Raw genomic sequence first — 144,179 nt, 5'->3', positions numbered from 1 at the left:
CAAAGATATTGCTCCGAGAGGATGAGGAGAGATTGTTTCACTCACAGATGTGGGTCAGAGGAAAAGCCCTGCACTTTATTGTTGATAGTGGAAGTCAAAAGAGCTTAATATCAGCAGAGACCGTGAAAGGATTGAATCTGAAAACAACAGCATGTCCACAACCCTATTCTATGGGATGGGTAAGTCAAGGGAGAGATATCCAAGTGCACCAGCAGTGTCGCATTTCCTACTCTATAAAGCCTTTCAAAGATAAAGTAATCTATGATGTGGCTCCTTTAGATGTTTGTGATGTTTTGTTGAGACAACCATATATGTACCAACGCCATGGTGTCTATGAATCCAGACCTCGCTGCGTGACAATCAGATTAGGTGAGCAGAAATACCGAATACTAGAGGTAATCCCTACATACACTACCTCTTTGATTAGTGCTAAGCAAGGTAGGAGGTTGGTTGTCAAAACAGGAACATTCATATTATTAATGATTCATTCTGAAGAAGAAAGGAAGTCTGTATATAATTCCAATGACATCACAAACACCACAATACAGCAAAAAAGATCAATGGACCAAATTTTGATAAAATATGAGAATTTGTTTAAGTTGCCAACTGGGGTACCTACACACTGCCAAGTAAGACACACTATTGGTTTGATACCAGGAACTCCATTGCCTAATGAACCAGTCTATCGTAGATCAGTATTAGGAAATGATGAAACTAAGAGGCAAATACAAGAATTGATTGAGAAAGGACATATTCGTCCAAGTGCATCACCCTGTGGCAGTCCCATGGTTCTGGCAAAGAAAAATGATGAAATCTTGGAGCATACCAATAAGAAATATAAGGAGAGACATGATGAGTATCGCACTCCTCATAATTTTCAAGTCGGGGACAAGGTGTGGCTGCATATTCAGAAGGAACTCTTGAAGCCATATTTTCCTCCACTATTAGCTGTTGCAGAAACAATTTCCACTACAGAATTGAATCCAGGTGCAGCTTCTCCATTTCAATGTGATCAGATTGTGGACACCATGGTGAAAACACTCAAACAACAACAGATTTATCTATACAAAGTGGTTCGAGCAGGGCAGATCACTCAAGAAGGAAAGTGGTTTACCAAGGAGCAGCTTCAGCTCCGTTTCCCTCATTTCATTCAGAGTATTGATGCAATGGAGCCCATTGCTCTTCAAGGGGGGAGTAATGATCAGAAGAAAATTTGAAAAAAATATTATTATATCTTTTCTTAGTTTTTCTATATGTTAGTAAATGGCATTTTTGAAGGCCTTCGGGGCATTTTTAGCCAATTTCGCATACAATTCTTGGAGACCTTTCCAACGAGTTAAACGGCTCGTAATTTCGAGTCCTGTGCAAAAAGTTATGCCTAGTTAAAGTTAGGACAAATTTTATATAGTATTTTGAAAAATTACATAGTTTTAGATTTATTATGTAAATAAACCTGATATGACTGTTGGTTTTTCGATTCTCAAGGAGTTGTTGGTGAGCCTTGGAATCCCTTGTACTACTATATGTTGGATTTTTTAATTGAATACAATACTTTTTGGCTTGCTTCAATTTTGTATTATCTTGTTCATACACAACACCGCAGGTTCTCACTTAGGTGTTGTCGTCCGAATCCATAATTCGGATCAGTTGATCAAAATGTTTTTTTGCCGTTGCTGCCCTGATATCAATTTGTTGTGACTTGATGCAAATCGGCTAATTGAGTATTCCCTTCAATTCACCTCATTGAAATCTCCATGCATGATGATCGTTATGTTCTCTAAGAGTATTAAATCAGAAAGAGATTGTAATTGTTGATCAAAGACGTTATCACCCTTGGAGGACAAATTCGTTGTGCATTGTCTTATTCACTGCAACAATCATCAAAGTCACTTTCAAATGATGAGTCGTTGATGATCAAAAGTTTGAAATCGTCATCTTTAGATGCAATCGTTGTTCCTTATGAACATTCATTGTGACTTTTTATGACAGAAGTTAGACCTTCGCACAAATCGTGGGTCTTAAGATCAACATCTTTCTTTATAGACTCATCGCAGCCCACATCAAAATCGCATTGCTCCCTACGTTGCATGAGTAGTCACTGCTGGTGATCGAATGTAGAGGTGAAGTTAAGTCCCCGATTCACAAAATCACTTCCAAAATAATAATTGCCCAAGCTTAGTAATCAAAACCGCTGAGTATCACCTCACCCTGATGGTGTAATGGATCGGCTTGGATGATTCACCTGTATGCAAGCAACATCGGTTTGAATTCGATCAATGATATGACTGAGTTCAAAATTATAACAATTCCTATCACAATACACCGATGGCTTACATTGAATAGTTTGCATTTGAAAAATCCTGACCCTTGCTATTTATTCGACGGTCTCATTCAGATTGGTAAATGTGACTGGTTGAATTGCTTCGTTGGGAGGATAATGTGATATAATCGCCACCCTCATTAATGGTATTTGGTTGCCTTAGATGAATGCTTTGCATCGTTCATTAAATGAACACTTCGATTTGCCTTTTACTGTACCATATGAAATGTGATATCTCTATAAATGTCCACAACATATATTAAATGGTCGCTTCCTTGGTACAAATTGGAATCGCTTCGATCTTTGCACCCTTTAAATCCAATCGATGAGTGGCTGCCATCAAATGTGATCAATAATGCCTTTGTATGAGGCTGCGAACTTTGTGAGCTTGAATTGAACAGTGCATATTGATCCAACCAATAGCACAAGGCATCGATTAGTGGTTTGCATCGTGTATGGTTCAAATGTGGGAATAGCATCATTGAACGCCCTCTTTCATATGCTTCGGACTGCCAAATGTACAGTTAACCGATCTCACCACCTTCATTAAATATCTTTGAATCGATCCCCACGGGGTGTGTTGAGTCTTGCTTTCAAAGTCATGAGTTAGTCGTCATGGGTCTTGTGAGCTCCATCCAAATGTGTTTCGCTAAATGTCTCTTCATCGACTCGTTGAGTCATCATGTTGAACGCGACGTGAAGATATGTCATGCAATGCAAGTGTGGCGGATAGCGCTCCCAAGGTATAATCGTTTTTCTCCATTAAATTGATTTCGCGACATCATCACATGACGCTTCTTGTTCATTTCTTCATTCTTCGTTCGATGTGCAACCTCTTCGATGTGCAACATCTTCTTTCTTAATTAATTAAAGTCTTCAATACGTAACAAGATGCATGCAAGAAACATGTGAAGCGATGCATGATGCCAACGTGAAGGCGATGCGCAACAACGACATGACATCGATGCGGGACAACAATGTGACACCATTGCGCAATGTATGTAAAAATCAATGATAAGCGCAAGAGCAACGTGTGACAAGCGCATGACAACAATGCGCAAAGTCAATGTGCGACGACTAGGCATGGTGAGTGCAGTTCGACGATGATGTGTGGCGTGAACGCAACATCGTTGTGCAACGGGAACACGAAATCGTTGCGTGGCCACAACGCAACATCTTTGCGCGGCCACAACGCGACATGAACGCACAATAGTGAGAGTAATGCATGCAGGTAGCGCGCGATGACAACGTGCAACATATTTGAAAGCAAGGCGCAAAGGCGGCATGAGAAGGTGTCATGTGATGACAATGCACGACGACTGTGAAAGAAAAGCGCAACGTATGACCATGCCTTAGTCAAAATTTTCAATTTAAAAAAAATAAATAAATTTTTAATTTTTTAATTTTTTTTGGATTTTTGAAATTTTTAATTTTTTTGGATTTTTTATTTTATGACTCTAACTCTTAACCATGCTAAACTAAGACACTTTATTTACAACTATGCTTAAAAAGTGGGGGTCCCCATTTGCAATGGGGCGATGTGTGAAAACGTCACAACACAACCTAAACTTCTCTATCTAGACAAATTCCCTAATTATCTAACTCTGCAACAACATCAACCCAAACTTCTTTGTTTAGGCAAATGTCTTGATTATCCAACTCTACATCAACATCAACCCAAACCCCTCATTTATAGGCAAATATTTTGATTGTCCAATGTTTTCCTATGAATTGAGACACACTTTATTATTCGCGAGAAAATCACCAACCAACAATATCTATAACTAGTTTGTGGATTCAACTATCCACAAACCAACAAATCATTGCATGCCTCCTCTTGCTCTTGAAGGGACTTGAAACAAAAAGATGCTTCTCATGCAATCAATCGCCCCTAAGTGAGAAGATAGCTCGAGATGATAAAAGTTCTCGTACCTCCAATTCCTCCAACCTCTAATTACATTGTTACTCTTTAAATTCCAAAAGTAGCATTTAAACCTTCAAAAGCTTTGTCAAATGTATCATGAATGACCTTGAGAACAAAAGTAATGTGCGATCATGATTAAAAAAATAAAATAAAAAAATTGTCAAAGTGATTGGATTCTACCAAAAATACACCTTTTTACAAAATAAATCCTTGTGACTCCAAAATCAAAGCACATTAAACTTATCACTCATGTACATATACAATTTTAAATTTTCCTTTCAGATTTTATAAATTGTGATGCATAAAATAATAAAGAATAAAAAAGCCTTAACAAATAGTGTACACCACAATCAAAACCATTTGGATGCATTCAAAACCATATACTATACCCCATCAAGATCGCAGATCATAGCTTCGCTTACAAGAACCCCTTCAATCTCCTAGTTTTACAAGTTTCGAAATGGTAGTATGACAACAAAACCTGCATTTGCTTAAAATCTTAACAAACAATTTTGTGCATGCCTTGCATTCATTAAATCTGATTGAAGCATTTCAGGAAATAATTCAAATGCCTTCAGACCACACCTATATCTTTTGACATTATGTCAAAAAACTCGCAGCTTGCTTACTTCCCTATTGAGCATAACCTTTATTTCTTCCTCCAACATTTTCTTCTTCTGGTTCAATGAATAGAGTGACACATTTTGTATCCTCCAAGCTACTTGTTCCAATATACTTAATTTCACCATCTTTCACACTTCATAAACACCGAATTCCTTTATCCATCCTACAATATTCAAGCTTGGCATTGTGTAGTTACTTTAACACAACACATACAGGTAGCGACTGTAGGATATATTACTTATATCATGCCACATGAACAATGTAATCCTCTTAAAAAATATTTTCCCTTTCCACTTTTTAATTCATTGGTTCCTTGCTACTATGCAGGAAAATAATACAATAGTCATCTACATACCTAGCAAATTCCACGGTAAGCATCATTGATGCGCGGCAACTGTATTTTGATGCCTTCTCATACTTGGGAACTAATAATGCTCTGATACCATGTTAAAAATCTCAAAGTAGAAAAATATGGGAAATTCTAAATCATTTGTACAAAAAATCTAAAATGATATAGTGATATCCGGATAGATTGATTTTACATTGCTTTTCAAATGGCTTCATAAAGCATTATTTTTCCCATACAATTGTAACTTACGAGAATGAACTCCCCCACTAACTAACTGACCTAATAAATATTTTATTAAATGTAAACCTTAATTTCCTAACAGTATCTAGACTCCACACTTATTTTATTTGGGATAATAAGATAGAATTTGTTGTTACAAACGGATTTCTGCATGTTGTGACATTTTCACACATCACCCCATTGTAAATGGGGACCCCCACTTTTTTTCTGTTTTCTAGGATAGTTGTCAAGTCTTTTGCTTTTAGCATTTGCTTTGAAGAAGTGTAGTTTGTCAAGAATTGATCAAGTCTACACTCTCTCAATAGAATGATATGAGGTACGACACCTCCTTTTCCCAACCAAGCTGCTGACTTGCCTCTCGCAACATTGTCGATGGGTGCCCAAGCCTAATCGCTTCCCATTGTCATCTTACACCCTCCACTCTCACCTTCCATTTCCATTCCCTTCCATCTCCCCCTCATTTCCATTTTCTTCCCTTCATTCATTCCCTTCCCTTCATTCATTCCCTTTCCTAAACCTCTTCATCCCTTAACCTATCTTTACTACCTTCCATTGCCCCCACTTCATATTTATCTCCTATCTTATATCTCCCACCTACCATTTCTTACATCTTCGAACCTACATTCTGTGTGTGTGAAAAGTGGACCTGTATCTATATCTGGAATACACAACACTTCAATTAAGTTATTACATGCATGGTTAGTCAGATATAAACATGAAGATGAAAACCATAACAAATCGACCCATTGCCTTCTAAAAGATGCGAGTATAAGATTGCTCTCATATTTGTATAAGCAATACCAGTGACTAGACTACACCAAGACGAAGGATTTAATCTACATGAACATGATATTAATGCTAGATGGATGCAAGATTAATCTAACAAGATTTAAGCAATAAATGAGATAAATGATCCAAATATATATGCAATATTCTCAATGAACCTAGAACAAAAACAGTATAATAAAAATATATTCTCCAGGATTTTTTGAATGAGAGATGAGAGCCTGAATTTATAGAAAATTCAGAAAGAAACCAATGGCTGAGATCAAATGATGATGAGCGGTCAAGATTTTCCAAGAGGAAGCACAATCCAGGTGAATTGATGTTATTGGATGTTTTTCTCAGTTTTAAAGGAAATTGAACTAAAATTAAGATAAAATCAAGAAAAAACTGATTTATTCTCTATTTCATTCAATTTTAAGATTTAATTGTTTTAATTGCTTTCTTTGAGATTATTCATCAATTTTTAATTTGTTTTTCAAGATTATCTCCAATTGATTTCTTTTCTCAATTTTTAATTCTTTTTTGTCAATTAATTCCTTTTTTGAAGATTTGTGCTCATAATTTCCACTTCCTCTTTATTGATTTGTTTCCTTTTTTGAAGATTTGTGGCAAATTGATTTATTTTCAAATTAATTCATCTTTTTGATGATTTAATGGCAAATTAATTTATTTAATTAAATATGCAAAAGATATTTAATTAAAATAAATAAGATAATTGTTTAAAATGATTTATTTGGAATGATTTAATTTAATTAAATAAATATTTAATTAATATTGATTGATTAATTTTGCCATGTGACATTTGATGATTAAAGAATTAATTATGTGCTCAAGATTTATTTAATTACCTTTGGTTAGGACCTTGGTGATGTTGTCGAGATTAGGAGCTTCATGGTTTAGATGACCATTTTTAGGGTATTACATTTGCCCCTCTTTGAATTAATGTGTGAGCAGCACGTTGGTTCAAAGAATAGTTGATGTCTAGGAGATGCCAGTTCTCAACTTGATTGATCACGAACTAGATGAAAAAGCGAAGTGTTTAGCTTGATTCAAAGCAACGAAGCTGAATGAAGTCTAATTAAAGCGATACCGATCCCAAACTTGATTGAACTAGGAATGATAAAAAACAAAGATACCGAACTTGAACTTGATTGATTAAAAAGCGGATCTTACTGATCTAGAACTTGATTGAACTAGACAAAGTGAGTGATGATAAAAAATGATCTTGAACTTGATTGATCAAGATACAATGAAGATAAATTGTTCAGCTTGATCCAAAGCAACGAATACTGAACACCTGCTTAGATTGAGTGTGATCAAAGAAACTCTTTAAACCCTTGATTGAGTTTAAACAAATAATCAGCTTGATGAAAAGCGATGAAACTGATTAACATTAAGAGATTGATTCAGATAAAAGACAAATATCAGCTTGATATGAAGCGATGAAACTGATATGCCCCTAGCGATTGATTCGATTCCGATGATTGAAAAATCTCAACTTGATATAAAGCGATGAAGTTGAGATGCCCCTAGCGATGAGGTCTTATTTGATTTATTTTCTTTAGTTGAAAAAGATTTTATTTTTTGCTCGACTTTCGATGAAGATTTGAAAATTTTCTCGACATTTGAAGATGTGAGGTCATTAGGTCACAAGTATGCCCCCTCGAGAGAGAAATCGAAAGATAGCAAGGGTACATGATGATAGGCAATTTCTTTAGTGATGATAAGTCGTTTGAGCATAAATTGATTCAGAGGAATTTTTGAAATTTTTGCGTTGATTGATAAGAAATTGAGCGCAAAGTTGATTTGTAGAAATTAGATTAAGATTCAGCGTTGATTCACGAGAAATTGAGCGCAATTAGAAGAAAGAATAAGCTTTGATGAAAAGAGCGCTAAGTGGTCCAAATTCTGAAATTGACTAGCAAAATGATCTCGAATTTCGATTTGGGTCCCGAAAATGGACTAAGAATGACTGAATTAGCTAAGGCTACAATTTTCATGTCCATCGGAGCAAGTTGAAAAATTAGGTTTTTGGCTATATATGGGACAAAAGTGTCATTTTCAATTCATTTTAACCCTCCAAGTTTGAAAATTCAAAAAGCCTTCTGCAAAAAAAAATGGTGGTCCCTACTCGTCAGTATCGATTCGAGCGTCAGAGAAGACATAATCGACCCCGAAACTATGAGCCAGTGGTAAGTGATCAATCTTAAGCCTGTTTATGTTTTCAATTTTGAATTTTTTTGTTCATTTTTCAATTTTTTCGTATGTGTGGGGTCGAGTTTCACATTTTATCATGCGAGACAGGATCTGGTCTCGTACGCATAACTAGTAAAATTTCTTTTGTCGTTTAGGGTCATTAGAATTGTCGTTCGGGATGCACCCTCGTATCGTACAATAGGTCTGTTAAAAGACCATTTTGTCATGCGAAAGCCAATAGTTTGTCATTTGAGCTTGTTTTGTCGTGCTAGAGCTATTCCTGGCTCGTACGAGATTATGCTTTTCTGTGTTTTGTCATTCGAGAGACAATGAGCATTTTTTAAGGTCTAAACGTGAAATTTTGATTTTCCATTTGACTTAGTTGGATTTGCGTGATGTTTTACTTCTCTTGTAGGCTCATGTGGAATGTTTTTTGATGCTTCGTTGTTGGGTTTTTGCAGGTTTGATTACCTCCTGTGCTGTTTAGATGTGTTTATCCTCCTACTACGGCATTAGTTCGACATTTATCTGAGGTTGAGCAGGCTCATATTGACTTGTGCGGCTTGACTCATCTATTGAGATTACCTGATATCCGTGTGAATCACAGAATGCTCACGGCATTGGTTGAACGTTTTCATTCAGAGCAGAACACGTTTCATCTACCGATGGGGGAGTTGACTATCACTCTTGAGGATGTATATAGGATCCTCTGTAGCGTCCTAAAATTGCGACACTTGCAATTTCGACTGCATTTCGGTCTTCACGATGGCGACGAAACACGCAACCTGAATGGAGACCCTGAAACTTGCTCACGACACTGAAAACTGCATTTTTCAAGTACCCTGGCCTGAACCTCCTTGCACCCTGCTGTCCCGGGAGGTGGGACCAGAGCGCCCAGCGCCCTGGTCCCTGGGTCCTATTTTGGGCCCGGTTTCCTAAGGGGCTCAGGTCTTTTTGTTTGCAATTTGGAAATTAACTTTCCCTGGTCGGCCTAAGGTCGGGAAAATCAGTCTATCAGCCCTAAATGACAAGTATATAAACTACATTTTTCTCTCTCATTTGGCATGAAGAGGATATGTGTACAAAGCGTGGAAATTATACTCAAGCATTCAAGCATTCAAACATTCTTTCAAGCAATTGATCATTTCAAGTCTCCATTCAAGGCTAAGTGTTGCATTCAAGACAAGGATTCAACCATTGAAGAGGAGATCACATACAACATATTACTACAACATACAACATACAACATCTAAACCTTCGCACATAAGGATACCAACATCCTTAGAACAAGGTATTAGTACTTGTTTTACAGTCATTTACATTTACAGCTCTTGCTCATTTCTTGGTTAATTCCAAAACCGGGGTTTGACCTAAAGGCAAACCCCCAATCCCTAACCCCCCAATCGTCTTCGCTTTTCTATGTGTAGGTTGCAGGTACGCAGCTGAAATTGGAGATCTGGAATCTTTGTGTAGAGACGAACAGATCCCCCTTCGTTTCGCGGATTTTTCGGAGGACCGTGGCGCCGGGCGCCATCGTCCCGACAACTTTTGCTCAAATTTGCAGGATAGCGCCGTATCGACATTTTACTGCTAATTCCAGGTCCGCAGCTTCATCCTATAACCCGAACTCAGTTTATAAGCGAATCTTTATGACTTTCTATGCATGCTTAGCTTAATTTCCTTAACAACATTCTTTACAAAAGAGGGTAGCCTTGCTTTCCTAACCCTTGAAATTCATTTAGCATCCAATCTTGCATTGCGTGGGATTGGATCTTATGAGTTTCAACCCCTCTTTTGAATGTAAAGTCTCTCCCCTAAGTGAAAAACCATCGAATCCTAGCGAACCTCCCTTCTCTCTCCTCGGAGTCGGAAGAGGGGAGAACAACTAGGGTTCGACCACGATTTTTCCGCTTTACATTTTGGTGAACCCGACGTGAACATCCTTTCTGATTTTTCATGCTTAGATCTGAAAAAATTGATTACATTTCCATGTTTGATCTTTTGCAAAATTTTAGAGGTGATTGCATAAAAACCCTAAATTTTCTTTTTAGTAATTGAACTTGCGAAATGTCTAAATGTTAATGCCTGTTTCAGATCTGCCCTTCTATTACAAATTTTCAATTCATATTTGTGCTTTAATTCTAAAAATTAAGTGGTTAAATGTCAAAACCCTAATTTTTGAAACCCTTTTAATTCAACCTTTGTCCGACAATTTGACCAATCAAAACATCTCCAAATCAGCTGTAACTTTGGATTCTGCAATAAAATCACAATATCTTTCATCCCTGAAAATTTGGAAAAAAGTTGCGAGGACCGTGTTGCACTCCGAGCGCCATCGTCCCCGACATTTTTTTCAAAATTTCAGGAGCGAGATCTTGTTGTATTTTCCTGCTAAAATCCAGAATTTTGGCTGATTTTGTCAATTTTAACACCTTCAAAATAACAGTCAAAGTTGGTCTTGCGATTGCTTGGTCTAAGGCTTCTAATCATTCAAAAATCATTGAAATTAAAATTTTGTGTCAAAATTGTGTTCTTACTGTCCTAAATCTGAAAAGTGTGTTATCATTCATTAAAAATTTCAGTGCTTTATTCAAATTCTTGCATTTTGTGACTTTTGAAATTAAGTGCTTAATTACAACAACTTTGATTTCCGCTTTCAAAATTGAATTTTGCGTGAAATTGAGTCAATTTTCAAATTTCAAAATTTGCATTGCTCTTGACATTCCCTCTAAAATCACAAAATTCAAAATTTCAGTTTCCCTCTCTTTTTCAAAAATTCAAATTTTGCATTTTTCGACAATCTTGATAGGGTTCAATTTTGAGATTACAACTTTAATTTGGCCTATCTACAGATCGTAAAATCACTCAATTTTTTCAGATTAGCTCTAAAATCATCATACCTTTCATCCCTGCAAATTTCGAAAAAAGTTGCAGGGACCGTGTTGCACTCCGGGCGCCACGGTCCCGGACATTTTTTCCGAAATTTCAGGAGACTGTTGTGATTGCATTTAACAGCTTAAATCCAGAAAATTGGCTGATTTTACTGAAAATTGCTACCTCTAAAATCAAAATTTTCTCTCCTTCTCTAGTGCATGAGTTTTACAACAATAAGCCCTACTTACACTATTCCCGTTAGACGAAACCTTAGAATTAAGTCCTTCCAAGGTTTAATTACTGAGGAGATGGAACCTAATTTGAATGGTCTTTTTAACGAGGACATGGGTAATTCCTCTAATCCTCCTAATGATGAAGAAGCTCTCCATGAGGTTTCTGAAGAACAAATTTCGAAATTGGATAACCAATTTGACGATTTTCGACACTGGATGTCTTAAGAATACCCCGATAGTCAAGCTCTTCCTTTAATTGAGGGTCTAAAATGTATGCTTCAAAGTGATAAGAATGGAATTGATATTTTGCGTGGTATTGCACACATTGTGGATTCGAATGTGATGCCTATGAAGAGTTGTGCTGAAAATTTAGGTTATACACAACCTCCTACACAAGACAATCATTCTATTCCTTTGACAACTCCTATTGCTAGTATACCTACCTTTACATCAAACATCATGGCTACCTCTATACAAGACATTCCTCCTGTGATCACCAGTCATGGAGGCAACCCTTCTTCTTCAATTAACCCTCTTCCTTCATTCAATCCGACTTCTTCATTCATTCCTTCAATGAGTGTCCCTATTATATCTCCACAAATGAACATGACGCAAGGGGGCAATTCATTTAACCATTCCATCCCTCCTTGTAGTGTTCCTCTTGTCCAATCATCTCCTATGACTAATTATCATAGGGTCCCACCACCTTACTCTCTACCTTCTTTCAATAACATAACACCTCCATCTCAATCTAACACATCCAATATGAATTCTTCGACTGAAGCGACCATTAACAATCTTGCACAAACTGTCTCTTCTTTACAGCAACAAATTGCCTCTATGAATCAATCTAAGTTTAGTGTGCCCACATTTGACGTTGCGAGCCCACTTTCTCTTGACATTGTTCGAGCTATCCCTCCTAAACATGTTGAAATCCCGCATTTGGAGCTTTATAATGGTAAAGGAGATCCTCTAACACATGTTAAGACTTTTCAAACAATATGTACCGATTTTGCTTATGACCAAAGGTTGCTTGCAAAACTGTTTACTAGAACATTAAGAGACAAAGCCCTACAATGGTATTGCTCGTTGCCTTCTTATTCTATTACTTCTTTCGAACAACTTGCAAATGCTTTCATTCAACAATTTCAAAACAATATAAGTCCTAAAGTTACTTTGATTGATTTAATGCATTGTAAACAAGGTGTTAAAGAAAAAGTGACTGATTTCATTGGTAGATATAAGCATTTGTATGCTCAAATTTCTTTTCCAGTGCCTGACAATGATATTCAAAGAATCTTTATTTCTAATTTACAAAAAGATATTCGAGACAAACTTCTGTTTTCTGAGTTTACTTCTTTCCAACAGTTGTGTGCCACTCTTCACAATTATCAACTGACTGTGAGTCAAATGGAACAATCACATCCTATGGCTCCGAGTGATAAGGGTGATAGCAGTCAACAACCATTTGGGAAGTTTAAACTGAACAGAGATTCCATCAAATTCAATGAAAACATCATCAACAACAATGTGAATGCAGCATCAGGTGTGCCTCCTATTTCTAAATTTTTCAAGAAAGAAAGAAAGTATACTCCTTTGAATGAATCATTGCATAGTATTATGAATAAGTTATTGGAACAAAATGTGCTTACTCTTCCTCCTATAAGACAAATTGATCCTGCAAAGATTACTTCACCTTATTTTGATAACAAAGCTTTTTGTCAATTTCATCGTCAGCCTGGGCATGATACTGAAAAATGTTTTTCTTTAAAGGGTAAAATTCAAGATTTGATTAATAATAATACTATCTCTGTTTCTGGAGTGAATGATAAAGGCAACACATCTGTAGCTCCTCCTAATCAAAATCTTCAGATTTTCACTAATCCATTGCCTTCTCATACCTCTAATGCAATTGAGACTAATGATTCCTCTCTCTCATCTGATGGTCTTGTGTCTATGACTCCGAATGTGATTAACTTTGTAGAGCAGCAAGAAATCCCTGAAGAACCTTCCATCACATTTGATTCTAGCGAAACCATTAGGGCACCTGATGGTCCTTTATACATAGTTGCAAAAGTTAAGAATACACCTTGCCGTGGAGTGCTTATTGATCCTTCGTGCATGATTAATGTTATTACTGAAGAATTTCTTTTTACTTTGCAATTGAATCAAGTGATCTATGACAAAACAGATGTGATTGTGAAATTATTTGATGTGTTTTCTTCTCCTGCAATTGGTTCTATTACATTGCCTATTGAGGTCCATAACAAATCCCTTGATGTGAACTTTGCTATTATTCCATCTTCCAAACAATTTCGTGTGAAGCTTGGCTATCCTTGGCTATCTTCCATGAAAGCTATTGCTTCTCCTATTCACAAGTGTTTGAAATTTCCCCATAATGGTGAAGTTGTTACTGTCAATCATAGTCTCTTTAAACCAGCTGAAAGAACCTCTAGTGTTCCTCTTGATTACTTTTGGCCTAAACAATTCCAATCTCTTCCTCCGCGAAGTGATCATCTTTTCAAATCTTATCAAAAGTGGAAAACAGATATGATCCTATCTCTAAGTGAACCTAGAGCACCTAAACTTGATATTCCTATCATTCTTGAGAAGGAAGTTCTTCCTTTGAAAGATAAAACTAATGTCTTTCCTCAAGAAGAATCTCAACCCATCCCTATGGATGTGACTATGTCTATACCTAATAAACTTCCTAAGAGTAGACCTATACCTCATCGTCATGATGGACTTGGTCTTCTCCCTAAACCAAAAATTCCTCCTTTATATGGAGCAGTTCCTCCTCCTTCTTTTTATAGAGAGAAGAGACCTTCTTCTCCTCCTATTATCCAGCCTAAGAGACCACAACCTAAACACCCAAGTGCTAAGGATGAGAACATTCCTCCTCCTCAATCTTCTCCACTTCCTACTAAGACTAGACGAAATCGTTCTACACGTGAACGCCAACGAAAGCGTCGTCTTAGAGCTCAGGCAGCTGCTTCTCAAACTTTACAATCTCCAAAAACATCTTCAACAAGCATTATTCCATTTTCTCCTCAGCCGGACATTGAGCCTAAATCTCCTAAACATAAGATGCATGATGGTCTTGATCCTGTGCGAGTTAAAGATCCTATTTTTATAAATCTTGATGATGATATGGATGAAAATGTTATTCATGATGAAAATGTTACTCCTCTTGCTTCTGATAGTGAATATGAACTTGTTGATGTTGATAACCATTTATCTAATGAATTTTCTAAAGCACTTATCCTAGCTCCTCGACAAGAACAATGTGGCTCGGAACATGAACATAGCCCTTGTTTGGATCTTGTGATAGCTCCATCTGCTGTGTTGGATGTTCCTCCTCTAGCGTGTTCCCTGCCTTCCCGAAACATTGATCAGCAAGATCGGGGGGTAGATGACATGCTAGATTAGTTACATTAGCATAGCAGATTCTCTCCTCCTCTCTTGTGTTACTTCTTCTATATGTTATTCTCATTCTTCTATTTGTTGTCCTTGGAGTTGTCTACTTGAGGACAATGCAAAGCATTGAGATCTCTCGATCTCTCTCATGTTGACTCAAAAGAAACATGTGTTCCCTTCTTCTAGGTGACCTTCCTTGATTGGGGAATGAAGAACAATTATGCATACATACATATGATATATATACGTGACTTATCATACAGCATACTGACCCCGAGGAAAGCGAAGTCACCTTGTGCTTTGTGTTTTGTGTCTATTATCCTTGGGTTTATCTCACACTTGGGGGCTAAATCCTTGCGATAACGTGCTCCTTTCCTTTCTCATTTCTTATGTGTATCACTACGTTAAAACAATCACCCCCGGTGAGGCGTGTGCGATCGCTTTAACGTAGGGGGCATACATCCCGTTCATATCTTTTCAAGATACTTGAAAATTTCTTGGCAAATTTAGCCTTGCCTTGAAAATTTTTGATATCTTTCTTGCATGACTCATAGTGAGGGAGCCTTACTACTGACAGTCATGGTTCTTCCTCGCGATCTTCCCTTTTACTTTGTCAATCGAAGTTGTAAGATCCTTAGTCCACTGGGGGCTTGGTGTATCTTGCCTCCTTGACGTGGTGAAAGTCTTTCAATGTTGTTTCCTTGTACTTTACCGGAAGTATGAGCATACATACTCCCGCTAAAGTGGGGGCTAAATGTAGCGTCCTAAAATTGCGACACTTGCAATTTCGACTGCATTTCGGTCTTCACGATGGCGACGCAACACACAACCTGAATGGAGACCCTGAAACTTGCTCACGACACTGAAAACTGCATTTTTCAAGTACCCTGGCCTGAACCTCCTTGCACCCTGCTGTCCCGGGAGGTGGGACCAGAGCGCCCAGCGCCCTGGTCCCTCAAGACCAGGGCGCCTAGCGCCCTGGTCCCCAGGACCATGGTGCCCAGCGCCCTGGTCCTTGGGTCCTATTTTGGGCCTGGTTTCCTAAGGGGCTCGGGTCTTTTTGTTTGCAATTTGGAAATTAACTTTCCCTGGTCGGCCTAAGGTCGGGAAAATCAGTCTATCAGCCCTAAATGACAAGTATATAAACTACATTTTTCTCTCTCATTTGGCATGAAGAGGATATGTGTACAAAGCGTGGAAATTATACTCAAGCATTCAAGCATTCAAACATTCTTTCAAGCAATTGATCATTTCAAGTCTCCATTCAAGGCTAAGTGTTGCATTCAAGACAAGGATTCAACCATTGAAGAGGAGATCACATACAACATATTACTACAACATTCAACATACAACATCTAAACCTTCGCACATAAGGATACCAACATCCTTAGAACAAGGTATTAGTACTTGTTTTACAGTCATTTACATTTACAGCTCTTGCTCATTTCTTGGTTAATTCCAAAACCGGGGTTTGACCTAAAGGCAAACCCCCAATCCCTAACCCCCCAATCGTCTTCGCTTTTTTGTGTGTAGGTTGCAGGTACGCGGCTGAAATTGGAGATCTGGAATCCTTGTGTAGAGACGAACAGATCCCCCTTCGTTTCACGGATTTTTCGGAGGACCGTGGCGCCGGGCGCCATCGTCCTGACAACTTTTGCTCAAATTTGCAGGACAGCGCCGTATCGACATTTTACTGCTAATTCCAGGTCCGCAGCTTCATCCTATAACCCGAACTCAGTTTATAAGCGAATCTTTATGACTTTCTATGCATGCTTAGCTTAATTTCCTTAACAACATTCTTTACAAAAGAGGGTAGCCTTGCTTTCCTAACCCTTGAAATTCATTTAGCATCCAATCTTGCATTGCGTGGGATTGGATCTTATGAGTTTCAACCCCTCTTTTGAATGTAAAGTCTCTCCCCTAAGTGAAAAACCATCGAATCCTAGCGAACCTCCCTTCTCTCTCCTCGGAGTCGGAAGAGGGGAGAACAACTAGGGTTCGACCGCGATTTTTCCGCTTTACATTTTGGTGAACCCAACGTGAACATCCTTTCTGATTTTTCATGCTTAGATCTGAAAAAATTGATTACATTTCCATGTTTGATCTTTTGCAAAATTTTAGAGGTGATTGCATAAAAACCCTAAATTTTCTTTTTAGTAATTGAACTTGCGAAATGTCTAAATGTTAATGCCTGTTTCAGATCTGCCCTTCTATTACAAATTTTCAATTCATATTTGTGTTTTAATTCTGAAAATTAAGTGGTTAAATGTCAAAACCCTAATTTTTGAAACCCTCTTAATTCAACCTTTGTCCGACAATTTGACCAATCAAAACATCTCCAAATCAGCTGTAACTTTGGATTCTGCAATAAAATCACAATATCTTTCATCCCTGAAAATTTGGAAAAAAGTTGCGAGGACCGTGTTGCACTCCGAGCGCCATCGTCCCCGACATTTTTTTCAAAATTTCGGGAGCGAGATCTTGTTGTATTTTCCTGCTAAAATCCAGAATTTTGGCTGATTTTGTCAATTTTAACACCTTCAAAATAACAGTCAAAGTTGGTCTTGCGATTGCTTGGTCTAAGGCTTCTAATCATTCAAAAATCATTGAAATTAAAATTTTGTGTCAAAATTGTGTTCTTACTGTCCTAAATCTAAAAAGTGTGTTATCATTCATTAAAAATTTCAGTGCTTTATTCAAATTCTTGCATTTTGTGACTTTTGAAATTAAGTGCTTAATTACAACAACTTTGATTTCCGCTTTCAAAATTGAATTTTGCGTGAAATTGAGTCAATTTTCAAATTTCAAAATTTGCATTGCTCTTGACATTCCCTCTAAAATCACAAAATTCAAAATTTCAGTTTCCCTCTCTTTTTCAAAAATTCAAATTTTGCATTTTTCGACAATCTTGATAGGGTTCAATTTTGAGATTACAACTTTAATTTGGCCTATCTACAGATCGTAAAATCACTCAATTTTTTCAGATTAGCTCTAAAATCATCATACCTTTCATCCCTGCAAATTTCGAAAAAAGTTGCAGGGACCGTGTTGCACTCTGGGCGCCACGGTCCCGGACATTTTTTCCGAAATTTCAGGAGACTGTTGTGATTGCATTTAACAGCTTAAATCCAGAAAATTGGCTGATTTTACTGAAAATTGCTACCTCTAAAATCAAAATTTTCTCTCCTTCTCTAGTGCATGAGTTTTACAACAATAAGCCCTACTTACACTATTCCCGTTAGACGAAGCCTTAGAATTAAGTCCTTCCAAGGTTTAATTACTGAGGAGATGGAAGCATTATTTATTTTTGTAGCTTGGATATTTTTTGTAGACACACCCATTTTTTGTAGCCTATACGATTCTTGCTCCGATGGGAGTTTGTATATGTCATTCGACATAATTTTGTACCTTTAGATGTGACATGATATATATATATATATATATATATATATATATATATATATATATATATATATATATATATATACGAGATCCAATTTGACTTCATCGTACTTGTGTTGATTTGCTTATGAGATGTCTTTTATATGCTTTATTCTATATGTATGCATTCATTTTCAGCATGAATGTATGAATGCAAATGGAATATGAATGTCTATTTTTCTTTGTTTTCATATGCAAATAAATGAATGAGAATGAGTAACTAGAATGAGTAATGCAATTTTTATTTTCTTTTTTCTATGCAATAAGATGAATGCAAATGAGTAATAATGAAATGTATGAATCTATATAAGATGCTTATGTATGCAGCTAATATCTCAAAAACACAAGTATTCGATCAAAGAAATGATGAAAAGAGACCACTTAGTGAAGAAATGATGATGCTTCCAACTCTCATTCAGAAGATACAGAGATTAGTGTTACCATACTGAAATCACGCTAAATTCATGAGATGCAAAATGAAATGCCAGATGAGATGCAAAACTCGATGGAACCTAAACCTAGTCACTGGATTTTGAAAAGCTTAATTGTCATCATTGAGCGTTTTACAAATATAGCAGGCAGATTAGAGTTCCTTTCTTTTCATGTGCAATATTAATTATCTTGTCCGCAATGACCTTTTTTTTCATTCATATCCTTGGACAGATTACGCATGGACCCGGACTGCACAATAAAGAAATTCCCTCAAACCAGACAAAGAAATGATATGGAACCTCCTTGTAGCATTCAAATAAGCGGAGTCGAGGTATGTGGGGCGATTTCACCTTGATGTCAAGGCTCTTATCGCAGACACCCAGCTAATTTAGATGTTTCCAGATCATTGGGATCATTCCTACAAGCAGAAAACAAGAAAATATTATGCCTCCAATCCTTGCTCCTCTTTGTCAAGATAGACTTCCTTGAGTTACTCAAAGGGATAATAATCGAAAACCAATAAAAGACAACACAAAGAAAATTTTCCTACATAGCTCAAATTGTTTAGTGATTGTTTTCCAATATGTTGTTTTGTTTGTTAACTCAGTGATAAAACTCTTCAGTAGTCAGGAGACAGGTGACTGACTCGGAGTGGATGACCATGTTTCACTAACGTAAGGTTGATTTGGTTGACACTGCTTAGGACATGTAATGTGCTCTTGTCGATTAACCTAAGACTCTGACAATGATCAGTTTCAAGCCATGAGGGTTCCAACGAAATAGGATGTCATAAAAGTGACTGAAATATGTACAAGTGAAAGCAAAGATGCATGAAAGTGGGAATGCCAATGTTGGGTTGATAGATGGAGTGCTTGAGTACAAGAGGCGCATGTTTACCAGGTTTTCACCTGCTTGGCAGAGATTCCCTCTTCTTCTTCTTTTTTACCGAGGTGCCTATTTACCAGGTTTTCACCAAGGCATTTTCTCTCTTTTTCCCTTTTTTTTTCTTTTTTTTCTTTTTTTTTAAGGACGTTTTTTGATTTTCAAGATTTCTTCAGGACTTTTTCTGATTTTTAGGATTTTTTTAGGACTTATTTTATTTTTAAGATTTTTTTCAAGACTTTTTCTGATTTTTAGGATTTTTTTCAGGACATTTTATGATTTTTTAGGAGTTTGTTCAAAACATTTTATGATTTTTTTAGGATTTTGAATGTTTGCCCCTAGTGTCTAGCAAGGCAAAAAGGATTTTGAGTACATGAATGGATAATCGAATGATGGTGGATGCTTTAAAGGACTATCTCACAATGTTAATCCAAGCACAGGGTCAAGATATAGCAATGTAAACCAAAGATTTTAGCGATGTAAATCAAGGATTTTAGTGATGTAAAGCAAGAATATAACATAACGAAGCCATATGGTCCAAATAAGTGGCCATGTCAAGAGGTTTGTGAAAAGCATGTTTTTGCATTTTGTCCATAGTGTTGATCAAGATCTGGATAGGGGACAAATAGGATAATCAAGATAAAAGGTGGTAATGAAGGATGTAAGCGAGCAATGGATAGGAGCTCAAGGGTGTGGATCAAGTGCAATATATAGGACATACAAAACCTATAAAGATCCTTAACCTTGTCAAGATCAAAGGTGAAAAAGGGATATGAATGTAGATAGAGCGAATGACGGATAATGGAGGATGAAGGATAATGGAGGAAGAAAGATAATGGATGGATGTACATGGATGGAACTTGCCCCCAGTGTAAAGTGCAAAAGGATAATGGATTACGCATGACATCTGTTTGCCAGGTTTTCATCATGGTACTTGCCCAAGGCGCCACAAGAAGTGGTTTTCACACAAGGACGAATTTATTTCTCTTTATTTTTTTTTCACTTTTTCATTATTTTTTTATTTATTTTTGAAGATAATAGAGGCATGATATGGGATGGAAGAAGGACCCCATCGTCTCACTGTTTTGGATGGTACCCTTAGAATATGAGTTGGAATAGGCCATGGCTATGAAGGTATGCTCAAATATGTTGGCAAGATAATGAAATAAAACTAGGGCGAGGATTTATGCAAAGGATTGGATAAGAGGGATGGAAGGGTGAAAAAGAGGTGTTGGATAATGGATGGGATGTTGGAAGAATTGTGTATGGCTAGATTGAAATGTTGGAAAGATCAACATTGGCACACACCTTGAGGGATGGTGGAATATGGAGGAGAAGTGAATCTCAGATTTTGAGATTTGGATGGAAGAAAGGTTACAGATTTTGGGGCATAAGAACCCAAAATGGATGAAGGAGGTGATGGAGGAATAGACTCGGAAGGTTTGGATGGAGGAACAACAATTTTGGATGCCAATTTTGATTTTTCTTTAGACTTTTGTGCTTCAAGAAGTTGCTTAGGGATCCACATGGTTTTTAATTTCGAATGATTTTGTAGTTCCTTAGAGTGCATTGCTTGTACAAGTGCCTTAGGAACCCATATAAATTTTGACTTTTCTTCTTTCTTTGTGGGCCTTTGTGGCATTTTGTATTTTTCTTTTTCTTTTTGGATCATATTTTTCTTTGTTTTGACATGTCGATTAGATGGGACATGTTGATCCTTGAATACACATGGATTGCTTGATTTATGACTTTTATGCTTGGCATCCAAATTGCTTGGAGAAGGAAAAGAATGTATGAATGGATAGGAATGATATGGAGGTATTTTAGATGGATGGAAGGTACTCGAAGATGTGTGCCTTTGTTGATCCCGCATAAGGGATGGAGGGATATAGGGACCTAGAATGGATGGAATGAGTGATGGGGAAAGCGTATATTTGGATTTAACTGGAGAAATGTAGGATTTATGAGAGATACCAACATCTTGAGAGATGTCCCTGAGGCCATGACCTTTAACATTTTCTTTAATATGGAAGGGTTCTTGCTTGTGGAGATCTACCCCTTTGCCTTTATAGATATTTTGACTTGTAGGATACACTGTGCTTTGGAAAGAAGGTGCGGGTCCATTATGAGATGAAGGTGGAATGTAAGGAATGATAGGATCACGAGAGGGGTTTGTGAGCATGATGGATCCTTGAGGTGAATATGGAGGATTATGAAAAGGAGATGAAGGGATACTTTGATCTTGACATGGAAGAGGACCATTGGATAGAGTAGGAAGGGTGTTTGACTCTTCATTTTGAATAGGACCATTTGAAAAGATGGAAGAGGCATCATGATCTTGCTTAGGAAGTGGATTAGGAATGGGATTTGGAAGGATGCTTTGATCTTGAGATGGAAGGGGGTCATCTTGGAATAAATGGAAAGGTATAATGGGATCATAATGGGATTCTATTGAAATAGGATCTTTTTTATTCATTAGATGGAATTGAGGAGTTTTGGTGCCTTGATCTTGATTTATGATAGGACTTGTTTCTTCATTTTTCAGATTATCCTCTTGACATGGAGTCACTTCTAAGGAAGGGATAGGATTTTTCATAGGCGTAGGGGATTCTTAGAAGGTCTCCATATTTTGACATGATGGGGAAGCATTTTGGAAAGGGCCTTCTGGAGTGGGTATGATTGGAATTGGAGTGCATGATGGCATAGGATCTGGGATTTTTAAATCATGTGAGAAACTTGTATCAATATTGGCATTAACTTGGATTTCCATAGGAGATAGCCCTTGAAGGTCAACATGAGAAGTTTCATTGTTTGAAGGAGATGGTATGGATTGTTGTTGAGAAGTCTTAGGAGATGAAGGCATCATGGAAGGGATGGAGGCTACATATGGAGCCTTGCTAAACATTGGTTCACGATTTTGATCATGCTTAGAAATAGTTCCTTCTTTTTCTTTAGGTGAGTCATTAGGATCTTCAATTTCAATGACACCATTATCAATGAGATCTTGAATCTTATCTTTTAATTATATGCAATGCGAAGTCTTATGTTCATTTTGTCTATGATATGCACAATACTTACTCAAAAATTCCCATCCCCATGTGGTCTTTTTAGGTAATATGATAAGATTGTTCTTAAAAAGCTCTTCCAAAGCTGACTCAATAGATTGCCCCAAAGGTGTAAATTGTCTATCTAGGGAATATTTGGAGGAAATGTCTTTATGTCTTGGTGAAGGTGTTGTGTGATCTTGTTTGAGATTTGGCTTTTGATCGTCAATTATTTGTTGGTATTTGATTGTCAAATCATATAATTATTTTAGCATTCCTTGAAGTTTCTCACTCTTGATATCATGCATTTGTTTTTCAAATGGAGTCATCGATTTATTTTGTTGGATTTCCATGTCATATATTTCTTTCTTGATATCTTGAAATATTTGAGCAAGGTAGCCATGGGAATTGGAGCTAAGGTATCCATGAGATTCTTACTTTTGTCAAAAAAAAATTTAGAAGAGCTTCTAGTTTGAACAGGCATTTACAACCGACAGGACCGAGAGCTAAATGTGTTGCAGAATTCAAGATCAAATTGTAGCTAGTAGTTCATTTAATGTAGTGATTGAGAGAAGTAACTAAGATCTGGTCTGGTTTCAGGAATGATCTATCTTGTGTAAGACGTTATCTAAGTTAACTTAGGTTTGATAAGATATTTTTTGAACTACCTTAAAGATGATCGACAAAATCGTACAACACAACGACGGAGGTACACTATCACGGTTGTTTATGCTCAGGAGGATGATAACCAGTTTTAGGCTCGTTGTAGACTATTTTGGACAGGTTTGACTATTCTGGACTGGCAAAATTAGAGACCTGTACGACAAAATTTCTGAAACCGTACGACAGTATAAAAAGTTCAGGATGACGACAATTCTATTTCGTATGAGTTGCTGCCTAGTATCGTACGACAAATGGGTAGGTCCCGAATGACAAATAATTCTGAGCAATTATGTTTCGTACGACACAGGATTTAGCTTGAAATGACAAACTGCTGGGTTTCGTACGATAGAGAATTGAGCTTCGTGTGACAAATTAGCAGACTTGTACAACACAGAATATGGTGCAAGATGACAAATGAACAGGCTCATACGACTGTTAAAAGGACAGAGACAAAAATTCTGAGTTTTTCAATGGCTGGGTATGACAACTGAGTATGACCAGTTCTGAAATGGACTAATTTTTTACCAGAATAGACAAGTTGGTGACATGGACAGAGTTTTGATCACTAAGTTTGTTGATTCCTTTTCTCTAGTTTTAGTATTCCAGTTTTAGTTTGAGGGATGAAAACAAAGAAAACACGCAGTATTAATAGTAACTTCAATCACAACATGCAAACCCTATGGAAGTTGGCTTAGAGAAGAAAACATTTGCTTGCTGACTTAGGTACACACCCAATAGCTAATCAGAATATGGCCATTGAGTCTCACGCAATGGATTCTCAATGTCGTATTAGCCGACTCCAAACGCTAATGGGGGCACAATATGGCAAGTGTCTTGGGAGAGTTACTATCTCTCTTGCACAAAGATTATCAACCTTTCAGAGGTGAATCGGGTAGCTTCTAATTTTAATTAGATCTAGTAAATGTTCCGTTCAGCGCGTCGAGGTATAAACTCAATTAAGAGGTCTCCCAGCCTTGAAAACCAAGGTTCAATATACCCAAAGGTACTGAGGAGAGCTATTCCCGAGCACCATCGTTGACTTGATTTTCATCAAATCACGTTTATTTTATAGTGGGTTGGAGCACTTGGCGTTTAGCCATTCCCACTTAGGTCGTTCCCCTCACACCAGTCGTAACGGCTTTAAGAGTTTTTCAACCCCTCGGAAGGGCAGGCCTGCTAAAGATGTACAAATCTCAAACAAAGAAAAAGCTTTAAGGGTCTAGATTTCTGATTGTCTTAGAAAGACAAGAGCATACTCTCCTACCTCTCAGAATTTTTCAAAAAAAATACAAAAGACAGATTTGTTCACTACCCAGATAGCAAGCTAGGTGCCTAAAAAATTAAAGAATACACGATGTTTGATTGGTTTCTCTTTAGGCAACCTGCAAAAACAATGCATCAGTAGTCATGTTGTTTTTATTCTTTGACAGACGTATGTTTGATTGATAAATTCTTTGACAAGCGTCCTGCAAGAAACTGGTCAGGCTGTGAAAATACCAGGCAGACAAAAGACAATTCAGGGTTTAGCGTCAGCATAATCAAAATTTAATTCAAGAAAAAAAACCCAAAAAGTGAAACTTGCTTTTAATCTAACAGAGAACAAAATCGTACGACAATTCTCATAAAATGGAATGATAGAAAACTTTTTATCGTACGAGTCATAAATAAATAAAGAACGACAGAAGATAACAGAAGCAGTATGTTGTACGAGTCCATATTATGATTCGTACGACAATTTATAGGATATAATATTGTGTCGTACGATAAACTGAAGGCTTCAATAAAATACCGTACGATGCAGTGAAACTGCTCGTACGATATTTCACGGAGACCGTATGGACGAAACCTGCAGGATAAAAAGAATGATTCTGAGGCCGAAAAAGTAGCTTTATGCCCCACGGTGGGTGCCAAAGATGTGTGTGTGAAAAGTGGACCTGTATCTGTATCTGGAATACACAACACTTCAATTAAGTCATTACATGCATGGTTAGTTAGATATAAACATGAATATGAAAACCATAACAAATCGACCCATTGCCTTCTAAAAGATGCGAGTATAAGATTGCTCTCAGATTTGTATAAGCAATACCAGTGACTAGACTGCACCAAGATGAAGGATTTAATCTACATGAACATGATATTAATGCTAGATTGATGCAAGATTAATCTAACAAGATTTAAGCAATAAATGAGATAAATGATCTAAATGATCTAAATATGTATGCAATATTCTCAATGAACCTAGAGCAAAAATAGTATAATAACAATATATTCTCCAGGATTTTTTGAATGAGAGATGAGAGCCTGAATTTATAGTAAATTCAGAAAGAAACCAATGGCTGAGATCAAATGATGATGAGCAGTCAAGATTTTCCAAGAGGAAGCACAATCCAGGTGAATTGATGTGATTGGATGTTTTTCTCAGTTTTAAAGGAAATTGAACTAAAATTAAGATAAAATCAAGAAAAAACTGATTTATTTTCTATTTCATTCAATTTTAAGATTTAATTGTTTTAATTGCTTTCTCAGAGATTATTCATCAATTTTTAATTTGTTTTTCAAGATTATCTCCAATTGATTTATTTTCTCAATTTTTTAATTTTTTTTGTCAATTAATTCATTTTTTGAAGATTTATGCTCATAATTTCCACTTCCTCTTTCTTGATTTGTTTCCTTTTTTGAAGATTTGTGGCAAATTGATTTATTTTCAAATTAATTCCTCGTTTTGATGATTTAATGGCAAATTGATTTATTTAGTTAAATATGCAAAAGATATTTAATTAAAATAAATAAGATAATTGTTTAAAATGATTTATTTGGAATGATTTAATTAATTAAATAAATATTTAATTAATATTGATTGATTAATTTTGTAATCTGACATTTGATGATTAAAAGATTAATTGTATGCTCAAGATTTATTTAATTGTCTTTGGTTAGGACCTTGGTGACGTTGTCAATATTAAAGACTTCATGATTTAGATGACCATTTTTAGAGTATTACACATTCCATATCTCACACACTCATCCCATTTTCCTTACCCCTTACTCCCTTAACCTACCTATCCACTACCCCCTCACTATCTACACTCCCTTATCCTAACCCTCACTTCCTACCCCTATCCTACCCCCTTCATACCCATTAACACCCTACACCCAACCCCATGCTACTCCTTATAACTCCCCGGAGCTCCTAACCTACCTCTCTTACCATCTACCCTACCCCCCATGACTTCTCCTTATATCCCCGTGGCTTTCCTTTTACTTCCTTACCCCTCTTTATTCCATTTCCTAACCCCTTATGACTCCCACCGTAGCACTTATCCTACCCATTTCACCTCATAAACTTTGGTTCCTCCATGCCACACATGCTTGGGCCCACCACAAACTTTAAACATGGAGATTTTAAAAGTTTTTTAAAAGCATTGTCATTTCCTTTGACTTCCCTTAAGCCACCGCTGTAAAGCAAAATTCAAAATCAGATCATAAAAGGGCAGAAGTAAATTACAAAGGTGCAAAATTCACAAGCAAACAAAGAGCATAACCTGAAATACAAATTTCAGGTAGATAAGTCTGACTTTTCTAAATCGGGTTGTGCCAGAATTCTGATTTCTTGATACATTACCAGAATGTTGTAGATTAAATCAGAAGTTATCCATGTTCATGTTTTCTGTGTGAAAGGTAAAACAAAAGTTTTGACTCAGCATATGAACATAAGATATAAACATCCAAAACTACCATGTGCCCTCCAATCCGAACAAGAAGGAGGGTGCAGAAATGAATTGCAAACCTAAAGATAGAAATGTATTATAGGCCTGAAGATATTGACAGTTTGATATAGAAAAGAAGGTGAATCAAATCTGATTGAGGGATTCAATACCTAAGGCAGAATGGAAGTTGGATGACAGGGAGCAATTATAGGATGGTTGAAAGCAAGCAAGAGAGGCTTAAAAGGAGACAAGATTCACATATGCAGAAATATGACATGAAGCTAAGAACTATGCCAAAGAAAATTAAAAGGTTTACAAGCTCCAAGTCATGCAAAGATGGGCTTCACATTGCAAATAAAGGTCTAAAATCTGCCTAGCTTGATCAACTTGTGCAAATGAAAAAGAAATCACTGCTCAGCCTTGATGTAATAGAATGATCAGCAATTGATCAAACAAATCATGATTATGCAAATGAGGCCCTAATCACCGATCAGATTGTGCAATGAGGAGGAGAAGGCCGATCTGGTTGTGCATCAAGCCAGCTAAAAGGTAATCAAAAGTTGACCAAGCCAGAGCAATTTTATACAAATGAAGATCAAAATGCCGATTTTGCAAAACAAGGGTAAGAGACCGCCAAAGTTTGATTGTGAAAATGACTAAGTAAAGCATACCCAAGTTGCGCAATTAAATGATATAAATCCGCCCAAGCAAAATTTGCAATGAACGAATGAAAGCCTAAATACCAACATCCTAGTGCCAAGTCGGCTATCAATTTGAATGATGTAAAGCGCCAAGCAAGGATAAGAAAGGCTGACTCATTTAAAATGATCGATTGGAGTATGACCGATGAATAGAATAAGGCATTCTAATACCAAGTCAGCCTTTAAGTCTCATTGCAAAACATTTAATATAGATGGGCAGGATTTGATCAAAATGAATAACACGTTTCCGACGCCATTTGTTTGGATCCTTCCATGATGCAAATTGAATACGTTTTGATCAATGCAAGAGATATTTGTGAGGTGTGTATCCTTGATTGAACTCTTTTTACGATGCAGGCTAGGTGTCAGCAATTAGCTGCAAGACATTCAAAATGTGTTGCCCCCTCTCATGAAGTAATTGTAAAACATTTAATGATGGTAACAAGGCACTTTTGAGAGGATGCGGTACTCTTTTGGAGCATTTACCATTGTTTGAAGGCAGTGTTACTAGGAAACGCGTTTTTGGTCTAACGGCACACATTTCAGAAACAGAAACGGTTTCGGGCGTCATCTTCAATCCACGAAAATTTCTTGGAAATTCGGAAACGGTCAACTTTTTTTAGGGACCATTGGCCATTCCCGGGACGGTTAGCAATTTTTTTTATAAAAATTAATAAAAAAAATTCATTCCCCTCACTGCAATTAAAAATTAAGGAAAGCAATTAAATTTTTTTAATGATTTTTATTTTTAATAATTATTAAATAATATCGAAAGAAATTGAAACTATGAAAGTGATTAATTTTTATTTATTTACTTTGGTTTATTACCTGTGAAATCCCCTAGCAGAGGTCTTTTGAATTAATTAAAATTATTACATATGAAATTCTTGAGAAAAAAATACGAACTGCAACGTTTGTTCATGGTTTTATAGTAAAGCGGATGACTAAGATAAAAATTAATAACTCGAGTTTCAAGTGTTGCCTGTTGAAATTTCCAAGAAAAACTCTTTAAAAGATTAAGATCAATTGCAGCTTTTGTTCATGACTTTATGGTAATGCGAATAACTGGGATAAAAATTTATTATAGTTTGAAGTAGAGCTTGCCCTTTATAGTTTATCTAGTTTATCTAGTTTATGTGGTTATATATATATATATATAGTAGTCTCCTGCCATCCTCTATTCTGAGGGAAAAAAACGTCTCGGAAAACCGTTTCCCCGTTACGCCATCCCGGAAACTCGGCGGAAACTCGGGGTAACATAGTTTGATGGCAAAATATCATAGGCAGTGATCTCCATCAAAGCAAGGGCGAATTCAATTAGAGAGATTCACCTTCAAAATTGAAAAAATTGAAAAATTGATTAAGGCATGACAATGAGTTTGTCGTTCTAGGCTAGAACACTACCCATCCTAGGCTAGAACATCCCATCCTAGACTCGATCATTGCTCGTTCTAGACAAGAACGTCAATTGTTCCAAGCTAGATCACTACTTGTCCAAGGTTAGAACCGCCCTATCTTTTGACTTAGAACATTTACACAATTGCTTTATCAAGTCATTATAGGCAAGAATAGCACTCGTTCCATACCAGAACACCAAACATTCTAAAGCTAAGAAGCTACTCGTTCTATGATAGAATACCATACATTCTAAGCTAGGAAGCTACTCGTTCTAGACTAGAACACCTTGTCTTTGACCAAAATGCCTCGTCCTTTGACCAAAGCTATCTGTCCAAGACAAGAATAAGGTTTGTCCAAGGCAATGACACAATCCGTGCAAGACAAGAACAGGGTTCGTTCTGAGCAATGACCATCAACGATCTACGGACTAGCACCTCCTTTGCTACATGAAATCAATGCAAATCAAACCTATGCCAAACCTAAAATTTATCAAATCGGGCATAAAAGTGAGAAATTAGACATAAATCAAGTCTGAAATGAGCTCATTTCACAATCTTTACACAAAATCAAACCCAAGTTGGAAAAGAATCGGCCCTGGAGACACAAAATCAGACTTAAAATTAGATGTTTTCATGATCAGAAAATTCATTTTCAGACTTAAAGAAGGTAGTAGAAAGAATGATTAAGTACATTTTACAATGTTTTGATTCAAGTTTTATTGTTTCCTGGTTTGATGCAAGTGAAATGAGCATGCAAAGGAATGTGACGAAGGTCAAGGATTCAAGGCGTGGAAGATTTCATCATAACTTCAACGGTGGCAGCGGATACAAAGAACATGATCAACATGATGATACATTAGCACACTTCAATTGCAACATGTGATAAGGATCAGCTCCAAGATGAAGGTTTATCAACTCATATATAACAAGAAGATCATCACCTAAGCAAAGACAAGGACCAAGGAAGACATTGCATCATGTCAAGTCTCAAGCTCACACAAGGCAGTTGATAGGATCATCATCAAAGCATTATAAGGCATGAATAGAAGTCATACACATCAAGGGGAATACAAGAAGACTCCAAGCACAATGAAGATTAATGCAACATCAAGGCAGTTGATAGCAATCATCATCAAGCATTCAAGGATAGAAATTTTCACGATCTTGAATTTCCTTTGAAAATCCAAGAATAATTGTTAGTATAGCCAGATGAAAGCTTAAGAATGCAAGCGATCAAGACAAGAGATGGTTTCAGAAGAGTTAATCAAAGTTAGAGGTTCAACTTGAGAAAAGTCATCATCACATCAAGCGCTTGGAAATGTTGAGTATCAAGAGATATGCTTCATTCATTTACAATTACAACTTGTGATGAGTTACAAAGATCAAGCAAGTTGGGGTGGCGCCTAGTCATCACTTATCCAATCATATCATTTCAAGATAAAGTGTCCAAATTCAATATATCTAGCTCATCCAACAAAGATATAACTACCATATGTGGGCACAAAGTTCGATATGCCTATCGTCATCATCTATTGGTCAACTTTTCAAAGAACATGTGTCCCATCAATTGTAAATTTATCACTGGTCAAGCATTAAATGCTTTGCAATAGGGTTTCTATCTTTCGATCTTGGCCATTGATTGTGAATCAATCTCAACCATTGAATTGTAATGAGAGCACTATATAAGGCTCCACTTCTTCATTTGTAAAAAAAGATAGCAAATAGTTAGAGTAGGAAGAGAAGGCAAAGATTGTTGCCAAGACATTGTTGCAAGAAGAATGTAAACTTTATTGAAGATATGGTGAAATTGATATGTTGATTCAACAATTTGCATAGTCTCTACTTCTCATTTGATTTTCATATCATTTAGATGAATGGAAGAAGTTTGTGTATGATCAACGGTGAAATTTGTACATCCATATTACAAACACCTTGCTGATGGTAAAGTGCCATGTGTAGTCAACTGGATCCATCTTAGCCAAGCTTAACTTCAATTATAGCTTCTTCATTGATATGCATCAACTTGATGGTGTCTATGCTTGTGGTGGTGATTTGAAAATCATAAGCTATCCTTAGAAGATCATACTAGCCTTGTGGAGATGTTCATTGCATGTCGAAGCAAGACTTCATTGAATTTCATCGAAGATGTCCATTGCTCTTACATTCCTAGAGTTAGACTAGCCTTCCTTAACCCTTGTCCTTTTTCCTTTTTTTTCAATCATAAATCCTACATTACAACGACATTCAAATCATTCAAGCAGTTCAAGCATATTCAAGCATTCAACATAAGTCCACCTTGTGATCCCAACAATATCACATCATATACAACTGAGTCTATCCAAGAGTGAGTCAATACCTGACATTCGAGAACCTTGGAATCGTCCCACTTGATCACATAGCTTAGCATTTGAGTCTTTGTTCAAGAGAAGATAGAATACTTAGTATTTTATTCTGTGTTGCATAGTGCATAAAAACACCATCAATACTGCCTTGGAGATTTTTGTGCTAAAAACCTGGTGTTTAGTGTTTAATCTCTTTTGATTTCTATATGTTAACCTCAATCTGCAGAACATTCCATCCTCTCTACAACATTCCATGCCCAATAACCGCATATCTTACTGTGTCATTATTTCTATACCCCAAATGGATGTGTCAAACATGAGCATGGTCATTAGTAGATTGAACATTTACTCACAAGATTATAAAATCTCTCTTTCAAAATCATGCCACATAAATAATCAATGTTTCCAAAAATCTTAGACAAGATATTATTTAAGTTCTTGAAGAAAAGTAAATGCTTCAAAATTGAAGTTAAACAAAACTTCAATATGGAATAAAAAAATAGATAGTTCGCAAAAAACAAACCACTTGGAAGGGATTCAAACAATTGTTGCAATATGGAATATTTCATTCCAAGGTAACAACTTACAAACAGAGATGATACACCTATAACCCACAATAGTGCATGTTTGGTAGCTGATTGGAACACAAAGAATATCCATGCAGCCCACCTTTTGGAACTCCAGCAAAGGAGTTAGATAAGCATTATTTCTTTTAAAAAGTTCACTCAACTCGTCTAAGCTCTTCCTTTGATTTGCAATTTTTATAGAAGAATTTATAATCTAACCATCATTGGAATCTACATCTTTGAACACTAAAATTAAAGACAACACGTTGTATTTTTGTATTACTAGTAATTGGTCAAGAGCATTTTGTTAGCATGAGCTAAAGGAGCGTGGACAACTTTTTTATATGGGCATAAGCAAGAAAGAAATCCAACATGCAACCAAATTAAATGTGATGAACCCTTGCTGGTTCAATTCCTCAATCTGGTGTAATTTAATATTTTTTTTTGTGTTTTTTTATTATTAGAGATGGTCTTTCAGAAATAGATTGAAGTTGCAGAAGGGGTTTCTTTAATTTTCAATACATATTGAAAGAATTCATGAAATTAATCAGCTGAAACAATAAATTGGAGAATTTAGAAGCATACTCGTAGGTCCTTAGCCAATTTATTGAAATTAAAAGATTCAAACCAGCAACTTACAAAGTTCTTATTTTTATTCTAAAAACAATTCAGATTTTCTCTTATTTAATAATAAGACACCCAAACAGTAAGGAGATGGCGTCAATAAATGAGCAAGCTGTGTGTTTGGGAAAAGAGACTTCAAACCACAAAAAATTACCAACAATAACAACAAATAGAAAACCTACAACAAATCTATCTTGTAAGAAGCCAAATCTGCCCCCAATTTGATTCAATTTGACTTCTGGATGAAGCCAACCAAGCTGCAACAATTCAATTGATCTTTCACAATCTCAAAGCTACTGAATTCCGAAGAATGCACGCTCTCCAAAATAGGTCCAAACCCTAGCTGTCATAGCCAAGTGCTCAGAAGAAATGTCAAATGCTCAATATCAATTAATGAGGTATAATTTCATCTTGCCCACCTAAATACCCAAAAGGCGCGATTTTCAACAATTAGGGTTTTAAAAATAATAACTTTCTTTTAGGGTTCCCAACTGAACCCTAAAAGGGATGCCCAACTTAGGAGATATAGAATTTTCACTTAAATAAATTTAAGTGATGCACTTTATGATTTCATTTTAATATTTTATTAAAACATTAATTGCCTACGAGAACCACTTAAAAATTCATATCTCCCTCATTATCGCTCAGAATGAATCCGTCAGAAGTTGGGGCCACAGTTCTCCATGCTAGTGAAAATAGGACCATGTCTATTTTTAGCATTTTTTCCCTAAAAAATAGGAAATCCTCATGTGATGTTAGAAACTTAAGACACGAAGACTAGAACTGAACTCAACACTGAACCAGAAAAAATAGACTGACCACTCCTCAAGATACTGCATTAGTGACCCCCTTATCAATACCCTATTAGCCTACAAGGGTCCAAAAATAGGCTAACTCCTCAAACCATTGTCTGTGACTAGGATAGGGACATTATAGTCTGCCCTCCCCGAATTTGTTTGTCCTCAAGCAAACTCAAAGTTGGATGTTGTAAAATAGTATCACTCTCCCATGTAGCATCCTTTGCCTGCAAATCTTTCCACTTAACCAAATATTCCCTGATAACATGCCTCTGTAGATGACGCTCTCTGAAATCTACAATGGCCTCAGGTACTAACACTAACTTTCCCTCATCATCCAAGGGTGATAAATCTGCAAGAGGAAATATGTGTTGTCCCAAAGCCTTCTTGAGGCGCGATACATGAAACACATTATGTACCCTACTCTCTGCTGGTAACTCCAACTCATAAGCCACCTCACCAACACACCTGGCAATCATGAATGATCCATAGTAGTGTGGCTTGAGTTTCTTTGCACCCTTCTTCCTTAGGGTGGACTGCCTGTCAGACTGAAGCATCAGATATACCATATCTCCAATCTCAAATGCTCGCTCAACCCTCTTCTGATCAGCATACTACTTTTGCTAATTCTGACCCTTCTGGATGTTCTCACAAAGAGATCTCATAATGTCATGGTTCTCCTGTAACAGATCCCCAGCACTAGGCACTCTGCAATCGCTCAACAATAAATCAAGAAAATCTGTGCATCATAACCATACAAGGCTTTGAAAGGTGTCATTTGAATAGTCATGTGGTGAGTGGAATTATAACAATACTCGCACAAGTGTAACCACTTCACCCAAGCCTTTTGTTGCCCTGAAATGTAATTCCGCAGGTATCCTTCCACCCATTTGTTAACAATCTTTGTCAAACCATCAGTCTAGGGGTGGTAACTGGTACTCAGAGTGAGCTATGTCCCACAAAGTCTTAATAACTCCTGCCAGAAGTGACCCATGAACCTGTTATCCCTATCACTGACAATACTCCGAGATAAACCATGGAATCTGAATACCTCACGAAAGAAAAGATCAGCCACTTGTGCAGTTGAATAAGTAGTCGTGATCGGGAAGAAATATGCATACTTAGTCAACTAATCAACTACCACATAAATGTTGTCTCTCCCTTGAGCTTTCGGCAAGCCCATAATAAAGTCCATAGACATGCATTCCCACTTCCTGTTAGGAATAGGAAGTGGCTGAAGTAACCCTGCAGGAAAGCTATGCTCCTACTTGTTCTGTTGGCAAACAGAACACTCTCTGACGTACTGAAGAACATCAAACTTGAGACCCTTCCAAGAGAATCTCTCTTGTACTTACCTATAGGTCTTAAAGTAATCGGGATGTCCAGCCATAGGTGAATCATGGAAAGTCCTCAATACAACGTGCTTCACCTCAGAACCTGGGACTAGAAATATCCTCTTTTTGTAAATGATGATGTCATTCACAAGAGAGTAACTGTTTTCAAGTACTATCCCATCAATAATACTAGAGGCCCATGGATTCTTGGCATACTCTGCTATAATCAAGTGTTTCCAATCCTCGGAAACAACTTGTGTGGGGGAAAAAAAGTGACACTAAGCAAACATGCCCTAATTTCACTTTCAATCACACACTTGTGGAATACGAAAGAGCCTAGAGGTATCACACAATTGGCTACTTCTTTTTGTGGAAGAGAGAGCCACGGGCTACCTATTAGGATTTCTATTCCTTTGTTGTAAATGATAGATAAAATGATGCAAGTTCAATCCCTAACCCCAAAGTGCAAGTATGAACTAATAACAAGATTGCAGAATTGAACTTAAACAATGGAAAGCTGTAAACACAAGGACAAGACAAGAATGCAAATGCGTACCTGGTGTTAAAATCTGAGTGAAAATGTTCGGGACGGGGGCGTGGGCGCCACTGTCCTGATTCTGCCCCTGAAACTGCTGTTTTGCAACCTGAAAAGCTGTCAAAAATGTTGAAACTTGCTGTCTGACAGAAGGACCAGGGCGCCCAGCGCCCCTGTCCCAGGGACCAGGGTGCCCAGCGCCCCTGTCCTGGCAGGACCAGGGCGCCCCACGCCCCTGTCCTAGCTTTCTGGGCTGGAATTTGGTGTGAAGTTCAGTCTCCGTCTGCTTCCGTCGAATCTGCAACCTGCGGCGTCGTTCGAATCCCGAAACCTGCACTTATATCTGAAAAGGTATGGTGGGCGACTATATAGGGTTTTGCCTTAGTCAAACCCCCGCTTTGGTGATTTCCACCTCCACGAATAGCCAAGTTGTATTGTAAAAGTAGTGTGTGTGCAGACCTTGTGTGTGTGCAAAATCCTAAAATGCAAGTAAGCAAACTAGAGCAACCTAGAAAGTAAAACCTAATTGCTTGCAAATGATAATGTAAATGCTCCAAATCAAGATGCAAAGTGATCTAAAGCATGAATACAAATGATATGATGAAGTTTATGCAAAGACATGAAAACAACATGAAATCATACCCAACCCCAAGGGAGGGGTACAAGCCAATCTTCAGTCGGTGATCCCCTATTGCTCTTCAATGTCTTCAAAAGCCCTAAATGGATGAATGAAATTGATGAATGCTTGATGGATGGATGTTGAATGTTGTTGAAGTCTTCAAAGATCTGCTCTTTCGCTGCATAGAAGGCCCTTGAAACTAAAATTTTGGGTCCTTTCAAATGAAGAAAGAGAGCTCTTATATATGAAACCCTAGGTCTTAATTTCAACTTTTGGCCGACCTAGAGATTGAATCTCCCGCCAATATCTTGGGGTTAATCTTTATTTTATGATTGGATCGCGCTCCCAACATTTCGAGAAAAATGTCCAGGACCATGTGCACTCCGGGCACCATGGTCCCGACAACTTTTCACCAAATTTTCAGGGCCATCGGATATGATGATTTTAGAGAGAATCCCGAAGTTACAGCTGATTTCGAGATGTTTTGACCCCCGAAATCAAGCCCCCAAGTTCAAAATAGGACCTAATTAGGGTTTTTGATTAAGTGATGTATTAGAGGAATAAAATGAAAGGGGCACACTTTAATGAAAAGGGCCCAACTTTATGATATGGGAGATGATAAAATAGAACCTTAGACCTAATTAATTTAATTAATTAAGTGCTAAAGGGGAAATGCAATGCAAAATGCAAAATGTGCCAAGGCAGGTGCTAAACTAGGTGTGAAATTGTACCACCCTAGCAAGTGCGTACAATTTACGACGCTACACAACTGCTATGGAGCTCAAATGGGGACAGCGAGATAAGGCATCAACAACAACGTTTTGAGTCCCTTTGACATAGGAGATGTCAAAATCATAAGACTGTAACTTGCTGACCCACTTTTGTTGACGCTCATTTAGATCTCGTTGTTCAAGGAAATCCTTCAAGCTATTATGATCAGTTTTCACACAAAAATTGTTGCCAATTAAGTACTGCCTGAACTTAGCCATTGCATGCATGATGGCCAACATTTCCATATCATAAATACTATAGCTCCTCTCAGGGCCCCTAAGCTTTCTGCTCTTGAAATCTATAGGATGATGATCTTGCATAATCACTGGACCAATACCCTCTCCACATGCATCACAATGAAGCTCAAAAGGTTTGGTGAAATCTGGTAAAGCTAAAACCGAACATGTAGACATCAATTGCTTGAACTTCTTAAAACACTCATGTGCTAGAGGTGTCCAAACAAATGCACCCTTCTTTGTCAAATCAGTAAGTGGTGCGGCATGTCATGAGAAACCACTAACAAATCGACGATAGAAGGCACATAAACCAACAAATCCCCTGAGATGAGTCAAGGTCTCGGGCGTAGGCCAATCAACAATGGCACGAACCTTATCAAGATCCATGTGAAATCCCTCTCTGTTGATTATGTGACCCAAATACAAAAGTTTTGTCATTCCCAATGCACACTTGGACTCCTTGGCATAAAAGGACTCCCTGTCAAGTATGCCTAAAACAGTATCCAAGTGAACCAGGTGCTCCTCCCAAGTTCTACTCTAAACCAAAATGTCATCAAAGAAAACCAGAACAAATCTCCTCAATTGAGACTAGAAGACCATGTTTAGAGTGGACTGAAAGGTGGTTGATGTGTTGGTTAACCCAAAAGGCATAACCAAAAACTCATAGTGTCCACAATGACATCTGAATGCAGTCTTCTCAATATCCTACTCTTTGACACTGATCTGATGATAACCTACCCTCGAGTCAATTTTAGAGAAATAACAAGCTTCGTGAAGCTCATCTAACAACTCATTGATGTGAGGAATGGGATACCTGTTCTTTATAGTCCTTCTATTCAGCATACGGTACTCAATGCACATTCTAAGTGTGCCATCTTTCTTCTTCACCAAAATAACTAATGAAGCAAAAGGAGACTTACTCAACCTTATGCATCCCATTGCTAGAAGTTTTTTGATGGTTTTCTCAATTTCATCTTTCAACCGCTTGGGGTGCCGGTAAGATGTAATCATGATGGGCTTGGTACCCTCCTCAAGCTCAATAATGTGCTCTATGCCTCTATTAGGAGGCCTACCAGGAGGTATGTCACTAAACACCTTTGTATGTTTGACTCTAAGCTCTTGAATATCTGAATGGTAAGGTGTTTTATGTTGCCCCTCATACGTAGGCATTAGTTTACACTCTATTGCCCAATCCACCATGTCATGTCTAATAAATCTCTCCATTCTTTTAAGAGTGATTAATTATAAGTTGTTGGCCTTGATAGCTTTAAGAACATGATTAGTCCCATCAACCTTGAATTTCATCTTCATATCTCTAAGGTTGAGTGTAAATTCACCTATTGCATGAAGCCATGTCATGCCAAAGACCACATCCATGTTTCCCATGTTAACCACATAAAAATCAGCTTTGAATTCATAATTATTGAGTTTCGTGGGTAAGTCTAAAATCATTCTATCACAAGTTAGCACATTATCATTAGCAACTTTCACCCTTATACCTTGAAACTCTTGAGTTTGAATCCTACGTTTCTCCACCAACCCTGCATCTATGAAATTATGAGTTGCACCTGTATCAAGTAGAAAAATGACTCTTTGACCAGCCAAGAGTCCACGCAACCTAAAAGAACTTTCTCCCTGCATGCGAGACATATGAGCTTCCCATAGATCAAAGTATACTTCATTTTCAACTCCCTTCTCTGAATTTTCAGTCTCTGAATCATCTTGATCAGCTTGCTGGTCTGTGTTATCAGTCATGTTTTCTCCCTCATAAAACCACTCCATATGCCTATTTTGACCCTTAGGCTTGAGGGGACAATCACGGTTTTGATCATAAGGGACCTTACAATGAAAACACAACTTCCTTCTACGTAAGTCATTAAGTGTTTCCCTATCCAAAGGTGCTGCAAACTTCTTCCCTTGATCCACATTTTCTGATTTCTTTGGATCAGACTTGTTGTCATTACATGATGAGGACAGTTTTGAGTTGTTTGGAGTGAACTTACTACGAGGAGCGGTAAGTTCCATGCTACGTGCCTTCCCCATGACTTCTTGCAAGGTAGGGGGATCAAAAGCCTTAATCCAACCTTTCATAGGCTCATAAAGACCTTCAACAAATATAATAACCAGCCTTCTCTCTGAGATGTTAGTTATCATAACTGAAAGCTTCTGAAATTCACTAATGTAAGATTTCAAGCTGCCCATTTGTTTCAGTTGAGCTAAATCCCTGAAATACAACTCTGGATCTCTTTTATCAAAACGCTCAACCAATCTGACAGTGAATTATTGGTATGTAGTAATAAGGTCATGATGCAAAGTCACCATCCCATGGTGCCACCAATCATGGGCTACCCCGTCCAAATGCAAAGCTGCAAACTTAATAGCATCTTCTTCTAACATAGGACGTAGGGTCAAGAAGGTATCCAACTTGCTTGTTGATACATGATAGCCTCGGTAAGATAAATGATTGAATGAGAGATAAAATGAAGTCTCTCATTCAATCATCTATTTTATCGATAGACTATGATAAGACTTCAGTTATCATTCCTTCATTTGATGATTATTATTCGATTTGTATATATATAACCTTGCTTGCAAATTTCGATCAACATCGGAATCTTAACCAATGTCTAACTACCGATTAATATCGGTTGCAAATCATAAAGCATAGAATATCGATTGGTATTGGTTGTTAATCATATGCACACTGATTAGTATCGGTCAAACATGTTAACTATATACACACTGATTAGTATCGGTCAAACGTGTTAATTATATGCACATCGATCAGTATTATTTAAACACAATTATGGTTGAAGAGGTGTGATCAAGTAATATCATGATCGGTCATGTCTAATAGACATGACCGGTCAAGGTATTGCTTGATCCTCCTTATTGGCATATATATATATATATATATACACACTGATTAGTATCGGTCAAACATGCTAACTATATACACACTGATTAGTATCGATCAAACGTGTTAATTATATGCACATCGATCAGTATTATTTAAACGCAATTATGGTTGAAGAGGTGTGATCAAGTAATATCATGATCGGTCATGTCTAATAGACATGACCGGTCAAGGTATTGCTTGATCCTCCTTATTGGCATATATATATATATATATATATATATATATATATATATATATATATATATATATCGGTGATTGTGAGAAGAACATCGAAATTTATAAATGCTCTTTCTCCATCTGCAACATTCCAGATAAAATCAGATTTATTATATTAAGAAATAACATATACTTGAATGAAAAATAGCCTTGAATATAACTTGCATCTTGAATTGGAAATTGAATAACATTTACATGGTATCAGAGCTATAGTTAAATCGAACCTGAGGCTATTCAATTTTGTGGAAAATTCAAGACAAGCATATATTCAACATCACATTTCTCCTAATGGCTAGCACTGTCAGATTCGAAGATAGACTCGGAGGAGGTGATGACTTCTCCGCATGGAAGTTCAGATTTCAGATGATTCTAAGAGAAAATAAAGTTGAATCATTTGTAAAAACTGAAACTACAGAACCTGAGACTGAACCTGACAAAGCAACTCGGATAGAGGGAAATGAAAAGGCCATCAAAATCATAGTTGATGGGGTGAGAAATAATATTATGCCCATCATAAGGAAACATGAAACGACCTACAACATGTTCAAAGCACTTAAAGATGCATTTGAGATATCCAATGCTAGTAGACACTTAGCTTTAAAGAGAGAAATAAATCATATAGCTATGATCAAAGGGGACTCAATCAATGCCTACTTCATGCGGATATCGGCCCTAAGGGATGAGCTAGCAACCCTTGGATATGAGATCCAAAGCAAAAAAATTAACACCCATTGCTCTAGATGGGTTGCCTAGTATATGGGAAACATTTGTCCAAGGCATCAGTGCAAGGGATAAATTTCCAATGTTTGAAAGGCTAAAGGCAGATTGTCTTCGAGAAGAATTAAGGTTAAATAAGAAAGGGATCAAACAAAAGAATAGAGATGAAGATCTTCAAGTCCTAAATACAAACTCCAACAAGAAAAGCAAGCAGAAACAATTTAGGAAGAGGAAAGGTCGTCATGGCAAGAACACCTTCAAGAAGGATCTTTCACAGATTCAATGTTACAGATGTGACAAATTCAGACACTATGTTGCCAAATGTCCGGAAAGAGCTAAACAACAAGCCACATTTGCCAAAGTAGGAAATCTAGAGGGGAAGATGACTCCGAGAAGTATGTACTCTACTCAGCACTTACAAACCAAGCATCAAACAAAGTTAACTCATGGGTGATCGACAGTGGCTCATCCAGACACATTACAAGGTTTAGAGAAGTGCTAGACTCCATTATAGATGAGAATGATGAGGAAGTGATTATCAGAGATGACTCCACACATCCAGTCAGAGGAATTAGAACCTGCACCATCAAACTAAAGTCAGACGTATCATTGCAACTTAAAGGAGTACTATATGTCTCAGGCATCAAGAGAAACCTAGTCTCCATATCAACAGTAGAGGATAATGGGTACAGAGTGACCTTCATGGACAACAGAGTGTTAGCTTGGCCAAAGATTTCATCTATCAAGAAAGCTAAAACCATTGGTCAAAGACAACGCTACTTGTATGAGTTGTGCACAGACCCCAACCTAGCCCTAATCCATGAAACTACAAATGCTAATGAAGTTTGGCATAGAAGACTAGGTCACCTGAATTTTAGAGTTTTATCATCAATGGGAAACCTTGTCATAGGCCTACCTAAGTTAAAGCAATATCATTCAGGGGCATGCAAGGGATGTGCCCTAGGTAAAAATGCTAAGGGTGTTTTTCAAAATAGTACTAGGAAAACAAGCAAAGTTCTAGAGTTAGTTCATTCTGATGTATGTGGACCTATGTCCATACCTTCTTTAGGGAGATTTTTGTATTATGTAATATTTGTTGATGACTGCTCTAGGAAAACTTGGATCTACTTTTTGAAATGTAAAGAATAAGAAGAGATCCTTAATAGGTTTAAAGAATTTAAATCACTAACAGAAAACTACTCAGGAAATAAAATCAAAACTTTAAGAACTGACAATGGGGGGGAATACACCTCAGATTTGTTTAAAGATTTTAGTAAAAATGTTGGGATTAAGAGGGAGCTTATTATACCTTATGATCCTCAACAAAATGGGTTAGCTGAGAGGAAAAATAAGACAATTGTAGAAGTTGCCAAAGCCATGATTCTTGATCAGAATCTACATACCAATCTTTGGGCAGAAGCAACCAGCATTGTTGTATATATACAAAATAGATGTCCTCACTCCCATCTTGAAGATAAAACCCCTGAAGAAGTCTTTACTAAAACAAAGCCAGTTATTAGCCACCTTAGAATATTTGGGTGTCCTGTCTATATTCATGCACCTAAGGAGAAAAGATTAAAATTAGAACCTTTTCGAAAAAGGGGAATACGTGTAGGATATAGTGAAACCTCCAAGGCCTACAGAATCTATATACCTGGTCAAAGGAATATTGAACTAAGTAGGGATGTAATCTTTGAAGAAGACTTAGCCTTCAAAAGGGCCCAAAGCTCAATAGAACCTAAAGTCTATGTCCCTACCCCTAGCATAGATGAAGACCCTTCTCCTAAGCTTCAGAGGGAGAGTCTTGAGGAAAATGAAATTGAAACTCAAAACCCACCTAGAGAAAATTTCAAGAAAAGACCACTATGGGCCACCAAAACTTTAGAAGAAGCTCAGAAGTATGTTGCCCCTTCAGGAACCTTCAGAGAAAGCAAAAGGCCTAGCAAACTTACCAACTATGTTGCTCTCATGAATGATCTTTCAAAATCTTAACCTACTAATGTATCAAATGCACTTAAACATCAAGTATGGAAGAATGCCATGTTTGAGGAATACTAGACCATTATGAAAAATGATGTTTGGGAGATTGTTCCTAGGCCAGCTAGAAAATCTGTTGTCACCTCAAAATGGCTCTTCAAAATCAAACATGTTGCAGATGACAGCATTGACAAACACAAGGCTAGATTCGTAGCCAAAGGGTTCTCACAAAAGGAAGGAATTGACTATGAAGAAACCTTTGCACCTGTAGCCAGATATACTTCAGTAAGAACAGTCTTAGCCATTGCAGCAGCAAAAGGATGGAAAGTACATCAGATGGATGTAAAGACAACATTTCTTAATGGAGAGATTGCACAAGAAGTATACCTAGAGCAACCTAAAGGGTTTGAGATTCATGATGTAGAATCTCATGTATGTAAACTCAAGAAAGCTCTTTATGGGCTCAAACAGGCTCCCAAGGCCTGGTATGAAATAATTGACACTTATCTCTCAAGGCTAGGCTTCTCAAAGAATGATGCAGATCCAAATCTCTACTATAAACAAGACAAAGGTGATATGTTGATATTGATTTCATATGTTGATGACTTGTTAATTACAGAGAAAAATCAACTCATAGATCAGTGTAAGAACGACCTTACTAAAGAATTTGACATGAAGGACTTGGGACTCCTTCATTACTTCCTAGGTCTAAAAGTATGGCAGAATTCTGATGGCATTATACTAAACCAAGGTAAATATACCTTGGACATTTTGAACAGATTTGGAATGCTAAATTGTAGACCCATGACCTCTCCAATGGAAACAAACCTTCATAAACTTAAGGAAGCACAACCCTCGGATCCTACTCTATACAGGCAAATGATGTGGTCCCTGATGTATCTGGTATATACGAGACCAAATATCTGTTATGTTGTTAATGCCTTGAGTCAGTTTATGTGTGAACCAAAGGAGATACACCTGGTAGCAGTAAAACATATCATGAGATACCTACAAGGTACCCTAAAACTTGGTCTCAAATATGAGAGAGTTGAACTAGATTTACACGGATTCACAGATTTAGATTGGGCTGGAAGTGTAACTGACAGAAAAAGCACCTCAAAATGTTGTTTCAGTTTAGGTTCAACCATGATATCCTGGATCAGCAGAAAACAGTCATCAGTAGCACAGAGTTCCACTGAGGCCGAATACATTGCAACCTCCATGGTTGCTCAAGAGGCAGTATGGCTTAGGAAGCTACTTGTGGGGTTATTTGGTGAACCAATGAAGCCTACAGTTATTCATTACGACAACCAAAGTTGTATAAAAATTTTAGTGAATCTGGTGTTTCATGACAGATCCAAACATATTGAGATTCCATATCATTATGTACGAGACATGGTAGATAGGAATGTGATCCAGTTGAAATACATTTGTACAGGAGATCAGACAGCAGATATTCTTACCAAACCACTTTCAAGGGTGACAGTTGATCACTTCTGAAAAGGTCTTAGTATGATTGAAATTTAACTTGCTTTGTACTCTTATACTTATTAAGATGTTTTATGTGTAAACTTCTTTGTCATGTTAGGACTTTTATGGGTTTAACCCCCTGTGTTCATGTCTAAGAGGTGAGGATCTCGTAGATAACGAACACTTGTATGTAGACATTATAAGGTGACGATCTTATGATGTTCAAACCAGTTATCATGTTGGATCTCTAGTATGCCATGGATGTGCCATGATTGTGTTGTGGTAAAACATTTAGATAAAATGTTAGTACACATACCACAACTTGGATAAGTTGAGAAGTTAACTATTCTCCTGTGCTTATTCTTAAAGTATTGTGTGTTTAGGCAATACTCATATCACGTGTTTAGGTGATATCTTGTCATCACAAGTTGATGTGATGAACGTTTGTATCACGCATTTAGGTGATACTTCATGTCATGTGCTTAGGTGATGTGATTTCCTGTATCAAATGATTGAAGATACTTCATGTCACATGTTTAGGTGATATGATCCCCTAGAGAGTCAGATTACGTAAGGAATACTGACCATCATTAGAAATGTGATGCTAGATATGTTGTCTTTTATTTATCTTACCTAGCTAAGAGGGAGTGTTGATACATGATAGCCTCCGTAAGATAAATGATTGAATGAGAGATAAATGAAGTCTCTCATTCAATCATTTATCTTATCGATAGACTATGATAAGTCTTCAGTTATCATTCCTTCATTTGATTATTATTCTTTGATATATATATATAATCTTGCTTGCAAATTCCGATCAACATCGAGTTCTTAACCATATGCATGTCGATCGGTATTAGTTAAACGTGATTATGGTTGAAGAGGTGCGATCAAGTAATATCTTGATCGGTCATGTCTAATAGACATGACCGGTCAAGGTATTGCTTGATCCTCCTTATTGGCATATATATATATATATATATATATATATATATATATATATATATATATATATATATATATATATATATATATATATATATATATATATATATCGGTAATTGTGAGAAGAACATCGAATTTTATAAATGCTCTTCCTCCATCTGCAAAATTCCAGATAAAATCATATTTATTATATTAAGAAATAACATATACTTGAATGAAAAATAACCTTGAATATAACTTGCATCTTGAATTGGAAATTGAATAACATTTACATTGCTAATCCAAGCTCTGGTTGTAACTCTACCGCTGCCATCAAAAGTAGAAAGTGTGAGCTTGTTGATTGCATATTTGAGATCATTAGTTTTGTTCCAAAGTTTATGATTATTCCAATTCTTATTATGATCTCTCTTCTGACTAATAAACCTGTCAAAGTTAAAGTGATCCTTAACTCTTTGTGGTAACCTATCCCACTCATCATGCATTGCCATGATATTGTCACCAAAAACCACGTCATCTCCAGCTTTGAAATCAACCTCATCTTCAGGTTCAGCTCTCACAAAAGTGGGGCGTGTGGGTCTATCGTATGTGCGCGTTAGTCACATGAGCTCCGGAGCGACCAACAATACTGCCATTCTCTTCTTGATTCTGATCATTACCTTTAGCTATGGAAAGTTGTTGTATGGCGGTAGTCAGCCGTCTACATGTTGTCCAGTTGCTATACCTCTCATGACCTCCCTTGCCTCGTTGTCATCATTATGTGTAGTGTTTCTGGTGGCTTCTTCATTCATGTCACCCATATTAATTCGGTTCTGGCCAATTTGATATTGTTTTCCTTGTAAACTGAATCTCCTGCGGGTATAAAACCTGTGATGCCCAAACTGTTGGTGATGCATATGAAATCCCCTAACCCTCCACGATGGCAGGATCAGAGCTCTGATACCACTGTGATGAACCCTTACTGGTTCAATTCTTCAATCTGTTGTAATTTAACATTTTTTTTGTTTTTTATTATTAGAGATGGTCTTTCAGAAATACATGAAATTAATCAACTAAAACAATAAACTGGAGAATTTAGAAGCATACCTGTAGGTCCTTAGCCAATTTATTGAAATTAAAAGATTCAAACCAACAATTTACAAAGTTCTGCTTTTTATTATGAAAACAATTCAGAACTACTCTTATTTAACAATAAGATGCCCAAACAGTAAGGAGATGGCACCAATAAATGAGCAAGTTGTGTATTTGGTAAAAGAGACTTCCAAACCACAAAAAATTACCAACAATAACAACTAGATATCCTACAACAAATATGCCTTGCAAGAAGCCAAATCTGCCTTCAATTTGATTCAATTTGACTTCTGCATGAAGCCAACCAAGCTGCAACAATTTGATTGATCTTTTACAATCTCAAAGCTACTGAATTTTGAAGAATGCACGCTCTCCAAAATAGGTCCAAACCCTAACCGCCATAGCCAAGTGCTCAAAGGAAATGTCAAATACTCAATATAAATTAATGAAGTCTAATTTCATCTTGGCCACCTAAATACCCAAAAGGTGCGATTTTCAGCAATTAGGGTTTTAAAAATAATAACTTGCTTTTAGGGTTCCCAACTTAACCCTAAAAGGGATGCCCAACTTAGGAGATATAGTATTTTCACTTAAATAAATTTAAATGATGCACTTTATGATTTTATTTTAATATTTCATTAAAACATTAATTGCTTGCGAGAACCACTTAAAAATTTATATCTCCTTCATTATCACTCAGAAACTGAATCCGTCAAAAGTTGGGGCCATGTCTATTTTTAGCAATTTTTCCCTAAAAAATAGGAAATCCTCATATGATGTCAAAAACTGAAGAAACGAAGACTGGAATTGAACTCAACACTGAACTAGAACAAATAGATTGACCACTCCTTAAGATACTGCATCACTGACCCCCTTATCCATACCTTGTTAGCCTACAAGGATCCAAAAATAGGCTAACTCCTCAAACCACTCCCTGTGACTAGGATGGGGACATTACATTATAGATAAAAAGTTGTTCCACATTTGTCATAAAACGAGCATACAAAGGGAAGATACCTAAAGAATGTAATATTTTATGTTGAGAGACACCTTCAAAGAAAAGGAAGTCATTCAAGGAAAATCACTTGTCGTACAAGAGCAAAGTCATCCATGGAGAAACTCTCCTAAAAAGAGTAATTTGTCTAAGACAACATAAAGCTACCAATAGATGGAAAGTTACCCAAAAGAGATACCCACTAACAAGAAGGAAGTTATCGTCTAACTTGCAACTACTTCCCAGTGGTAGTTGGTCAGGAAACATAGGCATACTCTAGTTTTAACGGTTCATAGAATTTTGAAAGCTTCCTGATGCATTTTTTTAGCAGAAAATGAAAGTCACCAAGATTGTTAGATTAAGCAAAAGTGAGCCAGTCAGCTATAGGACTCCAAACAAACAGTATAAATTAAATTTAGTTAAAATCTGTAATCATTTTGGATATACCTTCATAAATTAAACCTATTAACATTCTTGTATCACTATATAGCAAATAGTACATTATATTCAGATAAAAATGGTTGATCCACCGGTGCTGATTTTTACACAAAAATAAAACAGTGAGTATTTAGTAGAGAAGATTAGTCTTGATTTAAAATGACATGAAGCCAATTATATGCTATTTATAAAACATTGCAAACAAAATTAAACCTCCTGCTTCAAGTATGATAGTTGCACATAAAACATTGCAAATGAATTAAAATATTGGAATAAACGAATAACCATAATAGTTATACATCAGGACTCTAGATGTAAGAAAAATAAAGAACACACTAATCTAGATGTTTACAGCTGTATTCTCATACATTTTTTGCAACTAAACGACCTCAGAAATTGTATTCCTCTGAAAGTTTCAAGCGCTGCTTAATTTTAGGTAACAATGTACAGACTTATTCTAAAGGCACTAGAAATATAGTTGTACAGCTTCTGCTCTGCTAATTTAACAGAAAATAGCAGGTAGAGAATTATTCACATGATTGAACTGTTGACAGTTCAATGTTCTAGAATCCATAATTGGTTAGGATTTCTTGGAATATTTGGCCTTCTGGAAATTATAATCAGTTAAAGACTTGCACTTGAAACAAAACCAATCTTGTTCAGGTACTTCCTCTAAAGGAGGCTGGCAGCAGTCAATATGCATTGCAATACCACAGCCCCTCCCTTGTTCGTCCCCACAGAGAAGCATTACATCATCTCTGTCTACAGATCCACAGGCAGCACAGGTAATTTCTGAAACATGTTCATCCTTAACTTCTTCCCTCACTTTCATCTGTGCCCCACTATCTCCTTGGGGAGTCAACTGATGTATACTGTTAGACAATGCAGACTGAATATTCATTTCCATACTTTTCAATAACTTTTCAACTGCCCCGTGAGTGTTGAACAGGACATGCTTATCAAGAGGATAGGATGGCTTGCACACGTATTCAACTAAATAGTCAACCAAAACACAAGCAATATTGTGGCCCAGAAATTCTTGAATCCATATATCATCTCGAGAAATACCTGGGCTGATAACAGCAAAATGTACACCAGCGGCAAGGGATCGGGTGTATGGAGGACTAGTTGCTAAAATTAATCCACCACCTGCCTTCACCACACGTTTCAAAGTATCCTGCATATTATAGAATAATATGTTCATATCATTCAGGTCAATTATTCAAATTACTAATTGAATAAGTATTAAGAAATTATCTTTGTGAAAACTCCAAAAAAGCTTACCAAAGATGGAGCAATGCATTCTCCATAGACTATGATCCGAAAACCATGAAATGCACCATGACCAGTTTTTTCACGCAATAAACGCCATTTTCTAGGAGCTTCAAAACTGATTGTACCATCTTCATTCAAGCCGCTCTTGTGCCATTCATATTCTTGCTCATTAAGAAACCTTCCTGCTTGTTTGCTTGCAGTCAGATAGTCTGTTGTAAGTACCCACCTGCATAGCTTGCACCAATGATCACCAAAATATTAAACTTGAAAAACTTCCAAGAATAAAAGATATTGCTATTTTTATTTCTCTCCGATGATTCACAATATCTGAAATTCACAGTAGAATAATATTTCTAGAGTTTAAAATCAAATGGAGAAAAGAATACCTTCCAGCTGCAACAGCTGCAAAAAACTTTTCTGTTCTGCGAAGTGGCTCTGGAACCACTAAATGTGTAGCTTGATAAGACCAATTATGAGAATCTTTCAAAAGCTTCCCTCCTAAATTCTTTACTAACTGTTGAAATTCTTTTCTTTGTAGACGATGCCCACTCAATAAAAAGCATTTTGGCTCTGAACGAGAAACCATCACAGAGTTTTCCTGCTTGGCCACCTGATTAACATCTTTATCTTCCTTTACTGCACCATTTTCATAAGCCTGACGTGATCTTTTAGCAGCTTTAGTGGGTATCTCCCTCTTTGCAAGTTTTCCCCGTTTAACCTTGGGAGTTCTTTTCACAATAGATGCTTTTTGTTTTTTATCCTGCATGGAATCCGGAGGTTCTTCATCCATGCCCGATAAGTTTGTCTCATTTGTGTCTGTAATATTTGCAATGCTTTTGGAATTCTTTTTTTTAGAAGCTCCACTCTTTCCATTGGCAACAATTTTCCTTTTATTTTTAATCTGATTACTCTGGAGAGCCTTACCTACATTATTTTGTGGAGTTTCTAACTCAAAGTGCTTTACATCCTTTGTTTCAAGTACTGGCTTTTGTTCAAAATTGCCAGAGACTTGCCTATCATGATCGACGTCAAAGGTTCTACTGCTGTCCGGATATAAGTTTCTTGAATGTTGAGGCAAAGTTTTATTATCATTGCTCTGTTGAACATTTGATGCATATGATAACTTTCCCAGCCTAGTTTTTAAACTAAGCTGGTTAGTTGAATCAGGAGTTCCACGATTTGCAGTCCTAGGTGTTGACAAGATATCATTTTTCAGCAGTTCATTAGGACTTTCAACTTGAGAAACAGCTGCTCCAGACACTGAATCCATGCAATTATTAACTCTAACCTGAATCAAGGCAGCTTTATCCTTTTCTTCATCTTCAGCATCCTTTGGCATTGAATTAAACTTATCCACAATTTCAGAGAACTTTCCCTTTTTGGAAGAAGACCTTCCCCTTTTCTGAGGTATTTCACTTGTTGCTATAGCTTGAGGTTTTTCAGCCAAAATATTTGAGGAAATAATTTTTTGGTCAGAAATTGCTGTGGCACTGCTCCCTTCATTTAAGTGCTGTTGATGGTCATTTAAAGCATCGGACTTTAATTGAGCGGCATCAAAAATTAAGTCCGGAGAAACTTCATTATCTTCATCAGCAACAAGCTTTTCTTGAAGATTACAAGAAGTTCCAGTTCCATTTGGCATATTCAGATCAGTATGTTCTGCTCCCTCTTTCTTAGCATGAATATCAACATCCAATATAAGAGTTTTATCAACCACTGCTTTCTTGTTAGTTCCCTGGTTTCTACCTCTTTTTTTAGGCAAAACTGAGATGTCGTTTGTTGGTATAGACAGCAAAGTAGTACCATTGGGAGCTTTGGAAGGCAGGCTCCTAGAAGCATGTGATTGGGAGCACATCTTGAACCCTTTGTCTCCTTTATTGTTCATTTGACTCATCCCATCATCTAAGTTTTCTTTTTCCGCACTTAATTCCAATTTGTGCATTTCTTCATCACGACTTATTTCTGATCCCAAGGGCATTGTTTTGCCTATTGACATGACCATTCCACCTGACATTGTCTTCTTCTTCTTATTTGAAGCAAAACCTTTAGATTTATATTGCCTCTTCTCACCAACTGACGACTCATGTCGAGAATCAGCATTTGGTGTCACAAAGCCAGATGAAAGACCATTTGCACTTACAACATCACAAGATTTCTGTTCATTTCTATCTACACTGTCTGCTGGATTCCCAATTCCAAAATTGGAAACCCCATCATTTCCCAAGAGGATATTATTCTTAGAGACAAGAGATTGCTTTGAGATTTCTTCAGGAGGCCTCACAGTTTTCCCAGTGCCAAAAACATCATCAATGTTGCTTGAAATGTTAAACAAATTTGACCCAACATCAGTCATCATCACCTACACGATTTTTAATATTCAGACAAGGCTTAGCAACCAAAGTAATTAAAAAAGAAAAAAAAGTTTTAGATCACACAGACCTACCTTATTGAGCACTGAATCAGACCCAAGTGATAGGCCATCTTTACATGTCTGCATTTTGGTTTTTTCTGAAGTCTTTAATTGGCCATCTGCATTTATACTTCCACCCAGGTCAGTTTCAAAGTGCTGCTTCACTAAAGTAGCATTGGCAAGAACTTTCTTATCAACATTTGTTTCATTACCTTCTCTATCTCTTAGTTGGACATTGTCATCAGTATACCCACTACTAGATGGTACCAGCCTAGGGGATGCTTTATTTTCTACTGCCAGTAAACTTTTGACATCATCCTTGCTCGTTTCACCTAGAATATTTCTTACCTGTGCAGAGCCTACAGATCTTTCAATCCTGCCTGTTCTGGTCACATCAAAGGCCCTAACTGCTGATGCTGGAGAATTCTCCTGTGTCAAAACAACTCCTCCATTGTAATCTCTTTCCTTCTGCGCAACCAGTAACTTGATTCCTGTTCCTTCTTCCTGATATGGCACATATAAATCTATAGAAGGAGCTTCATTAAGATTCACCTCATTCGCTTTTCCATTCAAATCTCCATTCATTAAATCTTTCTTTTGAAACAAAGAGCCCAAGTCACACTTCGTTGAACCAGGCGTCACTTTACTCTGCACACCTATGATTTCCTTGTTTATATTTTGCTCCCCAACGCTATTTGCTTCAGCAAAAACTTTAGGCAGAGATTTTGGCATACTTAGCTTCTTTTTGTTTACCTGCAATGGCGTTGAGTTCAACGTTCCAAGTGACTTACGGGGGCTCCTAAAAAGGCTTCCAGGCTTAATGGTTTGCCTAGATGGAGTGGGGCTGCCAATTTTACCTACCCCATCATCTTCAGAATCCCCAGCCTCTGCCTCCAAAAGCTCAAGCTCCCATCCACTGTTGTGCAATACAAACAATAAAAAAGTAGAACAAAAACTAGATAGTGAATTGATGCGAAGAAAAACAAAAGCTTGATCTATAATTATCTCCAACATTTGATTTGGAATTGTTTGGCATGAGATAGACTGTAAATAAGCTTAAAGCTCTGAGATAGATTGTTAAGCATAACAAAAACGAACAGGAAACTTTAGTGTACCTGTAAGCTGCCCAAAGGCAGAAGAAGAAACACAAGATAGAAATATTCAAAAAGGATAATGCCATGTTATTTTTACATGTATTCCACATACTTTAATTTTAATGACTAGCATTTATCTGAAAGGAATGTACAACCTAGCAATCATATGATAAATTAATAAACTAGGATGAGCTCAAGTGGTAACAAGTATCGGACTTTCCATAATGAAGCCCCAAATCCAAATTCCAAGAGACATGTTATGGTGTCGAAATTGGATAAAATACCATATCCAACTTCCCCACTGTGTAATCCCAGCAAACGAAGCCAAGTGCAGGTCCCAGGGAAATTTAATCAAAAAAGATATCCTTCAGTCAGGGCAACCAACCATAGCTTATCCCAAAATACATGAGAAATATTTCTAAATAAAAATAAGATAAATAATATGATAAACATGTGGAAATGTGAATGAGAAAATTCACATACAAATTTTATAAGTACTCTATGTAATAAAACATTTGCATACTCACAAGCACTTCTTCTCTAATGGAATGGTACTGTCAAACTCTAGTTAAAAAGACTTCACCTAAAACATTTTCCACTCAAGCTATCAGTGATGTCTAAGTGACAAATTACTAATTGCATAGCAGGAGCTATGTAAACCCTAAGTTGCTGGTACAGGTACCGGTACAAGAACCCAGTATGTGGGTACAGAAAAAATAAATTGCCCTCGAGTATGTCCGTATATATGTATATGTATATACATAAATACATACACACACACACCTTTATATATATATATACACACTTCATCATTGATCAAATGCCAAATGCCAATTGTTAGTTCAGAATTCCAATATTATGTCATATGCCATATAATATATATCATATATGTCTAGGATACATAGTATAGGTATTCATAGTGCACAGTTAATTGATAAATAGTAAATATATTCAATCGAGTATATTAATAATTCATTATTTAAATTAAATATTTTAAAATAATAAATAATTAACAAAATAATCCAAATTTAGTAAAGACTATTATTAATTTTAAGCTAAGTTGCCGGTACGGGTACGGGCACTGGCACGGGTACGTGGGTACGGTACGCTGGCACAGCAATTGGGGGGGGGAGGGGGAGGGGGGCTGGGTACGTCCGTACAAAAAAAAGGTAAAAATCATAAATATATACATATATGCAGTCTAACAAGTAGAAACAAAGATTAAATTTAGAATCCCACATATCATCCATATGCTAAACAAAACTTGGAACTATCATATATGATTCATATGACTATAACAAAATTACAAATTTACTATAAGTCTAATCTACTATGAAATATCCATTTGTCAAACTTTGAATGTTATGATAGATATCAAATTCATTGTTCATTGGTTCAACAATAAAATAACACAACGAATAATCAGCAATACCATCATATGGGTCACTAGGAAGATCAAGATCAACATCATCATTGACATTAGATGATGTAGGTAGAGTACTGGAACCACATGCAGCCTCACTGCCACTTGCACTAGCAGCAAATTGGTTATCAGACTCCCTAGAAAGTAAAGATTGTGTGGCAGCTGAAAAATCCAAATCAGTTCGCTCTGGATCTACATCCCAAAATTTTGTGCTCCCATCCTTGTACTCATTTTGTTTATGAGTAAGAAAGCGCAAGTTTGAATGTACATAAACGAGCTCTTCCGCCTTACTTGCTGCCAATCAGTTGCGTTTCACTGAGTGGATAAAGGAGTATGTGCTCCAATTTCGCTCAGATGAAGAGGAACTAGCAACCTATTGAATAATTGACACAAAGTGAGAGGGAGACAATTATAAAATAGTTAAAAATATAAATTTAGAGAGCAATAAAAAATTAAGAAACTTACTTGCGATAAAACTTTGATTGCAAGAATTTGAAGGTTTGGTGATGTATGGCCATTGAGGTACCACCAAGCATGAGAATCCTTTTTATACTTGTCACGGAGAGCGGAAACACTTTGACCATTGGAGGCTACAAAATCAGCAAACTCACTTGTCATTAAATCCTCCATTTCAGAATCGGGGAAGAGTTTAGTAAGTGTTGTCCTACACACTTCACTGACTTCTGAATCTCTATATGGTGGTACCCTTGATGGCTTAGCAAGCATTTCATCACTATAAAATTTGGGAGTCAATGCAAATGCAAGAAGATGTAGTGGGGTGGTCATTTTGTTCCACCACTAAACACAAATTGACTGAACCTCTTTGAAGAAAGTTTCTTTGGGATCTTGCTCTTTTGCATTGATGATGGCTTTCATTTTCTCAATCATTGAGTCAATGCCATCATATACCTCTCCCAAACACGGGTGATCCATGTCAGTATAACGGATCATACTCATGATGGGCTCAGTGAAACTCAAAAGATATTCCACTCGATTCCACTCGATCCCACCAAGTGTCATCTTCTAATGTTGCCCTTTCAGTATTGGATTGCCTCCATAGGGACCAACTTTGACTAATTACCATGCTAGCAAGTGGTTGTCGCACCTTCACAAGTCGCCTCAAGACGATTGTGTTGGATGCAAATCGAGTCTCAGAAACCTATTCAAAAATTAAAATTAAAATTAGAATACAAAGAAGACATGATAAAAATAAATAAAAATTAATGATTACCAAAGTGAAATGTAGATTTTAAAAATTGAAATGTTTCAATTACCTTTAGCAACTCCAACTGTGAAAATGATCTGAAAATGATCTGTGACATGTTATGGTTTGTGATGAACATTTGGATATCTTTAGCCTCAACATAAATTTGTTTGATCCAATGTATTTTCTTGCCTATCTTTTGTAGCATGAGGTTGAGAGAGTGGACAACACAAGGTGTCCAAAATATGTGTTCAAACCGTGTCTCAATCAACATACCTGCAGCTCTACAATTCTTTGCATTGACCGTTATTACTTGGACAACATTTTGAGGTCCTCTTGGTGTACGTTTTATCATATACCCAACATTAGAATAAAATACCCAAGGATACTCTATCCTCTCTTGAAAAACCACCACTTATGCTAAAAGGTTGCAAGAAGACTATATGGTGATTCCAAGGTTTCTTTGGTCAAGTCTTGACGTGTGGATAAGCTCAATGGGCATTGTGATATGCTGGTAATACACAAAGGGACTTAAGCTTGGCTCGTTCAATTCACAATGGACGTTTATCATTTGTGGGTTTTGGATTGTGGACTTCAAGAAAACTGAAAAGGAGACATGGTTTAGAAATTCTAATCTATTCCTAAGAATTCAAGAGACGGTAAAGATTGGGTGAAACTAATAACAACACTTTGTTTCGCCACACTTAGGACAACTACGCAAAGCATATGCAATCTTCTAATGTTGTGCTCAAGATTTTTACACTTACGAATAACACCAACAATTGAACAATATTACTCAAAGTAGAAGTTAAGCATCCACATCAAAAGCTCAGGCTAACTTTACATATCGAATGAAAATCATCCATCCAACAAAAGTATGAGCAAAAAGTTTCACCAATCTAAACTATCAAATCCTTCATTCTTCTAACATACATGAAATAAAATCTAAACTATGATGAGGGATAAGAACCATGCCAACTCCAAAATAAAAGAGGTAATCACCATCAATTCGAACAATGCATTACTTATTACTTTGGCAATTGTATGCAACAATTGTTTATCTCAACATGTTTTGCAACATGCTCCCATGATTTACAAATGAAGAGTGAGTTCAATTTATAGGCTCCCCAATTACAATTAAATGGCCAAGATTGATTTCTAATCAACGGCCGAGATTAAAACAACCTAACTCTAATTAGAGTTTCCTAAAATAGATCAAATATCCGTCGGATGAGAGACAAGTGGCAAAAGATGTTATTTTTAGGATTGCACCCCCTTCTGCTGTTGAGAAGTAGTGTGTTCAATGAACCTTGACATGTTGACTTGAATTCCCCAATCTGTGTTGAAAAATTTGCCTAAGTATGGAAATTTGTCTGGAATACTCTTCTTGCCGCCAATTTATGTTACACGTGGGAGCTTGTCTTTGACTCTTCAGAAATGAAATCCTTCAAGAAATCTGGAATTTTTTTCCATACTTTCGCCGAGTCTGAAGACTTTTCTTTCTTGATGCTCGGAAACTCTTTCAGGTGCCTTGAATTTGGAGAAGAATTTGATTCATCTCCTCTTTATTTTCTTCTTTCTTCATGTTTCCTATCCAACATTCAGTCAAAATTTGATTCTTTTGGTTGTGGAAAATTCCACACTTAGCCATTTTACATGTATCAAACCTTTATCCACCCGTTCGTTTGATTGACCCTTGATTTCATGTGCTTGTCAAATTTATTTTCCTACTCGATTGTTGGTCTGATTTCATGTGAATTTGTTAAAATTAGTCTTTCCTCATAGCGTGTCGGCTTGATGGTCTTCTTGTCTAATGGATCAAATTTGAGGTCCCTTATCCGACATCTTCACATATTTCATTTATGCCTTGGACAAATTCATGTCTAAGTTTGATCAGCTTGCTTGGACAATTTTCAGTCTTGTCTTATGTCTTGACTGTGAATGTGCCAATTTATGTTTTCTCCCTCTTGGGCTGTCTTAAACCAGGAACTTGAATGTGTCTGACATATTAAGGTTTGTGTCTTGGAACAAATTTGTGTCAGTCTTTATGTCTTGGCATGCTTCATGTCAATTGGCTTGTCCTTGGACTTGGAATATTCTTGGACAATCATCCTTCATTTTTGATGGATCGGAAAAGTTCGAATAGTCATATGTCCTCTTGTCTTTGGCACATTTCGGAAATATAATCAGACAATTTGTCTTGCTCTTTGTCATGTCATCTTGGCAAGCTTCGGAAGTATGATCGAGCAAATTGTCTTCCAATTTGTCAGGCCATCTTGTTCTTGGGAAGAAAAATTTCATGCTTTGGATTGTTTGGCAGCTTGAAGGCTTTCCTCTTGGCAGGGCGAAGTTCACATATCCTTGGACAATTTTTTATTTGCTCAAATTTTGTGCTTAGTTTCTTTGGACAAAATCTTTGGACATGTCTTATTCCTCAGCAAATTTTGGATGACTTTCTTCCTTGGATATAAAAGGGCAGACTTTCCACATCTTTGGACAGATTTTGGTTGATGCTTCACTTCAAACTTGGAAGGTTATCACATGTATATCAGATATAAACAATCTTCCTCTTCCAAGGAGGGTTTGGAAATGATTAAAACTTCCTTGTTGACCATGATAGCAGCAGTTTGACAATGTGAATTTAGATTACTATTTTTTTGACAGGGCAGAATTTATTCTTCCTCGGGCAAGTCCACTTTCAATTTGCTGTCTTGGACAATCTTGGATGAATTTTATTTTTTGGCAGATTTGAAAGATTTCTGAGAAATCTATGTGCAGATTTGAATTCTTTTCCCAAGGTAAATTCAAGGATGATCAATGGTGAACTCAGAATTTTATCAGCAAACCTTGGTGATGGCGAACTTGAACCTTTTGAATGTCCCTTTCAAACCCTTGGACCTGCTTTATTCTTCCTTTTGGAGATGTTCAAGGTAGAATTTTCTCCTTCAAACTGTTATCAATGGCGAATTTAAGGAGAATATCGAACTTATTTTATCCAAACCCTTGATTTGGCTTTATTTCTCGTCCAAATTCTTCTGAAAATTTGATAATCTAGTTGGATTTTGGAGCTGCTTCCTCTGAAGAATTTGAATTTTTTTTTTCTTCAAACCCTTGAATTTATTTTACTTCTGCAAAGGTAATCTGATAATATGATCAAAGTTTGGCATGAATCTAATAATCTTTATGCCTGAGAGCTGTTCACTTTGATTTCCAAACCTGTAGACATGGCAGATTTTGAAGTTGGATAATCTGATCATGCATTGAAGCAACTAGCTTCTTTCAACTTTGGCGAATTTTGACAAAGTTTTGATGCTTCCTTCTTTGCTATACAAACTTCTTCTTGGCAAACAAAGTATTAATGAATGGGCAGCATGTGTTTATAGCTTCTTAGCAATTTCTAGAAGCTTTGTGTTTTATTCTATCTTTAGAAAATTGAAACCCTTTGCCTTCTTCTAGTAGGAAGCTTGGAAGATTCTCAAAAATTAGAAAATTTATTGTTTTATCCTCCCTCTAAGAAGTTGGAATTTATCCTTAGAAGCTTCCATCATGTTTTAGAAAGTTTTATTTGTTTTAAATCTCCTTCTAGAAATTCAAATTTGAGGAAGGCATGCCACAATTTTTTATTTTTTATTTTTATTTTTAAATTTTAAATCACTTTAATTGCCAAGTCATCTTACTTGCCATTTTTAATTCTCTTGGAATGCCATATCATCTTTTATTGCCAACTAGGAAATTTATATATATATTTTTTTTAATCTATGCCATCTTCAAGTGGGCCCTGCATTCTTTCTCAAGCTTTGGTGAATTTTGCACATCTTCCTTATGCCATGTTTTTAAAGTGGACTTGGAAAGAATTTCTAGCTTGGACATGAGGTGCACTTTAAAAATTGTCAAACATTTTTGGTGCATGAATAAGCTTAACCTTAGGCAGGAATTAAGTAACCCTTGCCACGAGTTAGTTAACCCTCGGTAGGAGTTTAATATTTGTCGGACAATTTTTCTTGGACAATTTTTAAATTGATCCCGCTCAAATTTCTTCCACATTTTAACTGATCGTCTACCATTCTACCCTTGAACCTTGTTGAACTTGTCTGCCATTTTTATTTCTTCAACCTGGACGAAATTTTCGATGTGCCATTCCACTTGCCTTCTTTTGACTTGGTCAACAGTGCTCATGCCATGTTCATACCTTGCTGGTTCATTTGGACAAAAACCCTAATCTGGATTTCCATTTTGCTTTTTGCACTTGGAGACCTCATTTTTGAAATCTGAGAACATGGGTAGGAATAATTCGGCATGGAAATCAAAACCCTAATCTCATAAAAAAGCAAAATTTTCAAACCCTTGCTTTTTACACTTAGAAGCAAAAAATTTCGAATCTGAAGACATGGGTAGGATTAGAATGACCTAAAGAACAAAACACTAATCCCGAGGTAAGATTTTCAAATTCCGACAAAATGGGTAGTAATAAAATAGCTCAAAGAACAAAACCCAGATGCCAGTTTTTAAAAAGCAGAAAAAAAGCAAAAATTTCTAAAAATAGCAGGTTGTCAGAAATGACTCAAAGCAATTGCGATTTTTGTCCTTCAAACCTTCTGAACACTTCGGCAGCATTCAAATTCACTTCTAAGCATAAATTCTCAATCTGGCTTGGGATGAATTCTCAAAAACTCTAACTCATTGTAAAAAGACTGGTGATTAGCAGATGCAACGCCAAAACAGAACCCTAAAACCAAAAAAATAGGGGGTCCCCATTTGCAATGGGGCGATGTGTGAAATAGGTCACAACAGGTCCCACATCCTGAATGCATTGTATAAGGATGTTAGCAATAAATTGTGCATCCTTCACCTGTCCCTCACAATCCACAGCTTTCAGAAACGTTGCCCCTTTAGGGCACACTGCAATTACATTAATTAATGGCCGATTTTTGGTATCCTTCCATCCATCTGAAATGATGGACACCCCTGTTTGTTTCCACGAATTTCTAATGGGAGCCAATACATTGTCTATGTTTTTTATCTCCTTTGCTAGTAAGGTGCTACGCACCTTCTCATAACCTGGCCCTGTGTACCCTTGTGGAGCCTCATTTACCTTTCTCAACATATCCTGCCAATATGGTGATCGTACCACATTAAATGACAAACTGTTTGCATATAGACATCTTCCAACCAATTGATCTGCAATCTCTCTAGCATCATTCTTAAATGCTCTCTCTAATGGTCCCCTGCTTCTCTTCACAATAACAGGTTCTTCACTAATTGGGTCCAAGAATGGGTGGCTCTCTACCATGATATCAGGAAAAACGCTATAAGATGGAGAAGTAGGGGGCCTCTTTGATCTATTTCCTCTTCCTGTCAACAAAGGATGGTTTGAGGCACGACCAACTCTTGCATCTGCTTCCTCTTGCTCTCTAATATATCCTGCTATTTCTTGAGGTGACATCCCATTTCCATCCTTTCCTAGACATGGTTTGATTCCTTGTTGGGGAATGGCACAAAAATGGGCTTTGACACGACTGTAGGAGCTAGTTTTTTTCACACTACAGAAGTTGCATATCCAATTAAATGTTCCACCACCTTTTACTTGGTTTATTATTTTGACATATTTCCATAAAGGTGAATTTGGGTCAGTTTTGAAAGTCCGTTGAGGAGTAGAGCTTTGAGGAGTAGAGCTAGTAGTCATTGCCATTATGATTTCTACAACAAATTAAAAAATAATTATTAATATTTAATATTAAACAATAGATTATAAATGTTAAATATATAAAATTAAATTTAATAATTTATTTAAAATGAAAGTGAAATTATTATAATTATGAAAGTAATAACAACATTTAATTTTTTACAAACTTCTAAATTACACAATAAGTAATTAAAATATACCTATTCAAAATTTTAAAATAAATTAAATAATAAAACTATTTTGCGAGTTAATAATTTATTAATTATTATTATTTTAAATATGAATATTTTAAAAAATAGTTTTATTATTTAAAATTAAAAATAGAAAATTATATTTTTTAATTTTTATTAGTTTGTTTGTTTTAACTTTTCATTTAACAAACTATTAACATAAACAAACTATAATAAAAATTTAAAATTTAACAAACTTTTCCTACCTACAGCAGAAGCCCAAAGGAATGGGGGATGGCAGAGGGTTGTCGCCCTCTGTAGTGACACCTCTATGCCTTCGCGTCTATCGTGGCACCTCCCGTCGCCTCCTCTATTGTGCCTTAGCACCTCCCGTCGCACCTTCCGTCTCCTCCTCTATTGTGCCTTCACGCTTCTCGTTGCCTCCTCCTTCGTTTTCACTGTGCGTGGCGTGGAAGGAATGTTTTTTTAACTTTAGGGTTTAAAACGTTAAACAACACGATTCCACCCATGAAAAAAACCCTCAAAATTTGTGCACGATGCAGATTCATCAAAAAAACCCTATGGAATGGCCACGTCTACATCGGATGCGTCGGGATTCGTGACTAAAAAAGCAGGTACGTTTCAAGTGCCAAAAAACAGTACCCTGTCCGAATCCACAGGGATTCCAGGTCGAATCCGAATCCGATACGTATCGTATCCAGATTTAGGGGAAAACTGTGAAGTACCGGTAACTTAGATTTTAAGTAACCATAGAAAATTATATTGTATATCAAATTTAATAATGATCATAAAATCGAACACAAGGCTCTATTATTAATTATAACAATTTATTTGAATACTAAAAGTCTAGATATATTCAATTTGATAAATAGATAATTAATAATCTAAATTGTCTTCGGACATGTAGTGTTGCGGTTTAAACACTTCGTTGGTGAAGCGGCCACCAAGGTTCAAATCACTGCGAGGCCATTGTGCTCGCAAGGCCTTGTGCCTTCGCTGGGCCATTGTGCTCGTGGATTTCAACAAGTGAAGTGTGGGGATGAGGTCCCCCGTTTGTGGCCTCACCAGTTTATAGCTCCGGGTCAAAAGCATTCGCGTGGAGCTGGAGGGCGTGTCATGCCAGCGTCACCGATCACGTTAAAAAGTTTACCAAGCATAGTTTTAAAAAACAAAAAATTAATACTCTAAATTAAATACTTTAAGATATTAAGTTTTAATATTCTGAAATTTAAAAAAATGTTGACTCATTTTAAATATACTTTTAGTTGGGAAGGACTGGAATCGAGACCTGCACCGCTCACCATATAGGAGAGAATGGTAGTAAAGCATCTTGATTCATTCAACTCATGTGGGAGAGGACCAATATATCGTGAGGTTGAACAGACTTTCCTCGACATAGTGGGGGTTCTCTGCTCAGACAACGCCAGGTCGAACGTTGTCTCTAGCTTGAATGGTCAGCTCCCAAAGCAAGTGTTGGACATGCCCTCAGGAGCTCATCCATTGTGTTGCACTCCCCTACCTATTTCACAACTTCAACAACTACACAAACATCGCCATTGGGGAAAAAGGAGAGTCTCCAACAAAACAGAAAAACCTAAAACTCTTAACAATTTTGCCGTACAAATTTTAGGCGAACTAATACAATAAAGAATGAGATCTGCTTCATTTAAATGTATACCCTTTGGGTTTCTCCTGCACATACCCTTTTCATCTTTGAAAGAGCAATTAGTGAAAGGAATAAACATTATGCAAGGCATATTCTTGGCAACATAGCCAAACAAACTTCACCCATTTTTTATTTGACTAGTTTTTTCTAATAAATTAAAATGGACTTTAGTCTCTACTATGGTTACAAGGGAGCAACAACATTCCTTAATTCACGCCATAAGTCTTTGACATTATTATTTTAATATTGAACAATGAATGTTTATCAGAACATTCAAGTTTGTCTAATTAATATTTATTACGCATTTTTACTTTTTATGGTTGTTTTGTTTATGCCATTATGATAGCATGTTATGGGGTAATCTGAACTTAATTCCTGCTTTTAGGCTGCAAATATGTAAATATTTATTAATTCATATGTTTCTGTATAGAAAATCCTAGCCTCCAAAAACATTTGCCAACAATGTATATCAAACCTGCAAACCTGAATGAACCAGCTACTTAGATAAAAACACATGGAAGTCCAATAGCTAATGACAAAAAAACGAGTACTGAGCATCAGATGTGGAACTTAACATAATTGAGACCATATTTTTTCCAAATTAAACACTCAATCTTAACAGCCATGTTCTGATATATTCAAGTAGACACCTTGTTGTTACATAATTAGAACATATCAAGTAGAGATCCCATCTCAATGTAACTAGATTAAATTTGCAAAGACTAAATCTAAAACTTCAAACAAAATTGAGGCCATATTCCTTCCCAATTAATAACTCAATCTTTAGAGACATCTTCAAAACTATTCAGGTGGATATCTTATTTTCACATATTACTATCTTTTTGATAAAAGACAATCACTAGACATCTTCCAAGATATTCATGTAGAAATTTGTTAGTTTAAAATTCTAAAGACTTGTTCAACATATTTAGATCATGAATGACAAAAACAAGGCAAAAACTTCATGTTGAATACAATGAACAGAAAAGTGGAATGATCTCTACATTTAAATGATGACAAGATGTACCTTTTCTGATAGTTGTCTTCAGGAAGCAATGTCCAAGCATCCAAGCTGCAAAATTGATGGAAAATTTAAGGAACTCGAAAATGGCAATACCACCATTGAGGAATTCAAGTCAAACAATTAACTACCAGCTAGTAGACAATTAAAAAAATCCCCAAAAAAAATCTAACAGGAGCAAACATTAACATTTACAAAGACAATGACAAACACGACATATGCTATCACCAAACATCAAATTAATGATTATTGTCTAGCAATAAACCAATTGAAATGGCATCATATGCATATATTAATCTCAATGCTATATGCCAACCTGTTGTGACGTTTTCACACATCGCCCCATTGCAAATGGGGACCCATGTTTTTTGCTCGTTTTGCTCGTTTTCGCTTTGCTTTTTCTAGGGTTTTGTTAGTTTGTTAGTTGTCTGGATTTAGGGTCAAGCCTTAGGGTTTTAAATTACCGTCTTTTCAGGCCAGAATCCAGTCGGTTTTGGGAGCTTTTTGAGTTTCCTTTTCTAGAATGCAAATTTTGAATGAAATGAATTCGCCAGAATGGTCTAATTTTCAATTGGAATGTTGATGCAGAGCTTAAATTTGTCTAAGTGTTGAAGATGAAATGTGAATTTTTGTCCAATTGAATATTTTTGACCAAATTTTGACTTTTTTGAATTTTGATCCTAGGCATTTCAAATGATTTGTTTTCGCCTTGTGAAGTGATAAAATGTGTAAAATCATGATATTTTGGCCTGTAGGAGCAAAATCGCTCCTGTCCCTCAGTGAAGGACAGGAGCTCAATTTCAAATATCTCATCATCCTTGCAGAGTCCAGACAAATTTTACGTTTGAAGTGATGAAGAACGACGAGATCTTTTCATTGAATATAAATTGAAGATTTTCATGAGCACAGAAAGGCCTCCAGAAGGAAAATCGCTCCTGTCCCTCAGTGAAGGACCGGAGCTACAATTCAAATTTCGTCTTGTCCTTGCAAGATTTTGAAAGTTTAATGATTTGAGGACGTCCGAAGGAAGATACTTTGCCAAATGAATATAATTTGATATGCAAAAACGAAGGAGAATGACCTATATTGACCATATCGCTCCTGTCCCTCTCCAAGGGACCAGGGCGAGGTACCTTGTAGCTCTCGTCCCTCTCCCAGGGACCAGAGCGATTTCCTTCATTTTGCAAAATCCAGACAAAGGTCAAGGCAAGTTTACGTTCAAAAACAAGGAAAAACATGAGATAAATGCGTTGAATATAAATTGAAGATTTTTGGGACGTCCCTAACAATGCTAATTGCCTAAATCGCTCCTGTCCCTCAGTGAAGGACCGGAGCTACAAATCCAATTTTGCTTTGTCCTTGCAAGATTTTAACGTCTTGACGATGTGAGAAGGTCCAAAGAGGTACATTTTATCAAATGAATATAACTTGAAGTGCTGTCGGGGAGATCAACAGGGTAGCAAGTCCGGCTTGAGTGAGGCCCTGATCCTGAAATTTGGCTAAGTCTGGAAACTGAAAAAACCTCCAAAAACTAGATTTTGCAATATAACTCCTGGAGGTCTGAAACCACTCTCAAACATCCTGAAAGTATATATGGAATATAACTTAAAGTATAAGAAAGAAGAAACATAGAAGGAAATGTCACTTATACTTAAATGTTATATTCCATTAAAATTGTCCTGATTGAGAGTGCGAAAAGTCAAATTTCGCTCGTGTCCTTCTCCAAGGGTCCAGAGCGAAATGCGCTCGTGTCCCTCTCCAAGGGACCAAGGCGAATCGCTCGTGTCCCTCACCAAGGGACCAGAGCGAAAATGATTAGTTGAGCCATTCCTGACCTTGTTCGGACGAATCGAGACATCAAAGGCATGGTGAAGGACGAAATGAGCATGATAGAGCATCCAGACTTGATCAAAAACAATGAGATGATGAAGTTTTGCCTAGAGGGTCAAATTCGCTCCTGTCCCTCACTGAAGGACCAGAGCGAAATTCTTCATAAGGTACGATCTAGGCAAAGATCAAGCAAATTTTATGTTCGAAGGCAAGAAAGGAGGTCAATCGAACCCGTTGAAGACAAATTGAAGATTATCAAACGTCAACAAAGGACCAAAATGCTTAAGTTCGCTCCTGTCCCTCAGGAAGGGACCAGAGCGATTTTTGTTGTAGATGATTTTCTCGCCAAATTTCAACCGATCTCAAGGCATGAATGAATGAAAGGAGGCATTGCGAATCCGTTGAATATAATTTTCGAAGGTGATGAAGTGAAATGAGGCCCACAAGAGCAAAATCGCTCCTGTCCCTCAGTCAGGGACCAGGGCGATGAGGTACGTATCTTCCCACTTTTTCATTTTTGGGCGCTAAACAAACATTTTTTAAATTTATTTAAATGCTAGAAAAAAATCGATATTTAATTAAAAGCATTTAAATAGCGCATGGTATGTATTTATTAATTATTTTTTTTGCCTTTGTAAAAAAATCGAAATTTATTAATTAAAAATAAAGGCATTTAATAATTAATTATTAATTTAATAAAAATCAAAAGGGAGCGCTTGGGTTTATTTTGTCAAGGTCGGCCTTTATTATTTATTTAAAAATCGTTTGAAATTGCTATATTTTGCAAAAAGTCGGCCTAAGGTCAATATGAAGGTGAGCGCCTATAAAGGAAGGTGTTTATTTCATTTTCACATCATCATTTATCATCTCTCATATGCAACTTGGAGAAGGCAAAAGAGGAGCGAATTTCATACAAAGGAAGGGCGAAATTATCATTCAAGAAGAGGAGCGAATTCAATCAAAGGTGGTGCGAAACTACTATCCAAAGGAGAGGCGAACTTGAAGTTTCCATTTGAGCGAAGTTGCCTAGGGCGTCAAAGACATATCAAAGATGGCGAAATTGCTAACTTGAAGAGGAAATCACGTCCAAGACTTGAAGGGTGGCGAAGTTGATAAGAGGAACGTTCTTTTGAAGATCACATCAAGACTATCGAATTTTGATTTTTGCCTAGGCAAATTCCTCATTTTGCATTCTAGAGTTAGCTCTCTAGTGAGGTATGGCGATATGGATTTATTGTTTTGATTTTGATTGTTAATCGTCATAGCTTAGATTTTGAAATTTTGAAATTTTGAATTCCTAGCTCAAGAGTCGTTTTTAGGAAATGATTAATAAAGGACTTATCATTAAGTTTCCTAAAAAATTGCTCTCTAATTTATGTTATGTATTGCAAAATCATGTTACTAATTTTGAAATGTTGTGTAGGCGTCAAATGGAGGTCTCTTCAAGGAAAATCAAGCCGGATCAAGGACGGTCTTCGCCAGGACGGTCTTCGCCAGGACGATCAAGCCAAGACGAGGGTGACCTCTTCCAATCCAGCGTTCCAAGGCGAGGTACATCATCCTGCACATCAAGGACAAAAGGAGTTAGAACAAGAGTTAATTAAAGATAGCCTCTCAACGACATCAAATTGAATATCTAGCAAGCTTCAAGTGTCAGATGAGGTGGCATCCCAGTCATCACTCCTCCAGTCAGTGAAGTCCACCTCAGCATGTCCAGATTCAATGTACTTAACTCATGGAAGGTGGCACAAACTTCGATGTACCTACCCCGGCTATCCATTGGTCGATTTTTCTAAAAGGGACATGTGTCCAAGCAATACAATTTTATCATTGGTCAAGCATTAAATGTTATGTAATGGTTGTAACAAACCCTAATTAGGGTTTTCATTGTAAAATCTTGGCCATTGATCTTGAATTGATCTAAGCCATCAAATTGTATTGTGGGCACTATATAAGCCCAGGCATTTCATTTTGTAAAAAAGGGAATTTTTAGATGATTAGAGAGAGTTGTAAATAGTTGGAAGAGTTAGAATATAGTTGATAGAATAGCAATTAGAGTAGAATAGGAGGACAAGGCAAGAAATTGTTGCCATTGATTGTAAACAAACTCCATTTTCATTGAAGTAATGGTGAAATATGTCGTTTTCTTGCAATTTGCATGGTTTCTTGTTGAAGTCTTCAATCTTAGATGGTAGATGATTAGATGAATGGAGGAAATGTGATTGATTAATGGTGGAATTCGTACATCCATACTACTAGCAGTTTGTTGATTGCAGACTTGCCTTGCGTAGTCAACTGGATCATTCAGCCTAAGCTCAATTTCAATTTGTTGCCTCTTCATTGATATGCATCAACTTGGATGGTATCTATGCCTGCGGTGATGATTTGAACATCATAAAGCTTCCCTAGAAGATCGCACTAGCCTTGCGTAGATGTTCCATTGATGTCAAAACAAGATCTAGTTAGAGTTTCATCAAAAGGTCAAGTCATTGCTCCTACATTCTTAGTATTAGGATTAGATCCTCTCTTCGCCCTTATCCTTTTTCCATTTTTTAATCTAAGTCAGTAAGAGCCTGTGTCCAGCAAAGCAGATCGGAAGTTCAATGTAAGTCCCCTTGTGATTCCAGCAAATCACATCATACCACTGGAGCTTGTCCACACGTGGAGACCCCACTAAAAGAACCTTGGAGTCTACCTAACTGATCCTTTACGCGAATCTTCAGCAGTTAGAGACTATTTTCTCAAGAGAGGATAAGATGCCTTTAGGTATTTTATTCTGTGTATGATTGTGTACAAAATACACGTCAACACAACCCAAAGACAAATCATGTTGCTGGTTTGCTATTATTTGCCCCCATATCCAAATCTAGCTCGAACTGAGTCGATACACCTGCAAATTTGCATAAGGGGTAGCTTAAGGACTATGGATTTGTCTCGAATGAACCCAAGAAAACCCAAAAGGAACCACAACAAACTCATTCTACCTCATTTTGATTGCAAAAAACAAAAACCTTTCCTTTTCGCTGATCTTTCATTCTTGCTTGTCATTAGGTTCCAAAGCAGTTGCATTACTATTCCTATGCATATGCAAGAGCCCATTCACTACCAAGGAGGTCACAAAATAAGATTTTTGGAAAGAGTTGAAGTTTTTATCTTTACTACACCTTGTTTTACAAACGAACTCTCTTGTTTTGATTTCAACTTATAAGTTTATTTTCGTTTTTCTATGAACGTAACACTATAGTTAAATTATTAAATGAGTTAGGGTTCCACAGCAGTTGCATTACTATTTCTATGCATGTGCAAGAGCCCATTCACTACCAAAATGATCACAAGAAGATTGTTGGAAAAGAATTAAGTTTTTTTTCTTTACCACATTTTGTTTTACAAATGAACACTGTTGTTTTGTTTTCAAGTTCTAATTTATTTCTATTCTTCTATGAGCATAAAACTATGCTTAAAATATTAAATGAGTTAGGTATGTGTGTGTCTATATATACGGTCTTCATTTGTTTTGAGTGTGCTGTTTATTGAGCTTGGCAGCTAATTCTAGCTCCATGGGCTGATCTTGCTTCAAAACAAATTCAAATTATCCTCTTTAGAAATATGTTGATATGATAAAGCTAGTTCCAATTGGTGGGAGCTATATTTGGATTTACAAAAGTGTGGTGTCAAGTATTCAAGCTCATATATTCCAATGAAAGTCCATTTGTGTGGCATTCCTAGAAAAGACATCAAACCTTGCATTGAAAAGAGTCGTGCATTGTGCCATCACAACAACTAATAGAATATATTCATGAGAAAGAGTAAGTAGATGAAGCAAAAAACCATAGAATAAATCATCCTTTACCAAAGAAAAGATCTCAAAGAATGTATTCCCCTCTACCCCCATCTCATCCTAATGTTGTGATAGAGAGCCACCCATTTTTTGGCCATCCTGAAAGAACATCGTCTTACAAATAAGAGACCATAGGGACCATTGGAAATGGCATTTAAAAAAGCATATCAGGAGGTTGCTGATCAAAATATAGCAAGATGTATCTATGCAAATGGGTTGGCTTTCATTGTTGTTCGCTTACCATATTGCCAAAAAGTGGTAAGAAAAAATAACAAGGTTCCTAAAGGATACACGATCCTAGGCTATGAGAAGGTATATGATTTACTATAGGAAAAGGAGGTCAAGCTTGTAAAAAATTCATTAAATCCCACAAGGAATTAACAGGATGAGGAAAGAAGGCTCATCATTTCTAATGGATGGAAGGATGCTAAAAATTGGCCCTTGATTGTAGTGTTCATCAAAAGGACAACATTTTTGAAAATCATGAATTGTGAAGGGGAGGTGAAAGATGGCTAATTTATTGCTAACACTCTCACATATTAACTATAAGGAAGTGGTGCCTCATGACATTGTTCAATTCATAACAAACAATGCAAAGAATTGTAGAGCAGTTGGTTTGTTGATTTTGGAACATTATTTACACATCTTTTGGGCACCTAATGTCACCCACTTTATCAACTTTATACTACAAAATATTGGCAACAAAATTGATTGGATCACAAAGGTGCATGCAAAGTCCAAAGATATTCGAATTTTTGAATAGATTGTTAGGATTCATTTCACTTCCAACACAATTATCTTAAGGTAACTTGTGAAGGTTTTGGGAGACACTTCCTAAATGTTCATTGATAAAAATAATTAAAATCATAAATTATCAAACATTACATAAAGTATAAAATGAAGATTACAAGCCACAAATCAAATACATAAATGGGGAAAACCCTTTCAAGTGAAAATCCCCATAAACCATCATTTTAATATAAAAAATGCTCACAAAAACTGTCTATATAAATATAGAGAGAACCTGAGGATATCATTTTCCCTCACTTCCACATGGCTTTCATAGTCTTGTGCAAAAAGTCCAATCCTTACAAACTCTAAAGAGAGAGCCTTCTTAAATATAGAAGGGGTGGCAAAATATCTAAAGGAGTATTAGTCACACCTATTTGAAACTACGATTAACAAATAATCAATAATCTAATAGTTATTACGGTATAATTATGTTAAATGAAATATGCTTAATAAAGCATATAATATGTATATAAGGTTTTATAACCTTATATTAAAACAATGCACATATGTTATAATGGTATGACCCCTAATAACATCATGTTCTAATAGTCATTAACGAAACTTGATTCTTAGGGAGGCAAGCCAACACTTGAAAGCAACAAATATTAGATAGATGATCCTAGATGACTCTTGGTGGGATTATGTGGAATATCTACTTAGTTTCATTGAAATCATTTTGAGTATAATTAACTATACCAGCATGCACAAAGCTTGCTTAGAGAATGTATTTTTGCATCAACTCAACAATTGAAAAAATGAAGAGCATCATAAATGAAAGAGTAAAAATTTTAAGAAACTTTCTACAAACAAGTGCTCAAAATCATTGAAGGATAAAACACAATTACCACTCCACTATGTCTGCTAACCATCACATTGAATCCAAAATACTATAGCATTGAAGTTCTTTATGTGTCAATGAGGATTGTCCTATATAGAGATTCCAAAGCTACCGAAAGGTACAAAGCAATGTTCTATAAACTTTTCCTTGATCATGATTTATGTAGTCAAAAGTTAGTTAACTGATTTTGTATATTACAATGTCATGCGCCATCTAAAACAAATCAATTTACTGGCTGACTCCTTGAGGAAATGCCCCACTTAGGAAATCAAAAAATAAAAATAAACAATTTTGCATTTAATAGGCCGACCCTAGTCTCTTGGAAGAAAAGACAACACCCTTGGTGCTGGCCAACCTGCCTAGGTGGAATGCCACATTTGGAAAGGATAAAATTAAATTAAATCTGTTGCAAGGCTGACCCTCTTAAGAGAAGTCACCTCCTTTGGGCGAAGGGGTGTTTTGGGCTATATAAACAAGTTAAGTGGAGGAATCAAACAGCATATATCCCCATGAATGGCAGAAGCAGATCAGATCAGAAAAATAGCAGAATCTCTCATATGCAGTAGACCTGATCTGGGCAGTGACATATTAATTTCTTGTCGTATGCAGATATAGTTATTTAACATAGATATATTTCTATATCTATATCAGTTGTATGCAGATGTGAATGTATATATCTATATCAGTTGTACGCAGATGTGAATGTATATTTCTATATCAGTTGTATACAGATATGAATGTATGATTCAATATATACTGATATAACATATATATCTATGCATTTAATAATATTATGAGCAATTATATGATTCTCTATTTGCAATAATCAATCATGATAGGGTGAGGAAAGGAATGCAAGGAGGGTAACAGCTATGGGTCCCTCACTGGGCACACCACCTCATCTTGAATATGATCGCACTTATTTCTGTATTCATTTCATTCTTTTCACAAGCTCTTATATTATTTTCCACAACCAAGATCATATCAACCATAAGGAGTCGACATTATTTTCATTTATTTTAACTTCCTTAGAATGGTCATTGTCGCTGATATTAATCTACTTCCATCAATGACAATTACTCTTTCGCTGACCATATCATCTTAATCAAACCACTGATTATCAATCGCTAGACATGCAATCTGTGATCGAGCCATTATACTTAAGTCGCTGTAATCATCTTGACATTGGTTGTAAGTCTTTAGTCGATCATACTGATTGCTGATGTTATGTAAATATCTGATCACCACCTTAATTTTCTTTATACAGATTGCCGTCTTTAATATTATGATGATTGTTTCATATTTAAAACTTTAATTGCTGCTACATATGGTTGAATTACATCATACAAAGATCGCTGCATCCAAATTTTTATTTATCATTAAAAACGCTGCATCATTTGTCCTTGATCGCTGCCCATTATCATTGCATATACTTCACGCTAATGAGTTCTCTCCCGTCTATGATTCTGTTCAAACATCACTGTAGATTGATCACTGCCTATTTCTCACTTTCAGATTTCGATTATGGATGAAGATCGTTGTATATACTTAACAGTTCGCTGCTTTATAAGTCGGCTACCATTAACATCCATGTTGCCACAAACAAATCAGATATTTTAAGCTCCCTTCAGTCGCTGCATATATAATGTTGCCACTAAGACTTTAGTCGCTGTCCATATACTTCTAAATCACTTCTTATATCCTCTCATTATCATATGCTGTCATTACTACTTTAGACACTGTATTAGATTGTTTACCAAGCCGCCACTTTATGGCATATAGTCACCGTCTATTCTCTGTCCAGAGTCATTGATTGTTACTGATGTAAATAATTTGTTGCTTTGGCCATAACAAAATTCTACGGGAAATGTAAAGTCTTCATGGGTATCATGTATAATAATGGCCGATATGAATAAGGATGTGCCGTAGACTTTAGGCAGTATCAACCACGAATCGAGGCTGTACCAACTCAGACTGTCATTTTATATTAGCAAACTCTGATTCTTCACCAACAATAGACAAGCATTGTCTCATATTAGTCAATGTCTCTTTCACCTGGGAAAGATCTCCACTTGAACTTGCACTCAACTTGTCAAACCTGCAGCATCCTTCAATGTCTGGAGCCTTGTTGTTTGATCTGTCAATCACTGCATACTATAAGCTGCTCATATATTAATCAAGCTGGTTATTGGAGTCACTCCTTTTAACTATATAGATTGCTACCTTCTGATTCCCTTTGACATCAATGACAACTAATCCAACAATTATATCTGCAATGTTTATCTAACTTGATTGCAGATTTCCAAGAAGGATTTATCCTCTCTTATTCTTGGGTGAGAATTACATCTCTAACTATATTATATTCTTTGTCTTATTTGAATTTGTCAAACTAGAGCAAAACATAAGGTGATTTAGAAAGGAGACATTGCATACAATACTCAAACTCTTAAGAAAATATAAATCACAGTTGGTGGTATTTCCATGGCCAACAATTTCAACATCTACGACCTCTTGCGATCAAAGTTTTATCACAAATAAGTTTTATAAAGAAAATATAAATGTTTCAAGTTCATTTCTAATATTCTTCTATTTTTATTTTTATAACTCTAACTCTAACTTTGTCTTAAGAGGTTGCAAGTTCACTTGCATCTAAGAGAGATTGAAGCACATACACTTTCATCCATTTAATAAAATGCAATGGATTCCACTCAAAAAAGACAAAGGACACAACATATGTGAATTCTAACTTGCACCTCCTTTCGCACAAACAAAACAGCTACAAGGGAACACAAGGTTGTGGGACATTGAATTAAAGTATATTGACTTGGATGCTTCCACTTCCCAACATGTTGCATTTTTTAGGAGTGTAATAGCGAACAATTTTTTAGTGTGAGTGGCAATGGCATTGCTTCCAACTCCTCAAATATTCCTATCAATGTCAATGATGATTATGTTTTTGAAGACTCTTATGACATTGAAACTTGGTTGTTGAATTTGACATTAGTATTTTAACATTGAACTTGAAATTTGAATAATGAAAATTGTATAATAATTATCATTTATGTTTTAAATGGCATTCAAGTTTATCATGGTTTTGTTTATTATATGATATTTAAGTTTCAGAAATTGTAAGTGTCTTAGTATTAAAAAAATGCTTTATAGGGTTTTGTTTATCATGGTTTTGTTTACCGAATTGACAAAGCAAAACCAAGATCCAAACCAAAATTGGCAACTTAGATGACACACAATAGACTATCAAGAAAATGCTAAATATACTCAATAATCATTATGTTTGTTTATATGATCTGCAGTAAAGACATAATGCATGGACCTACCAATCTTCAAGCCAACGATGATTTATGAGCTTTAGTCCCATTTGTTTAGCAAGTTTATATTTATCACCTACAAAACGAAGACAAACAAGTGTATTTAAACACACTAATATTGCTACAAAGCCAAAGGAAAGGTAAACTTAAATCCCAAAGAATGTTGGGGTCAAACGAGTAGAGAAAGGGATGAAAATACCAAATGACATATGATGTACTAATGGTATAAAACTTGTTTGCTAATTAATAAATAGACGACACTTTACATAAATATCACCTTCAAACTTGTAGCATATAAGGTGAGTTACTTCTTTCGCAATCAATGGCTTTGTAAATCGTGCTCCCATCATTTCCACCATTCGCTGCACAATCAAACATATGAATAATAGCATAGACTTCATCAAATAGTGCTTAAATCTTACAATGCCATGTTCCCAAACACAACATACATAAAGCTAATTTGAACCAATATGAACCCAAAATTGTCTTAAAAAATAAACATATGACTACTTAATGAAGGCTTGGGACTTTAAGTACAATATCACCCCATGTTTAGTACCACCATCAGATCTTGACAGAAAAAATAGCTTGGAAACAATAGATAAATTAAAAGATAATCATAATATTAACTACATCAAGCTACTTATACCATTAAATACCCATTTCGAATAATATAATCAAGGGGGAAACCAAACAAGGATAAACAATCAACACAACAAAACAATATTACCATGCATTATAGACATTTCAAGTTTTCATGTGAAAGGAAGACCCGTTACCAAAAAAGTTAGGTTTGAGGAAGGTAATGGCTATAAGCGAAGGCACCTCTTGGAGGGAATATAAGATCTACACTTATGAATGGCAATACCTTGAATAAATAATGAATATATAAAGAATTTTTATCAAAGCTTGGGTTAATTAGCACTAGAGCCTCCACTATGGCTTGCTTGATGTTCTCAAAGGCTCTCTTTCCTTCCTTTGTCCACTTAAGGAATTTACCCTTTTTCATCATCAAGGTAAGAGGTCTTGTAATTCCTACAAAGATATAAATTTCATGATAAAGTTGATATGTTAGAAGCATTCCTACAAGGCCTTTTTGTTTGGGGAAGTTGTAGGTCAAGGATGGCTTAGACTCAAATGACGCCTCCTTTAGGCACCAAATATCCTAGTAGCTTTCCTTATATAACATTGAAAATACACTTCCTGTGATTCAAGCATATGTCAAGTTATTGGCAATGTTTGAATACCTTCTTTAAGCAAACAAACGATGTCCATACCTTTTTGAAAATTTGCACCAACATAAAACAATCTAAAGGGAAATATTTTGATAGGCGAAAGTTCACCATTTTGTAGCGAAGGTTGTTTTATGCTAATCCACATCCTTTACCCATACCTAGTTTCTTTGAAGAAAATATCTAACAAAGAAAATCTTTCAAATCTGAATGGTAGAGGGTAGAGGTCTTTTTGTATAAGTTTTGTTAAGGTCCATAGAGTCTACACAAAATCTCATTATTCTTCCTTACAAGGACTAAGTTCAATACCTATGTTGTGTGCTTTATACCTATGTTACCAAGTATTGCTGGTAAAGCCTAGATCCTAGCACGGATACAATTTGAGTATGGCTAGGGTCATGCCTAGGCACCTAGGTTTGCTATGGGTCTTGTTAATTGGTGTTTTGTGACCATACCTACACAGAATAAAGTTTCCAAAGGGCACTATATACTCTCTTGAGCATAGACCCCTCGTATGCTAAGATTGCGAAGATCATAGAGGCGACTCCAAGGTTCCTACTGTGAACATGAGACTTTATGTTGGATATGAGCTCGTTTGGCTTGATGTGATATGCTGGTAACACAAAGGGACTTACGTTTGGATCATTCTTTCACTTCTCAATGCTATGGTTGGAACTTTATCATCAAATATAGCAATTTTGTGATGCTTCTGCTTCAAATGAACTGAAATTAAAAGGGGAAAGGGTTAGAAGGATCTAAATCTACTCCTAAGGACAATGATATCAATGGATACTGCTCTAATGGACGAAACCCAAATAAACCAAGTTCTACTTTGACAAGATCAACTACAACTCCACAAGAACTAGTGCAATCTTCCAAGGATGCTCAAGGATTTTCACATTGAGAAAAGTGCATTTGAATACCCAAAACGGCACAATCCAAATAACTATCCACAATCGAACTTAGCACGAATTTAGTGGTTTAGGCTAACTGTACAGTACAACTTATAATCAACAAGATGCAAAAAGTATGAACCATGGAAATTCATCAAACACCATTACATTCTCCATTGAAGTCAAAGCACTTTATCTAACATTTGAGAAATTGGAAGAACACCATGCAACAAGTTGAAATAAACATGAATCCACCATATCTTCAATGAAATCAAATTTTATTTCTCCAAGTCTTACAACAATGTCTTCTCCTTCTCCAACTCTACTTCTACTCTAAGGAGCAAGAGCTCTCTACTTGAACTAATGAGCTAACTATCTAATGAATTACAAATGAGAAGGCAAGGCCTTTTATAGAGATCCTCCCACAAATGAACGACCAAGATTGATTTGAAATCAAGGGCCAAGATTACACCATACAAACCCTAATTAGGGTTTTGACCAAAATGAACCCTTTTTGGTTCCATGTAGTGGGCTTGTCAATTAATAAGCCATCACACCCATCATATATTTAATGGCCCACCACTGCAAATGAGGCGCCCATTATGCATTAAATGAACTGCCACTCCATCAAGCATTTAATAGATTCTCGTCCAAAATAGCACGCCCACTATCCCTCTCCTTGGCGGCAAATGCATTGAATTTGGTCATGACTGTTTGGAAACATGTCATTGGTCGGAGGAGATGATGGGGCACCACGTCAACATGTTGGACACCATGTGGACCTAGTGACTCATCACGAGGAATATTCCATTTTGCATCATTTTGTGATCAAAGTTCTAACTTTGACTAACTTTTCTGAAATTATCTTTCCTTGATCATTTTCTTCCTTCCATGTACTTTCTTGGGAATTCATTTTCTTGGAATATCTTTCCTTGTCAACAATTTTGTCATTCTTGAAGTCTTTCATACTTGAACGGGTCTCAAGCACTTTGAATGCCTTCCTTAAACGTCTAAAACTAGAATTCTTCCTCCTTGTGCTTTCCTAATTGGGATCTTGGACTTTCAAAGGATATTCAAGATAGTCATAAATTCTTCTTATCTATACTTGCTTGAATCTTGAGGTCTTTCAACTGGCATTCTTTGGAACTGGAATTCCTTTATGTTTTTCAAACTTCCTTGGAATGATGCCCTAGAGATGAATCTTTGATGCCCCCATTTTGTCCTTTGCCAAACACCACATTAAGCATTAAGTTGCCTCTACCTCTTTCAAAAATTGAATGGCTGCCCCTTGACCCCGCAAGGGGCGATGCCCCTTGACCCCCATCCAAAAATATAGGGGGAAATTGCACTGATGGAAGTAGGGAAAATTTAACCTCCGAGTCTGATTAGGCTCCATATAACAACATAATTAGCATTGAAGAAATCTTGGTATTATACATTTTAGAGTTGAAAGTTTGAAACTATTTACTATTTTGCTTCCAGCCATCAGCATTCCTCATGAGGATGCGATTTTGTAGACACTTTGCATTTAAATATATCTAGAATCAGCTTGTTTCTTTTGTGTTATCATTTATTGACTCATTGGATGCATCTTCTCATTAAATTTTGCAAAAAAATGCATTTTTTATTAAAATTAAGCGTGTTTTTACGTTGCCGAGTTTTTCGCCGAGCTTTTCTGAGTTTTTGCCGAGTTTTTTTCTCAGGGTCTTGGCGAGTCAAGCCGAGTCACGAGTAGTCCAACTATGGTTGTACCAATGGTATCAATTAGGAAAAAGAATTGTTCTCAAGCATTTCTATTATTTGTCATTCCTTACACAAGAAGGCTACAAATAACTGATTTTCTATTCCTAAATTGGATAAGCCGATTGATGAGTTCCATAAAGCAATTATTTTCTCTAATGTCAATTTCCAATGTAGTCACCATCAAATCAAAATGAGTTATGAGGATAAAAACAAGAATTCAGCACACACTATGGACAATATGTAAACCAAGTTATGTCTTTTGGACACACCAATGCAATAGATTACCAAGCTTCTTTGTATAAGGTAACCCATTGTAACATCAAAAGCTCGTTTTAGTGAATTCTAATAATGGCATGGTGTGTAGAAAGAATTTACAGTAATATTTGGCCCAACTTGAGATTGTCTAGAATGTAATGAAGATTGATAAATTATTTGCACAAAAGTGCATGTGTGTTTTTGTATGTGAATTATTATATTTGAGGCATATCATCTCTAGCGAAGGAGTCATAAATTAAAATAGATGATTTAAGTTTTTACAATTAAGGGGAGATCTAAACCAAGGACACTATCTTAGTTGAAAACATTCATTGCTCAATGAATGTAGTTTTAACAAACATTTTATCATGTTATGTTTGCATTTGGCTTTCCCACTTAGCAACTTGACCAAGCAAGACAGATTTAAATGGTCATATTGAGTTCATCGAGCTTTTATGGACTTCAAGGAAATGGCTTGTACTTTTCCTATCTTCGCTCACCCTAATTATACTAGCTATTCATAAATAATTATGATGCTTCAAAATTTGGAATTGGAAGAATTTTAATGCAAGAAGGTAGACCTGTTTCTTTTAAGAGTTATATGCTAAAAATTTTTTTTTTTAAACAAAGATTATTTTCTATTTATAATATGTTGATACTAGCTGTAATGCATGCATTGGCCAAACTCAAAAAATATTTGGTTTGTGGTACATTCACTTTAGAAATGACCAGAATAGTTTGAAATACTCCATATCCCAACATGACCGCAATGAGAAGCAATCAAAGTGGTGAACGAATTGCAACTGTATGATTTTGATATTCAGTATGGCAAAAGTAACAAAAATAGTAGCTTATGCTTGATCCAGTAAACTTAAAGTTCAGTCAATTTCAGCAGTCATTCTAGACTAGCAGCAAGATATAGAGGCAGGGTATGCCAATGATGAATCGGTTGTACTACTATACCATCATAAGCCACAGCCCAATGAAAGAAAGTATTCCTTATGCAATGAACAAATATATCACCAACAGAGTCATTATAAGTCCCAAATCAAAACCTAAGATCAAGGTTATAACTGAAAACCACTCTTCTCCACTGGCCAGATCATTGTGGGTTTCTTCAAATCATATACTTAATCAGGAAATGCAAAGGCGTTGTAGAAAGAGATTTGCAATTTTGTAGTGCCTTCCGTGCAATGCAAAAGAAACTAAGTAAAAACAGTTAAATTTATTGGATTACTTAAGACATTGCCCTTTCCCAATAAAAAATGGGAGCTAAATAGCATGGACTTCATCACAGCTCTGCCTAAAAATAAACAGTAAGGATTTCATCCGTGTGCTTGTTGACCAATTAACCAACTATGTTCAGCTTATTCATATTGATATCACTTATAAGTCTTCTCACTGTGACAACATCTTTATGGAGAGTTTTTAAGTTGCAAGGGTTACCTCAAAAACTTGCAAGTGACAAGATCCAAAATTCATTACTTATTATTAAACAAATTCTTTTAATTAATCAGTACCACCTTATCCTTCGGTAGCAGTTATCACTCTTAAATTAATGGGCAAATGGAAATTTTAAATAAGATCTTGGAGTATTAATTGCAAAATTTGTGTATCTGGTTTACAGTAGATATGGCTTTGGTAATTACATTTTTGCAGAAAATTGGGACAACAAAAAATATCAGGTTTCCATTCGTATGATTTCATCCAAGGTTGTTAAAGGATATAGTCCACCCTCATTTGAAGATAGAATATCTTGAGACACCAAAGAAAGAAAAAAGAAAACAGCTTATATTAATGTCAACAAATGACTAAAAGGTGGTCAATGGGACTCGCAAGTAAATAAGTTAACAATAAAAAGTTCTACGAAGAGACACTTAGAATGGTCCCACAATGGGTAAGAACAAAAGCAAAGAAATAAACAGAACTTGCAGATTCTAAAGGATAAACCAAAGACCGTTCAGGACAGGATAAAGTCACAAGTTGACCAACACTGCTTGGAAAAGGAATTTGCAATTCTAGATCAGATTTTCTTATAAACAAACCACATTTAAGAAGGCATCAAAAAACAAACTCTAACATATTATGATCCCTTTCATTTGTCTTATTGATGATTCACAAAGTTTCCCTCCGTTTGATGAGGAAGATAAAATTGATTCCATTTTGTAACTTGCGAACAAATCCTGACTACCATAGATAAGAATGCCAGGAAACAAGGTTCCTATAGGATATATGGTGCAATCAAAAGATTAAACATAAAAGATCCTCTCAAAAGGGATCTGCAATACTTTAGCATCCTTCATTATTTACATTGATGGAACACCAGCCAATTCAGGAAGGAGTTTGCAATAAACCTAATGAAGAAACACGCATGCTTATACTGAGAGGGGGTGAATCAGTATAAGCATATTTTTACTTTTTCACACTTGAACCATAAGATATCAATTGCACAATATTAATAACATAGAATGCAACAATTACGCAGCACAAAATTTAAACACATAAGAGACACAAGATTTTACATGGAAACCTTTACAAGAAAAAACCAAAGCAAAATATTGCTTGTATAAATCTTCTTACAAATTTTGTACGCTCCAACAAACAGGAGACACCAATCCTCTCTTGATGATTTGAAGGCACCAATCTCCACCACTGAGCACCAACTCAGCAAGAGACACCAATCTCCTTGAATGAGAGGCACCAAACTCCCAATCTCCTTGGATAGAAGGCACCAACCTTCAAGATAATACTATGAATATGTTTGGGAACTTCTTGGGTCTTCTCTAAAATATATTCTCAAATCTGCTTACAATTCCATCCAAATCTGCTCAAGATCTCTTTCAAATATCTGCCATAAGTTCGCTCCAACATCTCTCACAAATGACCTTAAATAGCTCTCATAAATCTGCTCAAATTCTTCTTGCAAAACTGCCTGAATAACCTTTTATTTCTGCTCATATGATTGCCATGACCTTGTCTTTAGATCTGCTACAAATTCTGATTTTTACTCCTAAATCTGCTCTGAAAATTTGAAGGGCATTCAATAAATAAATTGCCTCTACCTCTTTCAACCCTCCATATATACCATGCCAAAATGCCCCTTCATTTAAGACAGGCAACTCCCCAAAGTGAGGCAACTCCTCCAAGGAGGTTCGCCAAACCAGGATTTTTTATTTATTTAATTTTACTTGCCCAGGATGGGCACTCATATCAAGGGGTCAGCCCAATAAATAAGATTATCTAGAATCAGCCAGCAAAGAGGAACTTAGGTCGGCCCACATAGAAATTTATCTATTAAATGTAGTTCAAACTCTACTTTTGGGTGCTAAAAATGATTCCTTCATTTCTTGCTAATGTCTTGCTGATTTAGTTGGCCGTGATCACAATTTGCTTCAGCAATAGGATGTCTCATGACAGTGATCAGATTCTGAAAGCTTCTCCTTTAAGATCAATAACAATTATTCAACACCTAAAACTGTCCCAAGAATAAGATACCAATAAAGCTATTCAAGGAAATTAAGTTGAGAATATATTGCCAGGCTATTTTAAGGAAATAAACAACCAAAAATATGAGAAAATTCTATGAAAATAGAATAAAGCGATGAAAGGCTACAGGTAGTTTTGTTGTTTAAGTAGAATAAAGCAAGGAGTGCTGCTTTAGAAAAATAAAGAAGTAAGTTTCGTGGAGACAGAATCCTTACTTATAAACCTAGCAAAGTATATTGTAACAAAAACACAATCATTCTTCACAACAAAACAACTCCAAGCCTATTTTCCTTGCCCCTGAGCTGTTTTACCAGATCCTTTCCCCCAAACCTCAGGTCCTGATCTGATTCAAACCAGGTCCGGTTTCGGGGCAGGTACATTGTTGGTTTGGCCATTCCATCAATTTAACCAAATAGCTGTTGATGACTTGTAACGATAAAGCCCACTTGTCCTTCAAACACAAGAAATTTGACCACAACAAATATAAGAACATTATATGGGTAGAAAACTCAAAACATTTGTTATTTTAACCTGAAAAGCTCTGTAGAATTTAGCTGCTTAGCACAGAGCATTGAGCATTTTTTAGCTTCTCATTTTCCATCTCGGAGAAGGGGTTTTAATTTTTTAATATTGTTGGCAAGGTCAACCACATATTGCAAGAGCTTCAAACATTCATCCCAACTGTATGACATTTGTCTGATATTTATATTAATAATTTTTATATTTCATATATTATATTTATAAATTATATATTTTATATTAATACGTACATACATACATACACATATAATATATATTAATATATACAAACCCAACCTGATAAAAATTTTGCCCAAACCCGAACCTGAGCTGGATCCGGCAACCTTGCCTTCGGAAAAAAAAAGGAAATTTCAAGAGCCCCCTCTCAAGCCTCCAATACACTATAATGACCCATCATATAAGCCATCAGTCATTATCGTGGAAGGAGGATTTAGTAAGACTGATCAGCAAAGAATATGACCTGAGATTTATCTACTCACCTTTCATAGGAACAGATTGAGAATTAAGAAAACCATAATCCATAATTATTACCAGTTAAACTTCATCAACATCTGTGTGTGTGTGTGCGTGTGTGTACGCGCACGCATGTATATATATATATATATACACATACATACATACATGCATACATACATATATGAATATATACATCTCTCTATACATACACATCTATATACATACATCTATATGTATATCTACATATACATATACATATGTATGTATGTATACATATACATATACATATGTATGTATGTATACATATACATATACATATATGTGTATGTGTATGTGTATGTGTATGTGTATGTGTGTGTGTGTGTGTTGTGTATGTGTATGTGTGTGTATTGTGTATGTGTAGATGTTGATCAAGATCATTTTCCATACACCTAATTGCTAAATCAGAGATAGCATTGATATTGACCTCATATCATCATATTATAAGTGGAAATCATTGTGTATCAAATCATTCTTGCATTGATTATCCTTATTTATAAGTATCAATAGTGAAATTGAGGAAAGAAGTCTCTTGCAATTGATTCTTATAAGTTAAATGTTCCTATTTCATAAGTAATAACTGAAGGGGACATTACATACCCCTTTTTGAGCATACTAATCCAAAACCCTAATGCCACCTAATCAGCCACATGGGATCATGGTTTCAAAAATGTTATTAAAATAAAATGATGCGCTATTTTATTTCCCTCCATCTTGTAATTCCTCGAAATAGTGCTCCCTCTCCAAGGTCATCAAAGATAAGTTAAAGATACTTCGAGGATGTAACCACTGCTACAAGAGTGTAGCGTCCACACTCAATGACACATCATGCATGCCTTACAAGTAGTGAACTCAATGAGGTGTCATAGTCCGAAACTCCCCAATCCACGAGGCCTCATAGATCCAAAGACTCACTCCAATGTTCCAAAATACATGAAGGCCCTTTCTTAGTAAACACAATTTTTAAAACAAGAGGTTTTACTAGAGGAAAGGATGAATCCTATACAGAGCACTCCGCAACACCCACCAACCTACCAGCCCTAACACAATAAGAACCCATGACCATTTATTCGCCACAAAGAAACAAAATAAAACATAAAATATTTTTGTTAATGCTGATTGACTAATCCTGATGATGCTCCTACATCAAACTTCAGATAAAGAGGGCAATCGCCTAATTCTAAAGATCAATGTCAAACACCAAATTTATAATGATAATCTCACAACTTATAATGATAAAACACTATAAGAAGTACTAAAGTGGACATGAGAATGGCTCTGCCCTGCATAACCAAAGAGAGAATACCTTGCTGAACAATGAGAGAACTGTTGGTGTCTGTTTTATCATCTACCAAACATTAGGATAGGATACTCAAAGGTATTCTATCCTCTCCTGAAAAATCACTACTGATTCCAAGGTCTATATGTGCGAACAAGCGACTTTAGTGGAATAACTTCTTGGGTAGTGTATGCTGAAATTTTCAAGGGGGACTTACGTTTGACAAGTATTCTTGAACTGTTGGACTTAGATGGATATAGCAATTTAGGCTCTTCTTTCTTTTTTTGGGGATTTTTTGGGATTTAGACTTTCAAAAGAAAGGGAAAAGGAGATAGGGTTTAGGGAGGCTAATCTAATCCTACGAATTCTGGAGACGATATCAATTGGATGCCTTCGAGAAACCAAACCTTGCTTCGCCACACTAGGGACAACTACACAAAGCCGGTGCAATCTTCAATGGGTTGTGCTTATGATCGAGATGTTGGGATGCACAGGGGATGGGCTCAGACTAACTTTGCACGGTGAGATGGAAATCATCCATACACCAAAAGTATGAGCGAAGATACACCATCAATTGACACTTATCAAATCCTTCATTCGAATTAACAACAATGAAAGCAAATCTAAATTAATTTTAACTAAGTGTTGAGGCAATTGAAACCATGCAAATCATTCAAATAATAGAGATTACAAAGCAGCGCACATGCAATATATTATCTGGAAATGACCTTAAGCAACAATACATCAAAAACCTCACCCTTTTCAAATGAGAGGAGGCAACCTTATATAGTTTCTCAAAAATAAATGAATGGCCGAGATCAAACAGTGATCAAGGGCCAAGATTGAAAGTCCTAAACCCTAATTAGGGTTTCCCGAAATACGATTAGTTCAAGCAAATGAAAGAGTGACAAGTGGCGCAACTGCTAATTTTACTAAGGTGCGTGGCCACTTTCCTCTTTCAGAGATTCAACGTATCTGGACACCACGAGCTTGACCTCCTCCATGGTGACACTTGGCAAACCGCCAATCTGGAAGTCGATGAGATCCACATCGTCGGCGCATGTGGTAAGGATGCCTTCCCACTCCACTGCTTGGGTGAGGAAGTTGTCATCGATGGAGAGGAAGTTTGCAATCTTAGAAAGATCGCCTTTGTCAATCATCCCTGAATCTCGGAAGAAGCTTGTCTGAATCCTAGCTCTCAGGTTCTCTGCTTGTAAATGCTTCTCCCTTAGGCTTTCCTTCTGCCAAATCTCTGACGCCACCCGGAATACCTTGCCCAGGATCTCTCTAACCCTTGCCTCTGTCTCAAAACACTTGGTCTCGGATTTCTTCAGAACCTCAATCCGAGCGACCAGAGCATAGTACCACGTGCCGAAGTCGTATTTGTCTCCTGTTTGTATGATGCCTGCATCCACTAAGCTCTTCTTTGACATGACTCGGATAACCTTTAGGTGAGGGAGTATTTCATTCTCAATTTCATCCACTTCTTCCCAATTGGATGATAGATCCTGGATACGATCAATCAACAAAGAAGTTGCCTCATGCACTGATACTAAGTTTTCTACCAGGGTGTCAGCACGTATCACAGCATCTGAAATCCACTCCTTTTCTTGAGTGTATGATCCCTTCATCTCATCATAGTCCTTCATTGATCCCTGTTGAAGAGGTTGTGGTGGAGTGGCTGGGACTTCATGGTTAAGCGGGCTGGTAAGATGGAGAACATACTTCCTCCACTGCTGGTTCTCTTCTTCCACTTTCTTCCTCTTTTCTTTCTCATGAGCCAGCCTTGTCTTTAGAACATTACAAGAGTCGTCAAAATATTGGATCTCCTGGTCCTGGGTAGGCTTACCCATCTCTATGGTGGTGATCTTGTAGTCATCTACGATGACATTTTCACTAGTCTTCCCTTCTTTGGGCACTGCTATCTGGACTGTCCTGAATCCGACACTGTCTCTCTGAATCAAGGAGAACTTCCTGGCTGGTTTGGGCGGTTTAGCTGCGGCGGGTTCATTCACCTTCTCCAGGAATGTTGCGGTAGCCTCCTCGGTTGAGTGGACATCCTTGGGAACCTTGGCCTTTATCCTTGCTCTCAACCAATCAGGAATGGTTGATTGCTCTACAGTGTTCCGATCAAACACATCGTCTGCTTCTCCTGGGTTTGCTGGTATGCCATCCAAGAAGATTATAGGGGCTTCATCCTGCCCCCTGTCTGGAGTTCGGAAGACCTTCTCCACCACTTCCTCAACTGGCTAGGAAAGCACTCTTACTTCATCATCACTCACATAGATGTTCATCTCTTGTTCCCCAATTGTACTCTGATCAGGCGCAATGGAAGCAACACTCAGGATGGAGTGACTTTAGATGGATTCTCTTCTCTCAACTACAACCCTTTTCCCTGTGCACTTTGTGTAGCTTCCACCCAACTCCTTTCTCTTTCGAGATCCAACACTTTCTGGATTCCGAGCATCACCGGCGGAGGCACAAGGATGGACAGACAGAGTATCATCTACTCCCATTAATTCATAAGTTAGAACCACACCTTTGGCCTTCAACTATTTTGTCTTTTCAGACGCCCACCACCTTGAGTACTCAACCACCAACCTCATGAGGTCTGCTAGATCTGATTTTTCTCCCTCTGTCCAGTCTATCAAGACTAAAGGTTCATTCTTCATCTTCTCAAAACCCGGCTGTTGAAGTTCTAGGCTTTCTTCTACCTGATCGGCAACTTTGAATACTTCCGTTGCTCTAACCATACTTAAAGGAATTCTTGACCAGAACCTCTTTCGGATCTCGAAACTATCGACTGCATTAGCCCAGTAGTCTTCCAGATCTAGTTTGTGCTCAAACGTTGTCCCTTCGATCTTCTTTATCCTGAATGGATCGAAATCCTTTCTTGCCTTGTATTGGTAGAAGGGATACCAGGCCAGTTCTTTCTCAATGGTAGCTGCAGCCTGTGATGATGGACATGTTTCCAGCCCATTACCAATTGTAAGTGAGGATGTCCCTACCTTCTTTTGCTTATCCCTTTGAATCACTATATACTCCTCCAATTGTCTCACAACCTCAAGCAACACCACTCGGTTGGTAGGGTAGGCTGGAAGCTTGTATGGAGGACCAAAGAATCCCTGAATTCGAAGGTAAGTGAACTTTGGATATTGGATGTACCAACACCCGAACCGACCGATGAAGTCCATAGACTCTTGAGAGAGCCTCTGGTGCAGGCCACCTTGAAGGGTCCGGGTAATGTGCATCAAGAAGGCATCATTCACCCTTTTGAAATGGAACTTCTCCTCCATATGGAGCTGGGGATAGCAATCATATATCGGAAATTGGTTCTCCTTGTTCCCAACTTCTCCTCTACAAGTGAGACCTATGTACCTGTAGGTCCTGGCTAAAGAATAGAACAAGTAAGAACTCATGAAGAAAGTCCTATTTGCCTTCAGATTCCTTAGTTGGCTGTCTAAACTGTCGCTGATCATATGGGCCCAGTCTATCATTTTTACTCCATTGATTATTTCATTAATGAAATAATACATCCAAGGCTCGAATGGAGCTCCCTGAGGATTTCCTATTATTCTATTGAGCAAGACAATCATGTCCCCAATGTCCTCCTTGAAGTATGCTCGCACTAGGCTTTTTCTCTGGAGTTTAGAGGCGCCCTTCCTCGGCTTGTCTAGCCAGGAATGATTAACTATGGTGTCATATTCTTCCAGGTGATCATGGTACAGACTGTCAGCTTCGTCCTTGGTCATATATACTGTGTTGTGGTACTCAGGGATCCTGAAGGCCTCTCTGATGGCCTCATCGCTGACATTCGCCAACACTCTTCCATCAGGTGCAACAATATCCTTACTGATGGGGTTGTAGTGTTTGGCACATTCAACTACTAGTTCATTGCACTGCATGGTGGGGAGGAAGCCGGCAACGTGCACGATACCACTCTTCATCATTTTCTACGCAATGGTGGTAGGCACAAGGTTGTCCAGACCAAACATTCGCTTCTTAAACTCCCTCAGATTGATGTGTCCGAGGTTGGTGTCGCTGATGTTCTTCCACTTGGAAGTCATCCTTGACTCTGGAGGAGCATCTTTATCTACCTGGAACTTCATGGTGCTTAAAACCTGCAGATGAATGATAAAAACTTTAAGTTAGAAAAATTCTGCAGAATTTCGAAAAAAATAACGGGGCCGCGAAATGGCTAAGTGTTGGAAAATTTTCCATTTTTTTACTCTCATACTTAGCCACAAAAATTGAATTTTCACCTCCAGACCCTCAGCCTTGAGGTCGGTTGAAGTCACCATCAAGTGTTAAAATTTTCAAAAAAAATTTCATACTTAGCCAAAAAAAAATGATTTTCTTTCTCCAAAATTTTCGAAAGAAATCATTTATTAAATTATGGTAAATATTCAGAAAATTCACAATTTTAATTTCACCTCTGACTTGGATAGGAATAAGGCTAGACTTTTCTCCAAAATATTGAGAAAATTTAGAAAAGATGCCTTTCTCCAAAAATCTGTAAGCCTTCTGCTAAAAAAAAATATTATCCCACTTCCAGCAATATCTAGAATTTCCTCCAGATGATCTTCAAACTGACATACTTTACTAAGCTCTCCTTAGTAATTTTGAACTTCTTGATGTAATAATGAATTTGATAATGAAGTATTTGTAGACAAGTTTTAAGCAAAACCCCTAAAATCATCCAACTCATACTTCTAATTCTAAAAAAAACTTTCCATTTTGATTTAAGTTTGAAGATATTCATTAATCCTCCAATATTCCCTTTCAAAAAAACTTTCCATTTTGAATTAATATCTCAATAAATTTTTAATATTCCCTCGATATTCCCAAAAAACTTTCCATTTTGGATTTATTTTGAGGATTTTTTTTTTATTATTTAGATATTTCCTCATATTGGATTTAATTCTGAAATCTCTGTGACATCATGTTGACTTTGTTTTACCTTCCATGTGTAGGTTGATTTTTTTCGAATTTTATCTCCATCATTTTCAAATTTTGGCAAACTTTGCCAACCTCTCCAAGGTATGGCGAACTTTGGCTAGAACTCCTTCGTGGCCTCTATTAACGTTAAAAATTGACAAAGGCATTGGGGCGGACTTTGATGTTGACTGCTCCATGGCCTCTCTAGGTGGGGCGGACTTTGGAGTAGGCACCCTCAAGGTCTCCATCATTCTGACGGACTTTGGCTATGACACCCATGGACCTTCCTAGCCTATGGCGGACTTTGGAGGTTGCTCCCAACACTTGGCAAGCTTGGGCGGACTTTGTTGTTAGCTCCTTCCTTGAGTGGACTTTGGAGACACCTCCTAGGGCGGACTTTAGGTATCCCTCCTCTTGGGCGGACTTCAACCTTAGCCCCTTCCTGGCTTCTCAAGCTTTGGCGGACTTTGGCTTGGCCTCCTTCGTGGCCCCTTCAACCTTGGGCAGACTTTGACCTTAGCACCCATGTGACCTCTATAGACTTGGGCGGACTTCAACCCTTGCTCCTCCATGGTCTCCATCAAGGTAGGGCAGACTTTGGCCTTAGCGCCTTCATGGTCTCCTTCCTCCTTGGGCGGACTTCAACCCTAGCGCCTTCATGGTCTCCTTCCTCCTTGGGCGGACTTCAACCCTAGCGCCTTCATGGTCTCCTTCCTCCTTGGGCGGACTTCAACCCTTGCTCCTCCATGGTCTCCTAAGGCATGGCGGACTTTGACCCTTGCTCCTCCATGGTCTCCTTAGGTGGGGCGGACTTTGGAGTGGGCACCCATATGACCTCCAAACTCATGGCGGACTTTAGGCAAAGCGCCCACAGAGATCCCTAAGGCATGGCGGACTTCATGCATGGCTCCTTCATGGCTTCTTCAGCCTTCGTGATGGGGTTTGAACCTGCGGAAACACTTCAAAACCCTTGTTAGCCAGACTTATAAGAATTTTCAAAGAAATTTCAAAATTTCACAGTTTAATCTAATTTAACCTAAAATCTAAAATCTAGGGATTCGGCTTTTTAGGTCAAAACTTGGAATTTTCGAGTTCCGGTCGAGGCTGGTCAATAGTACAAGTGTAAACCCTAGGTTTGCATCCCAGAAAAAGCAAAAAGCCTAAAATCTAGGGATTTAGCTTTTTTAGATCAAAACTTGGAATTTTCGAGACCTGGTCGGAGCTGGTCGATGGCACAAGTGTAAACCCTAGGTTCCCCTTCCGAAAAAGCAAAAAGCAGACATCCCTAAAAAATAGGGAAAACTTTCTAAAAATAGCCATAACGAGGATCGGGCTAAAAAGGCCAAAAACGAAACTTCCTAAAAAATAGTAAAAAGCAAAAAAGCAAACTTTCTAAAAATAGAAAGTTGTCCAAATTCATCCAAATCAATTGTGATCTTCGTCCTTTGGCCTCTCTAAGCACTCTGGTGGTGTTCACACTTCGGAATCACATAACTTGCAAAAACTAGCTTTCAATCGTCAAGGCCTGAAATGCTCTGAGATGGACAAGGCTTGGCGAAACTGCAGCAAAAGGTCACGGGATACTAACAAAATCTTAGAAAGCAGGAAAAGAGAGGGTCCCCATTTGCAATGGGGCGATGTGTGAAAAGGTCACAACAAGCTCAACAATTGCTAAGAGTAATGACAAGCTTCTCAAAGAACTAAAACTAGGGGCATAAGAATACTTTTGACATTTGAAATTATTTATTACTGAAACTCTTCAATAACACAAAACCCCAATAGCTTGACCTTTTCCATGATTTGATTTTGTACCACCAACAAATAACCAACAGTTCAATCATCTCAACCATTGTAGTTTTAATATAGAAGCAAAATTGTTCCACTTGTTACTTGTGCAGCATGGACACATTTGCCTATTTAATGTATACAAATGCTTTACAAGAAAAATATTTGTAAAGTATGAATTTCATTAAAAATTAACTTTGACCTTAAGCATACAATTTCTCCAAGACCCATGCCCTCATCTCAAAAAATAATGAAAACTTCATAAAACAACATTTTTATAATGAAATAAACATATATGGGATCAAATGTTTAACAAGAAAATATGAAAAATATATGTTTAGGATAATTAAGGCAAATTTAAATTTAAGACATTAGTGAATCTCGCACCAAAAAACCTAGAAACAACTTGCATTAATTTGCTTGTCCCTTTGATCATTGTCTAACAAGCAATCAAATTGTTTGAAACAAATATAACACAATTAATATGTGCATGCAGTTCCACTTACCATAGCAAGAAAATCATTTCGTCCCAGAAGACAATAAACGCGTGCTATAAGGTAACATAAAGTCAGTTGTTTAGGTTGGCAACAAATGAGAAACAAATTTGATGTATGAGACCTCCTTCAAGGAAACCCACAAAGGGATTGGTTTTTCATTTAGCTTATATTATATATATTGTTCTATTAAGGTATACATACCCAATCCTTTTTGGAAACAAACCTATTCCTTCTTTATATAGTACACAACAATCCAACATCAGGCTCAATAAAGCTGTACTTTGAAATATTCACAAATATCAAAACTGCAAGCAAACAAAATAAATAAAAATATTAAGCTATTGCACCTTAAAACCAAAGTGCCCAACATACCATAATGTCTGATCGATCTTGACTTTGATATCCTGTTAGGCAAAGGCAAAGGGACTTGCTACCTGGAATACCTCCGAAATCCTTTACTGGTCTGTACAAAATCTACAAACATAGCAAAAATGATTAAGATATTGTGTGTAAACTATTTCTTCATTATGAAAAGCTTGGGTACATAACTAGAAGAATAATAGGGACAGCTAACACTGTTATCAATAAACAAAATAAAGAAATTTTATTTCTAACAATACCAAAATGTTAAATAGGAATATTTTAGCATAAGATAATCTTTACAAAACAGAAATACTAGATAACTGAAAGTTCATGTGAATGGTGGAAGAAAGATGAGCACATAATATTAGACTAGCACTTGCACCAAAAGGGGTGCAAGGGTTACGCCGATAGGAAAGCATATTTAAGTTAGAATGCTAAGGAGACATCTTATTTATTGTTTATTTGATTAGGCAATCCTGTCACAACATTTTTAATTCACAGATGAGAAATTGAAGTTCATTACCAATCTCTTAGAAGCCAAGCTAAGATTTATTGGAGAGCTAAAGGGGGAGGGCATGAATGACATTGTGGGTATTGGAGTTAATGATGCCCAGATATTAGCAACAACAGATGTGGGAATAGCTATGGGTGTTGAGGGCTCTGCAATAGCCATGGAATGTGCTTAAATATGTTTGTATTACATATTTTCTTAAAATTGGTCAAAGAATTATTTGTAACAGCTTAAATTCTGTTTGGAATGCAATTGACAATTTCCTACACATTCAAACAAAAAGTTATTGGACTTATATTGAAAATGTGTTCGTGGTCTTATGATAAATGTATATATTGTAGACAATAGAAAGTTAGTTTAAGTTAAGAAAAGGAAATAAAGTGAAGAAAATATAATAAGGTTAACTTAAAAGGGTTATTGATGCATCAATATATGATCGTCAGCGTGCACCTATAAAGCATATAGAATGAAGTTTGCAATGAAAATAATAGATTGAAAAGTTATCTACATATTATTGCATTAAAATTTTCCTACCTAAACTCATTATAAGGAGAGTAAGCATGGGAAATACTCTTATTTTCGTAATAATTATGTATAGATTGCTTTTTCATTCTTGAATATCAGTCAAAGAAGAATGGAAACTCTCTTCAAAGTCACCTTATGGGTTTAAATATAGACATAGTTGTAAAAGTCAAGTCTTATCTTTTTGTGTATTGCTATCAATTTTTCTTTCTTTAGCATTTATCATTGGGATTTATGTATAGTAATTGGTCATTGCCATGGATAGTAGTATTTTTTCATAATTTCCTATCAATATAAGTATTGTAGGTATAATTTGTAAGTTGTTTTAGTTCCATGTGGACCACTAAGTTTATCAATTAACACCAGTACATAAAAGGCTAAATTGGATAGTCTAAAGCTAACTATGTACATAAAATCAATGATCTCTCAAGGAGAACATTTACAAGCCATTTTGGAATTCATAATTTTGTTGTTAGCATGATTTTTTGGCCTGCTATCGACAAGAGTACATGGGAAACTTGGTCAATATCGTTATCAATGTTTGATTTCATGTGTGTGTTTTTTGCAACACTGTGTGCAATTTAGAAATTTAGTAGTTCGAGCATTTTTTTGCATAGCCTCATTAAATAATTTGTGGTAAATAGGTGCATTGAGCGACCAAAATCTTTTTGTTTATTTATTGGCAATAATTTGTTTGTGCGGTTCATTAGCAATTCTCGATCATTTTTTATTTGTTTTACATTTCATAATGTTTGGAAAAGTCAACTTTAGTGAGTGTCACCCCATTGATAAAAATTATTTGTAATGTAATGGTTGTAGTAAATTGTTGACATATGAATTTGGGATTTGAGTGTGATGCATAGATAGTTTTTCATAACGTTCGTGTGGTAGTTATTCCAAGTCAACAATGAGAGTAATAGATATACTTTTTCTTTAATAATTTGGCACTTGTGATTGTTGTTGTTTGGTAGATATTACATATGGGGGATTATTTTATTGTTCTTTAATAATTTTGATGGGTGTTTGTTGTTGTTGTGGAGATATTGCATATGGTGGATCATTCAATTCTAATTTGGACTAGTCATCTTGTTGGGACGTCTTGTTTGTGCTTATGAAATGTTATGTCCAATGTCATGTAGATATGGGGGTACAATATGTATGTTACATTTATTGAACCTATCAAAATTGTGTTTTCTAAGCATCTTAATGGTATTTACATTCCCACCACTATTAAAGCCTATTTGTGACAACAACTCCAATTTTCATTTGAACTATATTTCTTGTGTCTATCACATTATCAATGTCCTCATCCTCTTCGTCACTAAACTTTTTGTCTTAATTATGTGGTCATCTGTAATGGACACCCTAGAATGCCCAAAAACTAAACCAACTGCTGATAGGAATTTAGTCAAACAGTTTGCATCCAACTCCTTATTTCTCCGTTTAATGTTTAAACCTCTTATGGCTTCTTAAATGAAATGTTTCTTTGTTTTTAAGTCTTTGCATAGGTTTAAAATCACATAACATGAACTAGAAGGAAATTACAATAATATGCAACATGAAGATTGAACTACTGTTGATATGATATTATTTCCAGAATTAATAAAATCAAATACATAGCAGATTTTTCAACTCACTAAATACTCCAGCATTTTTGACATAATATTCCAACAATGACTTCCCATCTTGCTGCTACAGTAACGTGAATAGTGTCGTGCTACAATAGCGTGAATAGTGTCATGCTACAGTAACGTGAATAGTGCTGCGCTACAGTGCTGCTACAGTATTAATTAGTCTTCAATCAGTCCAATATCTTCATAAAATCATCCCTTCAGAATGGCATAAGCATTGGTCAAGAAGTGAAGAAGGTATGAGCAAAACACCAAATCTGCCTGTAGCTGGAGATGCACCCAATCTGCCTGTTAATGAAGCTGATAGCAATGGATTCCAAAGGCCAAACCCCAAGGGAATGACGTCTAGAATGTCACAAGAGAGGATAGACGTCCTCTAATACCAAGAACGGATCTGCAACTCACACATCAATTTCTTCTCATATTCAACATGCTGAATGAAGCCACAAAAGCTTCCTTTTATTCTTTCTCCAAGGGTCGACCCAACTCACTTGAGCAATGTGGGATAAAAGATGTTCAATATAAAACATATTAAAATATTCACTTATGTCTCCCTTGGCTACCCCTTTGATTTGCACACATCCCCATAAAATAAATATTAAAGTAACACTTTAATATTTTACAATTAAATTAAATGTTACTTTAATAACACTTCAGGCATTAAAATATATTAGCAATCGGGCTCCGAATAGTGCGAGTGATAGCTCGTCGGAAAGCTCTCGTCGAGGAGTATCAAATCCAATCACCAAAGCTAGCCTTCGTTGTGTCCTGCTGACTTACTAAAAATAGTAAGTATGCCTGAAACTAAGTAAATCAACTCCGTTTTAGCCCAAACTGGAAATGACTAGGCCAAAACACTCCAAGATCCCCTTAAACCCTTCGTTAGCCCTCGGGACCATGTAGAGCTAGGCTAACGCACATACACTTGGTCAACTGCTAAAGTGGGGAAATTACAGTCTGCCCCCCTTGAAATTGCTTGTCCTCGAGCAATCTCAGTCCAGCCTGTTGTATCACCTGCTCATTCTCCCATGTAACATCTTCCTCCGGCAGGTCTCTCCATCTAACCAAATACTCCTTCACTATCATGTTTCTGAGTTTCCTCTCTCTTGTGTCCAAAATAGCCTCAGGTACTAACACAAGCTTCCCCTCCTCATCCAAAGGGGGTAAATCTGTAGAAGGTACTACACTCTGACCAATGGCTTTCTTAAGCCTAGACACATACACTTGGTCAACTACTAAAGTGGGGACATTACATCATCATGCGACACATGGTATTTGTTTTAAATATTCCTTCTTTCTAATTTATTTTAACCTCCTTTGTATGACATCTATATCTATGAGAATGCCAAATAAAAGTAATTATAGAGAAGTAGAGCTCACTCTAATGAAATGTTTCAAAATGTTCTAAATCTTCTTTTTTGAAAATGATATTGTCAATTACCTTTAAAATCCTATCTTTCCTCTTGTACCCTTTGCAACAAGTAGAAAATAAGAAGGATTGTCTAGATTCAATTTAGTTCACCTTGTGTCAGGAAGATTTGGCTTCTTGCTGATTTTTAAAGTGATTTTAATTTTATTGTATGTATTATATTTCATTGTGATATAAGGTATCAACTATTAAATTCTTGTAATGCATGTAAATAGCAAGCTAAAACTATTCATTCTCACATCAAGCTCAATTGTCCACTACAAAAAAAAGGTAAATCAAAAGCCTATATATTATACATTTAAAATTTATAGACTACAGTATTCTTCCAGCTTATTTTTAAATTATTTTAATAACATTTATGAGGAACTTGAATTGCAATACAATCCTTATTAACTTTCACAAACAAATTTCACAATTATTAATAATTAACTCTAATTATAAAAATATTTTGATATTAAATTTTTATATTAAATATTAATACCATTAATTATAGTTTCACTATTACAGATATCAACTATATAGAAATGATAATAAACATGCTCTCTTAAATATATTTTAGATTTTAGTCTTTATAAAATATATTTTAGATTTTAGTCTTTATAAAATTTATGGTTTTATGTAGGTATCCATAAAATAATGAAAAAATAATAAAATCAAATTAACCAATGCTTGGACTACAACTGCTTGCAACTCGATAGAAAAAGGATACACGACACTTCCTTGCGAGAATTTAGTGTGCATAGATTTTTGATTTGGAATCGACTGCACTTTAAAGAAACCGCACCGCCATTGTGTAACCAGCCCTACAAACCATTCACTCATCGTATTGCTGGTTAACATTAATGTGTGTCAACCACAAAATATAAAATCTGATTATAATCTATTTTATTAACTTCATCCTAATTGCTAGTCTCCAGATAGCATTCATGCTAGGCATTGACCCATACATCACGCCAACTATATATTGTTTTGGCTTTGTGTCTTGAATGTGTCTCAACGCTCTTGAATTCATGTATTTGAGGTCAATACATTGGTAAGTTCTTGGATTGTCGATACTATTTTGAATACCTTACCAGTTATTTGGGCCATGGTATTTCTTACAATTGATCTTACCAATGGAATGAACTCACTATTAGATCAGCTCTGTCTTTGTATGATTCATTTCTTTTGTAGATGGAGATTAAAGTAGATATGAGATCCATAAGAGGAATGATGGACACAGGATTGTTCTCTTTTGTTTTCACATAATTTGAATATGTTTACCTGTCACAATTGTGGATGTGTATAAAGTCTATTTGTTTCACCTTCTTGATTCATTTAGGTCTTATTTTTGCCACGATGAAGCATAGGTGGATAATTTATGAATGTGATGCCAAAATCATGATTTTTCTCACATTTTCAAACATTGGTCTTTATATGAGACGTAAACACTGGATTATAGATATTAAGAGTTTTATGTTGGAAAGAAGTCTCACTAATTAACCCATTTATGGGATTTGGAGCTACTGACCACAACACCAAGTAAGAGAATGTCAAAGGCAACAATCTTTTAATCTGTCCTTATCTCTTATCAGAGTTGGCGGTGTTGAAGGTGTAACAACCTAATAAAGAAGGAAAACAAAGAATGAATGCCTGTCCCAAATCAGCAGTCCCAAAGTTCATATGAAGGCCAGATCTGACTCAAAGTTGTATGATTTTGAAGTCTTAATAGGAAAGAGGAATTTCTTTGAGGCATTTTGTCACAGTTCACGTGCCTTAGGAATGCTTCCACATTTTGCGTACATGCATATCAGGGCAGCTGCAACTACAACATCTGATTAAATTCTTCTATTATTTATGCTTTGATGGATGGCCATGCCTTATTCCAAGGCTCCCATTTTGGCACAGGCAGGGAAGGCAGGGAAGACGCTGGCAAAGATAGTGGAAGTTGGCTTTATACCCACCAATTACATTTGCTTGAAAGTCTTTAAAACTTTTTCAGCAAACGCATTAACGCATTGTGTGCATTTCCTGCAATCATTGCAGTCAATGAGAACACATCTCTTTACGGCATCCTGTCAAACAGTTGACAGACCTTGTCTATGCTTCTGAAATCTGCATACGTCTACCAGAGCCATTCCAATTATAAAATCCGACAAAAATCCCCCTTCTGTTTAAGCTTTGATGGATGTCCTTACCTTGTTTCACAATTGAAGCCAAAAGTTGTGCCCGAATTCCTGCTGCAATTTTCATTTCTTGTTTCTCCTTTAGATTAAATGACTAATCATATTTCTATTTAGAAGTATTGTTAAGCTTGATTCAAATATAACACTCTTTTGCAAAGTTACCCTGAGTTTCTGGGACAGGGACGGCGAGACGCGTTTCCGGGACAGCAAATTTTTTTGCCAAATTTGGGAACGGTGGGGGACGGCAAAGGGGACGGCGGGGGACGGCAAAGGGGACGGCTATATAAAATATAGGAAAAATTTAAAATATATAGAAAAATTCCAAAATTCTAAATGTTCATATGAAAACATGGATAAAGCATGCATACATACATTATATTCATATGAAAACAATAAAACATGGATATAGCATGTGTATGATACTAAGAAAAGTTGAAAACATTTTAGAATGTAAATTCTGAACATACAACATTGTTAATACTCAATAGACAATATGCAATTATGCATTCATAAATCAGAATTTCAATTCATTCACATTGTCAATATGCATATCAATAGACTCAGAGGTTAAATTTTCCCTACTTCTATCAACGCAGTTTCCCCCCATATTTTTCGACGGGGGTTTGGGGGCGCTCCCCCATATTTTTCAACGGGGGTTTGGGGGCAGCGCCCCCAAGATGGGGTCAAGGGGCATCGCCCCTTGCGGGATCAAGGGGCAGCGCTATGTCAAAATGCCCAAAGGCTACACTGCTGCCATATAGTTTCATTGTCAAAATTATGAATTAAATTAATAAATTTAAAATTTAATTAATGTTATCTTTTTATTTTTTTTATTTTTAATAACAATTTGAATTAACAAGGGGCCCCTATTAGAAAATTTAAATAAAAAAATTAAAAATACAGCTTTTTAATATTTTTTAAGGGCCTTAGAATGGGGGACGTCTGGCAGTCCCCGTGATGGATTGGGGACATCCTAGCCGTCCCCGGGACATACGGACATCCCCCAGAGCTAAGGCAGGCATCCCCCCATTTCGGGGACGTCCCCTCAAAAAACAGGGCAATTTGGGGACGGGGGGAAACATCCCCTGGCCGTCCCCAAGTCCCCGAAACGTCCCCGGAACGGGGACGGGGGTTTTCAAGTCGGGGACGCGTCCCCGGGTAACTCTGCTCTTTTGTGCTTTCAAGGCCTCTGTTCTGCTGAACTATGGCGTTTAAACGGATTTTTTCTGTTGCTGCTCTTTCCCTTTGAATCTCCTGTAGGTTATCATCTCCTCCCTTTGATTTTGATTAAGATTGCATTTTAAGCTTTTATTTTTGTCACCGACAGAGGGGGATTTGTTACTTTTATATATATTCTTAACAACATTTCCCCTACATCAAGATTTGTACTATCTGTGAACAGATCCATTGTTTTTCCATGGTAAATTTACCGTCCACAGCAGCATTGTTGCCTCCCCATTTTTTATTTGAATGTTGAAATGGCCTACGATTATGATCAAAGTGAAGATTACCTTTTCAAAATTGTTTTGACAGGGGTCTCTATAGTGGGGAAATCAAGTTTCCATCTGAATTTGAAACCAACAATCAGACGTAAACAATGGAATCAACGACAAATGGAAATCGACGACAAGGAGATTAAAGCGCAGATTTGGAACACAACAAGGCACGAACGCTTCAGGGCAGTTACATCCACGTATTGTAGAGGTTCAGAAATTTTAGATGATTTCGATTTGATTTGGAGACAGACATTAAATTCCCCTGAAAGTTGTTTCGCAAGCCGGATTCTCAAACCTGAAAGTTGTTTACCAGCATGAGACAGGTATTGGTGAAAACCTCACATAATATAGCCTATCGGCTAATTATAAGCATCGAACTAGTTCAATTTTTAGAAAACACTAGCTCATTTCATTTTTGAAACTTGGCAATCCAAAGGATAGTGGTCTAATTGTGAATAGGATGCATGCATATTCAAGAGAACCACGTTCAACTACCACTCCGTGCTAAGATAGCCTGCTGGTCAGAGGATATCTCCTTGATAAAGGAGCACCATGAATATGCAGTATAGTACAAATACCATGATAAAGCACTGTTGCAAATTCACCATCCAGATATGGACCCACTGATTTCCTAATTTACAATATCAAAAATAAAGGAACTCGACAAGAGCTCTACCATTATAAGTTCATAAAAATAGTGCAAAAGATTAGCCAAGATATAAAAGAAGAAATTTCCAATATCAAGGAATGGATTGATACAAAGAAGCAGCTAAACTGCAGTGTGATTTTTTAATTCCAAATACAATAACAAAAATGCTTCCCAATGAAAATCTCAAATCAGTTACAGATATATAGATATCTCCATACAATGACTTGCTAAAGTCATTGTTAAACTGCATTTATTCTGTAAAGAAATTCTGTGAGTTCTATATCATTAAATTACAAAATCAATGTTCACTGCATGTAAATATCAGTTCTGATGAAAGTAATATTTGCTGTGCATTCTACACACACACCCCGTCTGAGACAGGGACCCCCATGCTTGGAGTCTTAGTGAGAAAGGAAAGCTTAAAAGTGAGGTTCCTATCCAGCTCTGTCCAAACCAAACCCCCACCTGCCTTAGCCCGCCTCCGTATGGTAAACAAAAGAGAGCTTGGAATTTCATTCAAACGAAATCATTCTTTTGTTGTCGCAAGGCTTCTCATGTCTTCCAAATACCGAGAAAACCTCGATCCTACTGATGTTATGCTAGCAAGGGCAAGCAACAAATTCGGCATTCTTACTGGTTTTGTGAGAACCAAAATCATGCGTTTCTGTCATGGAGCCCGAAGTCTCCTGCTTACTCCAAAATCGCACCATTTGTCTCAAATTCCCGAAGTTCGCAGAGGCAAAGGCACGTTTAAACCTAGGTCGCACAAATCCTCCAAAATACCCAAAAAACCACTTAAAAGCTCTCAAACCAGGCATGAAGAAGAAAGTATCAAATCGCGCAAAAGGGTTCTCCATGCCGAAAATGACCAAAACCTAAAATCACGCAATATAACCTCTAAGGCCGAAAAACACTCAAACTCTCAAAATCGGCCCATATGCCAAAATGCAAAGTTCAAAAACTTGAAAAAGTGACTCATTAAGCCGAAAATCGTTAATCCGAATGAAATTCCAAGTTCGCGTTTTAGGCTTCATAGGCCGAAAAGAGAGGAAGGGTTTATGCCGAAAATAAAAACCCAAACTCACGCATTTCTTCAAAAGGCCGAATTTCTCTTTAGAAAATAAAAGACTAAAGTCGTGCAATTTGCCTTAGTAAGCCGAAAATCCAAAGCTAAAAGGCCGAAATGAAAGGTGCAAGCTCACAAAACCGGCTAATAAGCCGAAATTGAAGGAAGGGGACAAAGTCATGCATTTTGGCCATAAAGGCCGAAATAAACAAAGCCTTGCAAAATCGGCTTCCAAGCCGAAATTGGCTAAAAACAAAGTCAAGCATTTCTCCTATACGGCCCGAATTTCACTTAAGGGGGCACTTGAAGTCAAAATGAAAATCGCACATTTTGATGCAAAGTGCCAAGTTTCACCTCCTAAAAGATGTCAAACATAAAGTCATGCATTCTTACCAAAGGGCCCAACATTTTTTTAAGAAAGGGGACATTTTATAAATTTGACAACTTTATCAAAATTGCAAAACAAATTCAGGAATTTCATCGTATTTAAAGGGGCTCGGACTTTCTTTAGGTTTTGCAACAAAGTAAAGTTCTCCCATTTCTTTTAAAACCTGAATTTCTCTAGTGGAGGGCGTTAAAATGAAACTCTCATTTCAATTCAAAAGGCCGAATTTTTTAATGGAGAGGTGTTTTAAAGTGCCTCCAAGACCAAATCACGAATTCAATGGATGCCAAGAGGGGGCGTGAACCAAACTCGGCCTTTATTCCGCATTTGCAAGATACAAACCAACTCGCACAGAATCGTGCCAATAAGCCGAAAATGGCCGAAAATAACTAAAGTCACGAACTTTTCACCCAATGCCTGAGTGTCCATCGCCTAAAGTTAAATATGATTGTTAAATTAATTTAATTTTTCAAATTGATTGATTAAAGGTGAAATTGATTGTTTGCAGGTCGAGGGTGTCATCGGAAAAAACCAGGAAAATGCCTGAAATGTCAACCTAAAGCTCAGATTGGAGACCTGATTGCGATCGACACCAGAAGATGATGTAGGAGCAAGAGATCAGAACCAAGCATTGAGAAGCATGCCGATGGACGACAAGTTGAAGTCCACCACCGAGACCAAATACCAAAGAACATTCAAAATGCAGCAAATGTGCATTCTCAAAAATACACTACTGGAGGAAATTCCAGAAAATCAATTTGAAGTTTAAAAACTGAAAAACTTTATTGTACATGACTGCCTGTGTGCCCCACCTAATGAATTTAAAGTAAAGGGACACAGGTTGGTTATCTCTAGCTACCTAATTGACCAAATTGATGTCAAATAGTGGTCGGTAGCTGAAGAGGGTGGTTGAAGGGATAACTGAGAATTAACTAGGCATGGGTTAAAGTTGCCATGCTTCTGGAAGGCAAATTGCAACCCTTGGATGCAGTGAATCCTGGCCACCAGTTCAAATTGTAAATTCTATAAAAGGCAGAGGCCTTTCTTTTGTAAAGGGTTAGATTTTTAGGCGGTTAGAATAGGTTAGAGTTTTGTAGAAGGTTAGATTTTAGGAGTAGCATAGAAATGTTGCAAAGATTGTTGTAAGGGCAATCAAAATCAATATATGAACATTGAAGAATGGTGTTTGTTCTCTGGGTTTTCTTCTGTTTGCATGGTTTTCTTCAGCAGTTTAGATAGATCTTCTTGGTGTGCAGGTATCTGATGGATTCGGGCTCATACCATTGAGGATATGTTGATTGTGTATCCTTGTGTATGGTTAGCCTGAGCCTTTAATTTGTGTTTAGTTCAATTGCAGGTGTTTGTCTGAGCTACGCCAGAATTGGGTGCTTAGCCATGCTCCTATAGTCTAAAAATCTTCCAAGTCCCCTTGAAGATTGCACTTTCCTGCGAGGTTGTGAGCCATTCTGACCAAGCAGGGATTGGTTATGTTGAATCCGTCTACCCGCATACTAGTCTTGTTAGTCTTAGGTCTCCTAAACCCTTCTCTTTTGCTTTTATTTCCTAGTCCAAGAATTGCAGCAAACCAACTTGTTGCAAAACGTAAGGCCCCTTGTGCTCCCAGCAAAACACACATCGACCATTGAGTTATCCCGCAGTCAAGAATTGACATTTGGAACCTTGAGGTTGTCCCCTTTGATCGATTAAAAGCAACATTAGAGCTTCCTTATACAAGAAGGGATAGGATACTCGGTGAGCAAATTCTATTCTGCGTTGGCCGGATAGAGTCGGAGCGATGCAACTTTAGACACATCAACAATATGGAAATGGTAAATATTACTAGTGAAGATGAATACAGTTAATTTCACATTTTCTCTTACAACAAAACAACACACTCATTGAATGGCATAAGCAGAAAGCTCAAGCAAAAAATGCAAACCTCCTTTCAAAATGGAGGCTCAAGTTAAAATCCCACACAAAATCTTTAAATGCCAACTTGAGTAAAATGTTGCACCCAACACACTAGATGCAGCTTACCCCAACAGATGAGAGCAAATGCATGTCCTAGATTAATTTGGCAGAAAAAATACTCTTTGATTGTTGCAACTCGGTCAGAGTTTAACCCAAAAGGTGGAATTTACCAAATCGGAGAATAAAAAGAACACTTTTCCCTACCCAAGCAAGGGAATTTACCAAATCAGAAAAAAAGCACCCAAAACACTTTTCCCTCACTAGTGATGTATGCTGATTGCACATTTCCAACAAAATTGCATGTACTATTAGCATTTCAATAGAAGCTTTCCTTTCATTTAACATAACATTTTTGAAAATTTATAATTGCTTATTTAACAGTAGATTTTTGAAAACTTATAAATGCTTTCTTACTATGTTACCGGATTCAGCAAGTATGCCCCCATATCCATCTAGGTTCGGTACTGGTCCCGATCCAATACAGGTATGACTTCAGTCCGTCACAGAGAACCCAGACTGGCAGAAAGGTGATTTCGGTAGGGGTGAAACTGTGTATCCACTTCGAACAGCGACAACCATAATACTCCATCAACGACAAATAAAATACTCCATCGGCAACAAATATTAGATATATCATACATTATTAAATAGAAATATTTTAATATAACGCAATGAAAATATACAATTAATTTATATAATATTTTATATAAATAATAATTAAATATATTATTATAATTAATATATACAATGTATTATTATAATTAATGTTGGAAATGTTGTCATTGATGTCAAAGGCATATTAATGAGACTCCTATCATTAATGCCAAAGGAATTCATTATTTGAGATTGTCATTGATGACATTGATGTAAGATTCCTATGACCATATCAGTAATTAGAAGACCAGGTTATTATGCAGCCATAATAACAACACATTGATAACAACACCTCAAGTAAGGTGTAAATGTGCAGTTGATTGTGATTGCAATCTGTATGATAAAGATACCATTCAGTTCAAAGACACATTTTAAAACCATACATTATCTTCAGAGAAGTACATATTAACCTGAATGGTGACTGCATTTAATAGAGATGCAATTTGTATTATATTAAAAAAAACATATGTTAATGATATGTCCAGGAGGGAATGTGTTAAGGAGAAATTACTTGGAACAGCGAAAGCATTGATAACTAAACCTATGAATAATCAAACTAAAAGTCTACGGGTTAATTAACAAAAGACAATTGTTAGAAAGCAATGGTTAATATTATTTGAAATAATATGATTTGGACTAGTAATATGGAAAAGAAACAAACCGTTTTATCAAAGGGCATGCGACATGATTAATAGATGTGACTTATGTCTATGAAAGGAGAGGACTTTTTAATAGTCAAAGGTTGCAACAGATTTCGGTTAACAATGTTGGATTTTGCCAAGATCAAGAAGTCATTGAAATGTACAAGATAGAGACATAATATGGGACAAAAATAAACTGTATTCTCATCAATAGAAAAATGATCAACCACTTGTTGTTGTTACATACAATGTAGATGAGCCTGCTTATATAGGCAAGGCTAGGGATATGTATGAGCACACAAATATGACATGTGGCTCAATAAGAAACAAGGGTAGGTAGGAAATAGGTGTGGGTAGGTAGGAGAAATAATATAATATTCCACATGAGGTGGATCACCCACCGAAGGTGGAATTATCACTCCACAATAAGTGGATATGATAGTGTAATAACAAGATCAACACCATAAGAGGTGGAATTTCTCCTACACACACTATCCCAATGTGGCACAAACACCCAAGTGTCTCATATCCAAACTACTATGAAATGCATTATCCTAAGTAAACTTAAGTAAGTGTAATAATATCCATGATGAATAATTATTTACACCAACACCCCCCCTTAAGTGCAACTTAGGGGAATGCACTTAAGTCTACAATGCAACTAAGCAATGCAAGATGGGTCCCGGCTACGAGGCCATGTTAGGTACCCATGCACAAATGCAAATGCATGCAAACCAATGAAATCTCTCACAAAGTGGGGAAAGAGAGAAAAACCCAATGGGAAAAAACCCTCCCCCAAAAAGAGAGATGAAAGCTATACAAGAGAACTCTCAAAGAAGTATGTGAGGAACAAAACCCCATGTGAGGAAAAAGTCCCCCCCATATGAGAGAAGAAGAGAAGTCAAACTGTGATCATCCCTCAATGAAGAATCTGCACCAATGATAGAAGCTCGATGTATGATGAAACTGCTCCACGAACGTCGAACAACATTCCTCCCCTTAGGAAGAAACAAAACCAAAGGTGTATCCATGAAGTCTCCCCAATCATGAAGGGAAGATGTATGAAGAAAACTCATGATGAAAGGAATCTCTGAAAATTGCTCAAGTGTCCCCATGTCGATGCTGAAAGATACCCCTTCCAAAGATGGTAAACTGTGCCATACTGCTGAAAAAGGAACTCCAACATCTAGTGAAGATGGATGTAGAACAATATCCAAAGACTCATGTGTCTCCTCAAAGAATAAAGAGACCTCCTCCAACTGCTGTACATAAGTATCCACAATCATGTCAACCTCGAAAGAATGATCATGTAGAGAATGAACAAGAGGGTCAGAGTGTGCCCTCGCAACAATCGAAGAAGGATCACCTTCATCAAAGAGAAGATGAATGTCATCAATGATGTCTCCCAAATCTGCAATGTAGGATTCCACAAACAAACCTGCAATATCTGTCATGTAATCATCCCATGAATTTGAAGCTGGAAGACAATGTATATCCTGCTGCACTGAATCACATGAAGGCAAAACTGTCGCACTATCCACATAATCAGGTGCAATAGGTGATGTGATATCAATATGAGGAGATGAAGTACAAGACTCAAGAACTGGGTTACATGTGAGAATCCCCAAGTTCAAGTGTCCAAAGTTCTCCTCAAAATCTGAATCATCATAATAAGTGTGAGCATCATGTGTAGAATCATCAAATGTGAAATCATCATCATCAACAAAATCTGAAAAGGAGTATAACCGAGATGCATGATCAACCACCCCAGTTGCAATGATAGCTCTAGTCTCCATGTCTCTAATAAAAACTGAGTCAGGTGTGAACTCCACAACTCTCTTAGTTGCGCCATGTGTGATTTGGTAGATAGAAAGGAGATTGTTTGTCAAGTGGGGTACACACAACACATCATTGAAGGAGTTATCCCCAATGTCAATAGATCCTTTTCCAATCACATCCATGTATGTATGATTGCCCATCAAAATCTGTGGCATGGTGCAAGGCTCAAATGTAGAGAACATAGATTGTGAAGATGCCATATGATGAGAAGCCCCTGAATCTAGAAGCCATCTCTCTGAAGTATGATTTGTTGTAGCACATAGAGCTTTTCCTTTTCTTGTTCCAAAAGAGTGAGTCTTTCCACTTGTTGAAGCCATGAATGCTTGCCCTTTTCCTTTTGAATGTGAAGAAGTGGAAGTTGATGAATCATCCTTTTTGTAGACTTTAGGCAAATCAATGTTATGCTTTTTGAGGATATGTGTTAGTTCATCAATCTTCTTAGTATGGCAACGATGTTCCTCATGACCAATCTTTTTACAATAAGCACAAGTAGGTCTCTCTCTCTTTGGTGAATTATCTTTCTTGGAAGAAGATGAATCTCCTTGTTGTGGAGAAGATGATGCTTTATCCTTAGGCTTTGATTGCCATTTCTTCTTGTTTGAGTTGTCCTTTCCTTGATTTCCTTTGTTTCCTTGATTTGCCACTAATGCTTGAGACTTAGAAGAAGCCTTAAGAATGCCCATGCTTATCAACTTAGTTTGTTCCATCATCAACATTTCATTGAAAGCATCAAATGTAGGCATTTTGTAGCTTAAACCCATTGTCATCCTATGAGTTTGGAAACTAGAAACAAATGCTACATATTCTTGTGGAAGCTTCCCTATCAAGTTGAATATCAATTGAGTATCCTTCTTATCAATGCCACAATCTTTGAGTTGTGCCCTCAACTCATTTGCCTTAGTGACATAATCTTGTATAGTATCAAAGTTCTTGGGATCTAACATGGTGAGATCACTATCAATTTGATATCCCCTAATCTCATCAACTTGACCATACAAGTCTTGAAACTTTTGCCAAGCATCCTTGATTAGAGTGCATTTCTCAATATAAAAAATGAGATCCTTTGATACATACTTTCTTAAGGTACCAATTGCCATGATATTTTTAGTGAGCCAATCTAAGTGACCAACTGGATCAGCCTTAGGATCAGCTGGAGCAACAATAGTTCCATCAATGTAATGAGTGAGTCCTTTTTCCATAAGTTTACTCCATGCATCAATTTTCCAAGTAGCATAATTATGTGGAGTTAAGAGAGGAAACTTAGAAGAACCCATAGCAGCAAAAAGGAAAGAACACAAGAGCACAAAAGCACAAGAGACACCCCCCAAATTCAATCAATCAAAGTACCCCCCCAAAAGTGATGATTTTGGCACTTTATACTTAGTGCGATTACAATGAGCCACTTGCAAAACAAGGCAAAGTGGGCTTATGATGCAAATTTTACAACTTCTCAAATGAGAGACAAGAGACTTCAATAAATAGTGCAATGAATCTAACTGAGATTCAAGCAAATATACAAGTACCAAGATAGCCAAAAATGGCCTAAATCTGAAAGTACAATTTCTACTTACAATGACATCAATCTGATAGCATCATGTGAAAGTAGACGAAAAAATACGCACTTTCAAAAAAAACGGCACCTAAAAAGGAGGTCGTATGACCCCAAACGAAGCCTCTGAAGTTGTAAAAACTAGGATTACTCAGGGACAGTCACCAAAAACTGCATTTTTTGAAAAATCCGTGCATCAAAATCAAAAAATTCTTTCACCACTACGGAGAGCACGAAATTCTAGCCCATTTCAAAAAAAATTGCACCCAAAAAGGAGCAAAAATGAGCAAGTTATGGCCATTTGAAGTTGAACTGCAAAATCAAAAATGCAAATGAGAGGGGGTCCAAAAATTTTCAAACCCTGCTGATGTGGCGCTGACGTCAGCAAAACACTGGGTTAAATTTGACGGCCGTATGACCGTCGCCAAAACTTCGCTGCCTGGCTGACTGGACGTCCGTACTGTACGGACGGATTACGTGACAAGCTGGCTGGATATTCCGTACTGTACGGAATGATGACGTGGCAGAGGTGACTGTGCGATGATGTGTCACTGTACGGCGTACGGAATATGTCTGCGTGTGCGTTGATTGTGTCCGCGTGGCTGTGCTGACGTGGCGCTGAGTTGGCAGCCGGAGGCGGAGTGGTGGAGCGGCGCCGCGCGGGAGGAGATAACGCGGCGGTGCCCGAAGGCTCGGAGCAGCGCTGGCGGAGGAGCCGCGGGCGCTGGCTGAGCTGCGGTGGCCGCTCGGGCCAAGAGGAGGCGGTCCTGGGCAGAGTCTACAATCGCTGGAGTGAACAGTCGGGCTCGGACAGACGGGGAGCGAGGCGGCAGAACCAGCGCGGAGGAGCGGCGAGTCCTGCAAGGAGCGGCGATGGACTCGGCGGGAGGAACGCTTGCGGGAGTGGTACGGGCGCTGCAGGGAAGGTACTGTGGTAGACGGTGACGAGCAGGTACGTTCGTCTGCGGCGCGTGGGACAGTCTGCTGACCTGCACGCAAGGTACGTACGGAGCACGGGGGGGTCTGCGGACCCCCCAAAAAATGTTTTTTTTTTTTTTTGATTTTTCTGATTTGCCTTTTCAATTTTTTTCGATTTTTTTCGAATTTTTTGAATTTTTTTTTTGATTTTTGATTTTTCAAAACAAATTTTCTGAAAAAATTAAAAAAAAAAAAATTTTGAAAAAATTATATGAATATTCGAAAAATCCGTACGAATAGCAAAATTGGGGAAAAAAATTTTCCTCACCAAAATAGGCCAACTTTATAACCAAAATTCATGGAAACGGCCTTTCGGACGCAATGGCGAGGTCGGATCTGGTCTAGGACGCCTCCAAATGACGATGCTCCTCAGATCTGCCTCTTGACGTCACAATAATGCCTCTTCAAGACGAATCAATGAGACTCCAATTGCTCTGATACCATGTTGGATTTTGCCAAGATCAAGAAGTCATTGAAATGTACAAGATAGAGACATAATATGGGACAAGAATAAACTGTATTCTCATCAATAGAAAAATGATCAACCACTTGTTGTTGTTACATACAATGTAGATGAGCCTGCTTATATAGGCAAGGCTAGGGATATGTATGAGCACACAAATATGACATGTGGCTCAATAAGAAACAAGGGTAGGTAGGAAATAGGTGTGGGTAGGTAGGAGAAATAATATAATATTCCACATGAGGTGGATCACCCACCGAAGGTGGAATTATCACTCCACAATAAGTGGATATGATAGTGTAATAACAAGATCAACACCATAAGAGGTGGAATTTCTCCTACACACACTATCCCAATGTGGCACAAACACCCAAGTGTCTCATATCCAAACTACTATGAAATGCATTATCCTAAGTAAACTTAAGTAAATGTAATAATATCCATGATGAATAATTATTTACACCAACAAACAAAAAGTTGTAATTGTTACATATGACTAAGGGAGATTTGTAATCGATGTAATCAATGACTAATATAACTAATAAAGAAAAGACATAACTCTTTGAATGGGACATGGATTCCAAGGGATATAACTCTTGAAATCGATGGTATAAATAAGAAAACGTGAGTGTAAAAAAGAGTGTGTGCAGAAGGGTGGATAATGCTGTGATAATAATTCTGAATAAAAGAAAAGAGTGGTGTGTGAATGTTGAAAGATAAAATTTATGCACCATAGTTTGTATAAGAGGATATAGTTTTCAGATATAAGGAGGGTATGATGTTGTATATGTATAAGCGCAAAGTTCATACATATATCTGAGAGAGACATAGTAGCAGATATATGGGAAGAGTTTGAAGAAATTTTCAGCAGTAAATTATGAGAAGATAATATGATTTGTGTGGCAGATTTGATGATCAAGTTTGACAGACCTGTGGAACAAATTATAGCAGAACTTGTGTTGAGGTTGGTGCCTCATCTTGGGTGGAGTTGTGTTGTGATGTTTTCACACATCGCCCCATTGCAAATGGGGACCCCTGTTTTTTGCTTTTTAGGGTTTGTTTTTTTTAGGTCTTTTAGGGTTTTGTTAGTTGGCTTTTGCATTTTTGAGTGTTGTTGGGGAGATCAATAGGATAGCAGGTCCTGCTGGAGTGAAGTCCTGATCCTGAAATTTGGCTAAGTCTGAAAGTCCTGATCCTGAAATTTGGCTAAGTCTAAAAGTCCTGATCCTGAAATTTGACTAAGTCTGGAAACTGAAAAACCTCAAAAAACTAGATTTTGCAATATAACTCCTGGAGGTCTGAAACCACTCTCAAACATCCTGAAAGTATATATGGAATATAACTTAAAGTATAAGAATTCTTATACTTAAATGTTATATTCCATAAAAATTATCCTGATAGAGAGTTCAAAAAGTCAAATTTCGCTCCTGTCCTTCACTGAGGATCCAGAGCGAATTTCGCTCCTGTCCCTCTCCAAGGGACCAAAGCAAAGCGCTCCTGTCCCTCACCAAGGGTCCAGGGCGAAAAGGCTTATTTGAGTCATTCCTGACCTTGTTTGGTCAAATTGGGACATCATTTGCGTGGTGGAGGACGAAATGAACGTGATAGAGCATCCAGATTTGATTAAAACAATGAAATGATGAGGTTTTTGCCTAGAAGGTCAAAAATGCTCCTGTCCCTCACTGAAGGACCAGAGCGATTTTCTTTATACATACCTTTTTGGACCTTTCTCGGACTCGAGCTCTCCTTCATGGCTTGTAAAAGGATGATATCTTCCCCAGCAAAGGATTTTCGAGATGATAAGTGAAACAATTTGGCCTAGAGGGCAAAATTCGCCCCTGTCCCTCACTGAAGGACCGGAGCTTGAATTTCAAATTTGCATTATCCTTGCAAGATTAAAGTGATTTTATGATTTGAAGAGGTCAAGGGAGGCATAGTTTGTCCGTTGAATATAACTTGAGTGGACCACAAAGGAGGGAATCAACCCAAAAGACAACAATCGCTCCTGTCCCTCTCCAAAGAACCAGAGCGATTTTCTAAAAAGTGCAATTTTCTTGCAAGGACGAAGCAAGTTTTGTGATTGAAACGAATGAAAGAAGGCATTTTTAGCCCGTTGAAGATAGTTTGGAAGCCTAACAAAGGACGGATAAGCTTGGATTTGCAAAATCGCTCCTGTCCATCTCCAGGGGACCAGGGCGAAAAACCTAAAAGACTATCTCTTTTCTCCAAATTGGGATGAATCCAGGCCAAGGTACAAGTTTAGAATGATACTTAAAGTGCTTCAAGGTGGAATGGAGTTGCAAGGACCACAAATTTCGATGACAATTGGCTAAAGCGCTCCTGTCCCTCACCAAGGGACCAGGGCGAAATCCCCACATATGCCTATTTGCCTAACATTTTGAAATGCTATTTTTTGTTTCCAAGACTCAAGAAGGGGTGGGGAATGATGTTTTATGCTTTGAAGGTAATTGGAGGTTGATGTGATCAAGAGTTTGTACAATGAATTAAAGAACGCTCCTGTCCTTCACCAAAGGACCAGGGCGTTTTTTATAAAATCAACAAATTCCCTCCGAGATTATGCTAAGGCAAAGTTGTGTGAGATAGGAAAGAACTTCTAAAGCATGGTGAACGAAGGTTTGACTTCAAAAAATTGAGAATCCTAGCCTAAAAATGAAAAAGTGCTCCTATCCCTCTCCTAGGGACCAAAGCGAAGTCATTAGCATTCTTTATTTTTGCCATATCCCAACGTTAATATCCTCCAAATCGCATTAGATGCCAAATTGCCAACTTCGAAATATTTGAAAAAATTAAATTAAATTGGCATTTAATAAATTGATTTTAGGCCTTAAAAAATCGAACTTTTATTGTGAAGGCATTTAAAATTAATTTTTTTTAAATTAAAAAATTAAATGTGGAGCGCACAAGGCATTATTTTGCCTTTATTTTACAAGTCGGCCTACTCCTTTTGAGGTTTTATTTATTATTTCACCTTTTATTTGCATGGTCGGCCTCATGGGTAAATGGAAGGTGAGCGCTCTATATATTGAGGAGTGTTGCTTCACATTTCAAATCATTCAATCATCCTTTCAAGTGCGAATTTGGAGAGCTAATTGAAGGTGCGAAATCTAGCTGGAGTGGAGCAAATTTCTACTAAGTGTGGAGCTAGTGGAGGGCGAAATTCATCTTGAAAGCTATTGGAGAGGAGAATTTCTTGCTAGATTGGAGGATAAATTCCAGATGTTTTGAAGGTATTTGAAGGCGAATTTCCAGATTTTTGAAGAGGAAGGTGGAGTTCTTTTCCAAGCTAAAGGAGGTGCATTTTATCCAAGGGAGAGCTTTGATCTACACTTTGCCTAGAAGAATTCATCTATTTTTACATCATTTCTTAGAGTTAATTCTCAAGAGGAGGTATGGCAAAATCATCTAGACACCCTTATTCAAGGTTTGATTTTTTTAGACATTTTTTAGAAAAGTCTAAGTATTGCATGGTTAATTAGGACATGATAACTCAAGATTTATCATGAAGTTTCCTAATTAAAATCTTGAATCTTCCTTTTAAAGTTTAATTTTTAGATTTCAAGATATATTACTAATTTTGAAATGTTGTGTAGGTATCAAGATGGCAACTCCAAAGCCCGGAGGATCTACAAGTCGGCAAGTTCTCATCAAGGACGATCAAGCAAGGACAAGGGCGACCTCCTCCAGCCTAGCATCGACAAGGACGGCCTTCTTTGGACTAACATCATCAAGGGCGACTTCTCCAATCCAGTATTCCAAGGCGAGGTACATCCATCATCAACAACATCAAGTTGAATATTTACCAAGTTACAAGTGTCAGACGAGGTGGCATCCTAGTCATCACTTCTCCAGTCAGTGTGGTCCACCTCAGTATTTCCAGATTCAATGTACCTAACTCATGGAAGGTGGCACAAACTCCGATGTACCTACCTGTTGTGACGTTTTCACACATCGCCCCATTGCAAATGGGGACCCATGTTTTTTGCTCATTTTGCTCGTTTTCGCTTTGCTTTTTAGGGTTTTGGTTTGAATCCGGTCGGTTTTGAGAGCTTTTTGAATTACCTTTTGTAGGATGTAATTTTGAATGAAATGAATTCGCCAGAATGGTCTATTTTCAATTGGAATTTTGAACGCAGAGTCTAAATTTGTCTAAGTGTTGATGATGAAACATGAATTTTGTCCAATTGAGTAATTTTGACCAAATTTTGACTTTTTTGATATTTGATCCTAGGCATTGGAAATGATTTGTTTTTGCCTTGTGAAGTGATAAAATGTGTAAAATCATGATATTTTGGCCTGTATGAGCAAAATCGCTCCTGTCCCTCAGTGAAGGACGGGAGCTCGTTTTCAAATATTTTACTATTCCTGCAGGGTCAAGATGAATTACGAATTGGAAGTGATGGAGAAAGGCGAGATCTTTCCATTGAATATAAATTGAAGATTTTCATGAGCACAGAAATGCCTCCAGGGGAAAAATCGCTCCTGTCCCTCAGTGAAGGACCGGAGCTACAAATCCAATTTTGCTTTGTCCTTGCAAGATTTTAACGTCTTGACGATGTGAAAAGGTCCAAAGAGGTGCATTTTATCAAATGAATATAACTTGAAGCGCTGTCGGGGAGATCAACAGGATAACAAGTCCGGCTTGAGTAAGGTCCTGATCCTGAAATTTGGCTAAGTCTGGAATGTCCTGATCCTGAAATTTGACTAAGTCTGGAAACTGAAAAAACCTCCAAAAACTAGATTTTGCAATATAACTCCTGGAGGTCTGAAACCACTCTCAAACATCCTGAAAGTATATATGGAATATAACTTAAAGTATAAGAAAATGTCACTTATACTTAAATGTTATATTCCATAAAAATTATCCTGATAGAGAGTGCGAAAAGTCAAATTTCGCTCGTGTCCTTCTCCAAGGGTCCAGAGCGAAAAGCGCCCCTGTCCCTCTCCAAGGGACCAAGGCGAATCGCTCGTGTCCCTCACCAAGGGACCAGAGCGAAAATGCTTAGTTGAGCCATTCCTGACCTTGTTTGGACGAATCGAGACATCAAAGGCATGGTGAAGGACGAAATGAGCATGATAGAACATCCAGACTTGATCAAAAACAACGAAATGATGAAGTTTTTGCCTAGAGGGTCAAATTCGCTCCTGTCCCTCACTGAAGGACCACAGCGAAATTCTTCATAAGGTACGATCTGGGCAAAGATCAAGTCAACTTTATGTTTGAAGGCAAGGAAGGAGGTCAATCGAACCCGTTGAAGACAAATTGAAGATTATCAAACGTCAACAAAGGACCAAAATGCTTAAGTTCGCTCCTGTCCCTCAGGAAGGGACCAGAGCGATTTTCGTTGTAGATGATTTTCTCGCCAAATTTCAACCGATCTCAAGGCATGAATGAATGAAAGGAGGCATTGCGAATCCGTTGAATATAATTTTCGAAGGTGATGAAGTGAAATGAGGCCCACAAGAGCAAAATCGCTCCTGTCCCTCTCCAAGGGACCAGGGCGATGATCTTCTAAACATCAAAGCGCCTTGTAAAATTCAAGTGAAATGAGAAAGGATGAAGGAATAACGTTGTTTGTCCCCACAATGAAGATTGAAGTTCAAAGATGCAAGATCAAGGAGAAACAATGGAGATCGCTCCTGTCCCTCTCCAAGGGACCAGGGCGATATCATATCTAAAGGATATTCATTTGCAAGAACAAGTCAATTAAGCTCAAAGGACCCAACAAACATCGCAAAATCAACGTGGAGATGAGGACCTTGGACGTAAAAATTGCAAGAGTCATGACAAAGTTGATGGATCGCTCCTGTCCCTCAGTCAGGGACCAGGGCGATGAGGTACGTATCTTCCCACTTTTTCATTTTTGGGCGCTAAACAAACATTTTTGAATTTATTTAAATGCTAAAATTCGATAAGTTTTGAAAATTCAATTAAATGGCATTTAAATATTGCGCTTGATATTAATTAAATTATTTTGCCTTGTAAAAAATCGAATTTGTTAATTTAAATGACAAAGGCATTTAATTAATTATTTATTAATTAATAGAAAATCAAAAGGAGCGCTTGGTATTTTATTGGTTTATAAAAGTCGGCCTTGTTATTTATTAAAAAATCGTTTAATTTGCTTTATTTTCACAAAGTCGGCCTTAAGGTAAGTATGAGGTGAGCGCTATAAAAGAGGGTGGTGAAGATCATTATTTTCACATTGTCATTTTATCATCTCAAGTGCGATTTAAGGAAGACAAAGGGAATAGTGCGAATTGTGTTTGAGAGGTGCAAACTTTCATTTCAAAGCAAGGTGGCGTGAAGTACTATCCAAGGAGGTGTGAACACTTGAGCGAATTTGCCAAGGCATTAGAGATCACGTCCAAGACTTGAAGGGTGGCAAAGTTGATAAGAGGAACGTTCTTTTGAAGATCACATCAAGACTATCTAATTTCAAATTTTGCCTAGGCGATTTTCTTCATTTTGCATTTTAGAGTTAGCTCTCTATTGAGGTATGGCGATTTGGTTTTATTGTTTTAATTTTGAATTTTAGATCGTCATAGCTTAAATTTTAAGTTTTGAAATTTTGAATTCCAGTAGCTCAATCGTTTTTAGGAAATGATTAATAAAGGACTTATCATTAAGTTTCCTAAAATTTGCTCTCTAATTTATGTCATGTATTGCAAAATCATGTTACTAATTTTGAAATGTTGTGTAGGCATCAAATGGAGATCTCTTCAAGGAAAATCAAGCCGGATCAAGGACGGTCTTCGCCAGAACGATCAAGCCAGGACATGGGCGACCTCTTTAAATCCAGCGTTCCAAGGCGAGGTACATCATCTTCCTGCACATCAAGGACGCAAGGAGTTAGAACAAGGGCTCGTTGAAGAAGCAAAATAGATCCAGATGAATTAATTAAAGCAAGCTTCTCAACAACATCAAGTTGAATATCTACCAAGTTCCAAGTGTCAAATGAGGTGGCGTCCTAGTCATCATTTCTCCAATCAGTGAAGTCCATCTCAGCATGTCCAGATTCAATGTACTTAACTCATGGAAGGTGGCACAAACTCCGATGTACCTACCCCGGCTATCCATTGGTCGATTTTTCTAGAAGGGACATGTGTCCAAGCAATACAATTATTTCATTGGTCAAGCATTAAATGTTATGTAATGGTTGTAACAAACCCTAATTAGGGTTTTCATTGTAAAATCTTGGCCATTGATCTTGAATTGATCTAAGCCATCAAATTGTATTGTGGGTACTATATAAGCCCAGGCATTTCATTTGTAAAGGCTAATTAGCAATAAATTAGAAAAAAATTAGCAATAATTAGCAATAATTTAGAATTAGAGAGAGATAGTATAGAAATAGTTGAAAGTAGTTAGTGGATAGAGAGTAGAATAGGAGGACAAGGCAAGAAATTGTTGCCATTGATTGTAAACAAACTCCATTTTCATTGAAGTAATGGTGAAATATGTCGTTTTCTTGCAATTTGCATGGTTTCTTGTTGAGTCTTCAATCTTAGATGGTAGATAATTAGATGAATGGAGGAAATGTGCTTGATTGATGGTGAAATTCGTATATCCATACTACTAGCAGTTTGTTGATTGCAGACTTGCCTTGCGTAGTCAACTGGAATCGTTCAGCCTAAGCTCAATTTCGATTTGTCGCCTCTTCATTGATATGCATCAACTTGGATGGTATCTATGCCTGCGGTGATGATTTGAACATCATAAAGCTTCCCATAGAAGATCGCACTAGTCTTGTGTAGATGTTCCATTGATGTCAAAACAAGACCTAGTTAGAGTTTCATCAAAAATCAATCATTGCTCCTACATTCTTAGTATTAAGATTAGATCCTCTCTTCGCCCTTATCCTTTTTCATTTTTCAAATCTAAGTCAGTAAGAGCCTGGGTCCAGCAAAGCAGATCGGAAGTTCAATGTAAGTCCCCTTGTGATTCCAGCAAATCACATCATACCACTGGAGCTTGTCCACACGTGGAGACCCCACTAAAAGAACCTTGGAGTCTACCTAACTGATCCTTTACGCGAATCTTCAGCAATTAGAGACTATTTTCTCAAGAGAGGATAAGATGCCTTTAGGTATTTTATTCTGTGTATGATGGTGTACAAAATACACGTCAACACTACCCCAGCTATCCATTGGTGGAATTTTCTAGAGAGGACATGTGTCCAAGCAATACAATTTTATCATTGGTCAAGCATTAAATGTTATGTAATGGTTGTAACAAACCCTAATTAGGGTTTTCATTGTTGAATCTTGGCCATTGATCTCGAATTGATCTAAGCCATCGAATTGTATCGAGGGCACTATATAAGCCCTCGCATTTCATTTTGTAAAGGTAGTTAGAATATAGTTGGAAGCAGTTAGAAGACAGATAGAGAGTAGTTAGAAGGTGATTAGCTAGTTGATAGAATAGCAATTAGAGTAGAGTAGAGAGAGAAGGCAAAGATTGTTGCCAAGATGTTGTTGTAAAAGACTTGTAACTTCATTGAAGAAATGGTGAAATTTATGGGTCGATTCGACAATTTGCATGGTCTCTATACTTCTCGTATTTGATTTCATGTTATTAGATGAGTGGAAGAAATGTGCTTGATTGATGGTGGAATTCGTATATCCATACTACTAGCAGTTTGTTGATTGCAGACTTGCCTTGTGTAGTCAACTGGAATCATTCAGCTTAAGCTTAACTTCAATTGTCGCTTCTTCATTGATATGCATCAACCTGATGGTGTCTATGCCTGCAGTGATGATTTGAACATCATAAAGCTTTCCTTCGAAGATCGCACTAACCTTGTGGAGATGGTCCTGCGATGTCAAAACAAGACTTAGTTAGAATTCCGTCAAAGATCATTCATTGCTCGTACATTCTTAGTATTAGAATTAGATCCTTTCCTCGCCCTCATCTTTTTTTTCCTTTTTTCAAGTCAAAGCTAGTAAGATCCTGTGTTCCAGCAATATTCAAAGCAGATCAAACGTTCAATCATCAAATGTAAGTCCCCTTGTGATTCCAGCAAATCACATCATACCACAGAGAGCTTATCCACACGTAGAGATCTTACAACGAAGAACCTTGGAGTCATTCTGATTGATCCTTTTTTGCGATATCTTCAACAATCAGAGGCTTTACTCAAGAGAGGATAAGGTACCTTTAGGTATTTTATTATGTGTTTGATAGTGTACAAAATACACGTCAACAAGTTGGTGCTTCATCTTTGTGTGAAGTTGATGCTTCATATCTTGTAGGTTGGTGCCTACATTCAGTAGTAGGAGTTGGTGCTTCCAGTGCGTTGGTACTAACAAATCAAGTTAGGGGTCGATGCCTCTAGTAGGTTGGTGCCTACAAACTTTGTAAAAGAGATCCATTTTATAAGCATTTATTGACATGGTTTTCCCATTTAGGTTTCCACGTAAAATTTGTGTCTTGGTGTTCTTATTTGTCTATATATATATATATATATATATATATATATCGAATAAGCTTTATACATGTTAAGTTGTGAAAGAAATTGAAATTCTTTAATATACTGATTCACCCCCCTCCCCTCTCAGTATATTTGAGTGCTCTTCAATTAATACATATAATGTATTATTACAATTAATATATATAAATAATATATATATATATTCTTGTACTTGTACCCGTGCCCAAGGGAAAAAAATTGCTATACCTGCACCTGCATCCCGTACCAACACCCATACCCAAATCAGCAACTTAGCTTTTTTGCATTGGCAGCAACAAAAGTCTTACAACATATGTGTGGTCAATAAGTTGACAAAAGTTAAACAAATGAAAAATTCAAAAAAAAAAAACGAAGTCCTCACAAACAAAGTTATTAGAGATATTCTGAATAGGAAAACAAAATGGCCATCTCATGTAGTGATTAGACCCAAACCTCAATTGAGTTCACACGAAAACGAAACAACCATCCCCTATGTAAATTCCTCTTTAAAATGGGGAATCTAGAAACAGATTTTTTGATTGTTGTACCGCCATACCCACACTTGTATCCTGTACCAGCGACCATACCCAAATCGGCAACTTAGCTTTTGGTGATTAGACCCAACCTCAATTGAGTTCACACAAAAACAAAACAATCATTCCCTATGTAAATTCCTCTTTAAAATAAGTTGAAGCTACAAGAAAGATGAATATCCTTATGATTTTTACAAGAAAATATTTATTTTTCTTTCAAACTGATATTTGACTTTTTCCCATCTATGTGATTATGTGCAATTCATGTAAATACCCTTATAAGATATTCGTGAAAAGTGGGTGTTGCGAGGCGGGGGAAATATTTTAAACAATATATTAAGTGAAAAGAACGGAGAGAAAATAAACCCAAGAGAAAACAAGGCTAAAGAATTAATAGATTATAATCGGGATATGAAAGGGTGTGATGGTTTGGAAACCATCTTCCTGGAATATTGTATAAACTAGGGAGTGCAATGAAGGAAGAGGAACTCAAGTCATCCAAGGAAGATTGTGGATTAGGCAAGCAGCAGGCATTTGAGAAGAGAAACACAGAATGTATCCAACTTAAGGTACAGTATCCACTGCACACTGTCCTGGCCAGGGCTATAGAGCATGAATATGTGTTTATTCAATCTGATTCCACTTAGATTGTGGCAATCGCTTAGGGGGCTTATGCCACAAATTATTCCTCCAGTGCAAGTAGCCATTCAAGAGGGTGTCTCAGGTAAGTAATGGCTTTGTTGTCATTTGAACACATTTGAAAAATGTGTGTGCGATTTTGGTATATCTCTGGTCAAATCCTTTAAAATAGTTAATTGATACACTCTATTGATAGATCTATTTCCAAGGACATACACATTTTTATGTAAATTAAAATTTGAAGGCTTAAAAACAAATGAATACATTTTAAATATTTACTTCACAGAATACTACAACCCACTGCCCATATTGAATATAATCCAAATTGTCTATCATCTGATTATATTTGAGAATGACAATTTGGTATAAGTGCTAAACTTCCTATGCCATATATGTTACCATGTAAATATTTTATTGTTGGTCTACATAAATTATTCAATCTCCATTATATATCTCCACACTCACACATAAGGTAAGTTTAGATAATTGCAAAAACCTTTACTCCCACAACTGTGTATTTTGGGTTAGACTAACCATTTAGTTCTGCTGTGGCTCATCCTTCCATTGCCAAAATGGAAAATTAAAAAATATATCATGTGTTTGTGATTAAATTATTGGAAGGGAATATAATAATCCATTATCATGATAGCTAAATATATATTATTCAGTAACTGTGAGTTGCTTTAATAAACTTTTGTGGGCAACTTTAAGAATAACTATTATGATTTGTTTCAAAGTTATGAATAGACGAACAACATTATGGCTTATACAAAAGGTAAAGGCGGCAAAAATAGTCATTAGGTTTGTGGCAAAAAGGTCATTAGTGTTTACCCAGATGCACCATGTTGTTTACTTATTATTTTAAAGCTAATAGTCTACACCTGTATGTATGCATTGAACTAAGTAACTTATTCAATATTATACTATTTAGATATAAATTATGTTTTATATTTAGGTAAACAATAATCATATCTCGGACTCACAATCTCTTATCTTAACTTCAGAAGGTAGTTGGAACATAATCTTTTAACTCGAACCAACCTCCAAACAATATAAAACAAATGCTAAAGTTATGCCCAATAAAATATGATGCTTGGTACCAAGTAATGCTAAGATACCAGATTCGGCTCCCGTAGCCCAGGTGGTGGTCCAGGTCCGGTCCCAATCCGGGTCTGGGTCCAGTGCCTATTCGGCCCTGGGTTTGCACCAGATTCAGCAGATTTGGTGAGAATAAGAAACAGTGTTTGTGCAATACAGAATGAAATTTGAAAACAAAATAGCCTGTCTTGCCTCCGCCTGCAATGGAAGAGGAAGCTTTAGCTGAAATATCCGGCACTCGGATAATGCTTCAAAACTGATTTGGGTTTTCCTTTTTACTCATGTTTTGTTTCATCATAATGTAATATTGCGACATGCAAACATGCAGATTGAACATGCAAGATGAACAATATAGATTTTCAAGGAAATCAATCAATGAAATAACAAGAATCTAAATAAGTCAATGGTATTCTTTTGATATAGAAATGTATTACTGTTTACAAATGACATGTTGTTGTTACAAATCAGAAAATGCCTAATGCCATCAGGTAACACATACTCGGAATACCTCCATACATAAAATAACAAACCCTCTAAAAATCTGTGAGATAGATCATCAAATCTCCATGAAAACTGATCAATGATGTGCAATTATGAATCCTGAGATGAATTCACCAAGTGGGCTGATCTAGGTTTCCGTCCAAGTAGCCAAAACCTCTAGGGTTTCCGTCCTAGGGTTTACTGAACCTACAAGCTAAAGCTCTCAAGGAAAAGTTCCTTTGAAAATAACAACTCAAGAATGAATCCTCATTTCACTTTTTCTCCTTTTATAATGCTTTTCCTTTTTGAAAGTAATACTTTATTTTATTTCTTCCTTTTTTTACTTTTCCCTCCAAAAGTGACTTTTTAATTTGTCATTAACATTATCATAAAGTCACTTTATAAAATAAAGTATGACCAACTCCTAATTAATTAAATATAAATAATCCTAATGACTTAGGACTATTTAACATTTAATTAATTAATTTATTCCCTTGCATCAAACTAATTAGCCCACGGGAATAAAATAGGCTAATAATCTCCTCTAGGTGCTCACTTGGAGAAAGGGGACATTACATCAGCTTTCCAATAAAATTTATTTTTGAAGTTTTGTTTTTATTTTTTTCTTTTTCAATTTTATGTTTCTTTACTTTTTTCATTATCTCTTTCAAAACCTGGAAGATCACGAGGCTGAAGTAAACTGATAGCCTCCTCTAAATTCCTTTTATCAATATAAAAGATATATTTTCTGTAAAATAGTAAATAAAATATTAAAGTCTAGAAATATAAGTTTTTCAAATGTACTGTAAACTTCAAAGAAATCATTTAGTAATTAATTATTGGGAATTACTGAATGAAAATAGGCATACCCGTGCAGGGTCAGCTGGCAAACCAATGTCCAGGCTATCTGCAACCCACCAGTCGGTTACCAATATCTTCTTGTCCTTTCTTGCAGTAAGACAAATAGGATCATCCTATAGAAGACAAGAACATATATTGAGATACAACTCTGATAATTTCCAAAAGAACACTTTCGTGTCTATTGATAATGAAGGTATCAATAAATTCTGTTGAAATTCTACAAACATATAGTACAGTAAGTATTTTGACAATTGCTGGTCAGACAAATAAAATTGAAATTGAATTAGGAAAATTGTCTTGCTTTCATTTGCAACAAAAACTTCAAACATAGAATCAAGTATCCACAACATCGTGAATGTTAGATGAAGGTTCAATGACAAATACTGCCCCTTGGATGGCCCACCAATAAACCTAAAGAATGTGGTAGGATTATCCTTCTATAGAATAAAGTCAATTCTGGAATCACAACTTAGATCAACCTTTGAAGTGACAAGGCTACACGTGCACTTCTCACTAAGTAATTCTCCACCGCAACCAGTAGCAATAAGTGGGCTGCAACCTTAGTGATAATGCAGACAGTAACTTCCCAAAAAGTTAAAAATGCATTTCTATGCCACAAATCCATAAAAGAACTACTATACTCCCCACTCAGACGCTTGTAATGCAACTATACATATTTACATAATTTTGGAATTTATTTCTATGGCGTAGTTTTGTAGGTAAGGATTAGAGGATAAATAATAAATAAAACACTTACGTATGTAAGATGGTGTACAATGACATGAGTACAACTTGTATCGTACCGTCCCACATTGAATCCTCCACCATTTTCAAGTTCCATACAATACTGAACAAAAGTCCATTATAAATGTTAGGAAGAAAATAAGGGCAAATCAAAAATACTGGAACGCAACCACCATAGACAAGAAACACAAGGAAAGCATAGCATGCTGGAAAATAGTCTTACCAGCAAAATAAAGATGTGCATATGAAGCAAATTGTAACAGAAATTAATTTTAGGAAACTTTAACCAAATTAATAAGTTTCTTTCTCCACATCTAAGAATAAAGAGAAAGCACAAGGCATTTTGCAAAAGACAATCATTACTACTTCTAACCACGAATCATCATAGAATAATGCAAAAAGGGTTTATCCAACAAATATATTAGTAATTGTATTACTAAAAGCCAAAATGTGAATATAACAAATGGAAGTAGGTACAGTCTACCAATATCGAAGACCAAAAAGTACAAACAACAAATATCCATATTTTTTTTAGTATAAACAGCAGCAAAGAAGGTCATAAATGTGTGGCCTCTTATAAGTATGACTCAGTTTTTTAGTTTTCCTGCAGCAGATAACTCCAAAAAATGGGATGAAGGGAAGTACAATTTCATGAGCTGCAATTATAAGTGGGGTAACCTCCAGACTCTACTGCACATTCCCATTTCCTCGGAAATACTCTGTAAAAATATTATCAAAATAGGTGGTTTTCAGATGTGTAACAATGCAACTTTTCCGTTCAAGGTTATTTTATCCAGTTCTGCCGATAATTATTTCAGGAGAATCTGATATACTGATCTGTAAACTGATGAGGATACTCTTCTCAATTCCTCAACTACAGATTTCTCACACTAGCACAAAAACAATTCTTCAAAAAGATGAAATCCCCTTGTTAGAGCATCACACATTTATCTAGTTCATTAGAACACACACAGAAAACATGTAAAAAATCTAGTCAGACTAAAACGGAAAGGAAAAAGCAAGACAACAACTGGTAAGGCACATTTATTACCCTGGTGAAAACCTTAATGGGGTAAAAACTCCAAAAAGAGTGAGCTACTCCAGCTCCTTAACCGCAATTTTCAATCACTTACATGCAGATGTATGTCACTGGGACAAGAAATGAGTTCATAGCACACAATAATGGAGCTTCACATCCACATCATGCCTGTAACTCCATGAAAACACTGGTCTTCAGCCTACAGCTTTAAGAGTCTAAAATCTAAAAGAAGAATCTCACTAGTGCCAGCCCTTGCACCTTGTCTTTTCCACTTGCTTTAACTATTTGCATGCTTCAAATAGGCAGATTCCAACATAAAGTCAAGTGGAAGTGGAAGTGGAAGAGAAAACGTTTGTAGCTGCTACCTTGCCCCACAATACAAAATAACAAAACCCCCACTTCCTGTAGCCTGGCAGTTACAAAATCACCTACTGCATGAACCAGCAGTTATGAAAACCAGTGGAGCAATCACAACCCCCTCCCCTGCTCTTTCCCCACCACAATTGGTGGTTTTGACACCAACAACGAGACACTCCATTGTTTCATCTGCTCCCCTATTTTCTGACTTCCCTAAGATTATCCTAGCGCACCCCAAGGTTACCTTAACCACTAAGAATTCATCGTTGGCTTAGAAACCATCACAGCAAATAATTTTGAGTCTTGGACAGTTTTTGACTAAGAATGACAACTTTTATTGCTCAATGCAACTGTCTCGATCCAATTTACAAATCGAATACATAGAGCAATAACCTGTTCCTAGAATGGGTTTAACACTTCCAAATTTTAAGATTCCAAAAAGCCCAATTTTAAAAAGAAAATATTTTAAATATGGATCAAGCAACAAGACATGAGGGCAAAGTTCGAAAACCAGAGATATGCTGGCATCTGAAAACAAAATGATGAAAGAAATAATGGATGAGGTTGGACTTGATGAGAGATTTGCAGATGTACTTCAAGACCTGAGAGATAAAAATTGCAGTCAAATGGATGATGTAGATAACAAGGGAATTTGTAGAATATCAGAAGCCACTCCAAAAGAACAGAGGAAGCTAATAAGAGATGCAAAAGATGAAGAGGAATTGAATTCAATAAGCTTGACTGAAACATGCTTTGATTCCAAACAAAAATTGATATAAGTAAAGAAGATGGGAAAAGAAAATTGACAAGACCGGCCAAGGGCACACTCCATTTTAGCACAATCTACACAAAATATAGCCATAGAATTGCTCTTAACCAATTCTGGTGCATCTTTCTGGCTGAACAAAGAGATAAATACAATGGAAGACAGCATCAGCATCAAACATACAAAGATTTGAAATTGCTTGAGAAAATTTCTCTACAGCTTTCTACTGATGACAAGCTGTTGACCTTTTACCAAAATTAATGTGAACATTCCTAACACCCTCTCTTTTCCAAATACATTTCAACTTGCTTCTAAGATAAGGAAGAACTGTAGGGACACCAAGATAAGAGTGTTGAACCACACAAGTTTTCTAAGGAAGAGGATAGCTTTCTCCTCAATTTATGGCCTCATAGTTGTCTTTAGGCCATAGAACTTGTTGGAGCTTATGTCCAGTTTTCTATTTTATCCCATGGTTAAATTGTCCGCCCAATCTATGAAAGTGTCATCCTATGTGTATCCCCTTTGTTGTCAATTGCACAAAGTTTTTATGTGTCGCATTTAGCGAATATCAATATCCCTATGTAAACCAAATCAGAAATACTGAGAGGGGGGAGGGCGGAGAAGGGTGAATATTTCAAAAACTTTTAATACAGATAAAAACAAATCAACAAAGCTGAGCCAATAAACACTAAGAGAACACAAGAACCCTTTCAGGTAAAAAACCACGGAATCAAAAGTTTTCATAAAATAAAATGGGCACCCACCCAAAGACAACAGTGAGCTACAACTCACATAAATAGCACCAACTCAGTACAAAAGAGGCACCAACCTCAAAAGAGCTTCAACTCTATCAATAACACAGAGGCTCCAACCTCTTAATAGAAGAAATAAAATTGAACTTATAACCTCTCGAACTTCAGACTTTAACAAATATATCAGACTCCGTAAATTTCTTGTAAACCCGAGAGGAATGTCAAAGTTACCAATTCGTCCAATTTCTCTGCCGAATCCAAGTATGATTCATTTCAGAATCGGAATCGTGTTAGAATCCCTATGGAATCGAAGAGGGTTCTTGCATTTACCCCTTGAAACGCATCCACATTTTCAACCAATGCATCTGGAACAACATGGTGATTCTGTGGCGTTTTTTTTTACAAATCAACGTCAAATGCAGATTTCGAGGTTTTTTCCACTTTTTGAAATGAAAACAGGTAAACCCTAAAATCAAAATTATTTTGTTTCGCTTCAAATTTTCTTGTGCAGCAAAAGGGAACACAAGACACAACCTAGGAGAAGCACACACAACCCAGGAATGAGCATGACACAGACCAAATACGACCCAGCCGACGCAGCAGGGAAGAGCTCGACACGGGAACGTGGGCACGAAGCATGCTGAGCAACGAACACAGGCAAGCTGAGTGACAAGTCACAACACGCGGGTAGGATTAATTTGTTTTCCTCACAAATTTTGTTACAAACTATAGTCTATAGTTTTAGAATTTTTTTATTTTATTTGTTTGTTTATTAAATTATTTTATTTGTTTATTATTATAATAAGTTTAGTTTATGTACAGCCTAAGTTGGTCTAGTGGTGGAGAACTTGTGCTCTTGAAAGAGATGTCACAATTTCAAATCCCAAAGGGGGTAGGGTATGTACATCTTATCGGCTTCGACCCATTACCAATCAAAAAAAAAGTTTAGTTTATCATTCATGGTTTAGGTTTATTAGTTTGTTTAGGAAGTTGGAATTTAATTTTGAAATATAATTTTATTAATTAATCAATGATTTAAATTTATATGATAATAAATGGTAAATATTTAAATTTAATTTTAAAGTGAAAATGAAATGAATGATTATGAAAGTAAACATATTTACTTTCATAATCATTAATAATTTCATTTTCACTTTTAAATTAAATTTAAATAATTAACATTTATAATTTATTGTTTAATATTAAGTTTGAATAATTATTTTTTAACTTGTAGATAGCATAATGGCAATGACTACTAGCTCTATTCCTCAATGATCCTTCAAGACCGACCCAAATTCACCTTTATGGAAATATGTTAAAATAATAGACCACGTAAAAGGAGGTGGAACATTTAATTGGATATGCAACTTTTGTGGTGTGAAATATACTAGCTCCTACAACTGTGTCAAAGCCCATTTTTGTGTCATTGCCCAACAAGGAATCAAACCATGTCCAAGAAAGGATAAAAGGGGGTTACCACCTCAACAAATAGTGGGATATATTAGAGAGCGAGAGGAAGCAGATGCTAGAGTTGGTCGTGCCTCAAACCATCCTTTGTTGAGAGGAAGAGGAAGTAGATCAAATAGGCCCCCTACTTCTCCATCTCATAGTAATTTTCCTGATATCGTGGTAAAGAGCCACTCATTCTTGGGCAGAATTGATGAAGAACCTGTTATTGTGAAGAGAAGCAAGGGACCATTAGAGAGAGCATTTGAGAATGATGCTAGAGAGATTGCAGATCAATCGGTTGGAAGATGTCTATATGCAAACGTTTTGTCATTTAATGTGGTACGATCACCATATTGGCAAGATATGTTGAGAAAAGTAAATGAGGCATCACAAGGGTACACAGGGCCAGGTTATGAGAAGGTGCTAGCAAAGGAGGTGAAAAGCATAGACAATGCATTGGCTCCCATTAGAAAATCATGGAAACAAACAAAGGTGTCCATCATTTATGATGGATGGAAGGATACCAAAAATCAGCCATTAATTAATGTAATTGCAATGTGCTCTAAAAGGGCAATGTTTCTGAAAGTTGTGGATTGTGAGGGACAGGTGAAGGATGCACAATTTATTGCTAGCATCCTTATACAATGCATTCAGGATGTGGGGCCTCAAAATGTTGTCCAAGTAATAACGGACAATGCAAAGAATTGTAGAGTTGCAAGTATGTTGATTGAGACACGGTTTGAACATATATATTGGACACCTAGTGATGTCCACTCTCTCAACTTCATGCTACAAATGTTGGGTAAGAAAATACATTGGATCAAACAAATCTATGCTAAGGCTAAAGAGATCCAAATGTTCATCACAAACCATAGCATGTCAATGGCCATTTTCAAATCATTTTCACAGTTGGAGTTGCTAAAGGTAATTGAAACACTTCAATTTTAAAAATTTACATTTCACTTTAGTAATCACTAACTTATTTTTTAAATTTGATCATGTCTTCTTTGTATTTTAATTTTCATTTTTAATTTTTGAATAGGTTGTTGAGACTCGATTTGCATCCAACACAATTGTCTTGAGGCGACTTGTCAAGGTGCGGGAGCCACTTGCTAGCATGGTAATTAGTCAAAGTTGTTCTCTATGGAGGCAATCCAATACTAAAAGGGCAACAAATGTAAAGCACGTGATCCTAGATGACGCTTAGTGGGAACGAGTGGAATATCTTCTGAGTTTCACTGAGCCCATCATGAGTATGATCCATTATATTAACATGGATCACCCATGTTAGGGAGAGGTATACGATGGCATTGACTCGATGATTGAGAAAATGAAAGTCATTATCAATGCAAAAGAGCAAGATCTCGAAGAAACTTTCTTCAAAGAGGTTCAGTCAATTTGTGTTGAGCGGTGGAACAAAATGACCACCCCACTACATCTTGCATTTGCATTGATTCCCAAATTTTATAGTGATGAAATGCTTGCTAAGCCATCAAGGGTACCACCATGTAGAGATTCAGAAGTCAGTGAGGGGTGTAGGACAGCACTTACTAAACTCTTCTCCGATTCTGAAATGGAGGATTTAATGACTAGTGAGTTTGCTGATTTTGTAGCCTCCAATGGTCAAAGTGTTTCCGCTCTCCGTGACAAGTCTAAGAAGGATGCTCATGCTTGGTGGCACCTCAATGGCCATACATCACCACACCCTCAAACTCTTGCAATCAAACTTTTATCGCAAGTTTCTTAATTTTTATTGCTCTATACATTTATATTTTTTACTATTTTGAAATAACAAAATTATTAATTTAAAATATAAAGTTAATTTTATAATTGTCGCCCTCTAAATTTGTGTCAATTATTCAATAGGTTGCTAGTTCCTCTTCATCTGAGCAAAATTGGAGCATATACTCCTTTATCCACTTAGTGAAACGCAACCGATTGGCAGCAAGTAAGGTGGAAGAGCTAGTTTATGTGCATTCAAACTTGCGCCTTCTTACTCATAAACAAAATGAGTGCAAGGATGGGAGCACAAAGTTTTGGGATGTAGATCCAGAGCGAACTGATTTGAATTTTTCAGCTACCAACCAATCTTTACTTTCTAAGGAGTCTGTTGACATGGCTAAAATCATATTGCTACAACTCTATCCAACCAACGCAGAATAGAATGTTCTCGCTGAGTATCCTATCCTCTCTTGAAATAAGGGATCCCTAAAGCTATTTTTAAATTGATCAACGGGGACAACCTCAAGGTTCCAACTATTAGTTCATGACTGCAGGATAACTCAATTGTTTGATGTGTTTTGCTAGAAACACAAAGGGGACTTACGTGGTTAGATAAAATCAGTTTTGATTGGTACAAGTTCCCTAAGACTCTAGTCTTGACTTCATCGAATTTATCTTTATCATGATGTTGTTTCTTGAACTTCAACTTCTTGATAAAAAAAAAGAAAAAGGGGGAGAAAGAGATAGAAAGCAGCTAATTAATCTATCTAAGACAGCATATTCAAGAAAATAGACTGAAACCTTCAAAAACTAGATTCAACTTTACCAGCTAATATAGCACAATTATGTAAAACTTGATGCAATCTTCAAGGAGAGTTAGATTTTCATGCTAGTAAACATAAATGCAGAACTTTTACATCCATCCATTTGATATCAAATAACTAAACTAAGCATATAATTGGGTTCAAACTAACCATATAGTGGGAATGGCAATCAGTCAATCCTTAATGGTATGAACTCCAAGGTTTCTATCAAATACTAACCTAAAAATATTATCTGAAAACAAATTACATGACATGAAAATTAAATAGTGAAGGAGACCATGCACTCACATAAAATTAAGACAGCTTTAACTTCCATTAAATCTATATAAAATTCGCCAAAGTTTCAACAACAATCTTAGAACTTCTTGCAAAAAGAGGGAAAAATAGTCCCTTGTATAAATTTCTAAAATTGGATGAATGGCCCAAATTTAATCATACAAGTGGCCTAGATTCATCCTCCAAGGCATGGCTGCCCATACCTATTAATAAGGAACAAATATCTCCCTACCAACTACCAACTAACTAATAACTACCCAACATAAAGTTGCTCCCCAAAAAGTGCACTTGCACGGAGCTCAAAATCCGCAATGAACTTGGGTAGTTGAAAAGAAATAACTAACTCTAGGAAAGCACTTTCTCTTTTCCCGAGGTGGATTCTTTTACCAAAAATTCAACTTCCCCTTGCAAGTAATCTTTCCAAATGTCCCAGTTTGCTGCACGCTCTACCTGAACATATTCCTGAAACTTTATGCAAACTGGGAACAACTCCTTACTAGGATGAATGGGAGGATTACACACTTTGAACCGAATGCCTTCTCGATGGATGTCCACTACCCTCAGTCGTTCGCGCCAGTTTGATTAACGAGCTTCAAAAGGCTGTACGTAGAATGCCTTCTCGATGGATGTCCACTACCCTCAGTCGTTCGCGCCAGTTTGATTAACGAGCTTCAAAAGGCAATACATCTACGTACAGCCTGCTGGTGAATTCTATGTCCTCCATACAGTATGTTGTTTTATCAATCCCCAACCTATCATTCCATCGTGATACTACATCGTCACTTTCCATGTCATCTTTCCAGCCGATGACCAATGCCTTGAGGATTCACCGATATTCTCAATGCCAGACAAGGCTTCCCTGCACTCCTCCTGAATTTTTCTGATGGTGTCTGCCATGTCATTCTTCATGTTAACAATCCAATACTATTCCTTAAAGGTGTTGATATTATGGGGATCTAGAATTGTCTGCAGCGTGGGAATCCGAGTGTGAGTCTAGAATAGAACCCTCATGAGGGTAGAGCTATGTCAATCGTCTCCTAGATTTTGAAGTACTCTCTCTCTACCTCCACCATCTTTAAGTGGGTTGATTGTATATTGATTGCTATGTTGCATACATCTTTGATGATTCTCTCCCCTCTTGTCTTAATGCTCCAGATCCATTCTCTAACTGCTTTGGCAGTGTCACGCACTCCTTCAAACTCAGCAGTAGTTTTTTGTGCCAACGCCAATGGGAGAATGTGGGACTCAACAGTATGCTGTAATTGCCTATCGTTTGAAGATACAAGGAAGCTAATATTGTGAAATTGTCTTCAAACCCTTGTCCTATTTGCATGAACCATTTTTCATCGTATCGTGAAGAGCATGTATAGTTTACATTATCTGTTGTTGACAATTTTTTCTTGATTGGTTTGGACTTCACATACTTCATGCATGGCAATTGTTATTTGGGATCTTCTTATTTGTCTCGATAACATGGTCAACGCTACATAGTTACCATACATGTTTAGTCAGTCTTTGAATCTCGTGTTGTATGAGGTTGACCCATATTTATTAGATCTAGCTCTCCTTTTTCTAAGTACATTATAAACTCCGAGTTTGCACTTTGTCTAAAACTTAAGAGACAGGTTGCTATCTGATTTTCAAGAATCAAAGTATTACATTCTTGGGGTTTTAAGTATATCTATGTATCCTGTATTTTGTTTAAGACTTAGATACAGCTTGCTTTGTGACTTTCAAGCTACAGTTTTAGCAAAACTGATCAGGTCACTGTGATTCTAAATGGAACTTTTAAAACAAGTGCCACCAGTGCCCAAAGGATGTAGGTACGGGGGCATTGTTTTAAAATAGCATAATGGAATATCTGAATGAGTATCCAGCTATATCCATATATAAAACATGGAGATGTCAGTACAGGTTCAGGGTCGGAGCCCCAGTCTCCAAACCTTAGTTTCTGGTGGCTATACTTTACAAGGAGAGATGCACCAGTAGTGCCCCATTGTTTATCCAACAAGAAAACTTGTGCGAATTTTGACACGGACCAGAATTAGAAGTAATTTGCTCTGTAAAATGACTTCTGCTTACAACCATAATATGGTAGTAGCATTCCTTTATTGCAAAAAGAAATAATAATAATAATGGTCAAATAGAAGGAGCTCAACTGATAAATCATCAAGGACAGATGTTCAAATCCTCGAATCCCAAGTAAGCACATTAAATGCTCGTGCATACAAATTTTGAGTATTTAATTGGGTAAATCCCAACAGACAAGGCCAGCTCCAATTCTTAGATGAACATAGCTCGAAGAGACACTCCTTGTTACCAAAAAATATATACACCACTGGGTCGAGGCATCTTAAATGGAAAAAATAGATACAACACTCTGGCGTGGCATCTTTAACACCGAAAAAGATCCCGTACGGAGAGATTATATTCACCAAAGTTTTAAAAAATAATTAACAAATTAACTAAAATACTTAATTTTTAAATAAAAAATAAAAATATACAAGGATAAAGAAACTTTTAGGGTACACTAAAAATTTTGTGTATGGACTTGGCTTAATATTATCAAAAAGATAGCTTTTCGGTTATGTTGGGAAATATATAATATGCCTCAGAAATTTCAAAGCAAGCCAACTGTTTTTGTTTCTGTTTTCTCTTCTTTTCTCCTTGATTTCTTGCTCTTTTTATCATGAAATAAAAGCATAAAGGCAAGGGTTCGAACCACGCGACCTGAATTTCCGCGGAAGGATCAAACCCGACCAAGAAAAAACGAACCCCGTGGAATATTCTCCCTTGGCCTTCACTGCTGCATTCCACAGTATCTTCATTGCAAGGGTCTGCTAAACCCTTGGTTTTACTTTTCGGCTCCATGAATTTTTTCTTTCAACTAAATTTAATGGCCTTTCTTTGCATTCTGTAATAAATATATCGCGATCTGCTCAAGAACATTCATAAAAAGTGTGAAGGAATTGCTGGCAAAAGTTATCTCTTCGGCTGATAACATGTAACAAGAAAATAAATTTAAAATATTAGATCGAAACTGAAAGGAAAAACTATGAAGCCCAAAGTCCAATTACTCACCTGTAATAATAGTATTCGTAGATGATAAAAGTACAGAGATTGTGAACGCGAATATTTGTCCTGGATTTCTAAGCGTAAAATGGATGCCGGCAAAGAAGAGAAAGTATTTGGAGGGAGAAATTAATTCAAAGTTCTGATGCGTGGCGGGAGAACGCTAGGTTTTGCGTGCATGTCATATTTTTAAAAAAAATTCCAGATCTAGATAGGGCGAGACATTAATATTCATAATAATAATAATTGCAACACAAAAAAATTAGGATGATTCATGTCAATTATTGTATCTATTTAATTCAATTTTTAATTAGTTTAGTCGATCTTTTAATATAGAGAATTAAAATTTTAAATAAAAATTCTATAATATAATTAATTTTTTATTTAATAATTTTGAAAAAATCATTTATCTTCTTTTTTATTAGTTCTAGTCAATATAAAAATTAAATTATTATCTTTTTGTAAATTACACAATGTATTTAATTTTTTGGATCAAATTTATACTTTGATGTCATTCTATTCTAATAAATAGTTGTTATGTTCAATACGAAATAATAATTAAATATATTTGGACTATGATTGCCTTATGTGAGTCTTCTCGAAATTTTTGAACTTTTATGTCAGAGGACTAAATGGGTCATGGAAACTTTTAGGGTTCCATGCCTGAGGCATGGTTTCTACCTCAGCAAATTTCCAACTATTTTCTTATGTCTAGATTCGATTGTGCTCAAAGTTCCTTGATATTTGCAAACTGAGTTATGGGTTATACCGATTGAGGTTTTTTGGATCCAGTTTGGTGAGTAGGCATTAACCTGCTAGATTTGGGGGTTTTAGGGCTAGTTTCAGTGCTATTGTATAAGGTTTTGGTTGTGTCAAGTTTTTGTTTCACTAATTTTAATTTTCAAGTTGAAATAGAAAAGAAAACTCTTTTCTTTATATTTTTGTCTCACACTCTTGATTACTTCAAAGTACACCGTTTTCGTCATGCTTATAATGTATGTTCTTTTAATTAGGGTTGATTGGGCGTATGATTATATATACCTCTACATTGGTTTTCCTTCGAATCATTTGCATTATTTAGTCTTATACTTACGCTTGTATGCATATCTTTTCTAACACGAACCTTTTGGTTCTTTGTAGAATTTTTGTAACATGTGCAAGTGTTGTTAGCTCGATTGAGAAATGGCTCATACTAAGCAAACTGCACATAAGTCTATAGAAGGAAAGGCTCCAAGGAAACAACTTGCAACTAAGGTATGTTTATGCATATGATTTTTGTACTTTTCTTCTTGTAAAGTGGAAAATTGAACCTTAGTGAATCCCCACCTAGGAGAGAGAAAAGAAGTCACTAGGATGATTTTCACTTGGAGGAACTTTACATTCAAAAGAGAGGCTTGAATCCACTAGATCCAAATCCAAGGGAAGCAAGGATGTGAATTCCAAGTGGATTGCAAGGGTTGAAGTGTGTTTTGCCCTTTTTTGTAAATAGGAAAGTTGACTTGTTGACTATGTGGAACAGAGAGAGAAAATGAGTGAAATGAGGAGCTACCGATTCAGGATCGCGTTGTAACTTTGGATCTGAGCTAATTAGATTGATAAGAATCTGCCTTGCAAATTTGAAGAAAAGTCGTCGAGACTATGGCGAAAGTGTACATGGTCCTCCGACAAATCCGCGAAACAAAAAGGGTTTCTCCATCTCTGCAAATGGAGCCCAAACCTACAATTATAGTTGCACACCTGCAACCTACACACATAAAAGAGGGGAAGAAGGGTTGTGGTTAGGGGTTTGCCTTGAAAGAAAGTAATTGCAAATGCTGAAATATAAATAATGGAATTGTATACCTTGTAGATTTGCAATTTGGCAATGATGATTGCTTTGCTTCTTGAATGTAATCACACAAGTGTTGCATGTACCATGACAAAACCCTAACACACACACACATGCTTGCAAATGAATGTTGTAATATTTCTCCAATGGATCAATGAAGAAGACTTGAATGCTTGAATGCTTGATGATGAAGACCTTCTACTTGAATTCATGTATATTATCCCCTATCATCCTTCTCGTCAAATGAGGGAAATGAATCTCCTTTTATACATGCCTCGAGGATTAATTTTCAATCACCAAAGGCCGACAAAGAAGAAATGCAAACCCGGAAGTTGAATTGTGCATAGGAAACCAGGCAAACCCAACATAGGGCCACCCTAAGAGGTGGGGACAGGGGCGCCACCCCCCTGTCTTGCCCTATTTTGGGGCCAGACAGGGTCTGGAGGCAGGAACAGGTCCTGAGCAAGGAATAACCCAAGGGTAAAAGTGTAGAAAGGGGTCTTGGTTACGAAGGAGGATATTGTCACCAAAGTGAGGACTTCGAATGTGGTTAAAATTGTAGGGGGTGCAATTTTATGACACTACACTTCTATATAGTGACATTGGACTCTAGATATTACTATTTTTTTTTTATTTTTTGGGGTCTAGATGCTTCAAGAAAAAATCTGATGTTTTGAATCCTAATTAATGAATTTTATTTTTGTTTACTTCTCAAGTTGCTCATAAATCATCTCCTACGATTGGAAGCATGAAGAAGTCCCATGAATACCATCCTAAAACTGTTGCTCTATGGTATGAATCGTAAAACTCCACCTCATTGATTTTTTTCATAAATGGTTCTTATTTTGTAGTAATTCGTTTCTTTTTGCTTTAACATATAGTGAGATCCAAAAGTATCAGATGAGTAATGAGCTCCTAATCTGAAAGTTACCTTTCTAGAGGTTTGTGAGAGAAGTTGCTCAAGGCTTCAAGGTTTTTATTAGGATTTTGTTCAAGACATTTTGAGGGTTCGAATTAATCCCTTAACTAATTCTTGTAGAAGAATTAGTTTACAAATCACTTATCCAAGCCTCCTTGATAATCAATATAGGGACACTCATCTCAAATATGTGCAGTAGTAATGGTCGTGTTTTGTTGTTGTTAGGTATGGGTTTTCTTCAAATTTCAGATGCTTGATACAAATTGCATGCACCTTTTTCTATTTACTTGTAGACATAGTTTTAAGCAACCTACATAATTGTGTTGATTGAATTTCTAATCAAATGCTCAAGTAATTATATTCAATCATTTGATAAGTGATTTTGGCAGTGTGGTTGACAATAAATTCTTCTTATTGTATTGTATTTCAAACGAACCTACATTTCCAGAGCCATGTCATCTTCACACTCCGAGAAGTTGTAGAGGCATATCTTGTGGGCTTATTTGAAGATACCAATTTGTGTGAGATTCATGCTAAGAGGCTCACAATAATGCCCGAGGATATTTAGCTTGCTAAAAAAATTCATGGTGAAAGGGCTTAGGCCTAATCTTTTGTTGGGAATACATATATGCATTTTGTTTGGGGGGATTGTAACCTATATATGGTCTTTTGCTTTTAAGATCCCTTTTGTTTTGGGAAAAATACTCCTGAGTGTTGAATTGTTAACGCCTACACTATAAAGACTTCAATAGCTTGGGGATGATAATAAATTTCATTGAAAGTACTATGTATTTTTTAAAATGGTTGAATTTAGTGTTGTGTTGTTTACCATGCTAACTTTTAACATATTTTTGAGATGCCACTAATTCTCAATTGGATTTATACTTGTTAGGGAAGAAGCACAAATATGTCAAATTTATGTGGACTTGTTCTGAATTACAGTATCTGTCTAATTTTGCATGCTTGCTAATTTTATTGTTGGAAGTAACAGTTAGCTAGTTTCAAATTCAATAATCTAGAAGCTTCTAAGGATACTCGATTGTCTTCAAATGATAATCAGGCATAATGAAATGGATGTTTTTAGTAACATTACACAAATCATACTGATATATATCTCAATTATAAATATTTTAATATGAACATCATAAAGAAGGATTCAAGTTAAATTTATTAATAATTTGAAGAGGTGAATTAAAATGAAAGGGAAATGATTTAATAACATCCCTATTTTTCTCATGAGTTTGTATATTAAAATTCATATTTCCGACTGCACCCCGATTATATTCACTCTAGTTATTTAATCCCTAACCTTATTTGAAAGTCAAACCTTGAATATAAAAATTCATTTTCTAACTTAGAAGAATTTAGTTTCTCCAACATTAAATGATCATATTTTCTAATTGGTGAAATTCACTTATCTTTACCAAAAATAAATACATATATGACCTATCTCATTAACATTGCCTAATTCTTTATCCTTAATTTGTTTCTTTAAAGTGTAAATTAAAATATAATTAATTTTAAAGGATGAAAGTCCAATGAAATTGTACCTCTATCGGGGGCAAGTTTTTCTTTGTGGTTATTATGCAATATAAAGTGGGTAAGCTTAAAGTGTCTGCTAATGTGATAATACAATACAAAGTCTCTCTTCATCAATTCTCTAATTATAGATAATGCTAAATAATGAATATACGTGTGAACCAACTATTAATGCAGCGAATTAGATTTGATATCATGAAATAGATTTTTAATTTTCATGGGAGCTAAAGTACCTTTAGTGTCCTGTCATTCTTTGATTTTTATTTATTTTTACCCTAGAACAATAGTCATTTCATGTGTTGATGTGATACAAATTTTCCTACCTATCAAACAAGCTTTCGTGAAAAAAGTTTCTTTCATTTTGCATGGAAGTCAAGTGTTATTCCATTTACCTTATGGAATTGAGGACATGATTGTGAGACTTCTCTTTCTATTCCAAATGATCTATTGTGCATACTCACTTCCAAATTTTGTACTATAGTCAAATGAATACAACATCACACTAGTAATCCTAACACTATTGGCAGGAACTTGACACATTGCGTCCTTGTTCTTTAATGAATCAAATTATTATTCTATTACAATTTTTATTATGCAATATATAAGTAAATATTTTATTATTATTATATTATTAGTTAAAAAAAAGCATTAAGTAAAAAGAGATGTAAGGATTCTATACGAATAATTAAAAAACAATCATTTTTTATGTTTTTCAGTATTTGTAAAAATAAACGCACCTTAAAGAATAAATTATCTAAGTTAACTTTGTAATGGCGAAATTGCAAATGCGCTTTTATAGCGTCATAAATTGTACAACTTTATCAGTGTGTCAAATTTCACAGTCTCCTAGCACCTATTTTAGTATTCCCCTTTCCTCTATGCATTATGAGACCTTCGTTGATTTAAATTAATATTATGGGTCTTATTCCACTTTATTACATCATCACACTCTTATTTGGGCCCTTAATTCTAAGTGTGCCCTTTATCATTTTATCTTGATTTACCCTTAATCTTACCCCAATTTCAAATTTTAAAGCACATCTATACATTATGGTTTGAGCCATCGGGCTAGAATTGGCATTAGAACCTCATTATCTCGCATCCCTAGAAAGTCAAAAAAATATTGTCGAGACTAGGTCAATGGGAGCTACTTAGTCCCACACCTTTTTCCCCAAATTTCAAGAAGATAATTTGGTGGTCTTATCTAATTCAAATCTAGCTCCGTGCAAAAATATATCAAATTTAAGTCAGCCTAAAGATGATTTTAATTATGAAATCCCTATACAAGGCACTTCTCAATTCATTTGGACATCTATGATCATCTTATCTTATGCCAACATTATCATCCAATTCAAGAGAAATTCTTCTTCCTCAAGAGCAGATCTAATTCGAGGAGCAAAAAACTTCATCAAGGAATCTTCATATTATGTTTCAATTATGATTTCATGATGGATTTCATGCGATTTATCATGTTATTGCATCAACACATGGATGATTTATCCTAAGAACATTCCGTCACCTATTAAAGGTATAATTATCTACATTTAAGCCTTTCAATTCCAAGTCTCACCTCTACCATCAAAAGGCACGCTTTCAATTCCATTTCTATTTCAATTAGGGTTAAATTCAAACCTGGGGTTTGACCTAAGGCAAACCCCTGTCCACAACACCTTTTATTTTATCTTATGTGCAGCTACAGGTACTTGATAGAGCCATGAGACCCAGAATGGGATCAAGAAGCTAGCACAAAACCAATCCCAAAAATTGGACCTGGTTTTTCAGGACCAGGGCGCGAGGGCTGCCCCTATCCTCAATGTTTTACATCAAATTTTGCAAATAGATCCTAGATAGCTTAAGGTTGCCAAATTCCTGACAATAGCTCATACTTAGAGGACCGAGGTGTTCTAAGCATCTTTGGTCCCACAAATTCAGCTTTGGATTGTAAACATAAGTGTGCAATCAAAGTTCATGCTCAACTCTATGTTTTTTGCAACATTTCTAATTACCTGTCAGTCGTTTACATCAACTTAAGTGTTTACTTTCTTCATACCTTAGCCATAGTTTTCCATTACTTCAACATACCTCTATAGTTCATTCACTTTCTATAACAACGAAGGAATAGAAACCCTAGAAGTGTCATTTGACTCTCATTTACAAGAGTTACTCAAATACGATCTAGGTGATTTCGTATTCCAATATTGGTGTGAAAGTGGATAATGATTGGGGTATAAAACACATATCTTTATCTAAAAATTGGTCATTCGCATCCTAAAAATTGGGTTCACTTGCAAACCACAAAACTAGCCCTTACACTTTCAAAATATAAAATTCAAAAAATTTAAATTGGGTTTGTTCTGTTCTCGTCTTACTAGTCTTTGTAGCCAACTTGAGCATAAAATATTTTAAATTGCATTTTGCTATGTTGTTTACACTAGTACATTTGGGGCTAATTTTCGACGGCCGATTGTCAGAATTGTGACTACTTTTCGTCGGACTGCCGACAAAAGTAGCCATCGAAAACTCGTCGTCAGACTTGTCGACGATGCCTCTAACCGTCAGAAGTACGAAAACCCCATGGACTCTACCGACGACAGGCATGATCGCTCTTCTGGTCAAAAAAGTCATCAGATGTTTGTTTAGATTGCGTCTGAATGTCAACGGAAGTTGGAAACTTTGCATCAACGGGAATGTTGTTTGTCCGACGGTTTTGTCGTCAGCCCATTAATATGCATCGATGACCATCTGATAAGGAAGTGTCATCGGACATACAACATCCTCGTCGAATGTTTGTGTAGTTTGAGTCGGAAGTTCGACGAATTCCAGAAACTTTGCACCGATGAGAACGATGTTGGTCCGACGATTCCATCGTCGGTGGAAAGCTTAGTCTTCGTCGTAATTCCGACGAACATTTTTTTTTTTTTTTTTAAATTATTATTATCTAGACGTAAAGCAAACCTCATTGATATGTACAATGAATGATATTTTATCCCCATCAGCTACCAATAGGGGGCATAGGCTTGAAGCTAATATGAGGCGCACTGGTTTCAAGCTAATATGATCAAGCGCACTATGGTTGAGATGGTCCAACTCCTAAGAGGACTGTATGAACCACTAAGTACCGACAAACCTATTAAAAATGGTGGTGATAGGGAATTAGCTAACCCAAATACAAGAGCCTTTAAAGCCAACTAGGGAGATGAAATGACTTTATCTACCTTATCTAAGTTAGTTGTTCTTGGGAGCTACCAAAACTTATCTACTATATATATACATGAAATGAATTTATCTACTATATATTCACATATTTCTTATAAGTATATCCCAAATTGATAATCTCATATAAAGTGTCATCCTATGTCAATACATGACATATACCTATTGAATGACATGTATATATCTCATACTAAGTAGTCACTCGTTATTATATATTCAACATATATTCAAAGACGATAATCATGCATTCCAAACTACATGAATATCCTCTTTAATAAAATAAATCGCATGTACAAGGTTATTGGGTTGATCGAGTCCGATAGCAAAGTACAATAGGTAAAGATAGTGTATATATATCTCATACTAAGTAGTCATTCGTTATTATATATTCAACATATATTCAAAGACGATAATCATGAATTCCGGACTACATGAATATCCTCTTTAATAAAATAAATCATATGTACAAGGTTATTGGGTTGATCGAGTCCAATAACAAAGTACAATAGGTAAAGATAGTACTAAAAATAATGTTACTAGCATCTTAAAAGAAAACATAAATGCATTATGACCACCCACAAAACACTTGATATGAAAGAGTTCCAACCTTTCTTTTGTTTAAGTAACTAGGGTATTTGAATTTAAATTTTGGTATAAAAAAATAAAATTTTAAGGCCATCTCTCCCCCTGTATAGTTCAACATGCCCACATGTTTACTCCTAAAAAATTTCAACTCATTTAGATATCTTATTTTCTAGTTATGAAATTGATCTTGGGATCTATGGGTTATGGGCCCATAATATACTTAAGTGAAGTTAGCATAAACCACATCAATTATGTTCAATTACATCAATCTCCACTTGGAGTGTTTAATATACATATCATCAATGATTACAATGCTTATTTCAATATACGTTTGAATTGCAACTTGCAAGAATAGATGAAAGAGAAAGAACATGTGTTGAGGGAGGTGGAAGTACTCTCTGAGGTGATCATGAATTGAGTCCATCGGTCCCCAACGGTGGTTGGCAATGCCCCCTGACCACGTGGAACCCTTAGGTCCACCCCATCGTGCTTTTGGAGATAGTTCCAAATAGTCAATCAAAGTATACAAGGGGGATGATAGGCTCACACATGCCATACACGATGCATACATGACACAAGTAATGGAACAACACAGTGCAACATCAATAGAGAAGGATGATACCAAGTCATGAATCCACACAAGGTCACTACTTTTAAACTACACAAGGCATTAGATTCTAGAGTGCAGTGGAGGAAGTGTCATCATATGTCTCTTTGCACAAGTCCCAACGCTCCATGTGTGGGCTTGTCTTTCATTGTATGTGCTCATTGGGACGCACCATATGGAACCAAGCATTCTCTCATACGAACGAGAACGAAAATCACACAATCCCTATCCTACATGACTGGGTATGTCTCTTTGCACAAGTCCCAACGCTCCATGTGCAGGCATGTCTTTCATCGTATGTGCTACATGGGGACATACCATATGGAACCAAGCATTCTCTCATGTGAACGAGAAAAATGATCACATAATCCTTGTGTGAGTGGGCATGCCTCTTCGCACAAGTCCCAACACTCCATGTGTGAGCATGCCTTCCCAAAACACTCTTGGTGTTGTGATAGCCCTCAAGGCGTGCTCAAGGAACCAATTTTCTTGTTATTTTTTTTAACCCAAGTCTATTGTTATGTTATCACTTGATTACAAAACTCCCCAAACATGAATTCCAAGCATACCAGGTACGCTTTCAGACTAGGGACACGAGTGGGAGCCACTCCCTAGTCTCACTCTAGGACTAAGCTCATGCCATATCTAAATGCAAGACATCTCAAATACATCAAATTGTCTCAATTGCAAAATTACATTTTCATACATAATAAATACATACTCAATTGGGAACAACACCAAGAGAATGGATGCAACTCATCATTCTTTCTTCTTGAAAACTCAACTCTTCTTGTTTCACCTTCCTTCACTAGGCTTCACCTGTTGGCATTATGTGAACCGGTATGAGGACATGATGACATTGTATGTTGTCATTGATGTCAATATGCCGAAGAGGAGAGAACCAGTATAACACTGTGAACCGGCATTTGTACCAAAGTGAAGCTGGTGTGTTTGTTTAAGGTGAACCGACATGTGGTTATGGGAACCGACACATGGAAGCTTTGTATGACTACCGATTGGTATTCTCAACTTCAGGGTTTTTGGTTGAAGTGTCTCAAGTCCATGTGACTCAATCGGTGACTTTGTGTGATGAGTTAGCATTGTAACAAAGAACAGATTATGTTGCCATGTCAGCCTTGTGCGCGTGAAGGATCTTGCATGAAGGAGATTGTTCCTATCTACCTCAAGAATGTGCGAAGTCTGTAAATGATGATAACACATGATGGGTTATCAGCCGCCATGAAATTGGTGGAAAACAAATGATGGAGAACGTCTTGAGATTGGTTCAAGACTGTTGCATTTAATGCAATGTGCTCAACGGTTAGGATTGAACCGTTTGAATTGCTTAACCTAACAGGTTTAGGGTTTAGGGTTTATGCTACCGACCTATATGTTTCCTATAAGGTCGATGTTGTGTTTCTTTCTGAGGTTGTTGGCAAAAGTTATGTGTGTGTATTCAAGAGAAGAGATACGTGATTCTTGCCAGACCAGAAGAGAGACGTGATACCTGCAGAGTGTAAGTGTAGAAGGTGAAGAGGAGCTAAAGCAGATCTGCATT

At 36.7% G+C, this 144,179-nt stretch overlaps 1 protein-coding gene and 1 pseudogene across 4 annotated transcripts; one reads left to right on the top strand and one right to left on the bottom strand.

Annotated features, from left to right (window-relative positions):
* Positions 1–48,036: 48,036 nt before the first annotated feature.
* Positions 48,037–134,147, bottom strand: LOC131035391 (BRCT domain-containing protein At4g02110). Of its 4 annotated transcripts, none has more exons than XM_057967088.2 (13): positions 133,940–134,145; positions 133,589–133,793; positions 123,687–123,776; positions 122,938–123,042; positions 91,909–92,010; positions 74,671–74,755; positions 74,403–74,469; positions 63,776–63,820; positions 51,700–52,403; positions 51,521–51,606; positions 49,464–51,436; positions 49,087–49,303; positions 48,037–48,979 (listed from the first exon to the last, which is right to left on the bottom strand). In XM_057967088.2, exons 2-13 carry the CDS (start codon positions 133,727–133,729, stop codon positions 48,383–48,385), a joined length of 4,212 nt encoding a protein of 1,403 aa, XP_057823071.2. In that variant the 5' UTR covers positions 133,730–133,793; positions 133,940–134,145; the 3' UTR covers positions 48,037–48,382. The 4 variants fall into 4 exon arrangements, with proteins under 4 accessions (XP_057823071.2, XP_057823070.2, XP_057823069.2 ...); XM_057967089.2 differs by having other exon boundaries at positions 48,512–48,674; positions 48,871–48,979; positions 51,521–52,403; positions 133,940–134,147; XM_057967087.2 differs by having other exon boundaries at positions 51,521–52,403; positions 133,589–133,852; positions 133,940–134,146.
* A 965-nt stretch (positions 134,148–135,112) lies between these two features.
* LOC131035401 (histone H3.3-like) lies at positions 135,113–137,278 on the top strand (annotated as a pseudogene).
* The last annotated feature ends 6,901 nt before the right edge of the window (positions 137,279–144,179 follow it).

Source organism: Cryptomeria japonica, chromosome 2 (assembly GCF_030272615.1).
Source record: "Cryptomeria japonica chromosome 2, Sugi_1.0, whole genome shotgun sequence".
Lineage (NCBI taxonomy): Eukaryota > Viridiplantae > Streptophyta > Pinopsida > Cupressales > Cupressaceae > Cryptomeria > Cryptomeria japonica.
Note: the sequence above shows the minus strand (reverse complement) of the source record. Positions and strands in the feature narration are given on the sequence as shown.

What these genes read in the sequence shown, in the direction of transcription:
- LOC131035391 (XM_057967087.2), bottom strand. Translation starts at nt 133,729, where the DNA reads ATGGAGCCGAAAAGTAAAACCAAGGGTTTAGCAGACCCTTGCAATGAA. An exon ending in CATCGTTGGCTTGAAGATTG is followed by an intron (nt 63,821 to 74,402) that starts GTAGGTCCATGC and finishes TCAATTTTGCAG; the next exon opens with CTTGGATGCTTGGACATTGC. An exon ending in AATGCATTGCTCCATCTTTG is followed by an intron (nt 48,980 to 49,086) that starts GTAAGCTTTTTT and finishes TATAATATGCAG; the next exon opens with GATACTTTGAAACGTGTGGT.